Source organism: Anolis carolinensis, chromosome 3 (genome assembly GCF_035594765.1).
Source record: "Anolis carolinensis isolate JA03-04 chromosome 3, rAnoCar3.1.pri, whole genome shotgun sequence".
NCBI lineage: Eukaryota > Metazoa > Chordata > Lepidosauria > Squamata > Dactyloidae > Anolis > Anolis carolinensis.
The window spans coordinates 123,395,089-123,539,267 of NC_085843.1; the positions used below are offsets into that span (position 1 = coordinate 123,395,089).

At 39.0% G+C, this 144,179-nt stretch overlaps 2 long non-coding RNA genes across 2 annotated transcripts; one reads left to right on the plus strand and one right to left on the minus strand.

Moving 5' to 3' along the window:
• Positions 1–12,165: 12,165 nt before the first annotated feature.
• Positions 12,166–16,231, plus strand: LOC134297567 (uncharacterized). Its single transcript, XR_010004361.1, has 2 exons — positions 12,166–14,128; positions 15,242–16,231. It is a non-coding gene; the product is annotated as an uncharacterized LOC134297567 (long non-coding RNA).
• Positions 16,232–18,040: 1,809 nt separating this feature from the next.
• On the minus strand, positions 18,041–91,208 carry LOC134297568 (uncharacterized). Its single transcript, XR_010004362.1, has 3 exons — positions 90,291–91,208; positions 87,971–88,039; positions 18,041–18,696 (listed from the first exon to the last, which is right to left on the minus strand). It is a non-coding gene; the product is annotated as an uncharacterized LOC134297568 (long non-coding RNA).
• Between the last annotated feature and the right edge of the window lie 52,971 nt (positions 91,209–144,179).

Here is a 144,179-nt window from a genome sequence, read left to right on the forward strand (position 1 = left end):
GATCTATGTTTCTTATTACATTCTGTTCTATTTATTATTGTCTTAAGGTTTAATGTATTACGTGCTTATTATTACTCTGTATTGCTTTGCCTTATTGTAAGCTGCTCCAAATCCCCTAGGGGAGGGGGGCGGGATAAAAACAAAGATGATGATGATGATGATGATTACTAGCCTTCTTTGCCAAGTAGTCCTGGTTAGGCCTGTGCAATCAACAACAAAAAAAGTTTCCATACTCATTGCTAAATTAGGGGACAGGGGTGAATCACTTCTAAAGTGTTTCTAAAACATCGTAAGAGGTTATATCATAACTATAATAATGCAACATTATTTTTTTTTACTTTTTGGTTTTGTAATTATGCAAGTGGGGAAGTTTCCGGGGCTCCTTTCTCCCTTATTTGTAGAGCTATCGGGATGAAACTTGCTGCATTTGTAGAACACGTTTAACACTGCCCCCCCCCCCCATTTACTATTTTTTTAGGGACAATATTTTTTTAAAAAAAAAACTACAAGAGTGATCTCCTTGAATTTCTATTTTCAACATAAACAGGCCATTATTCCCCCCAAAGTATCAGAAAGATTTTTACATCCATTGATTTTTAGGGAATTTTAACCAATGTAAACTTAACAGTACTATTTCACTAGAAGCTCAACCCCCTTTGGAGTAACTGCCTCTCAACTTTGCCTACCCCATAGGGTTGATTAAACTCCCTACAATCCCCTTTTATCTTGAAATCTCTTTAGGGAATGAACACAGATTTTCTCCCACCAAAAATTTCAGGAGGGAGGAGGAGGAGGAGGCATAAGGCAGCTTTAATGCAAACAGAATTCTGGGACATGTAGTTTGTGAAGTCAAGGCAGAGAATTCAAAGGCCCCACCCTAAACTACATTTCCCAGAATTCTGCTCACTTCAGAATACTGGGACTGCCCGCATTAAAGCCTCAATGTGATGGTCTCTCTCTCTCTCTCTCTGGGCCGGCCATGTGCCAAAAGGGCTTCTTGCTTACCCAACCATCCAGCCAGGCATCCCTCCATCCCTCCCACCCACACCGGGCCCCCCTTGCCACCCTCTTCGGAGAAAGAGCAGGGCTTCTCCCTCGACTGTGGGCCTTGCTGTCTTCCTCGAGGCCTTTTGGGGGGAGAAGTGTTGTCCATGATGGAGACCTGGAGCCAATTACAAGACTTACATAACTCTTCCAAAAAGTCATAGGTTAGTGTTTTGAATCTTAATTTTTTGGCGTGGGCGCCACCCACATTTCTTGATATTGCATCATATGTATGAATCTTACTAAATAGATCAGACATACAAGGCACAAACAACTTTTGGCACAGCCCTAGTGCTGGTGTCTCAGCAAACTACAGCTCCCATGACTCCATGACATTGAGCTGTGTCAGTTAAAATGATATCAACTTGTGTTAATTCTATTGCACAGATACAACCCAAGTCTCCACAAGCAAGCAAGGAACACATTTATAGAACCTCTCAAACAGCATTACCACTTACACAACAATTTCCAATAGTATCACAAGGTGTGCAGAAACAAGAATGGGTTGTCATATTTGCACAATCTCTAAGAAAATGCTTTCTATAAAAGCATTTGCGTCAGCTTAAAACCACACAGAATTTGGGCCACTCTGAAAAGACAAGTTCAGAAATTCACAAATTGCTGAGAGAGAACTGTGGCAGGAAATCTTCATCATTTCCTTTGCCAACATATTTCACAAAACCAGCGGTGTGTCTTTACACTGATTTGCAAGTTAATTCAAACAGACACTGTTTTCCCAGCAGTGATTCTGTGCCTTCTAAAAAAGCAACAGCACCATCGTGTTGTTTCCTTGTTATGATACCTGATGAGCTCAGGTTCAGTAATGAACCTATGGAGATTCCTGTGCTGCAAACTGGCATCAAAAACAATCCCCATTCTTAAAAGTGAGTAAAAGTAAGTAAAACTTAACTTCTATCATGCCTTATCTCCCCATGGGAACTCAGGGCAATTCACAACACAAACTGCAAACATTCAATGCTGTAAAACACAATAGACTAAACAATTCAAAATAAACAAAACAGAGCATTCGACAATAAAGCAGATCACATTTCATAGTGCCAGATCTTTAAATATTCACATCTCCATACATAGGAGAATGTTTTTATTTGCTTCTTAAAGGAGGACAGAGATGAGTCATTCTGATCTCCTTTGGGAGGGAGTTCCAGAGGCAGAGGGCAACTATGGAGAAGTCCTTCTCTCTCATCCCCACCAGCCTTCCTTCCACATGCCCCAATCATTTGTCAAAGGGAATTTTCTCCAGCCATTGGACGATATGTCAGAGGAACTAAGATCCTTTAAAAACCTCATTTAATCACTATTTTTAGCATATAATTCTATAGGCAAGAAATAAGAAGTTGTTATAATCTTTCAGCAAGCTCCCTCATTCAAAGGGTAGAACAAATTTTAAGGCAACAATATCTTTCTAATGGATCTTCCACATTTCAAACAGAATGGTATTCATCTGTTCTAGGTTTTCTGGTACAGGAGAGCAGCATCTCCCTCCACTGGTAGCTGCTGCAATACCAAGTACAAAGTAAATATGTACTATGCCTTCACAATTGGAAGTCTAATATATTGATAAAGTACATCCCATTATGCATTAATGAGTGCAAGGATTTATCAAATTAACAACTGTTTTGTGAAAAATTTAACAACATTTGATCTTGCTTGTGACTGGGTGGAAATGTTGTTTTAGAGGTTTGGATGGGGGAGCCAAACATTAAAAGTGCTACATCTAGGTAAATGAATAATCCTTCAATTATTTTGAAATTAATAATTCACTGAAGATTTAGCGGTTCAAGAAACACACATAGTGACACAAAGAAAAATTCATGTCTGAGAACATTGGCTACCTCTAAAGACTGACTATTTAGAAATGTATAATTTCCCTCAGAAAGTCTGCTTTCTTGTTGAAAGGGGAAACTGGGAGCAAGTCTATAAAATGAATATTTCTCCATATATATTAAAGTAGAATTAAATAACATATTTCTTCTGGACACTTCTGTGCCTTCTCCCTCTAGCCCAGTGGTTCTCAACCTGTGAGTCCACAGATGTTTTGGTCAACAACTCTCAGAAATCCCAGCCAGTTTACCAGCTGTTAGGATTTATAGGAGTTGAAGGACAAATCATTTGGAGACCCACAGGTTGAGAACCACTGCTTTAGCCCATGTTACTACAAGCTCCACAGTTTCTCATATTGCTGCCATTTTGTTCAGATAATATGAATTTAGCGTAGATGCACACTATGTAATTATAGGACTTTTCAATGACTTGGCTCCATCCTATAGAATCCTAGGATTTGTAATTTCATGAAATATTTAGCCTTTTCTGTCAGAAGGTTCTGATATCTCATAAAATACCATAGGATGGAACTATTAATAAATGAATATATAGATATGCCAATATTTTGCAAACAATTCTGCCCAGATATAAAGGCTTCCAACATGTAGATAAACCTCTAGCTACAATTTTGAAAAAAAAAAAGACACACAGGATTAAACAAGGTGGTTCTAGCAACCATGCTACCTGAAGCACTCTGGAAGTTGAAGCTGAAAAATAAACTTCTCCAGGCCCTGGATGTGATGGACAAAGAGTCTAAACTGAAACTGATGAAGGAGGGAGGCCAACAGTCTTGCTCCTTATTATCCATGCAGGAATTAGCAATGTGAAGAGTCTTCCATATGATCAGCATTTCTGGTTTCAGATCCATAAATATGTGGTGAAGACTTTCCAGATTATGACTCTCCAAATTAGAAGAGTGATGATGTGTGGGGGAAGCAAACTGCAGTTTCGCTCACGCTGTATACTCATGCATAAGTCTAGACATTTTAATCAAAAAATCAACCCAAAAAACCTGGGTCTACTTATCCATGAGTCAAGGTGAGTACTTTACCTTAACTCTTATCAAAGAAGCAGAGTAGCAAAAGACAAGAGTTTAGTTCATCCCAGGAGAACCTAAAAGAAGCACTGATCCCCATTAGTCTTTTCACCATGGTGCTGCTTCTGGCCTTTTTAAATTCCCAGGTGGAGAAATTTACCCCTAATGTGACATTGGTGCTTTCCTCTCCCCTGACCACATGGAATGATCCAAACCTTTTTCCTTTCCTCAACTGTGATGTCTGGTGTGTTGTGTTCCAGAACTTTGTCAGTCTGGATTCGGAAGTCCCACGGTATCTTTGCTTGCTCATTCTCCAACACCTTTGCAGGTTTGTGATCCCACCAGTTCTTTACTGCTGGGAGGTGGTATTTGAGGCATAAGTTCCAATGAATCATTTGGGCCACATGGTTGTGCCTCTGTTTGTAGTCTGTCTGTGCAATTTTCTTTCAGCAGCTGAGGATATGATCAATGGTTTCATCAGCTTCCTTGCACAGTCTGCATTTTGGGTCATCAGCTGATTTTTCGATCTTGGCCTTAATTGCATTATTATTATTATTGACACAACGACGTTGTATGACACAGCAAACAAGATAGATATGCTGGATTTCGTTTCACAAAATCACAAGTCGAACACTTCCCAAGTGTCTAGGACTGTGTGATGTATTTTCGGATGATGCGTGCAGATCCCAGTAAGGTGGCCTTTTGCAGCTGGCAGATCGTAATTTTGTCAATGTCTATTGTTTCCAAATGCCGGCTGAGATCTTTTGGCACGGCACCCAGTGTGCCCATCACCACTGGGACCACCTGCACTGGTTTCTGCCAGAGTCTTTGAAGTTCAATCTTGAGGTCCTGATAGCGGCTGAGTTTTTCCTGTTGTTTTTCTTCAATGCGACTGTCACCTGGGATGGCAACATCAATGATCCAAACCTTGTTCTTTTCCACAACTGTGATGTCTGGTGTGTTGTGTTCCAGAACTTTGTCAGTCTGGATTCGGAAGTCCCACAGTATCTTTGCATGCTCATTTTCCACAACCTTTGCAGGTTTGTGATCCCACCAGTTCTTAACTGCAGGGAGGTGATACTTGAGGCATAGGTTCCAATGAATCATTTGGGCCACATAGTTGTGCCTCTGTTTGTAGTCTGTCTGTGCAATTTTCTTACAGCAGCTGAGGATATGATCAATGGTTTCATTGGTTTCCTTGCACAGTCTGCACTTTGGGTCATCAGCTGATTTTTCGATCTTGGCCTTGATTGCATTTGTTCTGATGGCTTGCTCCTGGGCTGCAAGGATCAGGCCTTCTGTCTCCTTCTTCAGGGTCCCATTCGTGAGCCAGAGCCAGGTCTTCTCCTTGTCAGCTTTTCCTTCAATTTTGTCAAGGAACTTTCCATGCAATGTTTTGTTGTGCCAGCTGTCAGCTCTAGTTTGTAGTGCGGCTTTCTTGTACTGGTTTTTTGTCTGCTGTGCTTTGAGGAGTTTCTGATTTTTGACTTCAATCAAAGCAGGTTCTTCATTTTGTTTTACATATTCTGCCAGGGCATGTTCTTCTTCTTTGACTGCTTGTTTTACTTGCAAGAGTCCTCTGCCCCCAGATCTTCTAGGCAGATACAGATACAGCATTATTATTATTATTATTATTATTATTATTATTATTATTATTATATGTATTATTTTACTCTATTATTATTAAAAGGATACATAAGCACATTTACATTGAAGAAGATGAGTGTTGTAGGGTTTGAGGGTTTTTCTGAGGATGCTGGGTCTGAGAGTGGGAAGGAAGAAGCTGCAGATTGGACTCAAGTAAATGTGTGTGCAGTACCAGTTTCTGAGGATGCATCGGGAGACTGGCATACTACTGGTACACCAGGGACATAGGGAGATCTAAGTCTTGAACAAAGATGGAGTGATTGGAGGGCGGGTGGACAAGGTTCACATATGAGATCCAGATCAGCTGTGAATAATGATGACAGGGCAGAGGCCTCATCATCATCAGACTCAGAGGTGTAAGTTAAAAGTGGAGTTGAAAGTGAAGGTCCTTTGCAGAAGGCAAGGTGTCGTTTTTGGGACATTGCTTTGTCGCTGCCTGTTCTTCTTGGGTCCTGGCTGTACATCTTTGTGTTCTGAATCCGGATTGATTCCTGACGACACGTTCGTTCCTGCTTTGGCGTTTCTGACTTGGCGTTTCTGGCTTGGCGTTCCTGGCTCCTGAATCCAGTTTGGTTCCTGACAACAGCGTTTGTTCCTGCTTTAGCGTTCCTGGCTTGGCGTTTCTGGCTCCCCTTTGGCTTCTCAATCCGGTCTGTTTCCTGATGACAGTGTTTGCTCCTGGCTTGGCGTTTTTGTCTCCCCTTTTGGCTTTTGAACTTGGCTTGGCTTTTGACAACGGTATCCTTTGCACTCATTATTTGAGAGCGTTTGGCTCTTCCCTGACTCTCTGTGCCACAGCATAGTGTGGCGCTTATTCCAGTAAACATTTTGGTTGCATTTGAACCGGATTATCAAGCTAGATAATCCGGGTTATCTTTTTGTTCTTGCTTAGTGCCTTTTCTTGAAGCAAAGACATTTACTTTTGGTTGAAACACTGAAGTGTTTCTCTGAGTTCAAATTATCATTTAATAAACATTTGTTAACTTTACTTATTGTATGTGGCTCTTTAAGAAGAGTCTGTATTGCGACAATGAGAATAATGATTTTATCAGAGTTGGACAGTCTTAACTTAAATTTGAGCTTTATGTAAATATTCAAAAACATTTAACCTACAGATGCCGCAATTAATGTAATTTTATTGGTATCTATTTTTATGTCTGAAATTTACTACCCTCAGCTTATACTGCAGTCAATGTTTTCCCAATTTTTTGTGGTAAAATTAGGTGCCTCGGCTTATATTTGGGTCAGCTTATACTCGAGTATATACGCCAATACTTATTCACATGGAGAAATACTCTCTAGGAGTGTACAAGGTTCTCCAGTCATATCTGCAGTAATTACGTAATCATGGTCTGACTGGGAATGTATGTTTCATGAGTAGAGATCTTACTGTGTTCCATTTTCCATATATATATACATCATCTGCACTTTCTTGAATGCAAGCAGTGAGTAAAAGTGAGATATTTACTCTGAATCTATATTGATGTTCTGTATCTTCAAAATGAAGAACAAAACTTGTCCGCTTATCCTTATTATTTATTTATTAATTACAATATTTATATCCCGCCCTTCTCACCCAATAGGGGACTCAGGGCAGCTTATAATAAAACACATATATAAAATTGTACAATACATTGTGAATCAATTAAAAAGTTATTAAATTACATCAGACATTAATAAAAACACTTATAAAATACAGATGGGCATGTTCAAGTCTAAAAGACTGGGTCTGTCAATTGAGTTCCAGTGCACATAATAGTAATTAGTGCCCCTAATTGTTATTCAAAGGCCTGGCCCCACAACCAAGTTTTAACTTTCCTATGGGAAGATAGGAGGGAGGGAGCCTGCCTAGGAAGTTTAGAGCATTCCAGGTGAAACCTAAATGACCTGATGAAGCATCGTTTCTACACTGTAGAATTAATGAAGTTTGACATGACTTTGATTGTCACAGGTCAATGCTATGGAATTAGTAGTTTGGTGAAAACCAGCACTCTTTGACAGAGAAGGTTAAAAACTTTGTAAAATGACAACTTCCATGATGCCATAGCTTTGAGTTATGACAGTTAAAGTAATGTCAAACTGTTCATTCTCAGTGCAGATGCAGAATTATATACAGCCTCTGTGATGACCACGGGCTAGAAAATAATCAAAGCAATATGGCAGTCTTTGAATCAATAAGATAATTTTATAAGTTGGATTAGGAAAACAAAGTCCATATCCATAGAAACTAAAGTGACTGCTAGTAGTCACTAGTAGTTGCAGCAGATGAACCTAGAAAGTATTTAATGCATGTTTAAGCATTATTTTAAAATATTTTTTAAAAAGGGTTTTAAAATTCTTCTCACAGTCATGCTGCAGTATTAAAAATCTTTTTTATGTGTATGAAAGATTCACAGGTATGCAAATCCAGGTTGAGCCCTCTGGATTTGTGTGTGTGTGCTTGAAAAAAAGAAAAGAAAGGAGGGTTTTGATCCTGCATTTTGTGCACTGACCAAGTTCCCACCAACATCCACGACAGCTTGGCTCAGCAAAGGCTGCCAGTTTGGGTCTCCATTTCACCACTGCAGCTCAGTAGGGAGTATTTTTAATTCAGCAACTCCTTTGCTAATTGAACAAACCCAAAGCCATAATGAGGCAAAGGCAAAGATGAGTGTGGTACATTTACAAGGACAGTGCTCTTTTTAAAAATGTTTTTCCCTTTTTTTCTTAGGGGGAAAAACCTCATGTATAAATCACATTACCTTAATGCTGCTTGTTCTTTGCTGGGAACAGTTTACAATAAAGATCCTTCCCCCACCCCCCTCACAGAACTAAATAGGGCATGGCAGTTGCACTGAACTTTTCCCCCTTTCCCGAATTCCCAAATTATCCTGACTGACGCTCCCTTGTCACTGGCACTATATTATCCTTCTTTCTGGCACTAATTTCATGCACCAGATCCCAGGGTGAACCTGTGCAGTGTGGTTGCTCAGTATGCTAGGTCAAGGTGGCAGGGTTTAATCTTGCAAAGCTCGCCCAGAAAGGGCATACCAGCTGCTGTGTCCAAGTAAATCAGATAACAGCAATAGATCTAAAGAGGGAATGAGACAGAAGTAATTGAGATTATTACATCTGTTTAAATCTCACAGTCCAGGCAACCATTTCTGATGTACACATTTGCTACTGACAACACAACAATATTAAAACATAATTAAAACCAGTTGATGATATAATTTTCTGGATTGTTTTTCTTATCATACCATATTTATTTTCCCCACTGTCTCTCATATACATACATACATATATATATATATATATATATATATATATATATATATATATATACACACACAGATTGTTGGTAGAAACCTAAGAGCAGCTGGAGGAAGTTCAAATGCAGGTCAGTATGCAGCCTAACGGAGCTAAGATTTCTGCATCTTTAGCCTAAATTAGAGAAACATTAAAAATCAATGTACTGTGATGCGAAATGGCAGTTTGGAGCCTGGTAGACAAACAATGTGTAGAAACGAGGACAGGGTGTTGTCTTCTGGAGCTGATGTATTATGAAAGCACTGACAAAAGCTGTGGGAAATGAAAACAAGAGAAGAGGACTTCCTCATTTTGATTTTGTTGAATTTAAAAGCATACCATTTAGGGGTTGTTCAATAATATTTATGAAATGCCCTTGTTTTGAACTCTCTGTGTTAGTTTTTTTTTTCAAACACACACACACACACAATGTTATTCATTATGGGTAACTCAACTGATTGTTAGGGTACTATAGGGACAAAATAATCAGTAGAAGACTCTCAATACTATCTCCAACTTATCCTGGATGTAAAGCACAATCATTCCATTTGCTTCCTGCACATGCCACAGTGCATTGGATCAGCACAGCATGTTACACCAAAACATGACACAAAAATACATCACTGTGTCTTGACATACAATATACTCACCAGGACTATAAATAAGGCCTATAAATTTAGTATCATTCGATGTTCCTCCCTAGAATTTAAAGATAAACTGGAATGTCCTGGATCACATTAATCATTTTTATGGCTTAAGATTTCATCTGTGGAGAAGAATCTGTTCTTGCAGGTTTTGGTGCTGAAATGGTCATGGAGATGCCTGTGTCCTACTATAATAACATAGCATGAACATATGTTATCCAAAACACTTCTGATACAAGCTTCATATATAGCTAAAATGCACTCTTTTCATTGTTTCATGTGGCATCAAGAAAATATCTCCTCAGTTAACTAAATAGATGGGTTCTTGAGCCTTTGTTCTTTAACTGTGACTTTGGAAAGAAAGGATCTTTCATCACAGAATAAAAGAGCATATCAACATGTTTTAGCAAACTTTTTATTGAAAATTAACATTATGCACTTTTGAATGCTCTAGAGACTACTTGAAAAAATAATTCAAAATGCATTGTGGAATATTTTTTTTTTCCTTTTCGGCAGTCAGCACCTTTCTTATAATTTCTAATATAGTGGTGAAACCTACAAATCTGTTTTTCAACATGCAAGAAGGATAGCTGGTAAAGCAGGCTTATTTTCTCTATCCTTTTCTCTTTGTTTTCCTGTCCCAATTTAAGGTGCAGGTAATCACCTACAAAGCCCTGAACGGTTCAGGACCCGCCTACCTTCCTGACCGCTTTTCCCCCTATGAGCCCGCACGATCTCTTCGATCTTCTGGGGAGGCTCTCCTCTCGTTCCCTCCAACATCACAGGTTTGGTTGGTGGGGAAGAAGGAGAAGGCCTTCCCTGTGGTAGCCCCTCAGCTCTGGAACTCCCTCCCCATGGAGATTAGGCTAGCCCCAACCCTGTCTGCTTTTGTTAAACAACTTAAGACATGGTTCTTTCAGCACGCTTTCAATTAAACAAGATACCACAGACCCATAGACAACCATGATGCTTTTCTGCACTTTATCTCTGGTCCCATCCCATCCTACCCCTAACATCATTTTAGGAAACCTTGGAACACTCAGCCAGGTACTTAATGGAATAACCTAATTATTACGCACTTTGCTTTGACCTCCTTTTATTCCTTTTGTCATTTTGGTGGTGAAACTGATATTGTTTTAAAACTTTTTATCTTGTTTTATGTATTTGTAAAACTGTTTTTGAATCCGTTTTTGATTTTATACTGCTTGTTGCTTGTTATTTTATTGTTTGTTTTATATTTTAACTTGTTTACACTTTGTCTTTTTGGGCTTGGCCCCATGTTAGCTGCCCCGAGTCCCTTCAGGGAGATGATGGCAGGATACAAAAATAAATTATTATTATTATTATTATTATTATTATTATTATTATTATTATTATTATCATCTTGGGGCAACTGCTGTTCACCTTGTCTGCTGTAGATAGGCACAGACAATTATAGTAATATTAACTAGAGTAAAATCCCTTCTTTATTGTACTATTTACTGCAGACATATTGCTGGAGCCCAATACTGAAAGTTTATCTTTCTCCAGTCCTTCTTAACCATCATCCCAATGTCTATGCTGGAAAAAAAACCTTTCAGGTGACAGAAGATAAGAAAAAGAGGAAGTACAAGTAGTCCCCATGTTACAATCAAGATAGGTTCTGTAGATCTGTTCTTAAGTTGAATGTCTATGTACAGGTACATTTTTAAAGTGTGTATATATGTGTGTGTGTGTGTGTGTGTGTATACAATAGAGAAGGGTTAACATCCCTGTGGTATTTGTTTTGCCTTTTGTGCCCCTGTTCAGAACATTTCACCTCACTTTCTTTCATTTGTAAATAGGATATATGCACATAATTCCGGGACTGCCTATACTCGTGTAAAAAGATTTTGTAAAAAGAAGATCCATTGCCAGATGCTTTGTTAACTGAGATATGCCCATGCAGCTAAAATGATGAATTCCAGACAATTCCTATTGAACTAACTGAGACTGAGGTCTGAGTAGGCACATAAAGGATTATGCTGTAGGAAACACCATGTTCATAGTTAGGATGCTAGTTTAAATAATCTCATCCTAGAAAATAGCTAGGCTAAGTACTATCATAGATGGTCAAACAGCCAGATCCAGAGATTTTACTTTACAGAACATCATGGTGAATAAAAAGCAACCCATATAAAGACTGAGATAGTACAAAGTCACACACAGTGTAAGAAAGCTGCATGTGGAAGTCCTTTCTACAGCTTCTCTGACACTGCTGCAATAACCAATCTTTTCATCATGTGTTTTATCATGGCTATTCTGTGGCTGGTGGAGAGTGGGGGCAGGATCAGACAAGTGTCTGGATATGTTCCTGTAGCTGGTCAGGGACATCTTCCACTGACAGATATCAGGATCCTGTTGAGGTTTCAGTGGATGTTGTTATTGGTTTACATCTGACCACAGAATGGCCATAGAGCACAATTATTATAGTGCCATATAATAATAAGCTTTTGAGGAAATGGTGACTGAGTATAGCTTTTGTTGTGACATGGTAAGTTCTTTGGTTTGCATCTGACCACAGAATGGGCATTGGGTGCAGCTATTGCAGTCAGTCCATGAGGACCACTGCAATAACTTGGAAACAGAAAGGTAATACTAACCTATACCATGACCAAAAAAATAAAATAAAATCATGCATTAGCATAAGATGAAATCACACTTCTGCACATCACTAACAGGATGCCAGCCATTGCCTTTTGTAGTTACTACAGACTTTAAAACATTAGGAACAGAATGATGTGTCTGTTTTGATTTTTCTTCGCTTTCCAATTTAAATTCATTATTATGTGAATGTTGAAAGTTCTAAAGAAAAGTTATAATAATATACATGCATGTTCACCTAACATGTTTGTAATCAGACTCTTTTGAAAAATATTATAGATTTTTGAACATATATTTTAACTGGAGAATTCTACGATCTGGGAAATATGGAAAGGAAATCAATTCATGTGTTGTTTTAGAAGTGCAAAACAACAGGAAAGGAAGTCAAATATTGAAGAAGATCTTAAACAAGATGACTAATCAACTCAAAAATGCAGTTTCTGAGGCTAATGAGGAGGGGGATAACAGCAGGGAAAATCTGATAGCATGGAAAGAGTTAATAAAAGAAGGAAGAGAGAAGTGATTTGAAAAAAAATCCATAGAAAGCAAAGTTTTTTACTGTGGAGAAGAAAGGGTTAATTTGGAGGAATCATAAAGGGGGAGAAGTCTGACAAAGGGGAGGCAGTCTACCCAGGAGGAAAACAGACAAAAAAAGGAGCATTTAAGACTAATGAAATAATTTCTGTGTCTCAGAGGGGTTGTTTTTTTAAAAGAAATTGGGTGGTGTTTGGTGTTAAAAGTTGATTATCGGAAAGAAGTTTCATTTTAAATTTAAATAGTTTAAGTGTTTAGTTGGTTTGATTTGACTCTGGATTAGCATGCATGGTTTTGGTATGGATGTCTAATTTATGATTTGTTAAAAAGAAATTAATATAGAAGGATGATGATATTAAATGCAGATAGGATTTTAAAATTGGGATCAATTTGTGGGGTAAATAGAGAAATCTAAGTTTGTCACTATTTACAATTAGAAAATGGTTAGTGGCTAGGTTGTGATGCCAGAATTATGTGGAAGAAGAAGACTGGCTAAAATAAATTAATGTACAAGGATGAATTAAGATGATGGTAAATGAAAAGCATGGATTTTAAAATTAGGTTATTATATTTGTAAGGAATTAAAATGCTTAGATGGTAGGTGCATCAATGTTGTAATTCTTAGATTTAAATGGACAAATACAGTTATCCTATCATAAGAGGATTGGTTAACACAGTAGGCAGATTTATAATATTAATTGTGGGTTTTGATAATTAGTGTGGGGGGGGGTAAATAAATGATATAAATAAATGATAGAAGTATGTATCATAGTCATGTAAGTGAACTTCATATCATGTTTTACCATTATAAAAATGTTGAAAGTGAATTTTACTCTTCTCGCTTTTCTTTTTCTTTCCCTTTCTTATCTGTGCTATGTTATATTTCTAGAATTTTATTTTCAATTTATTTTTTCTCTATTTTTATGTATATTATGATGCTGTAAAATTCCAGTAATTGTTTGCCATCGGAGAGATGAGACCATTAGTCAGCCACTTCTTAAATCTCCTCCATTGATAAAGGGATGGCTTTTTGGTTTTTGGGATTCCAGGGGTCTGTCTGGAATCCACTATATTGTTACATAGTATGTAATGGTCTTACAAGATTCCACTTATCATTTGCAGTTTGAAATTGGAATGTGTTGTTACTAAAAAAAAGTGTTTTCAGCCAAAAAAAACGTGTTTTTTAAATAACAAAAGCTACCTGTATACTATAAAATATGCAAATTATACTCAGAATATATCCCACACTACAAAGGTTCTGCTTAATGCATGATTCCCTTTACCGGGATTTCCTAACACACAAGAAAGATGTTTGTGATTGTTTTGGAAACTTTCAAATAGTTTTTCCATCTTTACACTTCATCCAGATACTGCTATTTGAATATGATGTCCAATATTCAAAAGATAGAGGATAAGCGGTTATGGTCTTGTTCTCCCACCACATGTGGACTTCTCCTTCTTATATATAAAAGTAAGTAATCAGTCTGCAGTAGAGACTTCATAGTGAAGCTTTGTTTTCATTGCATAAAATTCCCATGAAAACTACTTGCATCAAACAAATTGCTACTCCACGTGAAAATAGGAAAGTAGTTTTCACATACCACTAATAAACAGAAAATAATACAAGTATTTAAAAATGATATTTTCCATACTGTACATTAAGGAGTGGGAGGGAAGGCTAAGATGTATTCAAATTATTGTTAGTAGTTTAATAAATTTTAGCATATATCTAATGAATAATCATGGAAAGGGAACATATTGTGAAGGGCAAGTAAACAAAACATTTTATAACATTATATTAAGTTACTTCCAGGTTTTTATTTTCTATTATCTCGACATCCTTTGTTTAAACAATTAAGGTTTTTGAAAAGTCAATGTTTCCTTTATGTAAAGGAGGGATCTTGTTGTTCTTTAAAAATAATACTAATATTGTGCAGTAATTAATTTCTTATGATCCGGATCCTAGTTGTTGTTCAGACACAACAAGTCCGAGTGTCTAAGGGCATTACCCCACATCCCAGAAAATTTGCAGTTTTTCAGGTTACTAACATCTAAGACAATATACAATTTGAGCATTCCTTAACTGGAATTCTGAAATACTTCAAAATCCTCAATTGTCTAAATGAGTGGCTGAGATAGTGACACCTTTGTTTTCTGATGGTTCGGTATATACAGCATGCTGCTGCTCAGTCGTTTAGTCGTCTCCGACTCTTCGTGACCTCATGGACCAGTCCACGCCAGAGCTCCATCAGTTATAAATATTGCATAAAATTACCTTCAGACTATGTTTATATGGTGTATGAATGATGTCTTGAACTTGAGTCTCATTGCCAAGATCTATATCTTGGCAGAGATACATTACGTACATTGTATGACAACACAGCTATTCCAAAACCCAAAATACTTCCACTTCAAAGCATTTTGGTTAAGGGATATTCACCTGTATCGACAAGAGACATGCATGAGAAAGACTCTTTCTACTCACATGAGCACTTCGTCTATAGAGGCTTGAGACATGAATGTAGAATGGGTATATGTATCTACCTAGATTTGATGAAAGATGCTTTTCTGCTTTTTCCATTAGATATTGGCTGGTTTAACTATGGGCCAGGGAAAGAAATGTGGCCACTGGAGCACACACAAACTGGAGGTGCTTTATCGGAATTAAAGAAGCAGATAGTTTGCATAAAAATATCATAGGACCTTGAAACCATTACCGCTCCTATTGAATCTGTGATGTCTCAGGCACCTTTGCCCCCTGACCCCTCAGCCATTGCTGATCAAACTGAAGAGGACTTGGGGTTTTTCCTAAGTGAGCAAGATTCAATTCCTTTCCACATGCCTTCTGTTGACATTTCTGTGCCAGAGCCAATTAAGGATGCCCTTGAGACGGTGCCGGTGTTCCCCGGATCTCCGGAGGGTTTACGTTTTGATAGAAGGGCTTTCTTCAAAACAGATCGCTCCCAAAGGCAAAGTTTAAGATGAAGTGTCAGATTAGCAGAGCGAGGCGATTGTGGCTAAACCCAGTTCTCTTGGGAAGAATTAGGGAGTCAGGCACCTGGCGTGATTTTGGCAGCTCAGTTCTCTTGGGAAGTTTTGGGGAGTCAAACACCTGCTTGGGGGAGCTATGAACTTCGTTAAAAGTCTTGCGCGGAGAATCTTCTGTGCGGTGTCAACTTAACTTCGGATTGAAGAGTTCATCGTCTCTCGCTCCTGAATTCCAAGCGGCCTGCCGGCACGCTTACCTTTGAGTAGACCGGGCGTCGAATCTCATCCCTTGCCAAGTTTGGACTGCATTTCAGATCCATCACGAACAGCCATAGCCTTGTCTTGAAACCTTGTTCTGGACTTTTACTTCAAGTACTTTCCTGAGGAACTTTGCTCCTTACCCCACTCAAACTTCCATTAAGTTTGGGTGTGTTTGGGTTATTGGACTTTGGACTTTAATACTGGACATAAGACTTTCATTTATTGGACTAATTTTGATCTTTCCTGAAAGGTCAACTGCTTGACTATCTATTCTGCTTATTTTTGTTTGAAACTTTAATTGCTTTAATAAAGATATTAGATTGTTTATTGGCCTCCGTGTTGGTTCCCAGTGTTCGTGCTGCTTAGGAGTGTTACAGAATCTGACAAAGGAACAAATAAATGGTACACAGTCATGAAATAAACTGAACAGTCCAGTAATTTCTTCATAGCATTCCTTTAAAGGCAGCAAGATCACAAAAGTAGGACTACGAGGCACAAGTCAAGGGCTAGATTCAATAGAACGAAGTAGAGACTGGGAGCTTCAAAATACAGCAAGAAGAGCTTAGTACATTTTAAATTAAGTTAAATAATATATATGCCCATGTAATGGGAAGGGTGGGAATAGTAAGAACATCACATCCAGAGTATAAAATTACCTAATTGCTCTTCTGTATAAGTAAAGGGAAATTCCACCTACATTTTCACTGGAATGAAGAAGAAAAACATGGCAGCATGAGCCAGAGAAGGATTCTGCAAACATCTCACACTGTCTGTCAGTTTGTGTTGGTTTTATCATAATTCAAATGCATGGAAAATTCTCATGAGCCTGAAACCAAAGGACTGGGCCTCTCTCCAGTTTATTACGCTAGAGAAACAGTAAGTAGGAAAAAGGGTTTAGATTTAGATTCCAGCACTCAAATTAAATCACACATCCTAAGGAAAAAATGATCTGCAATAATGAAAGCAGCACATTTGGGGATTGAAAAGTGCTATTGAATAATGAAGAACTCTGTGCGTTCAATGAAGGCAGTGAGACCACTGTGACTTAATAAAAAGAAGGCATGGAAAACAATATTTCTGCCTTTTGTGGGTTATTTTTATTGATTATTCTAAGCATTATCAAACCAATCATGGGAACTATGAATGTCACAGAGCGTGCATGAATGATGCCAGAAATCATACTATTCAAACTTTTGAAGTTGTTTTAGTTTGCTGTGGGTTTCTTTATGACAGCAGTGGAAGAAAGGAAATAGATGTGGCTGAATATATCAAGCAGGTCATAATGAATTTGCTGAATCTCTGGGCTCCCACAAGCTGTGAATACATTTACATTTATTGATTCCTCTTTTTTCCATTGAAAGCTTGGCCACTATTGGCTACTATATATATGCATACACAGCACACACACATTGTGGTCTTAGTTGAAAGCAATGAGCTTCATCTGAGAAATGCTCCTACCAGAAAAAAAACCAACCCCAACAAAATGGACTAATCTTTCAACTGCCACAAGGCCTTTAATAGTAAATCAGCTAAAGATAGGCATGACTAAGGCTTGATCTACACTGCCATATAATCCAGTTTCTGAATCCAGATTATCTGCTTTGAACTGGATTACATGAGTCCACACTGCCATATAATCCAGTTCAAAGCATAGAATCTAGATTCAGAAACTGGATTATATGGCAGTGTATTTTTATCGTGTCAGAAAAGCGACTTGAGAAAACATAGCAAGTCACTTCTGGGACCTGTGTAGTCCCATTAAAGGCAATGGTGCTGAAGTCATTTTTCCACTTATTTTAATTAAGAAAGCAATAACAGATTTTAACAATTTTCTTCTGGTTGTAAGATTTTTTTTTAAAAAAAAACTATGTAATTTGTATGTGATGTTTTGTAAAAAATAAATAAATAAATGAAATCCCAAACTGCAAGGATTTGTGTTTCTCTGGAATAATCCTCATAAAGATTGTCTAACACTAAAGAAAAATTTTTCATCATATTTTGAATATTTGTAAATATCCTTTCCATCCTTAGTTATGACCAACTAGTGGAACATCACCACATGAAATGGATTATAAAATATCAAGAAATATTGCAAAGTAATATGGATATGAATAAAGTTGTGGAGAAAAATTCACAGGTTCAATGTCATTTTTATTTAAAAGCAATTATCCTCCATTTTAATCCCATTTGATATTGGGGCACCAATACACAACCAGGAGCAGATGATGGATTCAGTTTTAAAAAGCTTTCTTTAGGGAGAAGAAGATTACTACAAAAAATAGAAATCTGTTTAAGATTGCTTGATTTTAGATAGCAGGTGCTTTCTGAGTATTTGATTTCATAGGCACTTAACCTATACACACAAAATCACCCACTTATCCCAAATTTGACTTGGAAATGTGACTAAGAAAATGGAAGTATTTTCTTGAAAATATCGAGGAAGGATAACATGAATTTGGAATGCATAATTGTGTGGTGTGTAGCTGCCTACTTTTCTTTAGTCTTACACAAGGACATCAGCAGATGATAGATATGAGTGCATGGCATAATAAATCATATATAGTAATTTTAAATCCTATATAGTATTTTTTTCAAAAGTTCATTAAATAGCAAATATAAAACTCAAATTGTATGCCAGAATGATCTCATAAATAATTGACTGCAACTGAAAAAGAAAGAATGCATTAGAGAAGAGCACTGTCAGCAATCAAACTAGATTTAATAAAGGTGTTGCAGGTTGTGAGGGCTGAAATCCTGAGTCATCATTCTGCTTCTCTTTTGACCTTTTCCCTAAAAGAAAATAAAGTTGATTATTTATTTATTTGCAACACTTCTACCCCACCTTTCTCACCCGAGGGGACTCAAGGGGGATTATGTCTTTGAACTCATATGACCATCACAATGAGAATAATGGGGTTCTTTTCAGGTATCTTTAACCATTTGGCAAAAGCATTATTTCTAACTTTTTGTAGTTTAGTGGCTAATTCCCTGGTTGCCCAGTTCTAGCCCATGATTTCTCATTACATTGTGCCCTCTGTGCTACAAATATGAACATGCTGAGCTAGTTTGATCACCAAATTCCTCTTCCACCTTTGGTTACATATTCATGCATCTATTGAAGTAGAACCAGGATATACTGCCACATAATATGTTTTCAGAATGCATATAGGCATGTGCGATCCAGGAAAAAAAATGGTTCTAAACTCTCTTCGAAAGTAGGGGGCACTGGTGTTTCGTTTCTAAAGTCATTTCCGAATTTTGAAGGCAAAAAGTTCAAAACTTTCTGAAACTTCCGAATCTTCATATGTACCTCGTTAATGGCGGATGCGTATGCACATGAAGAAAAACATTATTGTCAATGGGGAAACTTGAGAGGCTTCTCCCTCCCTCATTTTTTGAGCTATCCTAATTAAATTAAGTTTCCATGTATGAGTGTGATGGGGAGGCATTATTCGAAACAGGACTGCTGATGATTCTCTATGCTAAAATGATGGTCACCCATGCTTTCCCCTCTCAATGTGATAAGGTTGCATGTATGTACCCCTCCAGATGTCCAAGAGATGGTAGAGTAGGAAATAGCTTGATGTGAGTATTTACCTGTTTTGAACATGTTTTCAGTGGAAAAGTGAGACTAGGAAGATGGCAACTTACTGTTGTAGTGATGGGCAACATTGCACTGTTGCTAGCATCATAAGAGAGTACCTTGGTTGTGTGAGGCCACACTTCCTGGTGGGCAGCATAACTTTGACTTCCTGCTAGCTTTTGATTTTTTACTGGCACTTTAAAATTGAGAAGTGCAAGATAAAAATGACTGCTTGACATAATACACTAGGGACAATCACCACATGTCAGTGAACTCAAGCCCTCAGTGAGTCATCAATATGTCCTAAATGCATGATACAAAACTGCAATCATAGGCCTTATCTATACCACCATTTGAACTAGATTATATGGCAATATAGACTAGGGTTGGGCTCAAATCCTGTTTCATCTGTTTCATTCATGGTTTTGTACCATTTTATCCATTCGGATTGCACAGAACGGTACAACCACACAGGAACAAAAACAGTGAAACGAATGGCAGAGGGAAACAGTAGCCCTTCCCCTCTGCTGATTTTTGTTGCTTGGCTATAGGCCCTGACTTGCAGGGCCTTCAGCCAAGCACCGGGTGCTCTATGCTTGTAGGCCCTGCCTGCCGGGCCTACAAGCATAGAGTGCTCAATGTCTTGTAGGCCTGGCTCGCAGGGCCTACAGTCGAGCACCGAATGCTCAATGTTCACAGACCCGGCTCGCAGGACCTACGAGCATCAAGCGTTCGGGACTCACCTATAGGCCCTGCGAGCCATGCCTATGAGCATTGAGCTCCCGATGGCACTTAGGCCCTGGTTGTTAGGCCTACTGTCAAGGGTGTGACAGTAAGCCTGGAAGCCAGGGCCTATGAGCCATAAAGTGTTCAATGGCTCATAGGCACAGCTCGCAGGGCCTACAATCAAGTGCAGAGTGCTCGTTGCTCATAGGCTCGGCTTGCAGGACCTGGCGCTTTGCCACCCAAGGCCTGAATTTTTTTTTTCTGACCTTGGACAGAAAAGCCCATTTGTATAGGCACCCATTTCCATCAGCAGTGGACAGAAACAGTAATGGCGCCATACAAATGGAACAAACAGAAATGGTAAATAATTTCATACAAATGCACAACCCTAATATAGACTCATATACCCCAGTTCAAATAAGAGAATCTAATTCAGAAACTGGGTTATATGGTAGTGTAGATGGGGTCTATGCTTGCAGACCTGCATTATACATTATATAGCAGAGTAGATCCAGCCATAAAGTTGAGGTAGAGCTCATTTGATTTATTTGAACTTTCAGCTTTGATTTAGAAAGGGTACCTCCTCACTCTAGAATTAATGCTATAGAATCATGGGAGTTATAGTTTTTCAAGTTTTCTTTGCCAAAGAGTTCTGGTGCCTCATCAGACTGCAAATCCAAGGATTTCATAGCTTGAAGCTATGATAGCTGAAATGGTGTGAGTGAATGTTTCTCTACTCCACACCCCTGTTCAGAAGCTGAAATTCAATTTATAGCAAGAAAATTGAGAGGACCTCCAGTTGTATTGCCATTAGTTATCCCTTGTACTCATTTACCCACTTAACTGTGGAATTATGTGGTTCTTTCCTGTTGCTATTCTGCTTTTTTATTTGTTTCATAAGCATTCCCTTCCTGAATGATATACGGCAGAGATATTTTGGAAAATTTACTTCTTGTGCGTCCAGCTACATTCACACACATGCTAACAGCATTTGATTTTTTAACTAGGATTGCCTTGTGAATATGGACACATACATTTAATGGTAATGTGGTATGCTGGATTCAAATTGACAAACATTGTAACTGATTGGAACCTGCAGAGTTCTGCTGTTGTGATTTCAAGTACCCAAAAATAGGTATAGCAATACATTGCCGTCTATATTTATTATGATGAGTACAGAGAGATGAATGGCAACCCAGAACTACATTTCTGCACAGCTGCGAACCAATGTACTAACAAAAACACAAAATGATGGATTCTCACAATAATAAGCTAAATCTCAGAACTGTGCAATACTTCCAGTTACTTTTTAAAAGAGGTGGTATGTGCTAGTAAAGACATAGGGGAGAATGGCTTATGTGGTGGTGTATAAGCATATAGCACAATCTGTGTTTAGAGAGTATTATTAGGTGGCTCGCATGATAGGAAGGTGGGCATATCCAAAGTATTAGTCCAAGGTTATGTCCTTTTACTTAGTCCTCATGTTCTATGAATGGCTTCACAGGCAGTTTTTATCACAATTGCTGATCTCTGACATATCCAGTGGCTTCTGACAATGCCATTTTCAACTTGTGATCCTCCTGTGTTTTCTACCACTTCCCTATCTTCTTCGTTACTATAATGAAGGATAGCAAAGACCTTGGAGCTATTTATGATCAGGTAGCATGAAGACAGAAGTTTCATCAGGCTCACAGGTAAGCTGTTTGAAACCTCCCTCTCTATGGTGAGAGAATCTGCCTTTTTGATCAAATTATTACAGCAATTATTTATCAATCTGTTCCTATAAATATACTTTATCAAATGTAAATATTATGCAAATCTATGCTCTGGTGATAACATAGCAACATATATCAAAATTGACCCCGATTCATGTAGTAGTTACTAATAGATTTATAGTTTGATACTAGCATTCAAAGTGGAAGTATTTTCCTTTCTGAGGATGAAAATTCAATATTTATTTTAATTTAACCAAAGCAGGGAAAAATAAAATTACTGAAGAGGTTTAGCCTGGTACTATTTTTGGAAATCACTACTTACTTATATATCCACTCTTCCTTCGTTTGAGCTAAATGCAGACTCTGCTTCTATACTTTAGATTTAGATGTGATAAAGTCTTTAATATCTTATTGGCCCCTTCTACACTGCCATTTTAAATCCAGATTATCTGCTTTGAACTGAATTAGATGGCAGTGTAGACTAATTTATTTATTTATTATGTTTATTTATATCTCACTTTTTCTTACCATATGGAGACTCAAAGTGGCTTACAAATAAAAGCATTACAATAAAACTTAAAATATACAAAAGTTAAAACAGTATTAAACATAATTAATATTAAAAATGATTCAGGTTAAAACCATAAAAACATATAAAACCACAGAACCCCCTGACTAGCTTAAAAACCTTCACCTTTAAATGCCTGTCTGAACAAAAAAGGTTTTAGCCTGCCGATGGAAGAATAGTAGGGAGTTCCAGAGTCAAGGGGCAGTGAGAAGGAAGGCCTGCTCTCTTGTTCCCACTAACGAAATTTGAGATGGAGGTGGGACCAAGAGAAGGGCTTCTCCTGAAGATCTCAGCACCTGGACAGGTTTGTACAAGAGAATGCAGTCAGCCAAATAGTCTGGATCTGAACCATCTAGGGCTTTAAAGGTCATAGCCAGAACTTTGAATTGTGCCCATAAACAGACTGGCAGCCAGGGGAACTGCTTCAACAGGGGGGTTGTCCGCTTCCTTTAGCCAGCCCTAGTTAGCAACCTGGCTGCAGCTCTTTGGACCAGTTGAAGTTTTCAAGCACTCTTCAAAGGCAGCCCCATGTAGAGCATGTTACAGTAATCCAGATGGGATGTAACTAAGGCATGGACCACCATGGCCAGATCTGGCTTCTCAAGGAATGGGTGCAGTTGGTGCACAAGTTTTAATTGTACAAAGGCCCTCCCAGCCACTGCTGATACCTGTGCCTCCAGGTTCAAGAGGACCCCCAAACTGTGAACCTGTGTCTTCAGGGGTAGTGTGACCCCATCCAGCACCGGTTGAATCCCTATTCCCTGATCTGCCTTCCGATTGACCAGGAGTACCTCTGTCTTGTCGGGATTAAGTTTCAATGTGTTTGCTCTCATTCAGTCCATTACTGTTGACAGACACTGTTTTGAGATCAGGACAGCTTCCTTGGCTTTAGGTTGAAAGGAGTAGTAGAGTTGGGTGTCATCTGCATATAGGTGGTACTGACTACAATAATTCAGTTCAAAGCAGATAATGTGGATTTTTTGCTTTGACAACCTGGATTTTCTGGCAGTGTAGAAGGGCCCTAACTGAAGCAGAAGACAAGTCTTCACTGTAGCAATGATTCCCACTGTTTGCTTAGAAATTAACATTTTCTTTGCAAAGAGCCAAACTGGCAGCTTTGAGCATATAAGGGAATCCTGCTAGAGAGGAACTAAAACCTCTTGGTAAAACTGAGGCCTTTTCTACACTGCCATATAATCCAGAATATCAAGGCAGACAATACACATTATCTGTGTCTACACTGCCATACTATCCAGTTCAAAGCAGATAATCTGGATTTTATACAGCTGTGTAGAAGGGGCCTGAATAATATACACAAGACTGGTTAACTTACTTTAATACTAGGGTAGTGATGCTACTCCATATAAGATGTATGCATTATTCTCAGACATTCCCATCCCCACCAGAAGAAAAAAGAATAATTTCTTCTTATTTTCATATGCAAAGCTTCCATTATAATGTGTAACCTTCCTCAACAGCATCTTGTCTTCTCCTACTCCTGCTCAAAGCTAACTATCTGATGTCCCTTTTATTTTGGATGTTATGAAGAAAAGCTTGCATGCACAAGTAAATAAAATTTCATTTAGAATCATGCAGTCAGGAAGCAGCTTGAAATGTGTAATCATCAGCACTGTTGTTATCCACTGCCAAATAATCAAAAGGAAACTGATAAAATGCTTTCTGTATGTTATCTAAGGAAGACAAGATCCCATATGGAGTTCATTCGCAGAACTCCAGCCATCAGTTTAGACTTATGGTTTGGGAGAAGGGAGGATATATTAACCAGCACAGGATGAAATTCTGATCATTGTGTGGTATAAAGCAGTATCTCTTAGGATGGAAAACACAGAGGACAGTTGTCATTATTGCCATTTTTGATAGCAACAGAATATAGAAAAGCAGACACTGGTGAGGCCTATTAACTGAATTAATGTTACAGAATTTATCCTCATTGAGAATACAGTGTAGGATTCAACAGGCCACTAGTCTTTATGAAGTGAGTGGGGGCCATACCTGACTCAGTCCAGAAGATAATGAATGCCTCTATTATGCATTTATTTACTTTATTAATACCCTGCTTTTCTCCCTGAGGGGACTCAAGGCAGCTAACAGTTACACACTTTGATTATCAACAAATACAATTAAAATGCATTCTTAACACACACCCTCCAAATTCTACCCACAACCTCCCCAGCAACATGCCCCTTATCCTTCTCCAAATGCCTTTCTGCAGAAAAATGTTGTGGGAAGGAATTCCACAGTCTGGGAGTACTTTTTAAAGGCAACCCCATGTAGAGTGCATTACAATAGTGCAACAGGGATGTAACTAAGCCGTGTACCACCATGACTAGTTCCGACCTTTCCAGTCCAGGTACGAATTTTCCATAGCCAAGTCTGACCTCTTACTAACATTTCTTTCTTTATCAAGGAACATAATGTAATATTTACATAGAACAGCTGGAACATTTGGATCGAGGCACCATCAGTGTGTTAAAAGCAAATTCTGTGTCTTTTCCTTCAGATTCTTGGGTTGAAGATGGTAGTCTTCATATGGACACAAAGGTGAAGCAATAGAATCAAACTTGCTTCTAGAATCAGTAATTATGTAGAAAAAAAGCATGTGAAATAATCACATTGTACCTGCAAGCCAATTCAGACTTTTTCAGGTAGGTTTGCCACTTAACCTAGTCAGATGGGTTTTATACTGAATTTCAGCATCCCAGGCCCCTTCCACACAGCTGAATAAAATCCCACATTTTCTCCTTTGAACTGCAATATAAGGCAGTATGGACTCAGATAACTCACTTCAAAGCAGATATTGTAGGATTTCTGCCTTGATATTCTGGGTTATATGGCTTTGTGGAAGGGCCCTCACTTTGTACCCCTTTTTGCTCCTTTAGTGAAAGTCTCTAGTCTCATAGGAGCAAAGAGATGGAGCAAAATATGTAATTACTATTCTGGTTAAACATGACAGTGGTTTGTAGCAGTTGACTGCTCACCCCTTTCCATTCCCACTTTTGCTCTGCATGTTCAAAACGGATATTGTGGATTATTTGCCTTGATATTCTGGGTTATATGGCTAACTGGAATGGCCCTAAATTGACAGCAGGAACAGATTTTGTGGTTTGATTTAATGTTTTTTTCACACACACACACCAGTTTTTTATTTCCTCTGATCCCACAATTTCTTACTAACAAACCTTGGCCCATTCTACACTTCCATATAATTAAGATAATTAAAGCAGATAATCCATATTATCTGCTTTGAACTGGTGGATTATATGAATCTACACTGCCATATAATCCAGTTCAAAGCAGATAATCTGGATTTTATATGGCAGTGTAGATGGAGTCATAGTCACTCTAAAGGATCACTTAAAAACAATTGTGAGGGTGAATAACACCCAGCAATTTTCCATGTAGAAAGTTACTAATAAATATCAGACATGTTTAGTTTTACAATCCTAAACAGGCTTGTCAGGGATAAAGACCTTTTCAGATGTATGATACTTCCTTCTGAGTAAATACATTCATGATTGCACTGTTGATGTGATACACTGTGAGATCAGCATAAAATAAATCACATCATTTTTACACAGAAGCCAATTTAGCTGCTTACAAGAGGATTTGATTGGCCCACTACTGCCACACCATTCTGCTAGCCTGGTGCTCATATAGCCTAATGAGCGAATTGCATGAAAACCCATTCCAGTAGCCCATTCCAGAATAATGAGAAATGATGGGAGTTGCAATCCAACAACATCTGGAGGTATGTCTGATTCTCATCCCTGACCATATAGTGATCTACACTATGCTAAGATTGCAGGAGAAATGGGAAATGACACCACAGATGAATAACAAGTGTATAACACATGAATTTTTTTAAAAAAAATCATGTTGTTCAACAATGATGCCTACTAATCTTTGAGCAGCAGAATATCAGGTTAAAAAATAGTATTACTTCTGTTGAAGTGCTGTAAATACCAAAGTGCACAAAACAACTCCTTTTGACATCAAATATATATCTTTGATCAGGCTTTAAGACAGACAAATTATTTTCAAACCAATCCATGTGAGTCAATGATAAGTAATTAGAGGATTTTATCACAGATCACATCTTTTCTGCAACACTGGCAGCACACTCGACAGTGCTATTTCCCCCCCAGGCCAAATTACAAATTCTGCCATATATGCTGAAAAACCAAGAACTTCACTATCATGAACAGTGAATGCATTATGTAAAGTAATGAGCCAAACCTCCTATTTCCCTGCGTGCAAGTTAGAAGACTCTGCCAGTAGTAAAGTTAATATTTAGGACATACATTTGTTATTTTTATATTCTTGGACTACAGCGGTTTTTATTAGTTATAGTTTGCAGATAAGGCACAGACATTAATACAAGCTGACCATATATCTGAAAAGTTATTCTCTTGGAGCTGATGCCTGTAGAATACATGTTTTCTGTGTGGCTCAAGCATTAAGATCTTTTGATCATTGAATAATGGATAATAGTAATTACTGTTCCAAACTGGAAAGATAATACAACCTCATTGACCATCAGTTAAGTTCCTAGTTTCAGGAATATGGTTCAGAAAGAGATATATATCTTCAAAAATTGGTATTTCAAACAAAAAGTAAACAGGTTGTGGTGTAGAAAGAGACAAGTGCAAGCCATACGAAAAAGCAGGGTTAGATTCTCAATGGTACAATTGATGCACCTAATCCAGGACCTGTACTGATTAGGAGCCCAGTGCTCAATGAAAATTGTGTAATGTTTAAGTTCTAAAACCTATAGTCAAAAATCAATCCAAAAAACCCCTGGGCTGACATGTCCACAGGTCTAAGTACTGTTCATTAACTCTTATCAGAAAAGGAGACATCCCCTTCTTTGAGTAGAGTGGTGAAAGAGCTTAGTCCATTCCAGAATAATCTAAAATTAGCACCCACTCCCTCTACTCTCACCACCATTTCTGGCTTTTTTATATGCCTAGGTGGGAAAATGTTGGTGGAAGCAGTCATGGCAGCTACCCTGATGGTGCTTTCTGCTCTATGAAAATTAAACCTCGATTTATCCAAGGGTTATGTCAAAATCCATAATTTTGGCCCTGCCCTTGACTTATAAGTTCAACTTATACACTATTATATATGTGGTAGTTTCATTTGTGGGAATTGATACTGGCAGAGGATTTCTGAGAGACAGAAGGCCTGTAGTGGACCTTCAGCTAATTCTTGTTAGTGTTGCACTGTAGAATAAAATTGCAAACCACACTTACTGTGAAAACCCTATTATAAGGCAATGCAAAATGGAGCAAGGGAAAGTACAATTATTTTGTCTAACCTAAATATTATTTTTATATTTGATGTGTTATATTGTATTTTAATAGTATTGAATTTTATAGATAGGATCTGTACACCAATTGTTTTATGTAGCATTTTTACATTGTTTTATATTGTTGTACTTTCATAGTGCATACTTGAAGTGACTGCCTTGACCTTGAAGAAGCTGGGGGTGGCGACAGCCGACATGGAGCTCTGGTATGGGCTGGTCCATGAGATCGCAAAGAGTCAGAAGTGACTGAATGAAGAAACAACAACAAAACACTGCATTAATAAAGTATTCAGTACTGGAATTTGAGAACCCTAGGTTAGAAGGCAGTCAACCAACCAATTGTGGAAGCTAGAAACATCAAAACAAGATTTGACCTATTGGCTACAATGGGAAATATTAAAGGCTTAACCCTCAGTCATTTTAAGGCCTATCTGCATGAAACATATTTCAGTTTTAGGCCCCATTTACAACTACAGACCTACCAAGTTTCAAAACAATTCACCAATCTACTGATTTTAAAAAATTATTTTATAGTTTAACCATAACATTTTTTAAAATATGACAAACCGCAAAAAAGCATTCTGGGAATTATAGTCGCCAGTTGTATCCATTTTCAGCCAATCAGAGGATGGAAACAACCAGGCTTTTTATTGGCTGAGAAACAGAGAAAAACTTCAATTCCCATCACACTCAGAGAGGAACTCAAGAGATTGCCCGCCCTATGCAAGTGCTACTGGGAAAGCGAGTTCTCAGCAGGACCCCTCTGAAGGAGGAACCTAGAAAACTTTTCCAAAAGAAATGGGACACTTCGCTGCCGGGAGGGAGAAAAGATGGATGCTGCAGATCCCTGCCTCAGATATATTGCAGGTTTAACCCCTTCCTCTCTAGGAACTGGATAAAATCCTGCTTCCTGTATATGTTTTGCCAGAGTTTTTGGCTCTCTCTTCCCCATTCTGTTTTCAAAAATTATATTAAATGGCCCCCTGAATACTACAAATCATTTTTGTTCAAACTGATTCAGGGGAAACATGGACTGACAGACATCCCCTCTCCAAAATGGGTATATAGTATAGCAACAAAAAGAGCAGTTGAAACACAGCAAATGAAGCAAGCAGATAGGTTGCAAAATGTTTGAGTTAAGATTCTTCCTAAAATTATCCATGTGACAGAGAGGGAACGGTAAGAGAAAATAAAATTAAACAATGGCTTGGAGAAGAAAATTGGTTACAGATAAGAGCAATCTGTGCATATTGCAAAATAAAAGAAAATATTAATATGGTTAAGAGAGAAGATAACGCCTTTGAAAAGATAATAAGAGAAAAGGGGGAAGGAAAGAAGGCACAGGCCAGCAAAATATATACAATGCTCATAGAGGCTGATGGATGTATAATACGGGATCTGAAAAGTATGTGGGAAACGGAGCTGCAAATCACAGAACAAGAGATGAGAAATGTGGTAGAGACAATAGGGATGAAAAGGAATACCAGAGTACGAGAAATGAGGAGGAAAATATTGCACAAATGGTATCGTACACCCTGCCAATTAGCATACTACTATAAAAAGGGGAGTAGTCAGTGCTGGCATGGATGTCATCAGAAAGGGCGGTTTATGCACATGATGTGGGAATGTGAACATGTACAATATTTTTGGCAGACTATACAAAATGAGTCAAATCAAATACTAGGAAATGAGTGGGTCATAACAAAGGAAATAGCGGTATTAGGGAAAAGAGAGGAAATGGGAAATAAAAGGGAAATAAAAGAAGCAATAATTGAATGTGCACAAGCAGTAATAGTATTAGGGTGGAAAGATAAATCAAAATGGACAGTAAATAAATGGTACCAATATATGGTGGAGCAAATGGAATTTGAAATTATGAATGTGAAACTAAATGTTGTAAAAACTAATGAAAATAGAACAAGAGAAATGGAAGAAAGATGGACAATGGTAAAGAACTATATCATGAATCAATCTGGAGATCAAGCCATAAGAAATAAGATACAAATGTTATATAGTATATAGGTTGGAAATTGATTAAGATAAAGATATAAAAATTGTCTCATAAAGAAACGAATATGTAAAAAGAAAACAATCCTCGTGTTGGTGGTGGGAATTGTAAATGTTTTGTATGTCTACGGTATGTATTTTTTGTGTTTTAAAAAATAAAAAAAAATTTTTTAAAAAAATTATCCATGTTGTACCTTGCAAGAAGAAAAACAGAATATGTACAAATTTTCACATATACTTGGAAAAAATGTAAGCGATAAAATAAACACAAGATGGACAATTTAAATTTTTGTTCTCAAAAAATCAAAAAAGAAAAAAGAAAAAAACAATCCTTTTTTGTTTTTCTAAGCAAAAGACATTGTGAATGGAACTGCTTTAAAAAATAGGACATGTATAGCAATATTCTCCCCTTCCTCATTCTTAGAAGTACATTAGACTTATGGATAGACCTAACTTACTGATAATATCCATAATCAACTTACTATAGTTTCCTTGACCTTTCCCCCTACTCTTATGGTATAAAAGTATGAAAATGAAATAAAAAGCCTTTGAAATAATAAGGTACAGGCATAACAATACAAACCACCCAAAAATAAATATCTACAGTGGAGAAAAGTATGGAATTTTCACACACAACAAATATATTTGACAGTTTTCTTTCCTTGCTAAATATTTTCTACCATACTCTAATATATTTCAGTTGGTGTGCTATGATAACTAGAAGACTAAAATTGTTTAACATAATTTAATTATCAGCAATTTTTTGTTTTTAAAGATGTTCCATTTTCAAAAGAAGAGCCAATATTTTTATATTAGTAGTGCCTCTGATTTTCCAATAATATATCTTACTATATATAGCATATATGCATGTAGGAGAGTGGAATCCATTGAGGATAAGGGGAATCAAATTATTAATTTACAGAGGTTGGAAATATTAGCACTGAAGTTAATGTGTTAACATTAAATCGCTGAAGAAAATTAATTTAGTAACATTAAAATGTTAAGAATATATTATAGAATTAATTCATTGCCATAGTCATTATTAATGCATTAGTTTTAAATTTAAAAGAATAAATTAGAATTACTGAAAGTAGCCAAATGATCCTCCCTTCCCCAAATTACCTACCAAAGTAATGAAATAAATTAATAGAAAGGGTTTATTCTTACCCAATAATATATTGTATTTTGTATTTAATAATTAAAACAATAGTGTTTAAATGGCAGAGAATATTTTAGAAAACTAGAATAATGAATCCGTCCAAGGCACAATTTCAAGCCCTGCATTGTTACAGGTAAACTAAAGACGATGTACATATTGTGCACAAATACAACAGCATATCATATAAAAAAACATCAAAAACCACAACTGAAACTCTATGTACCTCCAGTTAAATGTCATAGTAAATTTCACGGTGAATATTTGTAGCTAGAATCAAAAAGGAAAGTAAGAATACCTCTGTTTTTACTTCAAAGTCAAAAAAATATTAAATAAGATTTCTTTTTCAAATTATTTATTTTTTAAATTTGAATGTGGGCACTCTATTTGTAGGCTAAGCATTCATAGATTATATTATTAGGGTATTTTCTGCAATTCCCATTGCTGTCCTGTATGGAGCCAAAATACACTCTCTTTTGGCATGTCTGGGATTTATTGCATGCAATTCAAATTGTTCTGCCTCAGTGTTGCTCTCAATTTACCCTAATATGCCATACTGAAATTGAATTGCTGTGCACAACCCAAATTCAAATAAGCAACACATTTATTTCTTCATCTTCTCCATAGTGGTTTGCCATTGCCTTCCTTTCTGCTTGGGTCCACCAATGCCACTTCCTTCCTAGACAAATGTCACATAGAATGAATCTCAGGTGTATTATAGAAGCTCCAGATCTACATAGAACAAGTGGACATTTCAGGCCCCAAATGAATGGACTTATAAAGAACTTCAAGTGAAACAAGCATTATTATTATTATTATTATTAATAATAATAATAATAATAATAATAATAATAATAATAATAATAATAATCTTTATTTATACCCTGCCACCATCTCCCCAACAGGGACTCGGGGCGGCTTACATGGGGCCATGCCCAGGACAATACAATATAGAAAAATATAAAAACAGCATATCATAATACAGTTAAACAATACAATAAATAGTCATATACAGTACAACACAAAATCACAAAAGCAATATAACAGGGCGGGCCGCATGAACACTCAGTTAAAACTTAGGGTGAGAAAAAGATAAGAATAAAAACCACGGGGAACAGGGACATAAGATAGAAAAACAGTCTAGAGGATAGATGTTGGGGGGAGTAACAAAAGAAGTGCATAACAGTTACTCTCTGAAAGCACACCGGAAAAGCCACGTTTTTAAGTCTTTCCTAAAGGCTAAAAGAGTGGGGGCTTGCCTGATTTCAATGGGCAGCGAGTTCCATAATCGGGGGGCCACAGCAGAAAAGGCCCTCTCCCTTGTTCCCACAAGGCGGGTCTGGGATATAGGCAGTGGCGACAGGAGGGCCTCCCCTGATGATCGAAGAGATCGGGCAAGTTTATGGTAGGAGATACGGTCACGAAGGTAGGTGGGTCCCAAACCGTTTAGGGCTTTATAAATGATGGTCTGCACCTTGAATTGGGATCGGAAAATGAACGGCAGCCAGTGGAGCTCCTTAAACAGGGGAGTAGATCTCTCCCTGTAACTCGCCCCCGCTATTAATCTGGCAGCCGAGCGTTGGACCAGTTGTAATTTCCGAGCCATCTTCAAGGGAAGCCCCACGTAGAGCGCATTACAGTAATCCAGTCTAGAGGTAACTAAGGCATGCACCACCGTGGTCAAGTCAGACTTCACGAGGTATGGTCGCAGTTGGCGCACAAGTTTGAGTTGTGCGAAAGCCCTCCCGGCCACCGCCGACACCTGTGCCTCAAGTGTCAATGCTGAGTCCAGGAGGACCCCCAAACTGCGGACCTGTGATTTCAGGGGGAGTGCAACCCCGTCCAGCACAGGTTGCCACCCAATACCCCGATCCGACGAACAACTGACCAGGAGGGCCTCTGTCTTGTCAGGACTGATCCTCAGGTTGTTCCTCCTCATCCAGTCCGCCACAGCGGCCAGGCACTGGTTCAGCATCCGAGGGGCTTCCTTGGATTCAGATGGAAACGAGTAGTGGATTTGTGTGTCATCTGCGTAGAGATGGCAACACCCTCCAAAACTCCGGATGACCTCTCCCAACGGTTTCATGTAGATGTTGAAAAGCATGGGGGATAAGATAGACCCTTGCGGGACCCCACAGGTCAAAGGCCAGGGGTCCGAGCAGGTATCCCCCAACTTCACCATCTGGGAATGGCCCTCCAGGAAGGACTGGAGCCACTGCAGAACCGTGCCACCCAGCCCCATCCCAGAGAGCTGCCCCAGAAGGATACCATGGTCGATGGTATCGAAAGCCGCTGAGATGTCCAAGAGAACCAGCAGGGTCACACTCCCCCTGTCCAATTCCCTGCGGAGGTCATCCACCAAGGCGACCAAAGCCGTCTTGGTACTGTGCCCAGGCCTGAAACCAGACTGCGAGCGGTCCAGAAAATCAGTGTCATCGAGGAACTCCTGGAGCTGCGCGGCAACCACCCGCTCCAGAACCTTGCCCAAAAACGGGAGGTTGGAAATTGGTCTGTAGTTGTTACATACAGATGGGTCTAACGAGGTCTTTTTTAATAGCGGTTTTACTACCGCCTGCTTGAAGCAGGATGGAACTGACCCCTGTCCCAAAGAGGCATTTATTATAGCCACAAACCAATCCAACAACCCCTCTTTGGCCAGCTTAACCAGCCAAGAGGGACAAGGATCCAGAGCACAAGTGGTCGCCCGCACAGACCCAAGAATCCCCTCCACGTCATCAGGAAGAACAAGCCGGAAAGAATCCCACAAGATCGGACAGACAGGTACCTCGGTTACCTCAGCTGGAACTACAATTAAGCTGGAGTCCAACTCATGGCGTATCTGAGCAACTTTGCCTGCAAAATGGTGCGAGAAATCGCTGCACCTAGCTGCCGAGTCATCGGGAAGCCCCTGGGTCTCAGGAGGCCGCAAGAGCTCTCCAACAACTCGGAACAGCTCCGCTGGCCTATTGGCCGCAGACGCTATGCGGGCAGTCGTGAAAGCTTTCCTGGCTGCTCGCAAAGCCACGGAGTAAGCCTTAATAGCGGCTTTAGCCCGTGCTTGGTCAGACACATCTCGAGATTTCCTCCAGATGCACTCTAGTCCCCTCCTCGTGCGCTTCATCACAGCCAGCTCCTCAGTAAACCAAGGAGTCGATGTGACTCTACGCAGCGAGAGGGGACGTTCGGGAGCGATCATGTCCAATGCCCTTGCCAACTCACTGTTATAGTGCTCCGCCAGGACATCGACAGGAACGCCAGTCTCCAGAACAGGAAGATCCCCAAGAGACCTCAGGAGTCCATCCGGATCCATCAGCCTCCTGGGGCGGACCATCTTAGTGGGTCCACCACCCCTGCGGAGGTTAGAAGACACGGTGAAACTTAAACAGATCAGATGATGGTCAGACCATGACAATGGAAGAATATTTTGCTCTTCCACTCTGACTGTCCCACCGTCCACAATAAAAACAAGGTCCAACGTGTGTCCCACTTGATGAGTGGGCCCAGATATAACTTGAGACAGCCCCATGGTCATCATGGCAACCATGAAATCCTGAGCTGCACCTGTCAATGTGGTCTCGGCATGAATGTTGAAGTCTCCCAAAACTATAAGTTGTTGGGAGACCAGGGCCACATTAGAGACCACTTCTGCTAGCTCGGACAGAGAGACTGCTGGGTCGCGGGGTGGACGGTACACCAGCAGAATCCCCAAGCTGTCTCGGGCTCCCACCCTCAAGAAGACACACTCAAACCTCGAGGATTGTGGAACGGCGCATCTGATCAGGGCGATGGACTGCCGAAAGATCACCGCGACTCCTCCTCCCCGCCCCCCAGCCCTGGCCTGCTGATGCACCCCGAAACCCGGAGGACACAGCTGGGTGAGATTCACCCCACCCAGCTCGTCCAACCACGTCTCGGTGATGCATGCCAGATCTGCCCCCTCATCCAGGATTAAATCCTGAATAACAGCTGTCTTACCATTGACAGATCTGGCATTCAAAAGCAGAACCTTAAGGCCGGGGGGTCTGTCCTGAAGACTACCACACCTATTCCTCTCCAGGGTCGCAAAAACTATGTTGCGCTTCTCCCTGGGTTGCGAGTGACCGCTCTTCCTCTTCCTCCTCCCCCACACCACCTCGATGGTGCCCCACCCGCAGGAACCCTCTTTCCCCTGATGGATTGGTTGATTAAGATTGCCTTCTATAGGGGTTAGTCAACTGTCCTGGGATTGGGAGCCCCCAAAAGTATTTGTTTGTTTAGGGAAGGAACCCATCTCCATTTGTGGGAGAGAGAGGGAATCATCTGACATGACGTCATCTGACATTAAAAGGGAGCTAAACAAAGGTAATGTCTGTGGGCGGGATTGGGAGGTGGAACTGGCATAACTTAAAATTGGGGAGGGGGTATCAAAGTGGAACTCTGAAAGGGGGGCCAGCACCGGCGAGCATTCAACCCCGTTGTTTGATATTATTAGATCTTGTGTATCGGAGTTCAGCCCGCTAATCAAGGGGCGAATCAGTGAATCTGCTAATACCCTTCTAAGAGTGATGCCCCGCAGTTGTAATTTGGGCCCAAGTGAGAACAATTCCTCCACTAACAATCTGTCTTCCAGTCCAATAAGAAGACATGAGGAGCGGTCCCGGGAGTGGTATTATTATTATTATTATTATTATTATTATTATTATTATTATTATTATTACACAGCAAACAAAATAGACATGCTGGATTTCATATCACAAAATCACAAGTCGAACACTTCCCAAGTGTCTAGGACTGTGTGATGTACTTTTGGATGATGCATGCAGATCCCAGTAGGGTGGCCTTTTGCAGATTGTGATTTTGTCAATGTCTATTGTTTCCAAATGCCAGCTGAGATCTTTTGGCACGGCACCCAATGTGCCGATCACCACCGGGACCACCTGTACTGGTTTCTGCCAGAGTCTTTGAAGTTCAATCTTGAGGTCCTGATAGCGGCTGAGTTTTTCCTGTTGTTTTTCGTCAATGCGACTGTCACCTGGGATGGCGACATCAATGATCCAAACCTTTTTCTTTTCCACAACTGTGATGTCTGGTGTGTTGTGTTCCAGAACTTTGTCAGTCTAGATTTGGAAGTCCCACAGTATCTTTGCGTGTTCATTTTCCACAACCTTTGCTGGTTTGTGATCCCACCAGTTCTTTGCTACTGGCAGGTGGTACTTGAGGCATAAGTTCCAATGGATCATTTGGGCCACATGGTTGTGCCTCTGTTTGTAGTCTGTGCAATTTTCTCACAGCAGCTGAGGATATGATCAATGGTTTCGTCAGTTTCCTTGCACAGTCTGCATTTTGGGTCATCAGCTGATTTTTTGATCTTGGCCTTAATTGCATTTGTTCTGATGGCTTGTTCCTGGGCTGCAAGGATCAGGCCTTCTGTCTCCTTCTTCAGTGTCCCATTTGTGAGCCAGAGCCAGGTCTTCTCCTTATCAGCTTTTTCTTCAATTTTGTCAAGGAACTTTCCATGCAATGTTTTGTTGTGCCAGCTGTCAGCTCTAGTTTGTAGTGTGGTTTTCTTGTACTGGTTTTTTGTCTGCTGTGCTTTGAGGAGTTTCTGATTTTTGACTTCAATCAAAGCAGGTTCTTCACTTTGCTTTACATATTCTGCCAGAGCATGTTCTTCTTCTTTGACTGCTTGTTTTACTTGTAAGAGTCCTCTGCCCCCTGATCTTCTAGGCAGATATAGCCGGTCAACATCACTGTGAGGGTGCAGTGAATGATGAATGGTCATGAGTTTTCTTGTTTTTCTGTCCAAATTGTCCAGTTCCGCCTGTGTCCAGTTTATGATGCCAGCAGTATATCTTATGACAGGTATGGCCCAGGTGTTTATGGCCTTGATGGTGTTGCCTCCATTGAGCTTGCTTTTGAGAATTTTTCTGACCCTTTGTGTGTATTCTTTGCTGACCACAGTTTTCACATGTTCATGCTTGATGTTATCCAGCTGTAGTATGCCCAGATATTTATAGGCCTCTGGTTGGTGATACTTTATTGTTTGGCCATTAGGCATATTTATGCCCTCACTTTCAATGATTTTTCCTTTCTTCAATGCCACTGTCGAACATTTGTCCAAACCAAACTCCATGCTGATATCAGTGCTAAAAATTCAGACAGTGTTGGTCAGAGACTGGATTTCGGTTTCCATTTTTCCATACAGCTTCAGGTCCTCCATGTACATCAGATGTGAAATTTTTTGAGATTTCTTAGATGTTTGATAGCCGAGATTTGTTTTTTGTATGATTGTTGACAGAGGGATCATGGCAATAATGAAAAGCAGAGGGGACAATTCCAGGGAGAATTTTCTCCCTGGAAAATTCCTCTTCTGATGTTGACAAGTCCATAGCTTTCATTTCCAACAAACAGTTCAGTTTTCCAGTGCTCCATCATGTTTTCAATGAAGGTGCCAACTTTTTTACAAATCCCGATGGCGCCCAGGCACTTGATGATCCAGCTGTGTGGGAGTGAGTCAAAGGCCTTTTTGTAGTCAATCCATGTCATGTGAAGATTAGCTTTCCGGCTCTTACAGTTCTCCAGAATCATTTTGTCAATCAATAACTGTTCTTTTGTGCCCCTGCTTTTCCATTTGTTGCCTTTCTGTTCATCTGGCAAGATGTTTTTTTTTCTTCAAGATAATCTTGAACTTTGTCAGCTACGATGCCAGTGAGTAGTTTAAACATAGTGGGTAGACACATTATTGGCCTGTAGTTTTCTGGTGCTGCTCCTTTTGCTGGATCCTTTTGTATCAGGTATGTACTTTCAGTTGTTAGCCATTCACTGATACTTCCTTTCCACAGCATCTCATTGAATTGTTGGGCCATTTTTCCATGTAAACTAATCAGATGTTTGAGCCAAAATTCATGAAGTTGATCACTACCAGGCGATGTCCAGTTCTTGACTTTTTGCGCTCGTTTGTTGATCATTTTAGTTATTATTTCCATCTGTTCCATTTTGTTCTGTGAGAATTTTCCTTCAAACTCCTTTATCCACCCAGCGTTTTTGGTGTAGTCTTATTACTTTCCCAAAGTTCTTTCCAGAAGTTCGTTGTTGCAGTTTTCTCTGGCTTTATGGTTACTGTGTCTGTTGTTTGGTTCAGGCTCTGGTCTGATTGAAGTAATTGATTTTGTCTGTACTGGATAATTCTGGCTTCATATCTTTCATTTTTTCTAGCTGTTGCTGTAATTTGTTCTTTCATTATTCCCAAAGCTTCTTCAATTTTTCTGGTGTTCAGCCAGTACTTTCGGATCAGGTATTGCTTGATTTTGTCATTCTTCAGTTTCTTCTCTTTCATATTTTTCTGGTTACTTGTATTTGATCTAAGTTTCTTGATTTTCAACTCTCGCCTGACCTTCCACTTTGGTTTTCCAGTCGATTTTCTTTGGGGCTCCCTTGGTTGTAGGAGCCCAAGGTCTTCTGTTACTAACACTGCTGTACTGTAGGCAAACTGGTTTGTTTGTTCAATTGATGTTATTTGGACAGTGGAGAGTACTGTATTCACATCTTTCATGAGAATTATTATTATTATTATTATTATTATTATTATTATTATTATTTCTTACCCATCTTTCCTTGAGGCTTGAGATGGCACAACACAGTTAACAGCACATCATTCTAAAACAATATGTAAAAACAATTAGGGGTGTGTGAAATTCCAGAGGTCAATTTGGCAGACAAACTACCGATATATGAACTGGGAAGGACCCCTTCAAAGCCTTACTGGAACTAAACACGAGCCGCCAAATCTTTCAGCTAAATTCAGGAAAGATTTGTTGATTCTGGCTTCTTTTTCATGATAATATTACTAACTCCACTGCCCCGGGGCAGGGCTTGGTAGTTGCTGGTATGATAATGGTTGACAAGAGCAGCTGCATGCAGTTTTTTCCCCTCATTAGCCTAGTCATAACCAACCAGAAGAAGAAAGCGAATCATGTGGCTTTTGGCCAATCTGATTGACATATAGCCCGCATGGAGTGCCTCCATTTTGTTGCATGATGGGTGTGTTGGGGAGAGAATGTGGCTCCATTCACTTCTCTCCTCTAACTTTTGTTCCTTTGCAGTGCTCCTGCCTATGATTTGGAATTAAGAGTGCTAGCGCTAGCTTTTTGAAAATTATAAAAATTATTTTTCTTTCGACATCATTTGTATCATGTTTTTTTATTCCAACTTTTATTTTCCAAATTTCACTAGGAAGATATTGGTGGGCATGTGTTTGGTGTGTGTGTGGGGGGGGGATGAGTTGAAGGGGCATTTGGGGTGTTTTTGTCTTTTATTTTCATCTGCTAACAATTCTAGGATTTTATTTTTTAAACTTTTTTTTGCTTTTGAAACTTGAAGTGCCAGCCCTGTCTATCTATCAATAGCTATCTCTACCTATCGTATTATGGATCTTACATTTAACATGTAGTTTGGTCCTGACTTCATTGGAACTTATTCTCAAGTAAGAATATAGAGAAGATTAGGTGCAACATTAGCTAAAATTTAGTTTCAACAACATTTGAAGCCTTTATGCCTTGAAACAGCATTCAAACATTCGATATTTGTTGCCAGAATGCTTATATTTGATGCCACAAATGTTAATCAATGACTGTAACCAGAAAGACTGATTGCCATAGATAACTATGAGTTATTTTAGATTTGCCAATAACCTAAGCAAAATACCCTGTACTTGGAAATAATTCCTAGGGCTGTGAATTAATGGAAGTAAACAACAATATTCTCTAGCAATTCTTCCGACTCTTGCCAAGTCAAACCAAGCGAATGATTCATACAAGCCAGTCAAAACTGCTAAGCTATGCTTCAAATACTTTTCAATTAACTCTATATGTTGTCACATTTTGTTCAGCTCTGACATGGGATGCAACTTAATGTTCCCTGCGGCCGGTGCTCACCACATGGTGAAATTTATCAGACTTAAATTGTATGGAAAGCTCTTTTATATTTCTCACCAAACTGTCACATTGACCACATTATGTAAATTAATTTTTCCCCTTTCCCCCTTAATCCTGTATTTTTAGATTATTATAATCCATGAAAACAATGAAATGCACCCAGTGCCAGTGTTCTCTGCATTTGTTTTTCCTCACTTCATTTTGGTCTTTTCAACTGTACAGATATTTTTATACCTCACTTTAACCACATAGACGTTACACATGTAAAAAATCCTTTCGGAATTAATGCCAACCTAATCTAATTTGGAATGTACACAACTGTATCCATATTTGGTCTCTACTATTGTCCAATGATTTTCTGGCCCACTTTCTGGTTTTCTTTCTTTTTGCTTTTCTGTTTGGTTGCCTCACTCTCAATACATTTTATAAGTTCTCGTTTCATCTATTACAGTGTTCCTCACATTACAACTCCCTGTCCTTGTACTCTTAGGATAAATAAAATGAATATTTAACTTTCTCAATGATATACAGCAGGGGTCCTCAAACTTTTTAAGCCGAGGGCCGGTCCACAATCCTTCTGACTGTTGAGGGGCCGGATTATCATTTGAAAAAAAAATACAATCAAATTCCGATGCACACTGGATATGTCTTATTTGTAGTGCAAAAACAACAACAACAACAACAACGAAAGAACAATACAATATTTAAAAATAAAAACAATTTTATCAACATACATTTATCAGGATTTCAATGGGAAGTGTGGTCCTGCTTCTGGCCAATGAGATAGTCAAGTTAATTAGGGTTGTTGTTGTTGTTGTTGTTGTTGTTGTTGTTGTGTGCCTTCAAGTCATTTCAGACTTTGGGCGAGCCTAAGTCTAAAATCTATTTATTTATTTATTTATTTAATATTTACTGCATTTATTTACTACATTTGTATCACACCCTTCTCACCCCAAAGGGGACTCAGAGTGGCTTACAAATTATATGTACATACAATATATTATATTATTAGCATATATTATATGTACATACAATATATTATATTATTAGCATAGCACAGTATTAGCATTATATATTACTATATTGAACTATACCACTATACTGTAATATTATTAATAATATTATATGTAATATAGAATATATAATTAATATTATTATATGGTATTATTATTAGTGTTATATTGTATTACATTATAATATTATTATCAATATTATATGTACATACAATATATTATATTATAAAACTGAGGGCGGGGGCCAGGTAAATGACCTTGGAGGGCCGCATCCGGCCCCCGGACCTTAGTTTGGGGACCCCTGATATACAGTGTCCCAAAACATCAAGAAATGGCATTGAAAAACATATCAATCACTTCAGATTTCAGGGCTGTTTAGGGAGAAAATTAATGAGTAAAACCACACAACTTACAATGTGGAACAGTTGTGGTTTCAGGCAGAATGAAGCAATGGGCCACCATCTCCCCATCCCTCTTTCTTCTACAGGCTCTATGGGTTTGGCAGAGTCTTAGGCAAGTAGGAACAGATACCAATGAGATTAAAACAGGTAGTTTTACCTCATTGATTGGTGAGCCCAATTGGAATGGGGGGCATAGGCTTTGCTCATGTCAAGCACAGAGATATTTATTCCCCTGTTTCAATATACACTTGGAAGTTGCCTTCTGAACACCATTCCACCCATGTTTCTTGTGTTCTATAAGTATGTTTGCTATGGGTGGGATTCTGTATTGCTATAACCTTGGGGGGCAGTTGACATGAGTTTGGGGTCTCGTGGGCATTGATTAGATTCAGGGGATGCCCTTATGAGACTTGGGATGTGTGTGGTGGAAGAAAGTCTGGCTCTGGCTAAAGATTCAGGTGCTTTTACAGCACACTCTGGTGGCAAGGGAGGACCATCAGTGTGGGACTTTTACCTGTATGGTTATTTTCTGTCACCCCAAAGTTCCCAGCAGCATGCTGGAGTATTGGACTTATTGATGAACAAGTTGTTCAATATATAGATCTGGGACCCCTGTGTTTGAGTCAAACCCATTTATAGTTGTATCCAATTAAATTCTTATTTTTTTTACCCATGCAAGTGTTATGCATGGTTTATTGATCTCTGTTGTAGCTCAGCAGTCACAACAACCAGGGGCTGGTGGTTCACTGATTATTCGAATTCAGAAGGGATTTGGGGCTTTCCTGGGATTCAAAGTGATACAGGCCAAGGGAATGAAATTGTTTCAGATAGTGATGCAAACCAAGAGAATGCAGATGCCCCAGACAGTGTTGATAAGCTCCAAGGTCAATCACAGGAGACAGAAGCAACATACTTAGATAAGAGGTCAAGTGAAGATGAATTAACAGAAAGTTCTAATCAGAAAACATCTGGCAGTATGGAGCTGAGTAAGGATCTTCATCCTTCATAAATTAACATAGTTACATGGGAAACAGAGAGAGAAGGTCCATGGGGAGCGCCATGACTTCATGTCTGCTTATTAACAGCCACTTGTTTACTTTAACTTCAGTTCAGGCAACGTTGGTGTTTTAGAGAAAACCTAGACCTGAGTTCTTGTGTCAAGTCAAGCCTTGTTTTTTGGATTTTAGAATCTTGGTTTTTGGTATTTTTGTTTCATTATTCTTGCTCAAGTTTTCTAAGGAGATCTGTTGTTTATGGATTTATGCTACATTTGTGACTTTTTGCTATTCTTAGACTGAGTTATTTTTGGACTTTCATGAGACATTTGAATTCCTGTGTGTATATCACTTCCTACTAAATCTGTTTTAGATTATTCCTTTCCTTTATTATTGCTCTTTTTCATATATTTTGTGTGCTTTTACAATAAACGGTTTGCTTATATCTGGACTCTAGTGTAGTGCTGTGGTCATAGGTGGCTCCAGGTCTAGGGTGCAACAGTTTGCCTGAACTCCCCTTATCACCTTTGACCACTTTGGCACCATGAATACTGAGGAAGTGAGAGCAGCTCCTGTCCCAGGACAGCCACAACAGCACCTGGTGAATGCAGCAGAATATCAGCAGTGGCAGCGGGAATTTGTAGCACTCCGGACGGAGTTGGCAACATTGAAAGTGGTAGCTGCACAAAGAATCACCCTAGCGCTGCCCACCAAATTTGGTGGAGAGGCCTCACAGGTGGACACTTTTAAAGGACAATGTGAATCATACATTGCTACTCGGGTTGCAGAGTTTCCAGATAACTTTTATTTACAGCTTGTTGGGTGGCCCTATTGCCTCTTGGGCCACTGAATGTCTCAGGGTGGACTTGCCCGTGCAATTCTTTTCTGTTCACGTAATTTGTCCCTCCCATGTTGTTTTGTGTACAAAGCCATATTTTTTTTATTTTTTTTATTATCAATCAAAATGTATAAGCATACATTCTTTCCTCATTTTACAATATCTTAAACATATCATATTGTATACAATCCGACAGTAAAAAAAAATCAAAAACATCTTTAAGCATATTTCTTATCAGTTTTAAACTTTTCCATTACAAATTTACTACATATCTCTCTATTATACCATTTTTATCTACTTATACATGTATTATTATTATTATTATTATTATTATTATTATTATTATTATTATTATTATTATACCTTTCCCCCCTCTTCCCTTACCCTTACTTTGTGCCCCCTTCACCAGGACCAACCAACTCATACTGTTTCACAAGTCCAAAATTTCATTGCCTCTGTGGCTGGCTTATACCCATTTCCCTCATTAAAAATATACTCAATAAATTTTCTCCATATTTTCCAAAAATCTGTTTGTTTTGATATTCCCTTTTTAATTTTAATATTGCAAATCAGCTTATCATTAATAGCTATATTCCAAATTTCCCTGTACCATTCTTCAAATTGGATTTCCTTTTTTTCTTTCCAGTTTTTTGCTATTAACAATTTTGCTGCAGTTATCAAATTAGAAACCAGTTCTTTCTCCTCTTGTGAGAGGATATTGTCATGCATAAATAATAATGCTGATTTAGGTGTATTCTCTATCTCTATTTTTATTATTGCTCTTATTTCTTTAAATATCATTTCCCAAAATTTTTGTATAATTTTACATGACCACCATATATGAAGATATTACCCTATTTCCTGACAGCCTCTCCAGCACTGATTTGTGTATTTTTTTTATCAATCTGATTTAATCTAATGGGAGTTAAATACCACCTCCATACCATTTTATAATAATTTTCCTTAATTCTTATGGACATATTTTTAATAATCTCATACTCCATATCCTTCCCCATTCTTGATTATTCATTTTCCCCCAAATCTATTTTCCATATTTCTTTCAAATGAACTTGTTCCTGTTTGTCCATTAGTAGTAGTTTATAAACATTGCTTACTGTACCTTTTAATGCTACATTCTTTTCTTTAGTCTCCCTTTGAGTTATCTTTTCTATTTTCGTATATTCCCTATCACCATTAAACCTTTTCCTTAAATCACTTGACCATTTCCCCAATTGTAAATACTTGTACCACTCAAAGTCTTTTCCTCTTAATTCATCTTTTATCCTTTCCATATTTACCATCTTCAGATCCCAATCTTTTACTTTCATTATACCTCTTCCATTAAATTCTGCTTCAAGTTTTTTTCCCCAATTTGCTGGGAAGTTTTCTGTCATTAGAACTGGCATGATAGGAGAAATAGTTGGCATTAGGGGGGTTTTTTGTATCCTAGGAAATATCACAAAAGTCTCATAATTTTGCCCAGTCAGATGGAATTTCAAAAAAAATTTAAATTCAAGCATGCAAGAATGAAATAAGCACAGATTTATGTTCCTAGGTCTTGGTACCTATACAAAAAAAAACCCCACCAAAATAATCAATACTTAAGTACATGTAACTGAAATAAATATGTTTGTTCTCATGGTTCCCACTGCTTTCTTCTGTACACAACTTTTTGGTGTATCTTGTTGAACTAACTACTAAGCTTAAATCTGAGATGTGTCTTCATCCCGTATACAAGAAGATTGGATTGGGTTCTTTATCATTAAAGAGAAGCCATTAAAAAGAAGGTCCAGTTTCTCATTCACTGTCTCTAGATGTTTCAATATGAAACAGAATGATTAACCTAAAAGGTCACATAAGCGAGCCAAGTTGGTGTTTGCCTGGTTTTCGAAAGCTTCCATTTTGATTCTTAACAACTAGTGACCTTCAAAGATCTATAAAGGAAACTCATTAAATTGAATAGCAAATAAAAGGTAAAAGAGGGCCCTCAGCCTCCAATCATTCCTATGATATCCTAAAATATCTTTTATGTATTCCTATTTATTTTGGTCCTTTAAATAATATCGTATTAGTTCCCAATTGGACTGCTATCCCCCTCCCCACCTAACTCAAAATTCGCAAAAATAGTCCCACTAAACAAGCACAGATACATTAAATGGTGGTTGCAAAAGGAGTTCCAGATGGCAACAGCAGCTTCTTAAAGCAGGAGGAGCAGAGCTGGGGATGGGGCTGCAGAACTCACTTCTTGTATGCTGGCAAGCAGCAAATGGTAACAACAAGAAGCGTCCAAGCAGAGGTTTTAAGGCCTCCTCCTCCACCCTCTTCCTTTCCTCCTTAAAGCAGCAACAGGAGCAGGGCTGGGGATGGGGCTGCAGAACTCACTTCTTGTATGCTGGCAAGCATCCTTTAAGAAACAATTGAAAACCTGGATGTTTGGGCTGGCCTTTGGAGAGACAGCCATTGGATGACCAGTCTCGTTATAATTCTATTCTGAATGCTATTAGGTTCCTTTCATCAGGGTATTTTAATCTAATGATTTTATCTTATATTGCTGCGATAGTCCCCCCACACCACCTTTGAAGTTGACTGAATGGCATTGGTGGTTGTTTGATATTATTACTGTTGTATAAACCTTTGTTTTAACTTCTGTTTTATTATCTTCTTGTGTTTTAAACTGTGTATATTGTTGGTGTATTTGCGCGGTTACTTTTGTAACATTGTGAGCCGCCCCAAGTCCCCACGGGGAGATGGTGGCAGGGTATAAATAAATTATTATTATTATTATTATTATTATTATTATTATTATTATTATATCTTGGTTAAATAATTGAGAAGGCTGCATCCAAAAGCACACCAAAAATAAAAAAGCACTAGTAGTGGTAGTGTCCTGTTCACAGTTTCAGAAACACCAGGAGCAACCCATGTAAACAACACACAACCCAATTAAATTTGAATGAGCTATGTAACAACTTGTTCAATGGCTTGCAAAATATTTGTGCAGTGGCTCTGCAAGCAGAATCCAAGTATTTAATTGATCTCTGTGCATGGATTAAAACAGCATTCAGAAAATATGTAGAATATGTATTTCTTTTAAACTGTACTGTTTTAATAGCTTTTTAATCATTTAATCTTTTAGTCATGTTATATTGGTTTAATTAGTTTTAAGTGTTTTAATAATGCAATTAGTATAATTCTATTTTAATATCCATCTTTTGAATGTTTTAACTGTATTCCTCTATTAACTATAACTGCCCTGGGTCACAATTTTGGGAGTAAAGTAGGACAGAAATAAACATAATAACCAAAGCAACAATAAAAAAATTCCAATGGGCACAACCTAGAAATAGCAACATTGTTATCCCCTACCCCCTGTCCCTTTTAATTTTTATCCGGATCCATATTTATCAATCTAGATCTTGAACACAATGTCCCTCAACTCTAATTTCTTTGGTTCACAAAAATATCTCGCTCTACTATCTAGTGCTTTGGAGCCTCCCCTTAGTACTATATTATCTTGGGAAGCCATCTATAACTACTGCTGCTCAATGTCTCTCAGCGTAAATTTCTAGTTAAATCCTACCAGAGGAATTTCATAATGTTTTAATCAATGACTGTGGCCAAGTGCCAGTTTTTTATCAGACATGTTTCATTATTGTTGGATTTTTATCTGTAAATGTTCACATTAGGCCTTTGTTTAGCACAGTTATTTCACAAGAATTTATAATTTTGTTGTACAGTATACTTTTACAATTTTTCTTCTTTCCCTTTTTCTTTTCTTTCTCTATTTGAACATAATGAATTTCTAATGGTTGACCAGTATCCAGATCTGTTTTCAAAAACACACCTTCCTTTTCCTCCCTAAATAAGAGAAAATGCACCAATACTTGTAGAGAATACTTCTAGGTAGAGCTTCCCTTTTCTCCCTCATTTTTAGAGCTATTGGAATAAAACTTGCTGCAATGGTAGAACACATTTACCACTGTTACCCCACCCCCAAGGTTTATGAACAACATTTTTAGAAGAAGCTACAAGAGCTATCTCTTTGAATTTCTACTTTCAGTGATACAACATAACCAGGGCATCATTCCCCCCAAGTTTCAGAAAGATTTACACATCTGATATTTAGGGAATTTTAACCAACATAAACTTAACAGTACTATTTCACTGGAAGACCCCAGGACCATCCAGTCCAACCCCCTTCTGGCAGCCAGAAAAAGCACAGTCAAAGCACTCCCAATAGATGCCCATCCAGCCTTTGGAAGGAGGAGGAGGAGGAGGAGGAGGAGGAGGAGGAGGAGGAGAAACCTACTAGGTAAACGTTGGAACTATTGCCTCTCAACTTTGCCTACCTCACAGGATTGATTCAACTCCCAACAATTCCATTTTATCTCAAAATATCTTTACAGAATGAACACCAGAACTTCTGAGAGGAAGTAGTAGTGGCACAAGGTGGTAAGCAGAATTCTGGTAAATGTAGTTCGGGAAGGTGAGGATCCTTGTGCCAGAGAATTCAAAAGGCCATGCCCTAAACTACATTTCCCAGAATTCTTCTTGCTTCCTGTTTTAGATCCTCAATGTGAGTGTGTGCTTCTTGGCAAGGGGTTGTACTGGATGGCCCATGGGGTCTCTTCCAACTCTATGATTCTATGATCTCTGCCTTACTCTCTCTGGGCTGGCAATGTGCCAGAGAAGCTTCTTCCTTGCCCGGCTATCCAGCCAGGCATCCCTCCCTCCTGCCCTGCAATACAGGAACCAACTAGGATATGTAGACACTAAATATTGGAGTAAAGTTAAGCCAGGCATCCCCTACTAAATGAGCTCTTATTTGTAACTATAGGTGTAAGAACTAGGCTTGTCCGATTGATGGAAAAAAATGTTTCAATTCTCGTTTCTAAAGTAGGGGTTGCCGGCTCTTCGATATAGAAATTATTTCTTAATTTTTCACCCAAAATTTTCGGATATTTCCGAAAATTCATAATGTTTCTAAAATGTTTCTAAAATGGCGGACGCACATGCGCAATTGCCAAAAAACAGGAAACCGGGGGGGACTTTTCTGGGGGTCTCCTGCCCTCATTTCTTGAGCTATTCTCATCAAATTTGGTACAGTGGGAGAACACATTCCACACTCTTTGCTCAACAAATTGCAGAATGTTTCCTGTCTCCTGATTTTTGGCGAATTTTCATAATTTTTTATAATACACTATTTTTCAATATTTGAAGAAACCTGTTCCTGGTTTGAAAGTCTTATTTCCTGTTCAATTGGGTTCTTATCACTGTAAAAGTCCCTCTTCTACTTGTGTAGACTTTGGATTAGAAATACAGCACACGCGAAGCAATGCCTTGACAGGATTGGCAACGTCCTTTGGAAACTATAAATTGCCTTTGAACCTTTTGATCAATGGTGCCACTGGCTGACCTTGTGATTGCAAAAATGAAACTCTGGCTGAGGACTTTGGATTAGAAATGCAGCACATGCCAAGCAATGCCTTGACAGGATTGGCAACGTCCTTTGGAAACTATAAATTGCTGTGGACCCTCTATTGAATCAAATCAATGTCTGACTTTGTGACTGCAGAAATAAAACTCAGCCCAAGGCTTGGGAATAGAAATGGAGCGTGAGGGAAGCAATGCCTTGGCGGGTGCCCCACGTCCTTTGGAAACTATTTCTTCCAATGTACCCTTTAGGTTTGAAAAGAATGTGTGTCTTTGTGATTGCTGCAATAACACTCAGCCCAGGGGCTTGGGATTACAAACGGAGCGGGAGGGAAGCAATGCACTTGCAGGAACGCAGACGTCCTTTGGAAACTATTATTTTCAAGTTCCCCCCCTTTCAGGATTGCAAAGAAGGGCTGATGTGGTGATTGCTAAATTCCAAAAAAGAAAACAGAAAGGCAAAGGGACTCCCTCTGGAGTAGAAAAGTAAAGCACCCCAAGCTCTGCACTTGCAGGAACGCAGATGTCCTTTGGAAAATAAAAGTTCCCTAAAGCCACAGCAAGGACTCTGCCCCAAGCCCCAAGCCAATTTCCTCCCCCCAAAAAACCCACAATATCGAACCAGCAACAACAGACAGACACTCTACCCCCTATAGTCAGAACAGTCACTTAGCCCTCTCTCCCCCAAGCAAGCAAGCAGCTTCCCAGCGCGCATGAACCACCCTCTCTCCTCGGTATCCTAGCCCAGAATGGCTTGGCTCAGTTGGGGAGGGGAGTTTTATAGACATCCTCCACGTGGACACGGAGGACGCTAGCCGCCACCTTTTTCAGCCATCGTGGAAGTCTCTGATTGGCCAGGGAGCGGTAGCCATGTTAGGCTGCACTAGGCTCCCATTCATGTTAGGTTACAGAAACAAAACAAAAAAAATTAATTTTTTTTTAAAAAAAATATTTTTAAAAAAATTTTGGAAGGAAAAAAATTAACGAAAATTTTAAGAAACAATTAGAGAATGGGCCAACGATGGTTTGAATTACATTGCCAGTTGCGCCCAGGGAAAACGTTTCAATACTCGTTTCAAAAAACGAGAACAATCCGAAATAATTACGAAACGAGAAACATAACAAAAATTTGGACAACCCTAGTAAGAACCATTGGTTGTCCTAGTCTCCTCCCTGTGAAATGCAGTAGAGAGTCCCAAGAGATTCCCCCAGTTGATACAGGTTAGCCCATTTGGGTCAAGTAACCACCTCACTTATTCTATGAATCTGTCTGGCAATAATAGAGATATGAGTCAATACTTTCACTTTGAGGTGCCCCAAGACACCCCACAGGGAAACATAACAAAACCACTGAGTGCCAACCCCCTGTCAATTTTAACAATGAAAAATTACAAAGCAGCAGACCAATTCAACATAGTATCTTTATCTACTCGAGGCTGTGTGTGTGTGTTTGTTTGTTTTTTTATGGATAAAGAATATAAGAGAAAGAGAGGGGTGATTCCTCACAAGCCAAGGAGAGACTGGCAAAAAAAAATCCCAAAAGACAACTGAAGATTCATGCTATTTAGAGAGGGATAGAAGCTGCATCCAGGAAAGAGGCTGAGGCCTATGCAGTACTGCTTTAAATAAACTAGCACAGTAAAGCATGATGCCACAGAGTAAGGACACAGACTGATGTTAACCTTTTCCAGTGGCCAGGAAATACAAAATCATTTCCAGACAAGACCCATGAGAGGGCACTTCTGAGAGGTCTATAGTAGTCGCAGTTTTATTTCTGGACCTTCTTCTATGTGGAGTTTCAGGGCCAGAAAAGCAGATGGAGGAGGCAAAAGAATGGTTTACCCCAAGGCAGCGTTCTTGCACCAACCTTATTTAACATCTTCACGAACGATCAGCCACTACCACCACTCACAAAGAGCTTTATATATGCTGATGACCTTGGCCTTACAACACAAGCAAAAGATTTTGAAACAGTTGAAAAGCAACTCACCAATGCCTTGAAAGATCTCTCCAGCTACTACAAAGAGAACCACCTGAAGCCTAACCCTGCCAAGACACAAGTGTGTGCTTTCCACCTACATAACCGCGAAGCCAACAGGAAACTGAAAGTTACTTGGGAAGGCCAAGAGCTCGAACACTGTTTCCATCCTAAATACCTTGGTGTCACCTTAGACCGAACACTAACATATAGGAAACACTGCATGAACACCAAGCACAAAGTAGCTGCACGCAATAACATCCTGCGGAAACTGACTGGCAGCGCATGGGGAGCAGACCCACAAGTAATAAGAACATCAGCCCTGGCCTTGTCTTTCTCAACTGCAGAGTATGCCTGTCCTGTTTGGCACAAGTCTGCCCATGCAAAGCAGGTGGACATAGCACTGAATGAAACATGCAGAATCATCACGGGATGCCTAAACCTACACCTGTTGATAAACTCTACAAGTTAGCTGGCATTGCCCCTCCTGACGTGCGACGGGAAGTTGCTGCTAACGGTGAGAGAAAAAAGGTTGAACATTGTGAAAGCCACCCACTGCATGGCTATCACCATCCTCCCACCAGACTCAAATCAAGGAAGGGCTTCATGAGAACCACCACTCCTCTTGATGTTCCTCCAGCAACAGCAAGGGTGTCTCTCTGGGCAGCTAAACCTGGCAATTCTAACTGGATGGCCCCCCAAGAGGGTCTTCCTCCAGGGGCAAACCAGGAATGGGCAACTTGGAAGTCCCTGAACAGACTCAGAAGTGGAGTGGGCAGATCAAAAGACAACTTGGCAAGGTGGCACTACCTGGAGGAATCCTCCACCTTGTGTGACTGTGGAGCTGAACAAACAACTCAGCATATGTATGCTTGCCCACAATGCCCTGCCTCATGTACGGAGGAGGAGTTGTTTAAAGCTACAGACAATGTGGTTGCTGTTGCCCGCTTTTGGTCCAAAACTATTTAGTTGCTTGTGATTTCTTTTCTTTTCTATTTTATTTCCATTATTTGAAATGTATTTGCTGTACCAATGCTTTTGACACGAAATAAAAATAATTTCTGGACCTCTGTGGATACTAAAATTAGTGAATGCTCAAGTCCCATTATATGTATTATGACATAGTAAAATGGTATCCCTTAAATAAAATGGCATAATTAAGGTCTGAATTTTAAACTGTTTTGTTTTGAAATATTTTCAAGCCATGAATGGAAAAATCCATAGAAACAGAATCTGTGGATACAGAGAACTGACTATGCAAACTTTGCAGCTAGTGTAGCAGATGATCCATCTAGCAAATGCATATTTTAATGATATAAGTTGTGGATCAAAAATGCCAATTTTTTGTTGTCCTTTACTTATAGTCATTTTTCACACCAAATTCTCATGTGATGAATGAAAATTTATATTTCAAATTCAGTTGTACATGTAGTCAAAAGCCCATTCTGTGCAATGCCCATAGTAATCTGTGATTTTTTTAAATGAAATTTTCATTGGTACACTTCCCGTAACATGTGCATTCTGTTTTCAAAATAATTATATCAAATATATACACTTTTGTATGCAGTTTTTGCTAATACATATATTTATTAATGCAGTTTTTCAGCTGGAAACTGGGTTGTAAAATCTGAAAAAGATAACTCATTTCCAGAAAAGATAACTTTATTCCAATACGTATATTAGTCTGGGAAGTGTCCATAAGATCCATTCACTTCAATTATGCCCTACATAAAGATAATTATGCTCCACCATATGATAACTATATTCCAGTCCCTACATTAGTCTGGGAATTGTGCATAAGGACAGTTCACTTTAAAATGCAAACCAAATGAAATGTTCTGCTACACCTACTGCATGCTTCCAATATCCATCACCTGTATGGGCAGCATATTCTAATGTAAAGCCTCTAATGTCTTGCTTTGTAGTGGGTTCGGTGTGCCCAAGCAACCCTCTCATCTCTCAGGTACTCCCTTCCCTTTAGTTGAAGAGGTTTTTTCATGCATAAAAAGCAACAGGGAAATAGAACTACCAAATGATCTCTGAATGATCCAGCTGTTTGCAAGTAACAATTCAATTTTTTTCCTATTGTGTTCTTGCAAAATATGGGAGAAAAACATTTCCAAGCTACCATATATTTAATTTAATTTTATAATCTCCATTTGGAACAGTATAACAAACTCCCTTAATAATGCTCATTTTTCACATGCTGGCATGTCTTCACTTTCAGAGAAAACTAATGGGCAGTAGAAGCAGTCGTGCCCAGATCAGATCTTAAAAGAATAATATCATCAGGGAACACAATGAAGGAATGCAAACTTCATAAATACTGCTTACAAAATTAATGGAGAGTGCCACATTTACTTCATTAGAATAATCAATTCAACTCCTGAAAGATATTATTTCTGTTTTACGTTGTGCGTTCGACATAATTTACATTTCATTGTAATGCTAAATATATACACAGTAAAACCTGACATAAAGGCAGGAGCACCAATCTGTGGCTTCACATAGATATTTTTTTCATTTCAGCTAATAACAGTTGCTTTTAATTTACTTAAGCAAACATTCCTCATTTTGTAATACATTTGGTATATGTAAAACAATTTGCAGAGCTAATGATTAGTGACAATATTAAATACATCCAACTATTAACACCATCAAAAATTTCAAGGACTGCAGGAAAAAGTAGGTCAGAACGTAATAGTGACATTGAACTTTTCAACTGGGAATAATTAGGTTTTATATTCAGTGCTCAGTGACCTAGTCTGAAATGTAATAGAATAAAAAGAAGGGTTTGGCTTTATTTGTCATTACTTAGAATCTGTTTTCACCAACCTTCTTCTTATTGCCTACACCTTAAGAATTCTTAATTGTTAACCCACTCTGAGGGAAACAGCAGCTGTAGAAAACATTATGGTCACTTAGCATGTCATAAAAAATCTGTTGTAGTCTGTGATGGCATCATTTGTGAACAAGAAGAATAGTTCAACCCCATCCTTTATATTCTGCATCCAATCATTGCTATGACCTCATGTTAGTGAATGTATAGAGTGTAGAGATATAAAAATTATAGCCATGGAACTGTAATAAATTTGACCTTTCCTGGTATGAGAAGACATGCTCCCCACTTTAGGAACAAATGTGCATTTAGGAATGTAGATGTCTGCCAGTTTTTGCACTTTTCAAAACACTGGGATACACTGGGACACAACACATATACATTTTTAGACTGAAATTTACATACTAGCATTTGGAAAGAAAATAACATCTTAATATTTTGAGGTTAGGGTTATTTAAATGAGATTAATGTGAAAACACAATGATATGGATAAAAGCCCCTGCGAATACAGGCCCACAGTTAACAGGTTTCTCATTCCATATTAACAAAGAATTAAAGTAAAACTATTTTAATTCAAAGATGGTATTGAGAACTGTGTTGTTTCTCCATGTTTTGTAAAAAGGTTTTCCTTTTATTTGCAGGCAAGAATGTAATGCAAAGGACAGATAAAATCCACTTATGTCCACTGAGGTCACACAAAAATGCATTAAGGTCATGCAACAAAACCAACTTTTTATTGTTCCAACCACTATTAGATATTATTCAATCTACTCTAGATCTCAATTTGCAGTTACTCACCTCCCTGCAATGAATCTTAAATCTTATTTACAGGCCCTGCCCAGTGCAATAAAAGAGTGTGTCTCTGCTTCAGTCATGGATTTACCTTCATGAGGATTTGTAGAGGAGAGGCAGGTTGCTGTCTCATGACAACCTGTAGTTCAGTCTTCTAATACTCCTTGCACAAGGACATGCAACACTGTGACCGATACTATCATTCATTGCTAAGTGGTTATAGGAAATATTTTTTGCTGTGTTTGCACATCTCTGGTGAGGTAGACCTGAGTTTGCAGGAAGAATTACAACATAAAGGCAACGTTCAAAGATATACCTGCAACAGTCTGTATCAGGATGCAAAGGGATCTTGTAGCACCTTAGGAACTAAATGAGAAGAAAAACAGTCTTTCTTTTGTAATGTTTTGTGAAATGAGTCATTCTCTAAAGGCTGTCTACACTAGAAAAAATCTGGACTCACTTCAGCTGCTGGCTGTCTTCAGTGAGTATTCTGGATTTTCTAGCCTTAATCCAAGCCCCTTCTACACTGCCATACAATCCAGTTTCTTATCCCAGATTATCTGTTTTGAACTGGATTATATGGCAGTGTAGACTCACATAATCCAGTTCAAAGCAGATAATCTGGGATCACATACTGAATTGTATGCTAGTGTAGAAAGGACCCCAAAAAGGCAAAGTCAGGAGATACTCCAGAGTTTTCAGGAAACTCTAGAGTATTCTGGGGCTTTGTGGCATTTTTCACAGCTTGATCAGGTCAATTTCAACTCAATACACTATCCAGACAGACACCATACCATCATTCTTTTCTTGTGTTGTTAAGTGCAGAGGAAGAGGATGGTATGTTCATGTCACTACCACCAGCCCTTGTCAGCCACTGGGCTCCTTGCAATCTGTCTCATCCTTATGACAAACAATGGCAAAGTGCTTGCAGGGAGTTCCATGGCTGACAAGAAGTGATGGTCACAAAAAGGGGCCAGCAGAGGAATGGGCTGGACTGCCTTGACACTGCCCCCAGATTCAGCAGGGAAAGAAATACACCAGAGAAAACTGTCTGGCGTAATGCAGCCCTATTCATTGCTAAGATGCCACAAGACCTCATCACATGGGGGAGGGGTGCCCCTTACCATGCTGGGGCTCTCTTTGGCCACAGATCCAGATGTATCCCATCAGATGATGCAGGCCGTGGCCCTGTCCCAACAGTGGGAGAAGCTGCAAGGAAGTATTGAAAGAAGCTTCCTCGCCACTATATTGAGTCTCCCGTCAACAGCTGACATTGTCAGATCTTTTTTGGAGAACCATTCCCAGAACTCTCTGGTCATCCTGGCCACTGTGCCAAGCAAGAAACAAGAACAGGAGAATGAGCAAGCCCACAGATGGGGAAATCTGTCAAGTTTAAAACTACAATTCTGTGTGAATTTTTTTTAAAAAAAATCCAGAGGGAACAAGGAAGAGGATGAGAGAGAGAGCACCCCCCCCCCCCAAATGCATGTAATGGATCCAACTTGTATTTATTACAGTCTGTTTGGTTTTGGCATATTTTTCAATAGTATGTTTATTGTGAAGCCTGAAACATAGATTTCTAACAAACAATTGTATCTACTAGTTCCATATTCAGTAAGGGAGCTGAGTACAGAATCTTTTTAAAAAAAAATGGAAAGGATGCATCACAATGTATGGGTAGTAACACACTAGTAAATTTTTCAACCTAGTGACTCACAAGTTGCATAATGGTACACCAACTTTCCAACTTTAGAGAGTCACTTCATGTAAATGTTCTAACTGTTTAGGCATAAATAATATGCTTTCTAGCTGTAGTATGATTAAGAAGAAGTCTTAGTAATTAATTTTTTTTCTCTGCTTTTAAAATCTTGATAATGAATTTCAAATTTGTATTTACTACATAAGGGACCACAGATAAACAATATAATCTTTTTTTTTTTGCAATGACTTTCTGTAAAATTGAATAACAGGGCCAGATAGCATACCATATGTTCAATGGCACCTTCCCAAATTACTAACAACACCATCATATGAAAATGGAATAATCAGACAAGAATACATCTGTTACACATATAATGTAATAAGGTCCATTTCACCTGATTAAGCAAACCATTGTGCTGAGATTATGGGTTCAGTGGATTTGTACAGATTATTTTGCTGAGTGAAGTATTATCAACAGTTCTACCCATATTTTTCCTGCCCTCTCAGAGTGTCAGATTTTTCATATGTCAGAGATCAGCTCCTTTACAAATGCTCACTCTCCTACAGTAAGAGTCTGTTGAGGTCCCACATACAGGCCTTTCATTTTAAGCAAAAATAAATGTTCTTTGAGGCTTTGGCACTATGAGTAGATGGCAATTTCCATGTCAGTGAGTCAGTAAATTTGATCTGAATTTTAGTCTGAATTTTAAAGAGTTATCATAGTCTAGGAAGCCTATGCCAAAAAATAGATCCAGCAACAAAGAAAGCACCTTTAAAATCCAGAAGCGATTTAAAGTCCCATTGGCAGGGAGTCACTAGTTGACACTGTTTGACACTATCTTAGATTCTCGCCAAGAAGAAACATAAATGTAAATGTGGAAAAGGAACCCTGGAATGTCTAGTACATCAGAGAATCCAATGCATCCTGAGGATCCCTTTCAAGTTAGAAATGTAAGCATTATTTCTAAATATGCAATGACTAAACTCCCCCCAAGCCCATATTTTAGGGTACAGCCCCACAACATAATCACTTACTGGCTGATGAAAAGTGGAAGGTGGTGGTAGAGGAAAAACATCCTGCTATGTTCCAATAGCTGGATGCACGCAATTTCCATGTACAAATATGTGAGGGGAAGTCATAGGGAGGAGGAAGCAAGCTTGTTTGCTGCTGCCCTGCAGACTAGGACTCAGAACAATGGCTTCAAACTACAGGAAATGAGATTCCACCTGAACATCAGGAAGAACTTCCTCACTGTGAGACCTGTTCAGCAGTGGAACTCTCTGCCCCAGAGTGTGGTGGAGGCTCCTTTTTTGGAGGCTTTTAAACAGAGGCTGGATGGCCATCTGTCGGGGGCATTTTGAATAAGATTTTCCTGCTTCTGGCAGGGGGTTGGACTGATGGCCCATGAGGTCTCTTCCAACTCTACGATTCTATGATTCTATGACATCATTTGCTGGGACCTCTGGGAGATCCTGAATGATGCCAATCCCTGTGTTATGGGAACATCTGGTTCTTTCTCTGCTCTCTCCTTCACCATGGGCCAAAAACCACTCATAGTTCTACCCCTGTGGAACTTTGCAATACATCTCCTAAGCCAGGAATTAGGCCATGGTTGCATTAAACATGCCTGCATTCATGTTCCATTTTTCATTCAGGTCAGGTTTTAAGGCTATTTCTTCTCTTCTCAAAAGTATGTGTGTTGTTTCTTTTACATGATAATAGAGTTGTATGAATTTTGCACAAATTTGTAATGTGCACCTAAGTGTTTATACATCTTTTTCCCGGAGACTAAATAATATATGTTAGTATTTTTCAACACAATGAATTTTAACTAGTCCTATTGTTTTATGCATTATTTTATTTTCCAAAATACACTGCATATATGTGCAGATTTCTGGAGCAAGGTTTGCTTTGCCTTTCAAAAAATCTCAGGAAGTTTAACATTGACAAATAAATAAATAAATCTTTATTTATATTCTGCCCTATCTCCCCAAGGGAACTCAGGGCAAATTCCAAGCAAATAAAATTGTCTCAATACAGTACCAAGTAAAACATAATAACTCAAAATAATCCCGCTTATAAAAACAAGTTATAACATACTTATATTAAATCTACATTAATCTAGAATGCAAACCTGGAAACATTTCTGTTTCCATCACTACTTCAAGATGATGCCACTTCCAATAAACTGACAGATTGAAAAGAGCATATTATATAGTAGATGATCAAGTGATTGATATAGAAAACATGGTGGGTCAACTTTTTAAAAAGCCTCTAATCAGTTCTTCTTATAAGACACTAATATTTTCCAGCCTACAGTTTCCAAACTAAAGGTTTTCTTGGAGGAAAATGTTTCTAACATTGTACAGTGGAATGGAAAGGAAAAGAAACAGTGATGGGGGAGATATGCCCAATTAAATACACAATTCCAGAGGTTAGGGGATCTGCGCATGACTGGGTAAGAGGAAGCAGCTCTGTTCCTGACTCTCCGGAGATACAAATGAAATAAAGTCCAGAGCCGGAGATAAGTATTAATTTAGCAGTCAGTTAATGGATAATTATTCGTGGGAGACCCCTGCAGCCAACAAACTTTCTCTACAGTAAAATAATTGGGGGAAAGAGACTTTATTAAGTAAGATAAGCAAGAATCAAACCGGGAAGACGGCCAAAAATGGCGTCCAAACAGGAACTACAAAATATTCAACAAATGACTACAGAGCTGTCGGAAACCTTGAATCCAAAAGTTGACATGCTGCTGAAACAAATGAAGACCATACAACAAGATAATAAATTAATTAAAAAAAACTTAAACAGACTGAGAAAAGAACGCAGCAAAACCAGAACGAAATTGCAGCTTTAAGATATAAAGTGGCTGAGCTATCAGATAGACAAAGAAGAAAAAACTTGAGACTGTCCGGTTTCCCAGAAGAAATTTCTGCAGAGAATTTACAAGTGGAAATAATATTATGGCTTCAAGGTTTAAACATGGAAATAGTGCAAACTCAAATTGAAAGAGTTCACAGAACCTTTCACCATGCAAAAAGGGGAGGCGTAAGAGATACCATAATGGCCTTCACCACAGAAAGTAAACGAGATGAAGTGTTTAAACTCCTTAAAGCAAACAGAGACTTAACATATAAAGGGAAAAAAATAATTCCAAAACACGACCTGTCTCCAGAATCTCTGAAGATAAAAGCTCTTTTAAAAATGTATGCAGACAGACTGACTGCTCACGGGATAAAGTTTTCCTGGGTGTTACCAATGGCTATTCTGGTTTACAAAGACAAGGAAAAATATACTGCAAGAACACCAGAACAAGCTCACTCAATGCTGGATAAATTGGGCCTTCCGCTGACATCAGAAACAAAAGACTCTACAGAGAAAAAAGGAGAAGAAAGTGAGTCAGAGGAAGGTGACGAAGATGAAGATTAGTGGATTAACAAGACCATTAAAATGAACAAGGACTACAACATCATAATAAGTAGGGACTCTACCTTAGAATCTCTGTGGAAGATGGATGCAGGATTGAATGGACATTATGTTTAAGCTTATGTACAACAAAACTAATATGTATGGCGGGTAGAGGGTTGAAAGCAGGCATATAATGGGCAAAAACAGTGAAGTAACTGTATGGCCTGGAATAGTGATAACAAAGAACGAATAGGAGAGGGAACAGGGGGCGCAGTGACGCAAGAAATCTCAAATGAAAGGAAAGATTCATTTCCTTAAAATAACATTTGAGAAGGGGGGAGGGGTAACCACAGTAATAAGGGAAGGGAACATTGCAGATGAGGAGCCACAAATATACATAGATAATGGGTGACAAGTTAAAAATGTGTTTTTTAAATACAAACGGGTTGGCTTCAGATCTCAAGCGGTCAAGAATAATACAACTAGCAAAGAATTCGTATTGCAATGTGCTTTGTTTACAGGAAACCCACAAACATCAGAAAGATAACAATTAATAAATATTCCAGGTTGGAGCATGATAGCTGAAGCGAGAGGTACGAATAAAGCTAGAGGGGTAGCGATTATAATGAAAAACTCATTGAAACTGGAAATATTAGAAACAATAATAGATAAGGAAGGGAGGCACATAGTACTAATATGCAAAATAAATGGCAAGAAATATACAATAGGAAATGTATATGGCCCAAATAAAGGACAAAAGAAATATTTTAGAAAGTGGTTTAGGAAAGTACAGGAAATTTATCAAGGGGAACTAATAATTGGAGGGGATTTTAATATGGACCTTAGAAAAAACAAAGACCTTGTAAAAAAATGGAAAATGGAGGACATATTTGAAGCAAATCTCATAAACCAAAAGCCAACATACTTCTCACAAAGTCATAAATCTTTTTCGTGGATAGATTATATATTAATAAAAAATACTAATAGGTCTAGAATTTTAAATATGGAAACACAACCGATCTGGATTTCAGATCATGCACCTATTATAGTGGAGTTAAGGATAGAGGAGCCTGATGAAACAGAGGCAATAAAAACTTGGAGATATAAAAATTTTTATAATTAAGACAGAAAAACTTAAGAATGAACTATCAGAAGAAATAAAAAAATACTTCAAAGAGAATAGGGGTTCAGCAAGTACAGAAACAGTCTGGGACACAGCAAAAGCAGTAATTAGGGGTTACTGTATAGCAAAAGAAGTGGCAGTAAAGAAACAGCAAGATAGAGAAAGGAAAAGGGTGTTTAGAGAAATAGAGGAAACACAAAAATTACTACAAAATAAATACCAAGTACAGGTGAAAGCAAAGTTGGAAAATTTAAAGAAACAGTTAGAAGAAATTGATAATTTGGATTTATGGAAAAAAGATATATTTATTAAAAATAATTTCCAAAAACAAAATACGAATACAACGAAAAAATTGGCTAACTATTTGAAGAACATGAAAGAGAAAGGAAGAGTCATTCAGTTAAAAAATAAATATAATAAAAAAGTAAACTCGACCAAGGAAATAAGGGAGGCATTTGTAGACTTCTATCAGGAATTGTATAAAAAACAAATACATGGAGAATTTGACGAAAAAATACAGAAAATAATAGATAGAGACGACAATAGGAAACTAGGAACAGAAATATTGTATCAAGAAATAGAACAGGTTATCGACACACTGAAAAATAGAAAATCTCCGGGAGGGGATGGATACACTGCAGAATTTTACAAAGAAATGAAAGAAATAATAATTCCAGAATTGAAGATTCTATTTAATAACATAATGAAGGGAGGGAAAATCCCTGACACATGGAGAGAATCAGAGATAATAACAGTAAGAAAAAGTGGGAAAGATCCAGAAGATCCCAATTCATACAGACCCATTAGCCTCCTAAATCAGGATTATAAAATATTCACGAAAATAGTAAATAGAATAGAAGAGATTATATCCAAAATAGTAAAGGAAGATCAATATCTATATATATAAAAGACTGATGGCATCACGGCAATTCACAAAACAACAAAAGTACAGGCCCCCCAACCTCAAAATTTGACAACACAACCCATCATCCACGCCTCAAGGTTGATACAACAAAAAGAAAAGAAAAATAAAGTCCTAATTAGAGGGAGAGCAATAATTGTTTTTATCCAATTGCTGCCAGTTTAGAGGGCTAATCTCCGCCCACCTGGTTGCCTAGCAACCAAGGGACAGCCAGGTTTCAGTTAGGGGACAGGCAGATTAAGGCCTCATTTAGACTTCTTCCACAGATTATCTAATTTGCACTGGATTATAAGGCAGTGTAGACTCAAGGCCCTTCCACACAGCTATATAACCCATTTATAATCTTATATTATCTGCTTTGGACTGGATTATCTTGACTCCACACTACCATATAATCCACTTCAGTGTGCATTTTATACAGCTGTGTAGAAGGGGCCTCATATAATCCAGTTCTGAGCAGATAATATAAGATTAGAAATATACAGTAGAGTCTCACTTATCCAACGTAAACAGGCCGGCAGGATAAGCGAATATGTTGGATAATGAGGAATTAAGGATAACCCTATTAAACATCAAATTAGATAATCGTTATACAAATTAAGCACCAAAACATCATATTATACAACAAATTTGACAGAAAAAGTAGTTCCATGCGCAGTAATGCTATGTAGTATTTACAGTAGAGTCTCACTTATCCAACACTCGCTTATCCAACGTTCTGGATTATCCAACGCATTTTTGTAGTCAATGCTTTCAATATATCGTGATATTTTGGTGCTAAATTCATAAATACAGTAATTACTGTATAGCATTACTGTGTACTGAACTACTTTTTCTGACAAATTTGTTGTCTAACATGATGTTTTGGTGCTTAATTTGTAAAATCATAACTTAATTTGATGTTTAATAGGGTTATCCTTAATTCCTCATTATCCAACATATTCGCTTATCCAACGTTCTGCCGGCCCGTTTATGTTGGATAAGTGAGACTCTACTGTACTGTATTTACAAATTTACCACTAAAATATCACAATGAATTTAAAACACTGACTACAAAAACATTGATTATGAAAAGGCAGACTGCGTTGGATAATCCAGAACATTGTATAAGCGAATGTTGGATAAGTGAGATTCTTCTTTAATATGAAATAATTACTGGGATAGAATAATGCAGAACAATATAATCTCTAAAACCAGGACAGTAAATAAACAGGGGAATTCCACACAGGAAACAATCAGGGCCAGCTAACACCTCCCAACAAAGTATTCCCATCGTCAGAGTCTGGCAAATCCTGTTTTCTCAGGGCCACAGACAGTAGAAGCACATAAAATATTGCAAACAACATCACTCTGAAAACAAGGGAATTCCAGACAGGAAACAATCAGGGCCAGCTAACACCTCCCAACAAAGTATTCCCATCATCAAAGTCTGGAAAATCCTCTGTTTTCTCAGGGCCACAGACAGTAGAAGCACATAAAATATCGCAAACAACACCACTCTGAAAACAAGGGAATTCCAGACAGGAAACAATCAGGGCCAGCTAACACCTCCCAACAAAAAATTCACTCAGGGAGGAAACAGCCAGGCTTTAAAGCTGCAAGGCCATTACATCCTAATCATTTTTCCTAATTGCAGCATTCATACTTGCCCCCAACAAACAAAAAAACACCAATCAGAAACATTGTATATTCACAACCTTTAGGAAATAATATCCCCTGATGGCGCAGCGTGTTAAAGCGCTGAACTGCTGAACTTCTGGACTGAAAGGCCACAGGTTTGAATTGGGGGAGCGGAGAGAGCCCCCACTGTTAGCTCCAGCTTCTGCCAACCCAGAAGTTCAAAAACATGCAAATGTGAGTGCATCAATAGGTACTGCACGGCGGGAAGGTAACGCCACTCCATGCAGTCATCCCACATGACCTTGGAGGAGTCTACGGACAATGCTGGCTCTTCGGCTTAGAAATGGAGATGAGCACCAACCCCCAGAATCAGACATGACTGGACTTAACGTCAGGGGAAAACGTTTACCCTTTACCTTAACTACCACCAATTCCTCAATACTTTATTTCCCATACCACCATATTTCGCCACAGCAACGCGTGGCTGGGCACAGCTAGTGGTTTTATAAAAGGCAGGAATATTGCGCACCCTATAAGAAATGTATTAAACATCCTTAATCATAACAAAAAAAGAAAGTTTGCACTATTAAAGTTAGACATTTATAAAGCCTTTGATTCACTAAACCACAAATATCTGTTACAACTAATGGGTAATTACGGATTTGACATTTCATTTATTAAAATAGTAAAAGAGTTATATAGTAATTCAAGAGCAAGAATAAGAGTAAATGAAGGCTTAACAAAATATTTCAAAACAGAAAGAGGTGTAAAACAAGGTTGTCCTCTGTCTCCGCTCCTATTTGCATTAGCAATGGAACCTCTAGCAGATAGAATAAGAAACAACGGCAGGATAAAGGGATATCAAATTAGGAACGAAGAGGTGAAGATAAATCTTTATGCGGACGATATCTTACTAATAATGGAAAACCCAGCAGAAGCTATTCATGAAATACAAATAATATTAAAAGATTTTGAAAGGTATTCAGGATTGAAAGTGAATATGAGCAAATCAGAAATGATGATATACAATATGGGGAAAAAGGAGCAGAAGGAGCTGCAGACAAAAATGGGAGACATAAAAATAATAAGAAATAAAATAAAATATTTAGGTATAACCATTACAAAAGAAATAACTAAGTTAAAAGCAGCCAATTATGGGGCAATATGGAAAAAAATCCAGGAAAAATTAAAAGCCTGGGGAGATAAACAATTAAGTATCCCACGAAAAATATTAGCACTAAAAATGTGCATAATACCCAAATTACTTTACCTGTTCCAAACCCTATCAATAAAAATAGATTATAGACAAATAAAAGAATGGGATAATACCTTGAGAGAATGGATATATGGAAAAAAGAGAAACAGAATAATGAAAAAGATTCAATATACCCCAAGAAGATTACTTGGATGGGGATTTCCAAACCTACAAAACTATTATGAGGCCTTCCAACTAAGATCTTTACTAGAAATAAGTTTAAAGGGAGAAGATAAATGGATAAAAGTAGAGAATGAAATAAATGAAGGACGGGGAAAATATGGGCTATATACTAGAGATATTAAAGAAATAAAAGAAAAACTAACAGGTCCAAGAAAGATTGAGTTTGAATGTTGGCAAAAATGGCAAAAACTATGGGCAAATAAAATTTCTGGAAAGACCCCAATTAAGAGCATGGGACTCCCTGAAAGGTTGGTAAATACCTTAGAAGAAAAAGGATTAAGGAGGGTAAAAGATATGTGGAAACAAGATGGAGGGATAATTAACTGGCTAGACCTTTTGGAAAAAGGGGGGAAAGAATATTGGTTAAAATTAAGAGGGATTTGGGAAAAAGTAAAAAAAGAGGGTGCACAGCCCACTGAAGAACTGAAGGTAGATAAATTGCTAAATGCAAGAGAAAAAACAAGTAAAGGAACAGTGGCAAAAATATACAATTTAATGGTAGAAGATAAGGAATTTATGATCCGAGCAATACGTAACAAATGGAATGGGGTTAAAATATTAAGCACACAAGAAGTAGACGAAATAATTAGGAACATAAATAAAATAAAAACAGAAAAATATAATGAATTAGAAAAAAAGATGGTATTAAGATGGTATAGAACTCCTGAACAACTGTCTTATATGATAAAAGGGAAGAATTCAAAGTGCTGGCATTGTAATAAAGAAAAGGGCACTTATTCACATATGTGGTGGGAGTGTGCTGAATTAAAAAAAATTTGGCTAATGATACAAGGGAAAATCCAGGACTTATTACAGATAACAATACAAATTAATAATGATTTGTTACTTTGGGGAGTGCTGGATCATCCAAGTATAAAAACTGAGTGCCAAGAGTTATTGAAAGTAACAATAAGAGCAGCACATGCTGTGATTGCTAGAGGATGGAGAGACAAATCGAAATGGACGTTAAATAATTGGAATGATTATTTGTATGACCAAGTGTTGTTAGATATTACAGGAATTATGACTAACCAAGTAACAAGAATGAATAAACAAAAGGACATTACAAACAGATGGAAAGACTACTTCAACTGGGTGAAAAATGGAGGAGCCAACGATTACATTAAAGAAAAAATACAAAGACTTTACCTGTGGCTGGATCTGCAAGATTAATATAAACATACTGTGGTTGAGGAGGGAGGGTGTGGGTGGTAGGGAGGGAAAAAATATTGGAAAAAAGGGAAGTAGTGTTGTTATGAATTATGAATTATGAATGTAAAACCCAATAAAAATGTTTTAAAAAAAACAATTCCAGAGGTTAGCCAGAAGAGAGAAGGAACTATTTTTAAACAAGCAATGCATGAAAGTGGAAGAAGACAATAGAATAGGAAGGACGAGAGACCTCTTCCAGAAAATCAGAAACATCTGAGGCAGATTTCAGGCAAAAATGGACATGATCAAAAACAAAGATGGCAAGGATCTAACAGAATCTGAAGAGATCAAGAAAAGGTGTTGAGAATATACAGAATATCTGTATAGGAAGGATAATAATACAGAGGATAGCTTTGACAGTGTGGTTAATGAATTAGAACCAGACATCCTGAGGAATGAGGTTGAATGGGCCTTAAGAAGCATTGCTAATAACAAGGCAGCAGGAGACGACGGGATCCCAGCTGAGTTGTTTAAAATCTTGAAAGATGATGCTGTCAAGGTGATGCATGCCATATGCCAGCAAATATGGAAAACACAAGAATGGCCATCAGATTGGAAAAAATCAATTTATATCCCCTTACCAAAAAAGGGAAACGCTAAAGAATGCTCAAACTTTCATACAGTGGCACTTATTTCACATGCCAGTAAGGTCCTACAGGAGGGAGGGAAATGAAATCTATGTTGTAACCATGCTCAATAAGGTCTAAAACCCAAGCATCTGAAGTAATTTGCTGCCAAGCATGGAAATATGGTGCCAAGTGAGCCCCAAATTGAGGGTGAGAGGGAGTATGTGGAATAATGCTACCCTGAATACCTGGTGCTGACAAACGTGAAGTATTACTCCCAAAAGAAGATGAAAGGTCGATGCTAAAAACACCGCCGGGGGGGGGGGAGGGGGTCCTGCTGTTTCCCCTTACCCTGTTGATGGCCACTAGCTGCTGATTTGCCCTTGCCTGAAGCTGAGGGCTTTGCAGACTGCTGCTCAAACCTTTGTCTATAGGAATATGACCAGGAAGGTCTACGATAGACTGGCTGGGAAGGAAGACCTTTTGCCCTACTTGAATAATAATAATAATAATAATAATAATAATAATAATAATAATAATAATAATAATTTTATGTTTATACCCCACCTCTATCTCCCTAAAGGGGACACAGGGCGGCTTACATGGGGCCAAGCCCGAATAAAAACAATAGCAATATAAAACACAACAATAGACAAGAGACATGCACAATTATAAAATTTTAAACATTACCCAATAAAAACAAATGACAAAAACTAATAAAAACATGGATTAAAATGGAGAGGTTGTAAAAGTAAACCCATATTTCTGAGCAGCCTCATGGAGTTTATGTCCACTTTTCAGCTCAGTATTGGTGTCAGGGTGAAAGAGACCCTCATCATGGATGGGAAGATACTCTGCCATACTTTTGCCATGTTCTGACAGAGAGGAAGCCCGCAACCAGGCATGGCAACGGAGAGCGGTGGCTGATGCAAATAGCTTCCCTGTTGCATGCTTGCCCATTTGTTTTTGACAATCTGCCAATGCAATAGCCTCCTGATGATAAGCAGCAGCCAGCTGGCGATAACGATCCGGAAGATTTTGCCATTTTGTCCCAAAGGAACATCTAATACAATGACATATAGGCCTGATAGTAAGCCATTCTCGCGATGAAACCTGCAGACAAGTGAACCTTCCTACCCAACGTGTCTATCTTTCTGCCCTCCTTGTCAGGAGGAGTAGGAAGAAGCTTCTTGGATTTACGTGACTGTGTCAGTTCTGCTACAATAGTATTATGTTTAGATGGCTTAGCCAACCATGGTGTCACAGATGTATCGACACGATAAAGGGAATCAAATCGTCTAGCTACAGCAAGAACAGACCCTGGGCTAGAATCTGAAGGCTTAGTTAACTGAACAAGATAAGGCAAAGCTGGGACCACTGCAGACGTTGGATCTTGCTGCTGTTCAGCAGAAAACATAGGGTCCTCAACTGATTTAGGTTTTGAAGTAGTTGACAACTTTAATGCCTTAGCCATATGAATCATTAAAGCAGAAAAAGAAACAAAATCCTCCCTTGACACCGAAGGAGGGACAGGAGAATGATCAAAAAGTAAAGAGTAATGAAAAGAAGCTTCTGGCTCAATATCCGAAGTATCTGGCAGTGAAGGGTGGAGATAATTATAGTCTTAATTAGAAGTGGAGGGCCTGTCATGCATAGGGGAAGGCGGCACCTGCTGAGACACAGGGGGATGAGGGAGAAAATACCACCACCACCACCACCCCGGGCAGGAATATGATGAGAGAAGGCAGGGTGGGAAACCGAAGGGAAAGCAGAGCCATGAGATAAAGAAAAATCAGGTCTACTGGAGACCGCCTCATCCACTCCAGACACAGCTGCAGATATGGCTTGAGTGGTCTGCAATTGCACTTTAGGCAGGCTTGCCATGGAGGGCTGTGAATCCCATCTTCTGGTGGAGGTAAGCACTCTTGCCCATGCTGAACAACAGAGGTGTTCAAGCACTGAGGTGGATGAGGAACCAACACCGACAGTGTCAAAAGTAGAGCTTGTCCATGCGGTCGGCGGAGCATTTGGCCTCCTTCCATGGCTTCTGCTCCGCTGAGACTGCTGCTGGAGGAGGCAAGGGTGAGCATTTATTTATTTATTTATTTATTTATTTATTTATTTATTTATTTATTTCCAGTATTTATATCCTACCCTTCTCACCCGAGAGGACTCAGGGTGGCGTACAATAATGGCAACAATTCGATGCCTATACACAGTTAAAAACACACAGTACATAAAACAGTTAAAAATTATAAATACAATATAAAAATATAAAATATAAAATATTTAAACAAAAGGTTAGATCCATTCATTCAAGAAGCCTCATGCCGGAGGAGGGGAACTTGGTGTGGCTTCAGTTGTTAGAGGATGGGGAGGGCTCACAAAGGACGGGCCCACCTCCTTCATGTCTGCCGGCTGGCAGCATAACAAACAAATGGAGTGGGAGCCTTCAGTAGGAAGCTTCCCTCCACATGACCTGCAGTCTTTACTGGAGGAAGCCATTGCTATCCTTCCGCTTAATCCAAAAAAGAGTAGTCAAAAGTCCAGTCCAAAGTCAATATCCATTTATGCGGTAAGATTAGAAACTGCTGCTTTGAGGCAGACACCACGTAGAAGAAATGTCATTTCTTAATTGTTGTATCATAAACACATGGGGAAAGTTTATTAAATTGAAAAAACTTTGTCTTTGCAAGAGGAACATCCTACTATAGCACATTTTGCTCTAGTTTCTCAATTATTGAATATCTCCACCAATTTAACATAGTTTGTAGGCATAAAAATGAAGTTTCTGGAGCACCGCAACTACTTTAAAGTAAGGACTATACAATTAAACAGGAAATAACTCTTACAAACCAGGAACACTTCTTATTATTATTATTATTATTATTATTATTATTATTATTATTACTACTACTACTACTATTGACACAAAGACAAAGTATGACACAGCAAACGAGATCTATATGCTGGATCTCGTATCACAAAATCACAAGTCGAGCACTTCCCAAGTGTTTAGGACTGTGTTGTTGTTGTTGTTGCTATAATAATAATAATAATAATAATAATAATAATAATAATAATAATAATAATTCAGAGGCAGGATGGCCATTTGTTGGGGGGGGGTACTTTGATTGTGCTTTTGCTACAAGGCAGAAAGAAGTGGTTGGACTAGATAGCCCTTGAGGTCAACTGGAGGAGAGGGGAAATGAGGTGTTTGGGGGAGGTAGCACATGGCACACACAACACACGGAAGGAAGGAAGGAAGGAAGGAAGGAAGGAAGGAAGGAAGGAAGGAAGGAAGGAAAGAAGGAAAGAAGGAAAGAAGGAAAGAAGGAAAGAAGGAAAGAAGGAAAGAAGGAAAGAAGGAAAGAAGGAAAGAAGGAAAGAAGGCAGGCAGGCAGGCAGGCAGGCAGGCAGGCAGGCAGGCAGGCAGGCAGGCAGGCAGGCAGGCAGGCAGGCAAGCTCCCAGAAAGTGCATGAGACAGAAAGGAAGACCACATACTGCTGATTTTCCCTTCTCTGTGAGCAAAAGGTAATTATGGAGCTTTTTCTCAAAGGGGCATTTTGGCTCCTCCCACAAATTGCGTAACCGTATAATTTTAAAGCTGAGAACAAGGAATACCATCACTCAATAGAATTGGCCATTTTGCCCATCTCTATCTGGATAATTTGCAAAAAAAAAGTCACTTACCAAACAGCTTAGAAAGCATTTGAAAATATAACCCTTTGCAATGCTTTTTAAATGCCAAGATATGTCTACCCTACACTTGAAGCCTACGTCATGTGATGAACACAGTGGGTTGCTGTTTCTTAAGTGGGTAGCTCAGTAATATTTAATTAATATGAAGAAATGGCATTAGGTGTCCATCATCTTCATCTAGGGTTTGTTTATTTGTATGTATCCAAGACCAGGACTGCCCATTTACTCAGTCTAGGACCCCTATTTACTGATTGGCAATCCATAGAGCAATGATGGGCAACCTTTTGAGCTTGGTGTGTCAAAATTCGCCAAAAAACCAAACATAACCTGAGTGGAGTGTCACTTCGAACCCCCCCCCCCAATAATATTGCTATATTTATAGTTTAAATAACAAAAATGTATAATTGTAACTATATTTAATACAGTGTTCCCTCACTTATTGTGGGGGGTTATGTTCCAGGCCCACCTGCGATAAGTGGAAATCCGTGAAGTAGGTACACTATATTTATTTTAATAAATTTAGCATCCCTCCCTACCTACCTCTTAATGTACCATATTGCTTGAAGCCGCTCCCTCATGAGACATCAGGGAATATGATGGCCACCGCTAGTGTGGCAAAAGGGGCTCCACAGGCCGGGCTATTGCCTCAGTTCAGGAGGAGTGGCCAAAGCCCTGGATGAGGGAGCAGAAAAGGAGGGGGAGTGTCGTCCAGGCCGAGTGAGGGAAGGGAAGGGGAGTTGAGGAAAGGGAGTGAGAGCCGCCACCGGCCTCTGCAGCTGGACCGGGCATGAAGAGAAGTTGCTGCTGTGGCTCTGAGGAGGGTTTTTGTTCAGTCACATCAAGTGGTGCAGGCAGTGCAGGCCGCGGAGGGCGCCAGGTAAGCTTGGCCTGGGCTTGAGCGGAGCACCCACTTGCCTGATGCCAGCCAGAGGTGGCTTTGGTGTGCCAGTTGAGCTCCCTCATCCAAGGACGGCTTGCTCCAAATCCCTGGGGTGGCGGCGGGGATAGCGCCATGTGCAGGGATGCATCCCAACTGGGTCCCTCAGGGATCCAGCAGGGGCGGGGGAGGAAAGAGGCCCGCTGCTCAGCCAGTGCAGGTCCTTGGAGCCACGCCCTCCCAGGACTGCCATCACAAAGGAATGGATCAGAGGTGAAAGCTCTTTCCATGTGGAAAGAGAAAAAGGGTCAGGGAGGGGTTGTCATGGTGGCAGGGAGAAGAGTGGGCATGGCCAAGCTATGTGCTTGGTGGATGCAGGCCCTTGGAGCCAGGCCTTCCCAGGCCCACCACTGCAAATGAGGGCCTGTCTCTGAGGACCTGCACCGGCAGAGCAGCGGGCCTCTTTCCTCCCCCACCCCGGCTGGTTCCCCAAGGGGCCAAGTTGGGATGCCTTCCTGCACATGGCACTATCCCCGCTGCTGTCCCAGGGATTTGGAGCAAGCCGTCCTTGGATGAGGGAACTCAACTGGCACACCAAAGCCACCTCTGGCTGGCATCAGGCAAGTGGGTGCTCCCCTCAAGCCGAGGCCAAGCTTATCTGGCGCCCTCTGCTGCCTGCACTGCCTGCACCACTTGATGTGACTGAACAAAAACCCTCCTCAGAGCCACAGCAGCGGCTTCTCTTTCTGCCCGGTCCAGCTACAGAGGCCAGTGGTGGCTCTCACTCCCTTTCCTCAGCTCCTCTTCCCTTCCCTCACTTGGCCTGGATGACGCTCCCCTTACTTTTCCACTCCATCATCCAGGCCTTTGGCCACTCCCACGAACTGAGGCAATGGTCCGGCCTGGGGGAGCCCCTTTTGCCCACTAGCGGCGGCCGCCACACTACAGCAAATGTTTCCTCCTTGGTTACTTCACCTGGCCGTGCAAGAGCCAAGGATGAAACGTCCTTCTTGGCATGCAGCCGCGTGTCAGCAATAATGGCTAAGCATGTCAGTGCTGATACACGTGTCATAGGTTCACCATCACTGCCATAGAGGAATAGCTTGCATAGAATTAATTATTTAGGGTCCTATTTCTATCATTAACAGTGAGGGCATGCTGGATTCTATCAACACAGGGATTGGAATACTCCTCTTCTGTGTACTACTTGCTGTACCATTTACCAATAATAACCCTTACTTTGTAGCAGTCTTGTCTGGGAATAGACCCAGTTGCAAAAATACAACTCAAATGCTCAGAAATAAGCACATTCAGTCTGGATAACTCCAGTTTAAAAGTCTCCCAATGGCACATGATGCGAAAGACTTAGAATTTCTGCCTATTAGGATAAATTGGGCAGATGGATGAATAGTTTAACTTTTTATAAGAAAGCAGGCTATATGTTTATGCCCTGAGGAAAGACAGGGAAAATGATTCTGCTAACTAATGTAGATGGTACAGAAAACAGAAGTCATAGATGTCCCTGAACAACTTCTTCTGTTGCACATTTTAGGTGTTATTGGATCAACTGTTACGCTATGTTTCTTTTTAATATATGCCATCTATATTAACTGACAACAGCTGAAAGTGGACATCTTGAAACTTGAAGGATTTGCCGAAACATATTTGTCAACTATGATAAATGGAAAATAATTTGATATCAACTGTTTCTTACTTGGTGCTTGCATGGCACATGTTTTCACAAAGCCTCTAAAACCTTGGTCTGTTCAGTTCAAGTGATACTCTTTTTTTTAAAGAGCTGTGCATATGAGCTACTGTTATCAGATTTGGGTGAAATGAACATTGTGCAGGTCCAGACAAGACACCCCCACATGCTTGCTGAGGAGGAAGTAGACTGCCACTGGCATGAAGTGAACTTTATTTGCCCCTAATTCTTTTAAAAAGAAATACACACAATAAAAAGCTATGAGATTTTTTAAATCATCTGACTATATGCTGGAACAGGTCAACCATTCAGCAACGGTGGGACAACAGATTAAAAATATAGAATATTGCTTTGATAGCATGATAAATTGTTTTGACCCTCGATGCTACATAGGTGTGGTGAAGGAACACAATAAAGGGTTTATTGGTGCTGAATGAAAATGCAGCAAGTAGTAAAAACAAAATAAAAAGTCTGAAATTTTTGGTCACATTTTTCATACAGTTGTGAAATCTGTCAGTGAAAGGAAATGCTATCCCCCCACTGACACCATCTGTCACTAAACATTTGTGTCATTTTAATGGAAACCACATTGTTGACACTGCAGTGTTGTAGCCTGCATTATTCTAGGGATCGCATCATCCAAAACAAGTTGGAGCATAAACTGACCTTAAGAGATTGCATTTGGTATTGGCATAACATTTTAAATTAATCATTAATGTTCCCCTCACATTTCAGTGCAAAGGAAAGAAAATGAATTAAGAATTGTACTTATTAAACATTCTTCATGCTCTTCTCATCCTGCTGTCTACATGCCCTTATATTTGGTCTCGGAAAACAGAAGAAGACATGTAGGCATGGGTGAAGCTGAAGAATACTATTTGAATCACTGGGCACTGGCTGAATTCATCTAACGAGCCAACTATTCTTGTTTTGCCTTTCTCTTACATTCTTCATAAAGCAGTGATTTCACATAAAACAATTAAAGCACTATGATTCCAAGTGAACTGCAAGTCTGACTTCTGCAGAATTGAAGGATATATAGTTTCAGGAGGAATACTTATTATTCTATGCCAGAAAGCTCATCAAGCTCATCATAGTGTTATAACGGTGTAGGATGAAATCCCCCTCGATGGATTGTCACCTTGTCGTGGTGAGGGGGTTTGTGTGTTCCAATGAACCTGAGGGCACAACCACTGGAGTCATGCACTCCCAGGAGGGGCCACAGGGGAGGATCCAGACCATGCACAATCCAAAGACCCTAAGATCTCAACGGCGGAACAGGTGGAGGATAACATGGTACTTGTTACAACGGCTGTGAAGGTGGAAGGCTGCAACAGACTGAGAAGCCACTCTCGTTGTGTTAACCACACCACTGCTGGGACCTCACTCTGTGAAGACTGTGTGTTGACCGGCCATGCACCGACCTCCACACATTAAAAAAAAATAACTCACAGGCATCTTCCAAGAAAAATAAAAACAAACCAACAAAAGTCCCATGGCAATCAGTGAGTGGCGACGGGGGCAGGACTGTGAAATCTGGAAGCCCCAGTCACAGACTGGCATATGGGCGATGGATATGGACTCAGTCGTTCTACCTCAAGGTCCAAGGCAGTTGAGTAGTCCGGCAGCTGTATCTATGACTGAGCAGCCCTTTTTAGGACCCACTCTGCTTACCCCACACGGGGAAGGGGCTAGAAAAGGTGCCCTGAACATAGTCTGCCTCTCTTACCCTGACTGGACTGCCGTGTCCAGAGGGGTCACCAAATTCAAATTATAATGAACTTTGGAACATGGAACGTGTGGACACTGTTGGATAACACTGACAGCGTACGCCCCGAATGCAGGACTGCTATCATTGCAAGGGAGCTGGGACGCTTTAACATCGACATAACAGCCCTTCAGGAGACCCAGAGAGCAAGAGAGGGACAGCTGAAGGAAGAAAAAGGAGGCTACACCTTCTTCTGGAAGGGACTGCCTAAAGAAGAGCGAAGAATACACGGAATTGGCTTTGCTATTAGAAATGACCTGGTGAAGCACCTGACTGAAGCACCCACTGGCATCAACGAATGACTCTCAACCCTCCAAATTAACCTTGCCAAAAACCAATAGGCAACCATCATATGTGCCTATGCACCAACACTAGATGCTGACGAAGACATCAAGGAAAATTTTTATTGTCAGCTGGACACCATCCTATCGGAGATACCTAAGGAGGACAAAATCATCCTCCTGGGGGACTTTAATGCAAGAGTCGGGCGGGACTCCGACCTGTGGCCAGGGATCATAGGAAAAGACAGGGTCAGAAACAGCAACTCGAATGGTATCTTGCTTGTCACCAAATGTGGAGAGCACACCCTTGTCATCACCAACACAATCTTCCGCCAGAAAAACAAGCTCAAGACATCATGGAAGCACCCCCGGTCAAAGCATTGGCACCTCTTGGACTATGTTATGACATGTGCCAGAGACTGCTGCGATGTGCTTCTCACAAGAGCCATGACAGGTGCTGATGACTGCTGGACAGACCACAGGTTAATCCGATCCACGATGGCTATCAAGATAGTCCCCAAACGCAGACTTCAAGGGAAAAAAAACAAGGCGTAAAATAAACAGCCAAGCCCTTCAGGAGCCCTCCAAACGAGCCCTTCTCCAAACAACACTCAAGGATCATCTACGCACAGAACACCCCAAAAATGTTGAGGAACATTGGAACAAATTGAAGACCTCCATCATCACAGCCTACGAAGAAACCATTGGATATCAAACTAAGAAACATCAAGACTGGTTTGATTATAATGACAAAGAGATCCAACCGCTAATTGATAACAAAAGGAAAGTCTTCCAAACATGGCAGAGAGACACCCACTGCGCTGCTAAGAAAAAGATCTATGCTAGTGCAAAAGATGAGGTGCAAAGAAGGACCAGAGTACTCAAGAACATCTGGTGGACAAAGAAGGCTGAAGAAATCCAACACTTTGCAGACACCCATGATGCTCAGGGATTTTTCAAAGCCACAAAGATAATCTACGGAACAAGAAACTATGGCATACAGCCTCTACGCTCTTCAGATGGAACCAAACTTCTGAAGGACAAAACATCAATTGCACTACCAGAACCTGCTGAATTGCAGCTCCAATGTGGCCGAAGAGACCCTCTCACAAATCCCGCAACAACAAACCAGGATGAGCTTGCAGCACTGCCTAGTTTGGAAGAATTCAGTAATGCCATCAGCCAAAAAAACAAAAACAAAAAACAAACAAAGCCAGCAGACCTGATGGGATCCCTGCTGAAATCTTCAAAGAGGGTGGACCTGAGCTGATGCAACTACTCCACCAGCTCATTGAAAAGGTGTGGGTGACCAAGAAAATCCCAGCAGACTTCAAGGATGCCTACATCATCACCCTTTTCAAGAAAGGGGATAGAACAGACTGCGGGAACTATCGCTGTCTCTTCCTTCTAACCTCCGTTGGGAAAATTCTCGCAAGAATCCTTGCAAACCGCCTTCTCCCTGTTTCAGAAGACACCCTCCCAGAATCCTAGAACGGCTTCCGTCCCTCCAGAGGAACAGTGGACATGATCTTCACTGCACAACAGCTGCAAGAAAAATGCAGGGAACAAAATCAACCTCTGTACATGGCATTCATTGACCTTGCAAAGGCATTCGACACAGTGAATCGCAGCGCTCTCTGGACCATCCTCCAAAAAATCGGGTGCCCTGACAAATTTGTGAACATCCTGCAGCTCCTCCATGATGACATGATGGCAATAGTCTTGGACAGCAACGACTCCCAAAGTGACCCATTTAAGGTGGAATCAGGTGTCAAGCAGGGATGTGTTATTGCCCCTACCTTATTTTCCATCTTCATCGCTATGATACTTCACCTTGTTGATGGGAAGCCTCCCACCGGTGTGGAAATCATCTATTGGACAGATGGCAAGCTATTTAACCTCAGCAGACTGAGAGCCAAAACCAAGGTCACCACAACATCTATTATAGAACTCCAATATGCTGATGACAACGTAGTCTGTGCACACTCAGAAGAATACCTACAAGCCACTCTAAACACCTTTGCAGAAGCATATGAGAAGCTCAGCTTCTCACTTAAAATCGAGAACATCGAAGCAGTGTGTGTTTGATGATCGGGACATCCATAGAGATACCAAGGTGCTTCAATGGTGTAAAGAGACAAGCATAGTAGGCTCTCAGCCAGGAAACTTACTCCGAGTAAGTTCTGCAGCAAGTGATTCAGTAAGTCCCAAAAAACATTACAAACATTCCCCAAGTTGTTGTCGAAGGATTTCATGGCCGGCATCACAGGGTTGTTGTATGTCTTTCGGGCTGTGTGGCCATGTTCCAGAAGTATTCTCTCCTGACGTTTTGCCCACATCTATGGCAGGCATCCTCAGAGGTTGTGACCTCACAACCTCTGAGGATGCCTGCCATAGATGTGGGTGAAACGTCAGGAGAGAATACTTCTGGAACATGGCCACACAGCCTGAAAGACATACAACAACCCTGTGATTCCCCAAGTTATACCCCATTCAGGGAGTAGTTCAAGCTTGTTATCCTTGATTGTTCTAATTACCCAACTATGAGTTGTAATTGACCAGGTGTTTTTCCCTTAACACACACATACACAACTAGTGATCCCACAGAAACTTAGTTAAATACATGCATATACAGCAATAAAGACCACCAGCATTGAAGCGATGCTCCTACGCCATCAACTCCGCTGGACAGGCCATGTTGTCCGAATGCCTGATCATCATCTCCCAAAGCAGTTACTCTACTCCGAACTCAAGAACAGGAAACATACTGTTGGTGGGCAGGAAAAGAGATTTAAAGATGGGCTTAAAGCCAACCTTAAAAACTGTGGCATAGACACTGAGAACTGGGAAGCCCTGACCCTTGGGCGCTCTAATTAGAGGTCAGCAGTGACCAGCAGTGCTGCGGAGTTCGAAGAGGCACGAATAGAGGGCTTAAGGGAGAAACGTGCCAAGAGGAAGGCCCGTCAAGCCAACCCTGACCAGGACTGCTTTCCATCTGGAAACCGATGTCCTCACTGTGGTAGAACATACAGATCAAGAATAGGTCTCTTCAGCCACCTACGGACACACCCCCAAGACAACAGAAATGGAAGACAATTGTCCTCGAACTACGAGGGATCACCTAAGTAAAGTAAAAAGTATGAAATTGTCTCTTGAGCTGTGATAAGGTTGTCTCAAATGGCCAAACCATCCTGCCCCAAGAGATGTTGTTTTCAGAAGTGAAACATAAATGGCAACCCAAATTTTGGGCAGTATGGTAAATCTGAATCATTTATTATGAGCTAGCATGGTTTTGTTCAACTACAGTTCTGGAGATCAGAATTCAAATCCCCCCTTAGCCATGAAAACCCATTTAATGACCTTGGGCAAATCACACACTCTCAGCCTCAGATGAAGGCTAAGACAACCCCCTCTGAAAAAATCTTTGCCATGAAAATCCCGTAACAGGTGTGTCTTACAGTTGTCATAAGCTGGAAACAACTTGTAGGCACACAATAACATGATGCAGTATGAGCTATCTCTTACTTCATTTATCACAGCTTTCAAAACTCCAGCTCATTCAATTCCAAAAATTCCAGCTCATCCAGTTCCAAATTCTCCTGAACCATCAATCAGGCATCGCTTTCTGATTTCTTCTGTCTCTTCCACTCACATGGTGCAACCCAAGGCAGATCGCATTATCTGACATATAGCAGAGCCAGCCTTGTTATCTTAACTATTTCCTAACATTGCCACATTTCATCTGGCTGAAACTGGTTCTGTCAATAAAAGGGGCAGAGCAATAGCATAGCTGGGGCATGTGCCGTATTGTGGACTGGTGGCTGAAAATTGTTACTACCAGACTAGGAAGGGCCTGTGGTTGTTACATTGCTCTCTGTTCCTCGGCTGTCATTTCACTTTATCTCTTCTATAAACTTGAGGCCACATGTGGGTGCTGATGCCACCTAGTAATGCTTACGCCTTTAAACTAATGGAGCAGAGGGCACTGGGCAATCCTCCTAGTTACTGTAATCCACATCCACAAAGGGTCAATATCTGAAGGACTAGCCTATTGTTTTGATAGTATCTAATAGGCTTGCTCAAATAATTCGATTTCCCCGTTACCCGTTATTAATTCGTTATTTTCGTTAGTTTTGAAGCAATATACGGCCTTGATTGTCCACACGTCTGGATATCGCGGTTTCGAATCGCGAGAGGCCGTTTTTTGTTATGTCGTCGTTTTTTTCGTTAGGAAAAAAAAGCTTTTGCAAATCACCCAAACTCCCACCATTCAGGCCCTTTCCTTTTGCCCCTCAGCAAAAGGGGCGTCACGGGCTCAGCCAATGGGAGGGGGCGAGGGGGAAGGAGGCCGAGGAGGAGGAGGAAGACGGAGGGGGGAAATGGCCGCCGCCGCCGCCTCGCCTCAGCTCAGGCCTGGTGTCTCTCTGTGAGGCGAGAAGGCGGCGGATGGAGCCGGGAATGGAGAGACTGAGAGAGACAGAGAGGGGCCCGGCGGTGAGGAGGAAGAGGCCCGGGATGCGAGGGGGTGTGGGCCAGGCCCATCCTCGGCTGCTCCCAGGGAGGGAGGGAGGGAGGACTACGACTCCCAGGGGCCCAGATTCGCACCCTCCCTCCCCCCAATACAGGTCTCCATACCACGCTACATGAACTTGAATGGATACTGTGGTTGTGTTGTCGAAAGCTTTCATGGCCGGGATCACACTGTTGTGGTATGTATTCCGGGCTCTATGGCCATGTGCCAGAAGCATTCTCTCCTGACGTTTCACCCACATCTGTGGCAGACATACTCAGAGGTTTTGACGTCTGTGCGAAGCTAGGCAAGTGGGGTTTATATATCTGTGGAAGGTCCAGGGTGGGAGAAAGAACTCTTGTCTGTGGGAGGCAAGTGTGAATGTTGCAATTGGTCACCTTGATTAGCATTGAATAGCCTTGCAGCTTCAAAGCCTGGCTGCTTCCTACCTGGGGGAATCCTTTGTTGGGAGGTATTAGCTGGCCCTGATTGTTTCCTGTCTGGAATTCCCATTTTCTGGGTGTTGTTCTTTTACTGTCCTGATTTTAGCTTTTCTGTAGCTAAAAATGCATATAAAATTGATTCTATAGGGAGGATAAATGATTGGATTTCAACTCCTACAGCTTGGCTTTCTCTGCCAATAATGGTACCATACCAAACTAAACCTCCCAAGATTCTGTAGCAGTGAGCCATCTTGGATATTGTAAGGGATTTTTTATTATTATTATTATTATTATTATTATTATTATTATTATTATTATTAGACCTTGCTCCCAGGAAGGTGCCTTCGCTGTGGCTCCCAACTTATCTATCTACCTTTCCACATATTCTCCACATTGTGTGTATGTGTATGTATATTATATATACATGAGCCCCGATGGCGAAGTGTGTTAAAGCACTGAGCTGCTGAACTTGCAGACCGAAAGGTCCCAGGTTCAAATCCCGGGAGCAGAGTGAGTGCCCGCTGTTAGCTCCAGCTTCTGCCAACCTAGCAGCTTGAAAACATGCCAATGTGAGTAGATCAATAGGTACCGCTCTGGCGGGAAGGTAATGGCACTCCATGTAGTCATGCCGGCCACATGACCTTGGAGGTGTCTATGGACAACACTGGCTCTTGGGCTTAGAAATGGAGATGAGCACCAACCCCCAGAGTCAGACATGACTGAACTTAACGTCAAGGGATACCTTTACCTTTACCACACACACACACACACACACACACACACACACACACACATATGCAGGGACTATATATATATATACACAGTATAGATCACACACACACCATTTTAGCAAAGTTTCAGCCACAAAAACAAAGTTTCTGAAGTAGAACAATGACTTTCACAGTAAAGACAACCCAATTTAACAGGAAATAAGACTTTCAAACCAGGAACAGATTTCTGCAATTATTAAAAAATGGTTTATTATAAAAGCTATGAAAATTCGCCAAAAATCAGAGGATAAGGGAAACGTTCCACATTTTGGTGAGCTATCAGTGTTAAATGTGTTCTACCACTGTACCAGGTTTGAAGAAGATCACTCAAAAAATGAGGGTGGGAGAGTCCTGTAAAGTCCCCTCCCTCTGTGCTGTTTTTGGGAATTGCGCATGCGCGTCCGCCATTAACGAATTAATTTAGAAAATAACGAATTTTTGTTAATTTTGAATTTTTTGGGGGGCAAAATTCGGAAATACCTTCAGAAACGAAACGCTGCCCCCCTCTAGTTTTGAAACGAGTTTAGAATCAAATTTTTCGTGGATCGATCAAGCCTAGTATCTAACCCAACATTGACAGGATACCTAACTGACCAATCAGTGAAGAAAAAATGTCCCAGTACAGCAGTCACACATTCACACAACTTGCATGACTTACTATCTCAATTATCAAATCTGTTGAAGAGAGAAATCTACTCACACATCAATTTCTTGGATATGAAGTTGTTCCCTCTGCAGAAAGAACTGGGAAATCCATCTCCCACAGCAGTTTCAGTATTGATGAGGAGCACTCTAAATTAAAGATCTGGTTTGTTTGTTTAAATTATTAGGTAGGCTTTGTTGATAATATATGGAGTAGAAAATTGGCTGTTATTCCATGTCTCTCTCTTTAATCTCACAAATGGAGCACAAAGAGTAGATTCAGATCAAAAATGCTTTTTCGTCTTATCAGATCAGAATGAGTAGTGGAATGGCTAGTATTGCTTAATTTCAGATTTTACTTCCATTTTGAGGAAGTAAAAAAATCTGTGATAAGAACCTGGACCTGTAATAATTAAAACAACTCCATCTCAAATAAAAGACTGTCTTATCATCACAAGAATATAGGAATTGATTTTCAACTGTTTCTATATAAAAAAGGGGGTAAGCAAAAACACATACATTGCACATTGGGTAAAATATATACTTATGGGAGAAAAAACAAGGTTGGCAAAAATGCAGATGCTCAATGCTTTTGAGGATTAAGGAGAAATGTAACAATTCTGGGCCTTTAAACACATAATCACCATGTCTACTAAAACTCAATCATATCAGATTGCAGTGTCTGTTGACTAGATGAGAATTTTCTACTCTGCTGAACTAAAGCTTTGCACTTTCATTAGCTCACATTCTCTGCCATGACACTCATGCCCTCTCATCAGATCGAAAGCTGAGCTGAGTGGTGCCGACAGGAAGAAGCAGATAAAAGGAAACTGATGAAAGTGCTAAATGTTTGCCTTGTGGATAAACACGCCAGGCAGCGCCACTGACCAACAGTCTGCCTTCCTCTTGAATAAAGTAGAAGGTTTGTTGGCATTGTTTCCCAATTTATAAACAGCTATAGTTGAAAGTTGAACAGGTTTTTTGGCCTTCAAATGTGCTTCCTAGGGCAGTGAAAAGTCTACTCTATCATTGAAAGACAGTTGGCAGCTTCCACTGGGACTATTGAGACAACTTAGCAAAGAAAGAATGAAAATTAGAAATAAGCCCTGCAAAGAGGATCTCTGCTCTGCTAACAGGCAGACACGCACCAACGGCTGCAGTTACATAGGATTTAGCCTAAACAATGCTCAGTTAAATTGAAAAATTAGCAATTCATTGGTATAATATTTTATTGTCAGTTGCATTCTTTTGTAGTACTGAATGATGTGGAGAAGGCATTAAATCTCAAAATACCAAGAATTTTTGTATAGTTGAAGAGGAGAAGACTGAGAAAGAAAGGCAAAAAGGGCAACACACATCAATGAAGGTAACAGCTTTTATATCTTCCTGCCACTTTATTTATTTATTTATTTACTACATTTATATCCCACTCTTCTCACCCCGAAGGGTTTGTCTGTTAGATGCAGAAAAATATTATCAAAACTGGAGTAATTAATGTTCAGATGTAATTAGTTTATAGCTAAATCTGCAAGGTTATACAAACTTTCTGGAATTAAGTGCATCTGAATTCCCTTCTGTATAATTGAAGACACTGCCTTTGCACAAATCTGAAACCAGGGTACATGGGTGATGTCCAGGTCGAAGAGTCCACTGCACAAGCAAGTGCTGCTTTTCTCATTCAAACTAGAAACTTTGTATCCTTCCCCTTTCCTGATAGATGGTGAGATATCTCCTGACTGCCTTGGAAATAGCTGCCACACTTATAAAAATAATTCTAGGGCAGAATGTAAAATTGCATAATTTGCAATCTCACAAACTTGGTGTTAGAAGCATTACATGTACTGTTCACATCTTTTTTCATCAACTAGGAAGTCCTGCAAATGATTAAAACTTAGATTTTATTTAAAATATTTGCACCCTGTCCTTCAGCCAAAAAGAGGTCCCATGTGGCATACAAATTGTTAATTTGACAGCTACCTCTCCTAGTAAGATGTTCCTTGCCTCAGTCTCATGTTGAAAGCAAACAAACAAAAAATTCTCAGAGGCCAGTGATTTCCCAGCAGTGTTCCACAGCCTTTCTGGTAATAAATGGAAAGTTTTAAGACCATTCTTTATATGTACATTATCTTGCCATATTCAGGGGACAGAGATTGCATCTATTCTGGACTGTAGATTTTATACAATTTGACACCATTTTAACTGTCATGGCAGAGTGCTATGGGGTCATGGGAGAAGTAGGTTTACAAGATCTTTAGTTTTCTGCCAGAGTGCTGGTGCCTCACCAAACTACAAATCCCAGGATTCTTTAACATTCAGGCATGGCAGTTAAAGTGGAGTCAAACTACATTCATTATAAGGTGTAATTGTGCTCCTAGAAGAGCTTCTGCGGGGAGCAAGAAACTCAAAATACATCATATACCATGTTTTGGACACCTGCCTTCATGAATTTGCATCATCAAACCATGAGTTCATTTCCTTGTGTTGAAATAAACATTTTAATGGCAGTAAAATGCCATGATTTCCCCTCTATTCATGTTTGCTTAATAGGCTTGCTCAAATAATTCGATTTTCCCGTTACCCGTTATTAATTCATTATTTTCGTTTGTTTTGAAGCAATATAGAACCTTGGTTGTCCACACGTCTGGATATCGCGGTTTCGAATCGCGAGAGGCCGTTTTTTCTTATTTCTTCGTTTTTTTCGTTAAGAAAAAAAAGCTTTTGCAAATCACCCAAACTCCTTTCCTTTTGCCCCTCAGCCAATGGGAGGCTCAGCCAATGGGAGGGGGCGAGGGGGAAGGAGGCCGAGGAGGAGGAGGAAGACGGAGGGGGGAAATGGCCGCCGCCGCCGCCTCGCCTCAGCTCAGGCCTGGAGAGACCGAGAGGGGCCCGGCGGTGAGGAGGAAGAGGCCCGGGATGCGAGGGGGTGTGGGCCAGGCCCGTCCTCGGCTGCTCCCAGGGGCCCAGATTCGCACCCTCCCTCCCCCCAATACAGGTCTCCAGTCCATACCACGCTACATGAACTTGAATGGATACTGTGGTTGTGTTGTCGAAAGCTTTCATGGCCGGGATCACACTGTTGTGGTATGTATTCCGGGCTCTATGGCCATGTGCCAGAAGCATTCTCTCCTGACGTTTCACCCACATCTGTGGCAGACATAGAGGTTTTGACGTCTGTGCGAAGCTAGGCAAGTGGGGTTTATATATCTGTGGAAGGTCCAGGGTGGGAGAAAGAACTCTTGTCTGTGGGAGGCAAGTGTGAATGTTGCAATTGGTCACCTTGATTAGCATTGAATAGCCTTGCAGCTTCAAAGCCTGGCTGCTTCCTACCTGGGGGAATCCTTTGTTGGGAGGTATTAGCTGGCCCTGATTGTTTCCTGTCTGGAATTCCCATTTTCTGGGTGTTTCTGGGAAGGTAATGGCACTCCATGTAGTCATGCCGGCCACATGACCTTGGAGGTGTCTATGGACAACACTGGCTCTTGGGCTTAGAAATGGAGATGAGCACCAACCCCCAGAGTCAGACATGACTGAACTTAACGTCAAGGGATAACTTTACCTTTACCTACACACACACACACACACACACACACACACACACATATAAGCAGGGACTATATATATATATATATACACAATATATATCACACACACACCAATTTAACAAAGTTTCAGCCACAAAAACAAAGTTTCTGAAGTAGAACAATGACTTTCACAGTAAAGACAACCCAATTTAACAGGAAATAAGACTTACAAACCAGGAACAGATTTCTGCAATTATTAAAAAATGGTTTATTATAAAAGCTATGAAAATTTGCCAAAAATCAGAGGATAAGGGAAACGTTCCACATTTTGGTGAGCTATCAGTGTTAAATGTGTTCTACCACTGTACCAAGTTTGAAGAAGATCACTCAAAAAATGAGGGCGGGAGAGCCCCCTAAGCCCCCCCCTTCGGGCTGTTTTTGGGCCACCGCGCATGCGCATCCGCCATTAACGAATTAATTTAGAAAATAACGAATTTTCGTTAATTTCGAAAAATTCTGGGGGCCAAATTCGTTATTAGCAACAAAAACGAAAAACTGCCCCCTCTAGTTTTGAAACGAGTTTAGAATCAAATTTTTCATGGATCGGTCAAGCCTATTGCTTAATATTAAAAGCAGTATTTTCTGAAGATGCATTAAAATAACTATAAAATAAATTTAGGTGTGTCATAGCAAATAAGGTTGCTTAATATATTTGATCTCCTTTAGATATGTTATTTAACATGATGAGGTATAATAACCATTTTAATGTGATATTTATTCTGATCTATTTCAGATGGCACATGAAATATTACTCTATTGTTCATTTTCATTTTTTAATTTCTTTATTGAGTAAATTTAAAACCCACTTCATCTATAAATACTGTGAATGTGTCCCTCTCAAAATGAAATGTCATTGAAAATTAGAAGCCAAATTCTACTTGTGGTGAAATGTTTTTGGAAATAAATATAATTGATAAGATTTATGGACTAGAGGTTGCTTGCAAAGATATGCCCCAGGTTTTTTCCCCTTCAATACTGTTTAAACCAAAAGAAGCTTGTATCTGCTTTTTCTCAAAGACTGAACTTTTTACCTTTCAGTCATCCCGCTGTCTGCCTGGATTACAGTACATTGGATCAACCTTGCTCCACTTTTCAAACTGAGGTTGAATAAGACAACCAAAATATCCACTGTTTTTGTCATTCTGACTCTGGTAATATGTTTGTTTGGCTTTTCACTATAGTCCTCAACCCTCTGTAACACAGATTCAATCTTCCATGACCTGAATATCTATCTCCAAAAAGCCATTTTATATTAGCAACACAATTTTACAACACTATTGTATTATAATGAGACTTGAGCATCCACAAATTTTGATATCTACTGGGCTCCTGGAATGAACCCCCAGTGGATACCAAGGGCTTACTGTATATTAATCTTTGGCTCTGATGTATGCTAGAAATAGATGAAAATGAAGTACAAAATAGAATGCAGTTCACAACAGAACAAGAAGATTAGAAGAGAGAAAAACATCTGAAGAGATTTTACAAGCCCTGGAAATGCATGTACTTCCACTTCTTCCGTTTTGACCGTATGTCACCATTCCCTTTTGCCTCTTTTCCCCACACCAATTCCCCATAAACCTGTGACCCATCAAATTACATTATTTGCAGGAGTACAGATAGTTTGAAAATATTGCAGCCCAGAGGTGTCAATAAAAAAAGAACGTGAGCCACTACATTTACACTGTGTTTTCCATGAAAATGTTCTGAAAGCACACAAGTTTCAAAGGTACCATTAATCTCTCCCCAAATGTATTGTTAAAAAAGGAAAGCGTTATGGTTCCTTGGGTACTTTATATGCACATAGCTTCCTGTGTTGTATGTGAATTCCAACAATGTCAAGAGCATATGCCAAATCCTGGCTTTTAATACCATTTGTCACTTCTCACTTATGCATTCATACACGTAGTGCTTTGGTACTTCCCGTGCTTTTGTGCCGTCACTTTTAATAATACAGACTGAAGTATCAATTTTGACAGTGTGAAGAGCACTTGCATTCTTTTGACTTAAGCTTTTATGGGAATGATGCTACAATTCATAGCAATATTCTGCTCCTCCAGTTTGATATATAAGCTTTTTAAAAAAAGCATGAATGATGTACAGGCAAGTTTGTTTGTTTGTTAAAAGAAAAAAAATTATTGTACATCATTATATTTAAAAATGTGAAGGATTTTTATACTGACCAGGAATTGACGTGATACATGTAAATGTGAAATCAAAAAAGAAAGAAATTATAAAAGAACAAGTGGACACCATTAAAACAATATTAAGAGAAGGACAGAACCTTTGGCCCCGAATTTAATTGGGTTTGGAATGCTATGACTTAGCCTTGAGGCATCTGCAATTTCTAAAGAAACAAATCCAGCATTTAATTAACTCTGAAATCTTCTTCTAAATGGAGCTTGAACGTCCATGTAAAGTTCAAATCAGCAGGCTGCATCTACGGAAGGAAAAGGGCTCGGAGGAACTTCTGTCCTATAGGAGTAACCCTGTCCTATTGGGAGGCAGACGGTCCTGGCCACATGGCTGCATGTGCTAAATTAAGAAGTGGGGAAGTTCATCCAAAGTGCACAGATTCTAATTTTCAATAGGCCTAAAAATGACTCTGAGGCATGAATGAGCCTGTCAGCTTTTCTCTCCCTCTTCAGCAAATGATGGATTCACTCTGTGCCCATGCTCTAACCCGGGAGATCTGCCTAGCTTCACCGGTTATTCTTCATCCTCAGTCATGCTGAAATGGAGGCTGTAGTTAAACAAATCTGCTTTTATGGAGCAAAGCACTGTGAAACGGAGCTGATTACGGCCTGACACATTGCATTAGGCTGCCATGTAAAGCAATGTTGATGATGACTCTATTGTGTTAGGGGGTTATTCCTCATCTGAGCCACATCGCTCAAATCACACCCATCCACCTATTTCTACTTCTTCTTCTTCTTCTTCTTCTTCTTCTTCTTCTTCTTCTTCTTCTTCTTCATCATCATCATCATCAACATCAACATCATCATTAGAGTTAGGGAAATGCACAGTAATTTATTTACTCTTTGCAACTGACTTTGGTTTGAAACACCACACAGAGGCAAACTGGAGTGTATGAAGTTCAAATCTATTTCTGCATCCTTTTTTAAAAAGGCCTAGCTGTAATAAAAATTATTATTGTTAAGGTATTGTATTTCTACCCTACGGTAATGCCACAACTCACTATTTATTTTATTTTGTTTTTATCCTGCCTTTCCCCAATAAGGCATCTTACAGTAGATTAAAATAATGCAGATTAAAAATATTTAAAAATAAATAAAAGTATATAAAAGTGATTTTAAAAACAAAGTACGAGTTTAAAGAAATCTTGCCTATTTTCTAGTCTTCTTGGAGAAACTATGTTTAGTTTACACATAGCTTTTTTTTGTATTTCTGTTTGTTATTTTTAACATCCCCCCCAAAAAAACAGTCCGAAAATGGCATAAGCATTGGCAAAAATAAAATAAAATAGAAAATGCATACCACTTACAGTCTTGTCCAGTGGGAAAGAAACTTTTCCATGTCAGAATAAAAAGAAAAAAGTGCATTCCTATTCCTCCTGCAACAATGGAATAAATAGTATGAAATAAACACTGTATCTGATCAGAATTATAGTTAGGTGGAAAATAAGGTAAGTGAATTGTTTGTTAGAATACTGAAAAGATCAAATATTATTTCATTTTAAACCGCAGTTGCCTTTCAGGACAAATATTTTGAAATCAGAAAAGAGGAGTGTGGAGAGGGCACAGAGGAAAGAAACCTTGAACATAATTTGATCAAGTAGAAAGGAATTATGGAAAATTCTTACATCTTTGACTATGGCAGCAAGATTGACATTCTCAGTGATTATAAAGTATTATTTTACCTACTAAAGAAGAATATTGCTAAAATGAATGAGAGATGGATGAGTTGACTATTTTGATTAGTATGCTATAAATGTATAGTTTGCATGTTCTGTTTTATCCTGCTTGCATCCTACTTTTAAGTGTTGAATTTTACAGTGTTTTGTATAGACGTTTGTTTGATGTTGTTTCTGTAAATGCATATGACCATTGGTCGGAGCATTAATAAATTGATTGATTGATTGATATATATATAAATGTGTGTAGAACTTTAATAAAATGTTATTTTATTGCAATTGTCTACATTTAAATATGCTGCAGACTTCCAGTTAACTAGATCTCAAGCAACCAGAACTCTCAAACAAATGGCAAATAAATCAAAGAAATAATACTTTAAATAAAAAGTTGTTTTATAATATAGTAAAACAATAAACTGTCACATTCAGTCTTTATTTGTCTTTGCTTTTAAATTACTGTATTTCAATATTAATATCAATCAATACAGAGTTTATGGTATGGTATAGTATGGAGTATATTACTAATTAAGCCTATTTTAATAGTAATTCTGAAGCAACCAGAAACTACATTTATCTAGCATCATCCTATTCCCATTGGTGCCTGTTAACTAAGAGTCTATGGTATATTATACAAAATGGTTTAAAATAGGAAATTGATGATGTTGTGGTGGTTATATGTTTAAAAACTAAGGAATAATAGTGATACATGTTTGTGTATGTTTGCATACACTTTAGGTGAAATAGTCCTCAAAATCTTTCCTGAAATTGGTTTAGGACCTCTTGAGTGTAAATCCCATTGTGTTAATTAAGCTTTATTCCAAAAATAACTGAGTTTAGTTGAGAGTAAATTCTGTATTTTAATTCTGTTCCAATAACAGTTAGTATATTACCACTGGGGCATATACTGCATTATCTCTTCTTGAAGATTGGCCATACTAGGAGGCATATTACTGCTCCCAGAAGGGACTTTTCTCCCCCTGCACAGCTTGGGAAGGAGAGTGATTTGCCTCCTCAAAAGACAAAAAGTATTTCCGGCTGGAACTACTTGGAAAGGGGACGGAGCTGATCCAAAGGATCAGCCAGCCCCTTGGCTTCATTCTTCAACTAATCTTTGTCCCACTACACCTGCCCATTAAACAGTATAATTTATTGGTTGCCGTAAGGGGCCGGGTAGGAATTTTTTCCCTCCTATGTTCTAGGAAGTTTTTTGCCTACTCTATACAACAGGGCAAATTGGAATGGTGCAGTCATAAATAGGATTTAACAGAAAACAACTAAGGGAATTCACAATTGGCATAACACCCAAGGCACACCCCTCTGGGGTAAAGGCCATAAACTTAAACCCTCACCTGGTGTTCATTTAGACGAGGTGAGGTGAAACTAAATGGCCTAGGAATGGGGAGAGCCTGGCCTCAACAACTTTGAGGGAGGCTTCTCCAGCACATTTCCCTTAAAGGTTGCCCGGGTTAGGTCAGCAGGGGACCCTGATGTTTTACACCCTAATCAGCCAAGGGGTAGGCCGGGCAGGGACACTACCTCAGCTTTGACACACCAAGTTCATGACACCCATAGGATTAGAGTTAATTTCAAAGTTAAATAGGTAACAGTTAATAAAAGTTGCCCATATTTTAATCCATAACTGTTGTGTGGCCTCGTTATTTCGGAGGTTGGCAGGCAAATCTCCATGATGGGGATTCAAGCAGCTCAAAAATCTAACACATCCCATACACCTATTTTCCCAAATTCTGCTTAGAAGAATGTAGGACTCTCCTTCCCTATTTTCTCTAGGTTTTCTAGGTTTCTCTAGGTTGTGATTTGACTGTTTTCTTTTTTAGGCCACCCCATGTTATTATGTTGCACACATCTGCACTGTGAGTTCACTTTGCTTTCACATGGCATCTGTTTGCTATGTTTATGTCTGCCAGAAGAGCTACTCTCCAAGCATACACACCTGATATCTTCTCCTGAGAGTAATTTCCAGCTGACAGTACTGGTATGTCAAGCACGATCCTCCTGGCATTCGAAGAAACTGCCAGGACAAGTCCCAATGACCTCATTGGACAAAAAATAAAGGGGTCAAACTAGGTTCTTGTCAAGTTAAAGGATAAATTCCCCAGATAATCAGGCATAAATTCATTATTTTTCACTCTGGACATTGTTCTCCCTCCCTTCAACAGGACAAACAGCAAGAATTCTGCATCTCTGAATGATTATTTTTATAAACTTGGACAAAATTATTTCCATTTTGATTTTATCTGGCCATATGCCAGTATAATTATCATATGCGCTTTTATGATTTTATGACAAGCTGCATTTGACATTTGGGAAAGCACATATAGTAAATCTGCATAAATCTCCAATCCTCACTGCTCAGCCATTGAGAAACATTTGCCTTAAAATATACATTATGCTCCACATTGAGTTCTCAAGCTTTGCTCTTTTATAGTAAACACAGATGAGATGAGAATGCATATGCAAAATATGTATATTACCCCATTTTTTGTACAGCTATAAGGTTTACACTGCTATGGCACCATATTTATCAGTGATAGTTGTAGTAGTCAATTGAACATCCTAAGTTGCTTAAGAACCTGTCTAAATGCTTAAAAATATGTTTAAAATATTCTAGGATTTTTTGTAGGACATTTCAAAGAGGGTTGGAGAAATGTAATATGACATTGTATCTGTAGCTATGAAATTCAGTGGAAATCCCATGCAAATATTTTCTGACTAATCTATATTTTATGTGATGTGTTGTGTTTATGGCAATTTTTTTCTTTGCACCAAATGATGAAAATTGAGAGAACAGAATTTTTTGAAGAATTATAGCTGATCACATTACAGCACATCAAATGGCTCAAACAATAACTTCCACACGCACACAAAAACCAGGGGGGGGGGGAGAGAGAGAGAGAGAGAGAGAGAGAGAGAGAGAGAGAGAGAGAGAATTTTAAAAATTCTATTTTTTCACATGAGGAGCCTGATCCAGAGTTATCATACTGCCTTGTCCTTGACCTTGATCATCGGGGATACTTCTCCCAAACCAATCTGCTCAGGAATATTCAATTAGAAATGTTTCAGAAGAGCTGAATCGGGCCCAAATGCAATTGCAAAAGGCAGTTCATAGAGTCATTTCCATGTTACTTCAGCATCAGTGGAGGATCGTGACTCCAGGGGAAATACAGGCAGAGATTTTGGAGAGGGGGGAGGGAGACACTGTTTTTTTCTCAGCTGGAAATGCTGTTTTAAAACCATGTCCTAACACATTAAATATATGTCTATCGTGCCTCTCATATGGGATGTCATGTTTTGAGTTTCAAGTGTAATTATTTATGTGGGTCATTTTAATTTTTAATACTGAGCGTCCTGTATCCTTCCATTCTATTACACAAAAGCAGCCAATGTGATGCTGGCAACCTTTTTACCTTCCAAATATCATTTCCCAGTGTGCTTAATTACAAGCAAATCTTCTTGCAGAAAAGTTTGCTCTATTCAAGATTGTTATTTCTTTAATAGGAGCCTGCTCTAGCACTCATTTTCTTATCATCTTTGAGTTTGTGTGTATGCATGTGTTGCTTACACATACATTTTCCATGCATTCTTTTTCTTCAGCTTATCATTATTCACCTTCCTTATATACTATTTTGAATGTTTTATTTTGAGTATGAGTGTATGTCTCTTCAGTTTATGGTGACACAATGAATTTCACAGGGGTTTCTTAATCAAGGAATACTTCAAGGTAGTTTTGCCAATTCCCTCCTCTAAAATATAACCTGCAGCTCTTGATATTCCTTGACAGTCTTCAAACCAAATACTAGGGCTGATCCTACTTAGTTCCTATGATTGGATGGGACCTTGTGTCTTTTTTAATTCTACCAAATTAGAGAAAAGTCACTGGCAATTTTTTTTTTGAAAGATTGGGAATCTTTCACTGCCTTTTTTGCATTAAAAAAGGAAAATATGTGAACTGTAGGTTTTGTTAATTAATAGGCTTGCCTAAAAATGTCTGAATAGTACTTAGAGTTGTTATTTTAAATGTTAAGATGTATAACCATCATTAGGAAAGTAAAAGTGAAATGTAAATTCCTTTCTATCTGGCCTTTGTGGTTCTTTCTTTTCTTTTCTTTTCTTTTTTTTTCTTGTCTTTTTCTTTTTGACAATTTTCCATCCCTCTCCCCTTTTTAATGTATTGGAAATTATCTAATAAAAACATTATTTTTTTAAAGGCTCCAGTGACTTAAGATCTTTTAATAGGGCCTCTGATTCCTATTTAGCAGCTCAGCTCTACTCAGCCTTTTTCAGCATTTGTTCTGTTTAATTGGAGGTCATTCCTGCTTTGGCCTGAAAATTACAGAATGTGCTTCTTGATGCTTCAGAAACATGTATTAGGGCTGGCATTTGGCTATGGTAGAGGTGGGCAGACAAGGCAATTCTGGAAATTGTTTGAACTATAATTCCCACCAGTCATCATAGTCAGTGAAGCCACTGGTGGGGAATTATGGGATCTGCTATCGCACAACTTCTCAAGGGTCTTTTTCTTAACATTGGTCTTTGAGGATGTATTCATTTGCTACAGATATTGTGTGATTACTATCAATGGATTCATTGTTTTTTATTTATTGTTTCTATTTTTTTATTGTAGGTGCCTTGAAATTTTGTAAGTAAACATTATACCAAAATAAAGTTGATGCCACTTTTTTCTTTAAAAAATACCCAAAGATAGTCTTAAAAGTTGTCAGAGAGTTTAGTGTCAGTTTAGTGTCAGTACAGTTGGGCGGGAAAGAAGGATAGACACAAATGTCCTGCTTTGCAACTCCCACATAAGTGAATCAAAAATAGTATTAGCCTTCACTTCTAAGACTGGAAGCAAGTAACTGGTTTTTTTCCCTTCACTTTCTTTTTGTTCAATATATTAACAGATGTTACCTATGCTTTTCTTAGGCACCTGATTTACTATTTTTATTATCCAATCAACACTCCTTAACATGCACAATTTTGTGCCTATAGAGTCATACTACAAATCATGTACAATTATTTTAAAAAATAAAAATAACATTTTAAAAAAAATATTGTAAGCACAAAATAATTTTGAAGTGTTTGGAGTTTTAATTTTGTTTGGCCATTTCCTTCCTCCTCCTCTTCCTCCTCCTCCTCATCACTGTCATTATCATGAAGCATGAATCCCAAGGGGTTGAATACAAGAAGAAAGGAGAGTGACCCTTGACTTTATTGCCCAGTGGGAGAGAATGATTGAACACGCAGATATTGTAATCTGTAGCATTGCAAGCAGCTCAAGTGATTTCCATGTTGGAGGCACAGTGAATTGATTCTGAGTTTTATTCCACACTTTTCATGAGATATCTAAATTGCCCAACCTGTTTGAGGATATTTTCAGCATCTTTAGAGTCCAGAAAGAACTGATCAGCCAACAATGGAAAATTTCCTGGATGCTTTTTTGTAGGCCTGATGTTGTCCACCTCCTTCAAGCCAGAAGCCCTGTTTCTCTGGAACATCTGAAGAGGTCAGTGAGATTTAATCCTTGGCAAGTTAAGGAATATCTACACATTATCTTTAATATGGAGGATGCTGCTACATCTGTTATTTTCCATTAGTCAAAAATAACCACAGTAAAACTTTGACATGTGGATAAAGGGAATCCCACAGTACCCTGCTGTGATCAGCTCAACTTCTTTACACACATGTAATTTTGGAGAAAGGCAAAGAAGATCACATTGAAATATCATATTGAATGGATTTTCCCCAACTCTTTACAGATTGTAAGTGCATCTGTTCACGGCTAGCAAAGAAGGAAATATTAAATGCTTCTTACATGTAAGGGTCTCAGTCTGGATTTTGCGCCCTTGTTTTCTTTTGAATAAGGGGTGGGGAACAGACATGTCTATGCGTAATATATTAGAGCCAGCATTTTGTTTGGCTTTTAGAATCCTTTTTTTAGAGGAAAATATACCCTATGTTACCCAGCTCAAGAAAGGCCATATGTATTGTTAAGACATTCAACAGAATCCTTTTTTTCACTATTACACATTTATTTTGGAAAGAATAGACTCAAAGGAATATGTTAAATTATTTCCACACACTGCTTCTTCCTGAACTAAACAGAATTTGGAACGGGGAAAATGTAGCATCAGTTTAGCCTTTGGCATTTATGTATCTCGCAGACTAGTTCATCAGAGGGTTAGCGGTGATTGGTTTGGCCTCTTACACAATAGGAAAGAAGGATGTAAATTTTAAGCCTCTTTTTCTATTAAAATGCTTCTTTGGCTACATCAATTGATTTAACTGATTTTATCAATGTTTTTCCTGCCCGTTTTTATGTTTCTGATTGTTGTTTTGCATTTTACTTTACTTACGCCAGTTTGATCATTTTCAGCCAAAAAGTTGGGTACAAATTTAACAAAATCATCAGCAACATTGGATGTGTGAGGAAAAAAGAAAGAAAGAAAGAAAGAAAGAAAGAAAGAAAGAAAGAAAGAAAGAAAGAAAGAAAGAAAGCCTGAGTGAGATTCAGCCAGTGTTTTGTGCCATAGTGCCATGTAGATTCTACCATAATTTTTCATCTTCATTTGAAGATGTATTGTGATTATGTTCAATTTAATTCTTCTTGTTTTCAGTAAATTTGCATCTAAACTAATGTGCACTAGGAAGTATGATAAACAGACTGGCTTGTCCAAAAATTTTAACACATTTTATCTTGTATCTTTGCTTTTTTATTTCAAAACTATGAACATTTCATTTAAAAAAGATCCCAAGGAAGCTTTGAAAATATACATATAATAAAGTGAAACAGCAATCTCATGCATGATTGAGATATAAATGGCATGATTGTAAAACCCTCGTGAAATTTATTCAGTAACAGCGTCTACATACTGTCAATATATCTAAATGAGGGAGTGGCAAGTCTGGCAGCAGAATCCAACTGAATACAAACCCTTCTTCCAAAAGGTCCTAGAAACCTCAGCAAATGCCTAACCTTCAAATTAAAATCAGTGAGATCTAAAATGCCTAGTTTTGGCTGGGTAAAACTGCAGATGAACTAAATTTTCTGAATTTAGTTTTATTCTTGATATAAACAATGTTCAGCTTAGTCTGACAGTGAAATCAAAATAATATAATGCACACTAAACAGGGAAATATTTTGAATTTAACTCTAGAGTATTTTAATCTATTTTAATGTGTAACATATTTATATGTTATACATTTAATTTAATATGATATACATTTCATTTCATTATGAATTATTCATTTTGAATACAGAATGGCAATTTAAGTTTTTTTAAAAAATTCTGCTGCTTGAAGCATATATCAGCAAAATTATTGAGAATCTGATTCTTCACACATAAACTTTGAAGAAATATGTTTTAAATTACAAGATGCAGTTTCTTGACTGGTCACAAAGTTGTTGTCCTGGGAATGTCTAAAATATTTAATCAGTTTAAGTTTTCTATTTCAGAAATTAAACATTCTTCCAAATTACCCTAATTTCATTGAACATGTCAACAGAGTATTAAGAAAGAAGTCTTTGACAAGATTTCAAAGGCAACAGAGGTCTGATACATTCTTATGGGGCTCCAGGCAAAAACATGCTAATGACTAAAAATGTGCACAAAGAGGGATTTTCTGTGTTAAATAAGATTTTTTTTCTTTTTCTTTCCCTCTCTGTCACTCTTTTAAAAAAGAAGTTCATGTCTAGGTCAGATCAAGTTCATTTATGTCCAACAGATTATTCCAGTTATAAGAAATGGCAGAGATTAAAGACTATAGTGAAATACCTTCCAATCTGCCATAGCTGCAGTATTTAATATTAAAGTCAGGTGACACAAATGCAGCCAGTCCTTAGTAGCTAACCTAGAGACCTCCAGGTGTTGAGCTGGAAGAGATAGAGTCTGATTTTGACTGTGCCGCATAAACAGAATGTTATTCACACATCAAATTCCACACACAGTGAACCCCTGGCACAGTTAATGATTATAATCTTTGCATTTAATTATGGGAACACAGTGACAAGCAAACAAAGGTTAGGCAAACTGACAGCTCGGACTATTTCAGCGGCAATGAAAGGACATCACATAGGTTTTATTTGAAAATGCATGCCTACCTTTCCAAGATGAGTAGCTTTCCAGGTTTCCACCAGACATTCACACAAAGTCTATCTACTTTCAGGAACTCACAATGCATTTAATTAAACTTGTGATGGCATAAACATTGCAAACTTTGACGAATTCTGTAAAATCTTATTATGCCAATATTGCCTTCCAAGTTTGGATACCTTGAAATGAAAAGGAAGAACACTTTCTAAATATGCAGAAATGTCTTAGGGAATACAAAGATATTATTTTTTTATAATAATATAAACAGACTGATTATAGTATTAGTTATGGGCACAATGGAAATGACATTCATATATACTCCCCTGAAAACAAAATACTCACATAGAATGGTATGACTTTGCCCAGTTTCCATTTTCACCACGAAACAGATTGTAGAAATTGTGGGAAGACACATTTTATTTCATTAACCCCTTCCTGACTGACATGTGAGAAAAGGTAAAAGCACTTCAAAAATTTAAAACATGTCACTCAGAAAGTGAAATTTGCCTAGGCATCAGAAAATTTGGTATCATTGAGAATTCACACTGTTTGCAATTGTTATTATAAAATGCTATTTATTTTAATTCACAGCTTTTTTAAAATGAAAGATGCAATCCTAGACCCACTTGCATGGGAATACGTTCCTCTGAGCTCTAATAAATTCAGAACAAAACCATTGATATGTTAATTGCCTTATGTCAGTTCTTTCAAACAGTCTCTTACCACCTCATCAGATGGGTGGTTCTCTCTGTCTTAGTGCATTGCCGACATGCTGCTGGGATGGAGTCTTCTGGAGTCCATCAAATGATGTAGGGATACTTCTGGTGGGGCTCCGTGCTGGCTCTGTTCCACCAGTGTGCTAAGAGGGAGCCCTGAGGAGTTGGGTGATAAGCTATTAGGGTGAAACTTGCTGAAATAGTAGAACACATTTACCACTGTTAGCCCACCAAATTTCTGAACATTTCACTTATCTGCAGAATTTTGGGGAATTTTTAGAGTTCTTATAAACATTTTTTTTAAAAGCCACAACAGCTATCTCATTGAATGTCTTTCATGTTAACCAATAGAAACCAGTATTAACCCATTCTATATTTTCATAGAATCCTAGTATTGGAGGGGACACCCAAGAGCCATCTAGTCCAACCCCCTTCTTCCAGGCAGAAGGGCACCATCAAAACTCTACTAACAGACAGCCATCCAGTCTCTAACCTACTTAATGTGCTTCCTCTATAGTATGGGGGCCATCCATTTACGGATTTTTTTCTCCCATCCCAGCACATAGATTTGCTTACTAGAAGTATCCATCAGTCCTCCTCTTTGCAGATTCAACCACTCATTGGAACTCTCGTTGGCTTCTGTTAGAGAGGGACAAATCTCTCTCTCAGCTATCCTGATGGGTGCTTTCTGATGTTGATGCATTCCGGGAAATGTAATTTAGGGTAGAGCCTTTTGAATTCTCTGGCATAGAGCTCCTTCTTTCCCTAACTACATTTCCCAGAGTTCTGTGCTGTTCCCAGCAAACACTGTTCCCTCTTTTTCCTGCTTCTAAATGCTGATACTCCATTAATTTAGAAAAAAGACAAGGCAAGGCAAGGCACTAAGACAACCTTTTTGGCTTTGCTTTACTTCCTTGGGAGCCTTTTGAGATTTACAAAACTAAAATGAAAAAGTATGGGGTAAATTTTGATTCTTAAATTTTTGGCACGGGCCACGCCCATGTATCAGATATAGCCTTGTAAGTACAAAATTTAACCAATTTGATCAGAATTACGAGGCAAACAAAAATGCACACCTCTACTATCTATCCATTAATTCATCAATCAATCAATCAGTCACTAATAGCTAGCATCAATCTATTGTCTCAATTTATTTATAAAGAATGCTAACTGGCGAAAATCTTTTTACTTGCATCCTGTCTTTCATTTAAGATAATAGTAACATGTTTGGTTGCTCCTGAATGAAACATTATTCTTTCAGGCCATTCCATCAATGGGTTGCTGTAAGCAAGCATCTGAATACAAAAGTACAGATGGGCAAAGTTCCAATATGGAACCAACTAAAGATAATTTCTGGCATTATTTAAAAAATTAAAGCAGCACAAAACATTTAAAAAAAAGGGGGGGGACATGATACTCTATGAACAGATACTGAGAAGTAGTTGTGAGAATATACAAAACTCTTTATATAAATTGTGACTGGAAAAAATGAAACATGGCTCTGTAGGACAAGGAAAATGTTGTATTTTCTGGTTTTGTTGTAGCATACTATTACATCTCTACAAAAACTGTATAGGACTGTGCTGCTGAGGATGGTATTAGGAAAACAGGATGCTAACAGAGTTTTATCAGTTTTTCCAATTGTGCAAGAAGTATCACTGAGATTTATTAAACATTTGATATTATTATGAATGTAAGTCATTAGCACAGGTTCGTATGAAATGTGCTTCCCAAAATGACTAGTTGAGCAGCCAGTTCTACAGAGGGGAACCCACTTGGCTTTGAAGAACCACCAAATCTCTGTATATCTGACCAGTTTGATTTCGGATTTGGCCAGATATGATGTACATCTGCTGTCCTCATGCTGGTGCAGAACAATTCTGCTTAGATCTTAAGAAATCATTTATCATCTAGATTATTGTTTTATCACATGTGTTTTATGTGATCAAATGCCAGGTAGTCATGGACTCATCAAAAACAGGGTTTTTTAAAAATGAGATGATCATGAAAGAACTTGAATCTTAATCCCAATGTTAACCAAAGGCAGGTGTGAAGGATGACAAAGTACAGAAGGCTACAATGGCTTCCAACTTGCAGTATGCCTAGAAATACACCTTTAGTGGCTTTTTCTTGGTATCTTCTGTTATTGCTCACAAAATTAACTATGAGCCTTATGGGATATCGTAGAAACTCTTTCACTAGTGTTTGAATGATGTCTCCAAGGCAGACTGTCAGATACTGATCAGAAAATACGATGGGCTGAATCCTAGTATCTATTCTGTTCATAAAAGGAGTCTTCCCATCTTTCTTTTCCCTGATATCCTGTCGACATCTATTATTGGAGTTTGAGACACCTTGTAGACAAGGATAGTTAACAACACAAGAGGCTTCAGGAAGAGGAGAGAAAAGACAATTATTGGTCCTGTTGTGGAATGAATGTGCTTTATCTTCCCACAAAAGCAAAACCAGTATCTATGTTCCTGTAGTGTATATCTATTTGTTCAAGTTTTAATGTATTCCCTTACAAAAGCTCTTTGTTTACAAGGATTGTGCTTGACTAATATGCCATATTGTGGGGAACTAGCTTACTGCTAATTGTTCTTAAAGCATTAGGAAGACAAATGATGTTTCCAAGAGGAAACTAATGATTAGACAAACAAACATGAAAAGGCTATAACTCCTCTGCCAGAAGGACTGAGCAGACACAAACAAGAGAACAGTGGGAGACAAAAAAAGGTTGTGCTACTGACGCTGTAGTGTTACGACAGGAAGACAGTTTTAGGTTAGCAGGTCCTTTCGTTTCTCTTTTTCACACTAATAAGTGAACACTGTCTGAAGTAAACATGCCATAAAATTTATTGATTGTGCTGCAAGAGATGTCAACAAAGGGTGGGTGGGTGGGTGGGTGGGTGCGGTGGGGAGACAAAATTGCTAAAGCTAGATGCTTATCAGTTATGAGAAAAGGATAGCTGGGAGAGGAGTTACTTCAAACACAATGAATATTATGAAACTATAACCATGCAAAGCCATTTAATCCAAAAAATATCTAGAATGTACATTTTACTCAGAGGAACAAAGTCAAGGTTAAGGCAGGCTTATATTAGGAGAATATAAACTGTAACTTTTGATGGATGAATTAGTTTAAACCATAGATGTAGAAAACAATATTGGTTAATTAGAGGTCAGGAGAATGAGGATAGGACAATGGGCCCAGAGTCTGAAGAGAAGCAAATAAAACAACCGTTAGAACAGTCCACAAAACAGAGGAAAGGAGCCCTTGGCACAACCTTAATCTAATGTAAAGACAACACATATTCTTACCACAAGATCCCATGGGAAGTTCTCCTTGACCTCCATCTGCTCCTTTTGTGTTTTCTTGTCACCTAGTAATTAAATATAGGGAGGAGTTGTTGAGTTTTCTATGACCTTGGAATCTTCAGAGTACTTTATTTTCTGTTTTTTGGGACACAAATAGCTAGAACTATTTGAGAAATAAAATGCTCATTTCTGGAAAAGGGGTAACTCAGAAATGCTGTGATCTTTTATTATTATTATTATTATTATTATTATTATTATTATTAGTTGCTGGTCATCGACTGTAATAAATAAATAAATATATATATAAATAGAAATTATTATTATTATTATTATTATTGTTATAATTATTATTATTATTGATACATCCATTTAATTAACAAACTTTTGCCATACAAGTCTTATCTCGATATTCAATATTCCAAAAGTAACTTTGCCTTATATGACACATTATACATTTCATAGATGTGTATTTCCCCCTATGTGTAATATGATATTCCAAAGAGTGCCATTCCAAATTTTGTCAACAATTATTTATTTATTTATTTATTTATTTGCTACATTTATATCCCTCTCTTCTCACCCTGGAGGGGACTCAGAGCAGCTTACAAATCAAATGTACATAAAATATATTATTAGCATAGCACAATATAAGCATTAAATTACTATATTGTACTATATCATTATATGGTAATATTATTAGTAATATTACATTTAATATATAATATATAATTAATATTATTATATTATATTATTAGTATATTGTATAACATTATGATATTATTATCAATATTATAATTATATACAATATATTACATATTTATAAATTATTTTGTGTGTGTGTGTGTGTGTGTGTGTGTGTGTGTGTAAAATTAGCATAGCATGTTGCTATGGCACAGGAGACGAGATGGAACCATTTTCCTGGCTCTCAGGTTGGTATGTTGGGACACTACAAAGAAATGTGTGTTTCACAAACAGATTGTGACAGTGATGAGGGGGCTTTTATTTCCCCCCCCCATTTTGTGATAAAAAAGCAATAGAGACAATAGCTTTTAATAAGGTGGCAGACAGTAAGAGAAGGAGACAATATTGCATGTAAATAGTCTCAACCAGGTAAGCCATTGTCCTAAGTTGCAATAGAATGACAACAGGGTGACTTGGCGGTCTCTCAGTCATATGGTCACCATAAGTCAAAACTGACTTGACAACAGGTAACAGCAATAGTAGCAGAAGCAGTTCCTCCTACCCCTTGCGTTTAACAACAATTTCTAGAACTAACCGGGATCTAGATGTTTTGTTGCCTGAGACAAAACAACAAATGGTGTTTCTGTCCACCTGCCTTGGTGCATTATACCCAAAGTCACCCAAGTTACAATACATGAGAGACTTTGTAAACAGTAAATAAAGCAAAAAATCTCATAAGTACCTCCTGCCAACCCTCCAAATTTAATTACAAGAATTAAAACTCTTTAATGAAATCTCAGATCTGCTGCCTGAGGTACCTGTCTCATGCTTTCTTATGCAGGATCAGTTCCTTTGGACATCTGGAGAAAATAGTAAGATATCATGGCAAGTGCTCTATCCTCTTCATCTCAAACTTCCAATATAGCTGAATTCCACAGGAATAAGCTGTATTGTAGTAGCTCCCACATTCATACTGAAAAGGGTTGTTTAGATCACTGACATCACACAGGGAATATTTTCATTGCAACAGCACATGATTAGAAATTGAAAGTTAATTTGTATTCATATATTTGCAACAGAGATAGAAACAAAGTTCAAAAATATTCAGAAGATATCTGAAAAACATGTTTTCAAGTGTTGAGAAGTCCAGGACAGGCTGTTTACCCAATTTATGGACCCAAGAACCATCAATCCACAGAGCTTCTAATCAAGCTTCAATTTATTAGGCTTCATCCATCACATTACAGCATTTAGACACTCGCCCAGCACCTGCACAATCCCAGCTAACTCAAATGACAAAGAGAAATAGAACTAAGTGTCATCTGATGGCACCTCACTCCACACTCCCTTATGACTTCACTGAGTGGCTTCAAATAGATATTTGACAATATGGCAGGTAAGATGGACCTTTGTGTCATCCTAGGGCTGAACAAGAATCCCACAATGCTACTCTGTGGAACCTTTTAGAAAAGAACAGAACCAGTGTAGACTGGAAACAAGAAAATCTCCCACCATTATTATCAGCAATCTGCATAGTGCTCACCCAGACTTTTTCTTTCAGAAAATTTCTTTTCTCAGTTTTCTCCCTTCACCCTCCCCCCTCCATAATGCATGCTACATATGAACAAAAGGCAGCACCATTAACTCTTTACCACAATAGCTATTAAGTAAAAGATAAAGTAAGGTGTAAATCCCATGTCAGTTCATAACCCAGTTTCTGTCTGGCTATGCATTTATGAAGAAACTGACCTAAAGTGATATCCATTATCAACATATTCCTTTGGGTGAGGATAAAAGTCTAGCATCTTTGGAAACAACAGGGGCATTAAGTTAAGTTCTGAGGTCAAAAAGAAATGTGTCTGACAGTTCCAATCTGATATTTCAGATGCATCCACATTATGCAACCAATTTCCCATGACAAATACAAACTTGCTACTTAGTACCAGGCAAGGTTAAAAGAACAATACGTTTCAACCAAGTGCACTAATGGCTGCATACTCTAGAGACACCAGATCCTTTCTGATCCACAAAAGAAAGCAGAGTCAGCTCTGGTTAGTATCTAGATGAGGGACATTCAATGAATACCAGTTGCTGCAGGCTATATTTCAGGGGAAGGAATAGGCAAAACCAGGGGTCTCCAAACTAAGACCCGGGGGCCACATGCAGCCCATCGAAGCCATTTACCCGGCCCCCCGCGGTGCGCCTTTCAAAGCTCTGCTTGTTTATTATGGTATTTTAATTATTATTAATTAATAATTAATTAGTTAAGGGTGCTTTGCCAGTGCTTTTGGTGCACAAAGGCAAAAGGGGGTTGGACAAAATGGCCAAAAGTGTCTTTTCCAATTATTATTTTATTATGACACAACAAACAAGATAGATATGCTGGATTTCGTATCACAAAATCACAAGTCGAACATTTCCCAAGTGTCTAGGACTGTGTGATGTATTTTCGGATGATGTGTGCAGATCCCAGTAGGGTGGTCTTTTGCAGTTGGCAGATCGTGATTTTGTCAATGTTTATTGTTTCCAAATGCCGGCTAAGATCTTTTGGCACGGCACCCAATGCGCCGATCACCACTGGGACCACCTGCACTGATTTCTGCCAGGGTTTTTGAAGTTCAATCTTGAGGTCCTGATAGCAGCTGAGTTTTTCCTGTTGTTTTTCGTCAATGTGACTGTCACCTGGGATGGCAACATCAATGATCCAAACCTTTTTCTTTTTTGTCAAGGAACTTTCCATGCAATGTTTTGTTGTGCCAGCTGTTATTATTATTATTTTATTTTATTTTTTATTATTGACACAAAAACACAATATAACACAGCAAATGATATATATATATATATCACAAAAATCACAAGTTGAACACTTCACAGCGTTTAGGACGGTGTGATGTGTATGATGATGATGATGATGATGATTATTATTATTAACATTGGGGCTGGGTGGCCATCTGTCAGGGGTGCTTTGCTTGTGTTTTGGTGCACAAAGGTAGAAATGGGTTGGACTAAATGGTCCAAGGGGTCTCTTACAACCCTCTCTATTGTTGTTGTTGTTGTTGTTAACATTGAGGCTGGGTGGCCATCTGTCAGGGGTGCTTTGCTTGTGCTTTTGGTGCACAAAGGTTGAAGGGGGTTGGACTAAATGGTCCAAGGGGTCTTTTCCAACCATCTTTATTATTTTTATTATGATTATGATTAACATTGAGGCTGTATTTGTTCCTGTTTGGGTTTTTTTTTACTTCACAATAAGAGATGTGCAGTCTACATAGGAATTTGTTTATAGGGATTTTTTTTTTCAACTATTGTCAAGCCCTCCAATGGTCTGAGGGACCATGAACTGGCCCCCTGTTTAAAAAGTCTGGGGACCCTGGGCAAAACCAACACTGAGTATTCCTTGCTTGAGAAAATCCCATGAAATTCATGGGTTCACCATAACTCAATAGACAACTTGAAGGCACACTCCTATAAGCTATATCACCCACAGTAAAATTATGATGAAGAAATGGGAGGGAGAAAAATGTTTTAAATTAGGAGAGAGGAATACATGTATTCTACCAAAGGAATAGATCATTAATTAGAATCATTGAAAATGAATCTGACCAAACAAAACATGTAGACTGTTCAAGGAATCTATTGTGATAGTGCAGAACAACAAAGAAATAATAATTCATCACTCTCACAATTGTATCTGCAAATAGCCATCTAGTGGAGCTGTTTCAAGTGTTCAGAAACATATTACACTCTGTTCCATAAAGAGAACAATGCAAATTATTAGATAGCCTTCTGTGCTTTTCAGATAAGATCTCTCAGATCCATTCTGATTTAAATACTATAGTTGATATAGTTTCAGTAAATGGAAATTTGGTCCCTGCTTCTACATTTATAATGCAAATTATGTGGTGTGGTTGTGGTTGTTTCATTGTTGTTGCTGCTGCTGTTGTTGTTGCAGCCTGTCACTGTGGACAGGATGTTTGTAGAGATCAAGCTATGTTTTCACCACACTTTTTCCCTTCCTGTCTTATAAAAAAACCCAAAAGAACTTCTCCTGATCAGTTGTTCTCCTGATCAGTGAAAAGGGACATCAGGGAATAAGGATTCAGCCTGTGCTCTCTTGGTTTGCTGCTTTGGTGTTCTGTGGAATACAATTCTGAACCTGGATGCCTTGGTTTCTATGGTGGCAGAAGTTCATTTTCACAGATAACAACAACAACAACAACAACAACAACAACAACTTTATTTTTCTATCCCGCCTCCATCTCGCTGCAGGGACTCAGGGCAGTTAACACAGGGCCAAGCCCGAAAACAAATAAAATGAAGTAAAAACATGTTGTGGTTCAGTCTGATGATGAAAGAGAATTTGGGTTTCAGCAGGTTGACCAAGGAAATGTTGAAGGCTCTGAATTGTCAGAAATGCAGGCTGACCAAGGAAATGTTGAAGGCTCTGAATTGTTAGGAAGGCTGCAGACTAGCAGGGAAGCTAAAGTTAGTGATAAGGGTGACCTTTCACAGGATTTTGAACATCAACAAAGTCCAGGTGGCTCTGGCAGCGAGGCAGAGGAGTCTTCCTTAGATAGAGACACAAGGTTAAGGTTAAGAGTTCATCCCAGGCGGTCTGTGAGAGTTGCTAATAAACATGTGGGAACCAAAGCTCAGAGCAATGCTTTTCTAGCTTGTAAGCATGGTTTAAAAAGGTGAAACCAGGAAATATTTTAGATAGAGCAACGTTGATTATGGAAGCTTAACTCCTGCCTTGTCTCTGCTCATGGAAATAGATCCTCGTTTTGGTTCCTGCCTAGATTCTGTGTTTGGATTGTATTTTGAAGTTTACGCTACCTTATTTTCCCGAACTGATATGCTATTTTAGAGACTCTGGACTATTTTTTACAAAGAACTACAAAGACTTTGAACTGTATTCTGCAAATTGCCTTTGCAAGTGGATTACTGCTTTCTTTACTGCTTTTTATTAAGATTTTGCTATCTTTTACCAATAAACTGAAAAACCCAAGTCTGCTGTGGTGGAGTGTGTGTTAAGAGCAAGGCGAACCAGTGCTGAGGTGCAACAAACATATAGAAACAGCATCTTCAACTAAATAAAACACATTACAATCTGATAATACAATAACAATACAATAACAGTAAAAACCAATTTAAAACATGGAATAATGACATGGAAAAATGACATTTAGAATAATGGAGTGAAATGGGAGGGCAGTCTAAATGAAAGTGCAGCAATATATTTTATGATGCCATTTGTAGGCAAAGAGGACAGAGTGCCCAAACATTCTCGACATTGGAGTGAGGTAGGATGTCAAGTTAATTCCAGGAGATAGTAGAATAAAGTGCGACATATAATGTGTTCATTTAGGTGGAGTTTTTTGATCATGGGGACTAGATTATTCAAAAGCGCACTGGAAGAGCCATGTTTTTAATTCCTTTTAAAAAGATGTTAGTGTGGGTGCTTGCCTGACCTCCCTAGGAAGGGAGTTCCAAATCCGGGAGGGCCATTACCAAGAAGGCCTGCTCCCTCATTCCAACAAGCCATGCTTGTGATGGAGGTATGAGTATGAGAAGGACCTCCCCAGATGATCGAAGAGATCGGCCACGTTCATAGGGGAAAACATGGTCACGAAGGTAGGCAGGTCCCTAACCATTTAGGGCTTTATAGGTGTGATGTCTCATGGGCCATGTAGTCCTGTTCCTAGTATTATTGTGACAGATGAAGAGGAAAACTTGGATTTCCCACCGTTTCAGCCAGAATTGGAGCCCTTGCACCTGCAGGATATTTGCCCTCCAGAAGCCAGCCAAACAAGCCTTGAGCAGAAATCTCCCCCATTCTCTCGCCGGGATTATTATAATCAACAAAGAGGCGCTCGCGAGGCGACTAGCCGGAGCGCTAGGATAGCTGCCAGACAATTAGCTGATTAAGTCTGTTTCCCTTGGGAAACTTTAAGGAGTCAAACATCTGGACACAGAATGGCTTTCGTTCTTGTTCCCCAGAGAAAGTGCTCTTTGGCGGGAAACAAGATCCTATTTAGGTGATTGCTCTCGGAGGAAACCTTGCGGAGTCAATTTGTCAGCTCGTGGAGTGAGATCGTGTGTAGACTTTGTACTCCAGTTCCCAGCTCCTGAATCAAGTTCCCAGCCCTGCCTTGTTCCACGGATTTCTATGGACTCAGTTCTTGTTCCACGATTGCCTTGTTTCAAGTTGGACCTTGCCAAGTCTCAAGTCTTGCCTTGCTTTGCGTTTTAAACCACAGACCCTGTTTCTCGGATTCCAGCCTTGTTTTCCCTTTCCTTCGGATTTACCTTAAGCCTCAAAGACTATGGACAGTTCCCCACACTATTGCTTGCCAAATAGTGTGTGTTTCGGTGAAGTGGATTATAACTTTGGACTTTAATATCATATATTGGACATTGTTTTCTTGGACTATATTTGACCTTTCCTGATAGGTCTACTTCTGAACTATATTCTACACTTGTTTTTATTGACTTTATATATTTCCTTAATAAAGATATTAGATAGATTCTGGCCTCTGCGTATGGTTATTGGTGCTCTGCAGCCTGGGTCCTGACAATAGGTAAGAATTTGCACCTTGAATTGGGATCGGATACACTGCCACATAATATGTTTTCAGAATGCATATAGGCATGTGCGATCCAGGAAAAAAAATGGTTCTAAACTCTCTTCGAAAGTAGGGGGCCATCAGCCTCTGAATAATGAAATCTGTCCCTGGTTTGAAAGTGTTATTTCCTGTTTCATTGGGATTTCTGGGGCTGAGAGTGTGTGACTTGCCCAAGATCACCCAGTAGGCTTCAATGGCTGAGTGGGGAATAAAGCCACAATCGTAGTCCAACTCTCAAACCTCTACACTACACCATGCTGTCCCAAAAAGGGGCCTGCTGTTCCTTCCTATGAGGCTTAGCCCTCTTCTACTCATGAGTGGCTTTCTTCCCTATGAGGCTCAGCTGCTTCCGATGTTACACTATGTCTTAGAAAAAAACTCATGAGAAAACCATGAGAAAATGTATAAGGATGTGGGTGAATTACAATTCCCAAAAGTCTTGGGTCAACCCTCCCAAAACTCCCCCAGGATTCACAGCTGGCCATATTGGGTCTGTGTGCAAAGCTTGGTCCAGATCCGTCACTTGCTAGGTTCAGTGTTCTCAAATACAGGTGAACTATAACTCTCTGATACAAAGGTCAATCACCCACAAAGGCTGCCAGTATTCACAGTTAGCCAATTGGGTCTGTGTGCCAAGCTTGGTCCAGATCCATCACTTTTCTTCTTATCCCAGATTATATGGCAGTGGGGACTCATATAATCCAGTTTAAATCAGATAATCTGGGATCAGATCCTGGCATATAGGGCAGTGTAGATCCAGCCTGATTCCTCTTCCACACTGCTCCTCTATCCCAGGATCTGATCCCAGATTATCTGCTTTGAACTGGATTATATGAGTCCACACTGCCAGATACTCTGGGATAAGAAGATAATATAGGATTGGGTTTCGTCCGATGGGGCTTAGCCCGCTTCTAACCAGGAGGAGTTTATTTCTATGGGGCTTATACATACACACAAATATAAAGCAAATTTTAAAAGGAATACTACTAAAACAGATATAAAATGCAACCTTTTCCCTTCTCAGAATGATACTACTATCTATCTATTATATATATTGCAAACATCTGCTTCTGCAACCAGGAAGGGAAGGGAGATTTCTCTCCAGCAACCGCTTGGAGAATTCTCTCCAGCAACTGCTTTAAGAGCCCTTTGCAAACCTCGCTTTCTCTCCAGCAACCAGTTGACCTTCTAGCAAACAAGCTAGTCAAATTTGGGTTAGGCAAAACTACATTTAGGTGGATCTGTAATTGGTTAAGCGAACGAACTCAAAGGGTGCTCACCAATGCGTCATCTTCATCTTGGAAAGAAGTCACGAATGGAGTGCCGCAGGGCCCCGATTCTGTTCAACAACTTTATTAATGACTTAGATGAAGGGTTAGAAGGCACGATCATCAAGTTTGCAGACGACACCAAACTGGGAGGGATAGCTAACACTCCAGAAGACAGGAGTAGAATTCAAAACGATGAAGTTCAACAGGGACAAATGCAAGATACTTCACTTAGGCAGAAAAAATGAAATGCAAAGATACAGAATGGGGGACACCTGTCTCAACAGCAGTACATGTGAAAAAGATCTCCTCATCGACAACAAGTTAAACATGAGCCTACAATGTGATGCGGCAGCAAAAAAAGCCTATGGGATTTTGGCCTGCATCAATAGGGGAATAGCGTCTAGATTCAGGGAAGTCATGCTACCCCTTTATTCTGCCTTGGTCAGACCACACCTGGAATACTGTGTCCAATTCTGGGCACTGCAGTTAAAGGGAGATGTTGATAAGCTGGAAAGCATCCAGAAGAGGGTAACTAAAATGATCAAGGGCCTGGAGAACAAGCCCTATGAGGAGCGGCTTAAAGAGCTGGGCATGTTTAGCCTCCAGAAGAGAAGACTGAGAGGAGACATGATAGCCATGTACAAATATGTGAGGGGAAGTCATAGAGAGGAGGGAGCAAGCTTGTTTTCTGCTGCCCTGGAGACTAGGACGCGGAACAATGTCTTTAAACTACAGGGAAGGAGATTCCACCTGAACATCAGGAAGAACTTCCTCACTGTGAGAGCTGTTCGGCAGTGGAATTATCTCCCCTGGACAATGGTGCCGGCTCCTTCTTTGGAGGTTTTTAAGCAGAGGCTGGATGACCATCTGTCAGGGGTACTTTGAATGAGATTTTCCTGCTTCTTGCAGAGGGTTGGACTGGATGGCCCATGAGGTCTCTTCCAACTCTACAATTGTATGATTCTATTATTCTAACCACTTGGAGATTTCTCTCCAGCAACCTTGCTTCTGCAACCAGGAAGGGAAGAAAGATTTCTCTCCAGCAACCGCTTGGAGATTACTCTCCAGCAACCGCTTTAAGAACCCTTTGCAAACCTCATTTCTGCAACCAGGAAGGGAAGGGAGATTTCTCTCCAGCAACCGCTTTAAGAGCCCTTTGGAGGGGAGATTTCTCATATATCCGAAGGTTATCTGAAGGTATTCCGAGGCATGGGCGCCAATGCTTCAAATTGGACAGTTAAATTCAAAGCATCAAACCACCTCGGAACCCCATTCGGATCCATTACAATTAACGAATTTATTAAGATTAACCACTTTTCCCATTTTTTTGCTCATGCCTACTACCTACTATATTTGGATGGCAATTTCATTGCTTTCCACTTTCAGAGAAAATACTTCTTTCAGCTATATTGAATTCAACAAATAATTAAGGCAGGACTTTTTTCTCTAATGAATAAGTTTTCTTAAAGTAAAGGTAAAGGTTTCCCTTTGACATTATGTCTAGTTGTGTCCGACTCTGGGGGAAGGTGCTCATCTCCATTTCTAAGCCAAACAGCCGGCATTGTAAGTAGACACCTCTAAGGTGGCCAGCATGACTGCAGGGAGCACCATTACCTTCCTGCTAGAGTGAGTTTTCTTACTTGCATGTAATATTTCAAAATTTGTTTCCCTTGTTTATTAGATATTTAAAATATAACTTTATTCTCGAAATCTGAGGTTAACACATCTGCTTCTCCTTACCACAAAAAACATGTTATAGTGAAATTCTTGCTTTGATGAGAAAGTTAATTACAGTAGTCCTCACAGCAGCTCTCATATGTTTGGTTGGGTTGAAAGAAAGTGACCAGTTCAAGATTGTCCAGTATGCTTCATGGGCTGAGCAGCCATTTGAATCTAGTTTCATGATATATACACCATATCATTTTAAGACAAATTTAAAGCACAATCCTATGCATAGTTACCAGGGCCAGTTCTAGCATTGAGGAGAGTAAGACAAACATATCGGATAACTAGATTAACACTTTGGTGGAATACAGAGCTAGCTGTACTACACAAACTCATCTCCAATCTTGGGCATGGTGGAAGCAGTTGTTCCATTGGTAGAACTGAGGTACAATTCATCTAACTCCAGTCTACTTTGGCATATAAAATGGGGAAGGAGCCTTTCATCCCAGAAAGCCAGATGTCATGGATTAGCCTGGACATTTCTCCAGAAGCAAAGCTCTTTGGGCTCAATGTGCCCTTCTCACGGGAAACTATGCAGAGTTGCAGACTACGATAAATAATTTTCTTATATAATAGGCAATATGGTTTTAGGCTTCAATTTTACACACAATCCAGGAGTGAGTCTCCAGTGAAGCTCAATGAGGCTTAGGTTTCAGTCGACATGAATAGAATTACATGGTTAAACTGAAATATGGTGCAAATTTACCTGAGAGTAAGTTCTATTAAATGGAAGGGTATAGCGTGTATATGCTTGTACTATTCTCCTGAGTAGAACAGATATAGGTAAAGGTAAAGGTTTCCACTTTCCACCGACTCTGGGAGTTGGTGCTCTTCTCCATTTCTAAGCTGAAGAACCAGCGTTGTCCATAGACACCTCCGAGGTCATGTGGAGTGCTGTTACCTTCCCACCGGAGCGGTACCTATTGATCTACTCACATTGCATGTTTTCGAACTGCTAGGTCGGTAGAAGCTGAAGCTAACAGCAGGTGATCACTCCACACCCCGGATTCAAACCTGTGACCTTTCGGTCCACAAGTTCAGCGGCTCAGCGCTTTAACACACTATGCCACTGGCGGCTAAGTTGAACAGATATATGCTTGCACTATTAAAATGTATTTCCTACCAGATTTGTCTAGTTTCATAGAAAGATATCAGTGTTTGAAAAAGAAGAATGACACAATGACACTGGAATCCACTGACAGAGTTCTGTTAACATTTCTTAATTTTTCTACTAGGGTATAACTATAATAACAGAGCACTCCTCTCAGGATCCTGAATGCAGAACATAAAACTTATTGCTTTTTTGCTCATTATATACAGAAAAAAAATCACAGAGGATGAATAAACTCTCAAATATAAACAGGAATGCTGTTGGTGGGGAAACTACAGAAAACTGAGGGGCTGGAATGACAAAGACATATGAACACACACATAAACACAAAGATGACTTAACATAACTACGTCCAACTAAGTAGGTAAGAACACCTACCTTTCAAGAGCAGCATAATATAAAACTATGCATTCCTTTTTAAAGAGAAAGAAATAGAACATACATTCTTTTCACACTTTTCTCTTCTAAAAGAACACCCTGCCCTTGAACTCAGCATCATTTTGTTGCTCTTTCTGAAAAGCTTAAAGTCCTAACTAAGCTGGCCTCTTGAAAGATCATTTATTTTCCAGGGTTTTTCCTCCACAGGGTGTATGTGAAAGTTTAATGGTGTAGTCATCTAGGATCAACTGATGGAAAGCAGTTCAGTTATGCCCATTAGGATGTTATCTAAAGGGGACAGGGTCAAAATGAAGGCAGCTAAACCATGGATGAGGAGTGGAAAGGTGGAACATGCGTTCGTGCTGTGTCTGGAGTAATTTTATTAACTACACTTAGAACTCCTTTGAAATTTTGAATCTCACTGTATGATGGGAGTCTCTTTTGCCTGGGAAATGATGTCCTCTGTCACAAGAAGAGAAAGGAGTACTGAATTTTTTCACCTCCCTTGCAAATTAATTTGCCCTATTTGAGTGTTCAACTAGCACATTACAGCTTCTTTTTGTGTTTTATCAAATGTTCTAGGTTGTTATGGACATTAAGCAAATATATACAGAATGGGAGAGAAAAGGATTTTTGCAAAAATTTCCCTCTTGGCATCCTGAAAGTAAGGAATGTCAATCAATGAAATATTTCTTTCTTGCACCTGCAAAGAAAGGGGCTTTTTTTCCCCTTTGGCTTTCTTTTTTATGAGCTCTTGAGTAAGGAATGGGGTTATGTGCAAAAGACATTTTTAACAAAAAAACTTAAAGTAAATTTTTCACAGAAAGTCTTAAAATACAATGTATAAAAACCTCTTGCAATCTTGCTTAGTAGAGAGAAAACTTTTGAAATTTTGAATTCTCATTTGCAAGAACTAAGTAAGTAAATATTTGCATCCCTGATACAATATAGCAGCTTAATGGATCTGTATTTGGCATATGCTCTCATTGGGAGTGAATTGCCTTAATATGAGAGTGTTCCTGTCAAGTAAAAAGTGCCAATTTAATAAACTGTATATTTAAATTTCAGGTATGTATCCTGAATGATATTTTGTCTCTTACAACTTATGGCAACCTCTCAAATTTCATGGAGGATTATTAGGCAAGAAATACTCAGAAATGGGTTTTCCATTTCCTTCCTGTAAAATATAGCCTACAGCACTTGATAGGCATAGACAGTCTCCTAGCCAAGTCCAGGATCAGACAGGATCTGGTGCCTTTTGGATATTTAGGCCCTTAAATAGCATTTTAGCAAACAGAATCATCTGGAACAGAAGCATGCAGTCAAATGAGATTTACATTTCTTCTTATTAGAATAATAGAATCACAGAGTTGCAAGAGACCATAAGAGTCATCTAATCCAACCTTCTGCCATGCAGGAAAATACAATCAAAGCACTTCCATCAGATGAACATTCAGCCTCTGCTTAAAAACCTTCAGAGGAGGAGACTCCACAATCCTAGACAACAGCATATCCCAATGTCAAACAGCTCTTGGTGTCAGGAAGTTCTTCCTAATGTTTAGTTGAAATATTTTTTCCTGCAAATCCATCCATCTGTGTCCCAGTTTCCAGAGTAGCTGAAAACAAGTTTGCCCTCCTCAAGTGACATCCTTTCAAATATTTAAACATGGCTTTCATGTCCCTTCTTTTCTCTAAGCAAAACATACTCAGTTCCCTAAGCCACTCATCATAAGGCTGGGTTTCCAAACCTTTGATCATTTTACCTTTTGTCAATATTCCTTTTGAATAATGGTGACTAGAACTGGACATAGTACTCCAGGTGAGGTCTGACCAAAGCAGAATAGAGTGGGACTATGAATTCCCTTGATCTTGACACAATACTCCTATTGAGACAACCTAAAATCACATTGGCTTTTTCAACAGCTGCATCACACTGTTGACTCATGTTCAGTTTCTGGTCTACTAAAACTCCTTAATCCTTTTCACATGTACTGTGAAGGTGTCACCTATTCTATATCTATGCTTTTCATTTTATTGCCTAAGTGTAAGTAATACCATACATTTATCCCTGTTGAAATTCATTTAATTAGTTTTGTTTGTTTTGTATTGATAGAACCTCAAGTGCCATCGAACAGAGTCACAAGAAAAAAAGTCATAGGACTGATGGAGTAAATAGCAAAATAATGCATAAGAGAAGGGAGGCAGTCCTACAACAGACAGACATTTTTATGCTACATAATTGTGGCACTTTGATTCCATTATAAATCTCATGGTTGTATCCAATGGAATTCTGGGAATTGTAGTTTTGTGAGAGCAACTTAATATTCTCAGCCAGAATATTCTCATGACTCAAACACAAGTGCCATGCAGTGAGGGGACAACAATATCAAATAAACAGCTAAGGGAAATGTCCCACGGTCTTAGATGTCTTTACATTAATACTCAGAGCATGGGAAATAAACAAGATGAGCTGGAACTCATAGCACAACAAGCAGTTATGATGTAATAGGCATAAATGTAAATTGGTGGGACAAGTCCTATTATTAGAATGTAGCAATGGAGGTATAACCTATTTCACAGAAATAGACCAAACAGGAAAGGGGGTAGAGTAGCATTATATGGCAAAAACATTTACACCTGTGAAGAGATGCAAGACTTAAATCCTGGAAACCAGGTTGAAAGCATCTGGGTAAGAATTAAGGGAACAAGAACTGAAATAGAAGTAGTTGTGGGTGTCTACTACAGACCTCCAAGCCAGACGGAAGAACTGGATTAAGCCTTCCTTGAACAGATGACCAAACATCCAGAAATAAGAGACGTAGTTGTAATGGGGGACTTCGACTACTCTGAAATTTGTTGAAAAACAAACTTTGCCAATAGTACAAAATCCAACTAATTCCTTACTTTCCTTGCAGACAATTTTATTGTCCAGAAGGTAGAAGAGGCAACAAGGGGATCAGCTATTCTGCATCTGATCCTAACCAACAGTGAGGATCTGGTCAATGGAATGGAAGTGATGGGGTTCTTAGGTGGGAGTGACCATGTGCTCTTAGAGTTTGTGATATAAAGGAAGGATGAAACTAAGAGAAGTCAAACATACATTCTAGACTTTATGAGCGCCAACTTCAGGAAATATAAGGAAATACTGAGCATGATTCCATGGACAGGAATACTAAAAGAGAAGGAAGTTAATGGTGAATGGGAGTTTCTTAAAAGTGAGATACTGAAGGTACAATTGCAAACAATGCCAGCAAAGAGAAAAAATAGAAGTGTAAAACAACCAGAATGGATGTACAAAGAACTTCTAACTGAGCTAAGATTTAAAAGAGACATGCACAAGAAATGGAAAAGGGGAGAAATCACCAAAGAAGAATTCAAAAAAAAAAATAACCAACGTATGTAGGGGAAAAATTCATAAAGCAAAAGCACAAAATGAACTCAGGCTTGACAGGAAAATTAAAACCAATAAAAATGGGTTCTTTAGTTATGTTAATGGAAGAAGGAAGAAAAATGAAATGGTAGGGCCTCTGCGAGGAGAAAGTGGTGAAATGCTAACACGGGATAGGGAAAAGGTAGAGCTCCTCAACACCTTCTTTACTTCAGTCTTCGCCCAAAAGGAGATTGGTGTTCAACCTAAGCAATACGGAGCGAATGAGACAATAAGGAAAATTCAACCCAAAAAAAGTAAAGAAATAGTCCAAGAATACCTGGCAACTCTAAACGAATTCAGGTAACCAGGGCCAGATGAACTACATCCAAGAGTATTGAAGGAACTAGTAGAAGTCATCTCAGAACCACTGGCAATAATCTTTGAGAATTCTTAGAGAACAGAAGTCCCAGCAGGCTGGAGGAGGGCAGTTGTTGTCCCTATCTTCAAGAAGGGAAAAAAGAGGGCCCAAATAATTACTGTCCAGTCATCCTTACATCAATACCAGGAAAGATTCTGGAGCAGATAATTAGAGAGGTTGTCTGCAATCACTTAGAAAGGAATGCTTTGATTACTAAAAGTCAATATAGATTTCTAAAAAAAAAGTCATGCCAGACTAATCTTATCTCTTTTTTGATAGAGTTACAAGCTTGGTAGATGCAGGGAATGCTATGGATGTAGCATATCTTGATTTCAGTAATGCCTTTGACAAAGTCCCCCAAGATCTTCTTGCAAGCAAACTAGTCAAATGTAGGCTAGCTAATATTACTATTAAGTGGATCTCTAGTTGATTAAGTGACCGAACCCAAAGGGTACCCACAAATGTTTCCTCTTCAGCCTTGAAAAAAGTGACTAATAGAATGCCCCAGGGTTCAGTCCTGTGCCCAGTACTGCTCAACATATTTATTAATTACTTTTAAGAAGCGATTTCCTGCTTCTTGGCAGGGGGTTGGACTGGATGGCCCATGAGGTCTCTTCCAACTCTATTATTCTATGATTCTATGACTCTATACTCGGATGAAGGTTTAGAGGGCGTGCTTATCAAGTTTGCAGATGACACCAAATTAGGAGGGATAGCTAATACTCCAGAGGGCAAGTTCAGAATTCAGAATGACCTTAGCAGATTAGAGAGCTGGGCCAAAACTAACAAAATGAATTTCAACAAGGACAAATGTAAGATACTATACTTAAGCAGAAAAAATGAAATGTAAAGATACAAAATGGGTGATATCTGGATAGACAACAGTCCATGTGAGAAAGATCTTTGAGTTGAACATGAGCCAAAAGTGTGATGCAGTAGCTAAAAATACCAATGAGATTTTGGGCTGCATCAAAAGGAGCATAGTGTCTAGATTGAGTGAAGTCATGGTGCTCTTATATTCTGCTTTGGTTAGACATTACCTGGAATACTGTGTCCAGTCCTGGGCACCACAGTTCTAAAGAGATATTGACAAGCTGGAAGGTGTCCAGAGGAGGGCAACTAAAATGGTCTGGAGACCATGCCCTATGAGGAGCTTCTTAAAGAACTGAGTATGTTTAAGCCTGCAGAAGAGATGGTTGAGAGGAGACATGATAGCCATGTATAAATACGTGAAAGAATGTCGTAAGGAAGAGGGAGCAGACATGTTTTCTGCTGCCCTTGAAACTAGGACTTGGAAACTAGGAAACTAGAAAATGAGTTCAAATTACAGGAAAAGATATTCCACCTGAACATTAGGAAGAACTTTCTGACCATACGAGCTGTTTAATGGTTAAACTCTCTGCCTCGGACTGTGATAGAAACTCCTTCATTGGAAACTTTAAAACAGAGACCCGATGGCCATCTATCAGGGATACTTTGATTGTGCTTTTCCAGCATGGCAAAGTGTTGGACTAGATGGCCCATGTGGTCTCTTCCAACTCTATTGTTCTATAATTCTAAGACTCGGAGAACTGCAAACCACAGAATGTAGCCATAGCCATTAGAGTGCAGTAATTGTGAAAGGGCATCAGCAGTGCATTTGCACTGTAGAATCAATGCATTTTGAATCCATTTCAACTACCATGGCGTAATGCCGTGGTATCCTGGGATTTGTAATTTTGTAAGGCACCAGCACTCTTTGGCAGAGAAACCTAAAGACTTTGTAAAACTACAACTCCTATGGTTCTATAGCTTTGAGCCATTGCAGTTAAATTGTAAACAAATTCCTAGATGATTAACACACATTAATATTTTATAGGTTAAGATCACTGAGGCTAGGAGAAAAGGACTTAAGTGATTTTTATTTTTTATTGCTAAACCACTGAACAGGTGATTGCCTTGTGAATCTATGCAAACTAGTCATATTTCCAGGTACAGGTGGTCTATATTCTGCTGCCCTGACCTATGGCATCAGTTCAGCTAATACTAACTAAACAATCATCTGGGAAGAGCTGTGTAAACAAAGGTCCTGCCACAACATCCCACCAGGTATCTGTTATACAATAGAGTCAGACTGCTAGTCCATGTTTAAATAACGGGCATTGATTTCTTTGTTAGTTGCTGCCCTTGCTGTAAAATCCATTAATCAATGTAAGCTTCCAGGAATACAATGTCTATGTCTCAGAAAGGAGAATGCAAAGCAGCACTATAGGCCACAAACAAAGCCACAATCCCCTGTGCATTTCTCTGGACTGCAGGAGACCTCTCAAGTCCCAGCAAAGTGAAAGGACAGGTATCTGCTCTCTCTGTCAGCCATCTATTATGTATTTCAATATGTGTCCTTGCAGGGATTGAGAAACATCCCTCATGACTCAGAGCTCATCAATGTCCCCCCTGTTCACAGGTGTGGAACAACATGTGTCAAACAAAGTACATTCAAGTTCCATCTGAGTTCCTTTGCCAATAATTATTTTGTTTTGTCAGTTTGGTTGCTGTGAGACTGCTGTTTAGGCACTTCCACTCGATTATAATAGTAAAACAAACTTGTCCCAAAGTCAACATCCTTTGCTTATGGTTCATATCAGCCTGTAGATCACACTGATAATATGCATACTATAGGGACTATTCAGTGCCCTCAGATGTTTGGGTGCCTGAGGAGAAATAGCAAATGACATCATCTCCCTCACAATTCAAGATGCATGAGTCACATTTTTTTCTTTTGACTGAAACCATACTGTCCTGCAAATGTTTCTCCCTACCCATCCCTAACAATAGAAATGCCATTATGTGCTGTTTTTATGACCTAGGTTAGCTTCTCGAGACAGTTACTTCATTCAGCTGAATTGTACAGATAGTGGGAGTGGCATTGTCAATTGTAGCTACATTTGCAATTTTCTGTCATAGGAGTAATGTGTAATGAAATGGCCTACCTTGCAGGCTTGATGTGTAATGCCAGTTCTAGGCTTTGATAAGAAAGGCAGAGCCAGGCAAGGGGAGGAAAGATCAGGCAGCTCCCTATATGGTAGTGGAGTCTGATTGGTTGATGGAATTGGGGGGAGTATCCTAACAGGAGGTAGGTTGCGCAGAGAGGCAGAAAGAGTTATTCAGTGAATCAGAGAGAGAGTTAGTGAGGGAGTGGAGTTTGAAGAGAAAGGAAAGAAAAGTGTGGGAGCTGTTAATAAAGAATCTCTTTGAGGGAAAATGTTTTAATAGCCTTCAAGGAGAAGGGCTAGATATTGTAGAAAGGCTCTAAGGGTTAGAATGCTTATTAGAAGAGCCTCAGAAAGAGAGGTCTGTGAGGTTTTTAAAAGCCTGTTTTGTTTCCTTGTGAGGGAATATAGTTTCTGAAGAAGTCAAGTTAAAGAACCATTTTATTTTAAGTAACCAGCCTGTTATTCTTTTGTAACCAATACACAACCTTCATGTTATTGTTCAGATAAACATCACATTTCTGTTTTTACTTCACCTCAAGTTTTTGTGTGTCTTCCTGTTCATCATAATAAGGAGGTGACCTGTCTGCTCATTAATCATCGTTCCATAAGTCAAAGTCTCCTGTCATTTTGGGGTTTCTCTGCATGTTGACTCCGGTGAATGGTGGCACATATGATATAATTGGTGTAAGCAAAGGTACATATAATATAATAGGTGGCAGCAAAGAAAAATATAATATAACTAGCTGTGCCCGGCCACACGTTGCTGTGGCTTAGTCTGGTGGTGTTGGTCAGTCTACATTAGGTTGTATTTATGCTGTGACCTCCACCCTTCTTTATACTCACATTAGTAGTAGTATTTGAAGTCTGTTACCTTCTTCAATTCTTGTGTTGCTTGAGATCCCTGTTGTCTTTGGTTTGTTGTTATTTATGATGTCTGATTCTGCTGAATGTGGTTTATATTTTTATTGTGGTACAATAGTCTTTTTTTGCCTGTGTAGGTGTTTATTATTGTTGTTGTTGTAATGCTCATGAAGGTTGGATAAGTTAGATGCTACTGTATTTTTTTTTTGGAGGCCCAGTGTAGCACTGACTGGCCTCTCAGCCTCAGTGACTGGCTGCTTCTTGCCTGTGGTGGTGTTGATTCTTGTTGTTGTTGTCGTTGTTGTCGTCATTGTTATTATTGTAATTTTTTTTTTGGAGGCCTAGTGTGAATGTAAGGTTTGGGGAGGTGGATGAGCACTGAATGGCCTTGTAGCCTCAGTGCATGGCTGATTCTTGCCTGTGTAGGCGTTTATTATTAGTGGGTGAGTGGATGGATAGATAGAGTGGGTGCTCTCCTTGTTTCCTTTATTCCTATGCTGTTCCCTTTCTCTGCTCCGATCCTGAGCTCGCTGATAAGAACACACTGGTCAGAAAGGAGGGTAAATATAAACGGATCAATGGTCTTTCTCTCCCTTTTGCTCTTGGCCTTCTGGGCAGAGAGGGAGGGCTCTTGTCCTTGGCGTTCCTTCGATTCCCTTCCCTCCCTCCTTCCTTCGTTCTATCCGTCCCAGCCTTTCCTGCCTGCAGAGCCATGGAACTGCGTCAGTGGGTTGGATGGTGGGGAAAGGGAGAAGGAAGAGGCCTCTAATTGAAATGCATGGACTCCATGCCATGGGGTGCTGGGATTTGTAGTTTTCATTCAGTCCAACCCCTTTCTTTCTTTTTGTCATGGAGGAAGACCCCATTCAAACCCCTCAGACAGCTGGCCATCCGGTTTAGTTGTGTTGTTATAGTCACAATGTGTTGTTGTGAGTTTTGTGGGTCCGGATTGTGGTTTTGCGGTGTGGTTGTGTTGTTACAACCGAGAGGGAAGGCTTTTGCGTTGTGTTGCCAAGTTTCGTATTTCTGGGGCATTTAGTTATGTTATAGTCACAATGCGTTGTTGTGAGTTTTGTGGGTCCGGATTGTGGTTTTGTGGTGTGGTTGTGTTGTTACAACTGGGAGACAAGGCTTTTGTGTTGTGTTGTCAAGTTTTGTATTTCTCGGGCATTTAGTTGTGTGCCAAGTTTTGTATTTCTGGGGTGTTTAGTTGTGTTGTTATAGTCACGATGCGTTGTTATGAGTTTTGTGGGTCCGGATTGTGGTTTTGTGGTGTGGTTGTGTTGTTACAACCGGGAGGCAAGGCTTTTGCGTTGAGTTGTCAAGTTTTGTATTTCTGGGGCATTTAGTTGTGTGCCAAGTTTTGTATTTCTGGGGCGTTTAGTTGTGTTGTTATAGTCATGATGCGTTGTTGTGAGTTTTGTGGGTCCGGATTGTGGTTTTGTGGTGTGGTTGTGTTGTTATAACCAGGAGGCAAGGCTTTTGCGTTGTGTTGCCAAGTTTCGTATTTCTGGGACGTTTAGTTTTGTTGTTATAGTCACTGTGCAAACAGCTTTATCCTTTTATATATATAGAAGATTGGTGGCAGCAAACAGCCTCATTTGCCAGACGGTGCATATGTGTGTGTGGATTGAATGTCTTTACCAGCCTTTTCAGCCTGGGGTATCTTTGATGACCCACCATGTAATAATCATACCAGACACAGAAAGTTGAGTTAAATAATGGCCTCTTTATTTGACCTGTCCAATATTTAAGTTGGTTGAACCAATACCTATGCATATACTGCTTTCAGAATGATTTCAGAAAACTTGTTTTGAGATTTATCTACATTATACAGAAAACCAGTGAATATTACTGTTGTTGAATCAAGGGCACAAATACTCACTTACAGAGTTATTTTTCCACTAATAGAGATTCAGAGTTGACCCCATTCCCATGTCCTCCAATTTCCCCATTTGGGAGTTAGCATTGTCTTTTAGTCATTCAATAATGTGTTTAGGGTTGCAGCCAAAGTCAAAAGTTGCAAGGAAGGAAGGCAAAACAGTATGGCATGAAAATAGGCCCTTCTTGTATGATGGACACATTGCAAAATTGCCATCTCCTGCCAAGTTCCAGGTGCATTGTCTGCAGTGACTGGTAACCAAGTAACAGGTGCCTGGTACACCCGGTACCTGACTATCTTGATATGGAAAATGAATGATGGTGCTGGGAGGGGAGAACATTCCATAGAAAGGTTTCATGGGAAAGCATCAATGCCAAATCAGATGACCAAATACCGTTGGCTTTTCCTTATAAGTGATATAAGATAAGTGTTAACTGACTAGTGAAGTTATTCTGAAAGCACATATTAAAAACAACTACGCAAGTAGGAACACTGTCTGAATTTTAAAACTAAATAAAAACACAATTTCAACAGAGTTAAAAGATACACAGATGGGCTTTGAGTCTCCAAAGAAAGCAGGAAGGAATTTGCCACCTGGCAAAGAGCCACTGAAAAGTTCTATGTCTAACCTTGCAGTTCTGATTAGCACTGCAGATAGTGCATAACCTCACAACCTTTTCTAAATGAGTAATTCATCTTTAAACTAACATCTAGCAAATAAAGCAGAAAATTACTTAATCTCACTCTCTCTTTCATACATGTGCATTTATCACATCCTAAAAGACCTAATAAAAGACAAGAATCCATTGTTTGGTCACAAATATTCTCACTTCATTGAAGAAGAAATACGTCCTAGTATTTGTTCTTTCATACGTGATAATAGGCACTCAAATAGCAAAGAAACCTTGTTTCCCTCATTTGTCTTACAGCAGTTTTCATTTAGTAGCAGCCTGGGAGTGAGTGGCTTTTGGAGACTGTTCCAATATGTTGTAATGTTTTTATGTGCACCTGTGTTATCTCTTGTTTGTGAGTTAGAAAGCTTTGCTAATTAGTCAGAAAAACATTTCCTCTGCATTTGGAAATAACCTGCTTGGGGGCCCAGATTCTGGGAAAGCCTGATTGGTTAATTGAGCTCACTTGTAAAATCATTCCTACAAATCTGAGTATAGGTTTTTTCTTGTGCTTTTCTTCTGGATCTGCTATGCCTATTAAGCTTGAGCGATCCATGAAAAAAATGTTTCTAAACTCGTTTCAAAAGTAGGGGGTGCTGGTGCTTTGTTTCTGAAACTACTTCCAAAATTTGGCCCAAAAAAGTTTCAAAACTTACGAATATTTGGAATATTCAAAATTAATTCATTAATGGCGGACGTGCATGTGCAGTGGCCAAAAACAGCACCGGGGAGGGGGGACTTTACAGGACCCTCCTGCCCTCATTTGAGCTATCTTCTTCAAACTTGGTACAGTAGTAGTAGAACCTATTTAACACTGCTAGCTCACCAAAATTCAGACGTTTCCCTTATACTCTGATTTTTGGTGATTTTCATTTAATTTCCTAAACAATTTTTTAATAATTGCAGAAATCTGTTCCTGGTTTGAAAGTCTTATTTCCTGTTTCATTGTGTTGTCTTTACTTTGAAAGTCATTGTTCTACTTCAGAAACTTTGTTTTTGTGGCTGAAACTTTGTTAAATTGGTGGACAGTGTCCCAGGAAACCATAATGTGCTCCATGTCCCTTGCGCAAAGATAAAGTTCAGGCAGTGTCATAAATTTTGTCATGTTTCTATGACAGAACCAATTAGGAAATGACATATATCACCCAGGAACAGAAATCATAGTACACCGTCAAATCATTCCTAACAGATTGCTATCAGTCTCTGAATAAGGAAATCAGTTCCTGGTTTGAAAGTGCTATTTCCTGTTTCATTGGCTTTTCTGGGGCTGAGAGTGTGTGACTTGCCCAAGTGGGTGGATGAGTGAGGAATCAAGCCACAATAGGAGTCCAAAACTCAAACCTCTCCCTCCCTCCTTCCCTCTCTCTCTCTCTCTCTCTCTCTCTCTCTCTCTAAACTTCTCATACCTTCCAAGAATTTACATACTGTATGAAAGTTTGGTCAAGATGGTCAGAGGAGGGCAACTAAAATGATCTAGGGTCTGGAGAACAAGCCCGATGAGGAACGGCTTAAAGAACTGGACATGTTTAGCCTGAAGAAGAGAAGGCTGAGAGGAGAAATGATATATAAATACATGAGTTATAGTCATAGGGCGGAGGGAGCAAGCTTGTTTTCTGCTGCCCTGCAGGCTAGGACGCAATGGAACAATGGCTTCAAACTACAGGAAAGGTGATTTCACCTGAACATTAGGAAGAAATTCCTCACTGTGAGAGTTGTTTGGCAGTGGAACTCTCTCCCCCGGAGTGTGGTGGAGGCTCCTTCTTTGGAGGCTTTTAAGCAGAGGCTGGATGGCCATCTGTCAGGGGTGCTTTGAATGCAATTTCCTGCTTCTTGGCAGAATGGGGTTGGACTGGATGGCCCGCGAGTTCTCTTTCAACTCTACTATTCAATGACTCTATGATTCTAAGTGAGGACATAAGGGGGTGGGGAATGTTAAGAGGAGAGAGGGCCTGGGACATCTGAGAATTGTAGTTTTAAAGCCGGCGTAGTATTATTGGAGAAATGTCTGCTTCAGCCCAATGCTTTTATAAATGGTGAAAATTCAGAAGCTTCGTTCTCCTGCTTTTTGAAAGCTATTGAGATGAAATTTGCCACAATTGAAGCAAAAAAATAACCACTCTTTGCCTATCAAGTGTCATAATGTATGACCCATCCACTGATTTTTGGGGAATTTTGAAACAACATTTTTTTTAAAAAAAAAAATGCTAGCAGAGCTTCTTTGGTTATTGTTAATGGATATTATTGAACATTGTTTTGGCTTGGATACCTAGGAACACCCAAGTGAAAGGTTTTGCACCTTGTTACCAAGATGCCCCAAACATAAATTAAACTCAGTTTTCCCTGGTTGTAGCTTCAAGAAAGGGGGTGAAGGCAGAGGGAACTCAGGAAGTGAATCAGAGCTTTGACAGAAGGTGATCATCTGCTGCTGTTACATGCAAACAATACTGGAGAGTTAACACCACTGAATTTGCTGTGACTTCCAAGTAAACATGCCTGAGATTTAGCAACAAGTGGCTTTGGGTGATACCAGTCACTCTATCATAGCCTTAAAAGGTTTTTTATTTTGGATTGTGGCTCCTGAAAACACCAAACCGCATCCAGGCTTGGGGAATTCTAGGAGTTGTAATTCAGAAAATGAATGTTTCCCAGCTCTGCTATATGATTTTATTCCTAAGGATCAACTGAAACTAAGCCAAGGCAGAGGATGGATTGGCACTACTTTCTTTGTGAGCCAGCTTCCCCAAACTGGCTCACTGATTAGACATCAGGGTTGGCAAGAATATAAATGAGGTTTCACATGGCAAGTGTAGAGCAGTTACCGGCAATCTAAGGCTATTATATTTAATTAACAGGGAGATGGAAATCTATATTCAGAGAAAGAGGAACATATATCCGTCCACCAAGCCATGATCCAGTAATATAATATATTGTTGATTATTATCTTCTTAAGAGACTACAGGCTGTCAGTTTCTATCATGCTTAATGTGCTATGAGATCTTATTTAATTAAAATGTTAACGTTGCAGCAGTATGTTTAGAAAGAGGGAGAGCTGATAGAAAGAAAAAAATGGAGAAAACATTGTTTAGTCCTCAGATTTTTCCCCCTGCATTATCTATTCTTGGAAAAGTCTTTTGGGGATAATTTTCATTTATTAATATCACTTGATGACTGCAGTAAGTAGAGATATGAAAATATGCCACTCTTGTCTTCATTCCATTTCTCAGAATCCCATTGTCATTCTTGTCCCAGGCCATGACTAACACATATTTATGCATATTATTCATATATAATACATTTTTCATATGGATGCATCTTTTTGTGGGCTTTTCTTTATGAAAATGCACCGCAAATCTAGACATGTGCAGACTTCTGATCTATTTATTTATTTACTATGCTTATACCCCACTCTTCTCACCCCAATGAGAACTCAGAGCAGCTTACAATTTGGCCAGTTCAATGTCACATAGCAACACAGTGTATAAAACATCATATTAAACAATATATAAATAAATATATACATACAATAAAAGTGTTAAAAACATAATCCATGATGTGATTTGTCTTACTGATAGTTTCACAAGGTGCAAGATAGACATTATTCGCAGGCCTGTAGCCAGGATTTTGGTTCGGGAGGGACTGGGATTTTGGTTGGGGGGGGGGGCTGAATCTGGGTGAGAGAGGATCTACCCTAGCAATAAATGTAAGGCCTTCTCGCAGACCACCCTGAGAATTTCGGGGGGGGGGGGGGCTGAAGCCCCTCAAGCCCCCCCCCCCCCCCGGCTACATGCCTGATTCTAGGGAAATTTGAAATTGGTTTCAATGCCACTGGATAAAGATGGTGGGAACCTTTCTATTGCTTCTGCTGCAGCTGCTCTGAGTTGACTGGGAGCTTTTCTGATGCTAGACATAGGTCTAAAACCAGCTGAACTAAGAACAGCTGCAGGAGATAGCAGATCCTCCAGTCAAAGTCAATGGCATCTTTATTACCTTTTGGCTGACATATACCAAAATAGTGAAAGATATTAGTTTGTCAAAGCACATGCTATTGCTTACTTATATATCTCACATTTAGAATATTTTGTTTTGTGACTGGTCACTAAAGGGCAAACATCAACTTAATTTGAAAGTCTGACTGACGAAGCATGTATCCCTGGGAACATCCAATTCTGGAAAGGGAATCCTTGGAAATGCACGTTTCCCTTAATGTCTGATTTGGTTGAGTGAATATTGACCAAAGTGGGAAAGCAAAGAATGTGAAAACTATGACCAGAATTGTTTAAGGCAGTTATAAATAAATAACCGTATCATTTATCTTTGTTTCATAATAATAATAATAATAATAATAATAATAATAATAATAATAATAATAATATAAACTTTATTTACATCCCGCCATATCTCCAGCACCACCTTTGTCACACCTATAACAATACCTTTGTCACAGAGCAGGACTAAAGGCAGGTTCCAAGTCCAATAAATTAAAGGACCTCATCACATGGAGGGGAGGGAGCATGGAAAAGCAGAGGAAACTGCTTCCTTTTGTTCCCTACCATTGAGGCTTCATGCCTTTCTGTTCTCTGTGATGGCAACTATTAGTTGCCATCACATGTTCTTTGTCCGCCTTTCCCTGTTTCTATCAATCTTCTCTCACTGGGAGTCAGGTAGCACCAGACTCCTGAAATCACAGTCTTCCCTCCGTTTCCCTCAGTTCCACTGTGCTGATGCAACAGAGTTCCATGGGCAACCACCAGAAGTGGCCTTGTGTCATGTGATCGCCTCCATGGGACTCCCATTTCAGCAGTGCAAAGAAACAGAGAGACGTCTGCTTGTGATGAGGTCACAAACATTTACAATAATTTTTAAACAAGTAAAATCAATCCATAAAACATTTTAAAATCAATTAAAACATGCAAAAAAGATTACATATCCCCAATAAAATAGAGAACCTATCTTTTCGCCTACTTAAATAAAAATGTCATTGGAAATGAAAACAGGTAAGAAAGAGCAGGATGGGAGCCATAGTTCTGCATTCATTATGTGTTTATAGTCATGATACCCACCATAGTCACTATACTAGAGAATATGTAAGGACAGTGAAAGTTCACCAATCGTTACTTACCAGGTAGCAGCCATTGAGAAAAACACCTTGTTCCCCTATCTATTATGAAGCAGCCGACTTGCTGAAGTGATCTCTAGTGCAAAAGGGAATTGCAGCAGGGCACCCTGGTTCTGCCACACTAGGGATCACTCATGGAGGGGATGGAAACATCAATCTGGTACATGTGAATCAACATAACAGGTCTCCATTACTCAACATGGATGGTGCTGAGCAATTGGGGATTGGAGTGTTGAGGCCAGGAGAAACTATTTAATTATGTCACCACAGAGGTTACATACCTAAGTGGGTAATACAGATTCATGGGCAGTTTCTACAGTTAAGATGAGTTGGTCAACTTCAATTTACAATGAGATTGAAATGCTACAATTACATTTGTTGCCTATGAAGAAAAATGTCCCTCTGTCTTTTTCACTTCTTAAGGTTTTTCTACCAAATCAACTGTGTTTGCTCAATTCGCTATGGCTCCCAGATGCAGTCTCTTCTTACCAGTCATTGTAGAATTAAATCATCTATCATGTCCAGCTGAGCTCTGACTATTATTAGCTTTCCCCAAGTGCATGCATCCACAGGGACTTCACATTCTACATTTTCCTATATGCTTTTTCAATAAAGTTTCAGCTTCCTTTAAGAAAAAGAAAGAATGAAACTGCATGCCTTGAGTAAGACCCATATACTCGCCTGCCACATTTCAGCACTCCCCAACCTTGTGTACTCTAGATTACAGACAGGTTAAAAAAAAAAAGAGAGAGAGAGAGAGAGAGAATCCATTTTTTCCAAAGCTGTATTTTCTGGAAATGTTGGGACTGGTAGGATGTATTTTCTTTTAGACTGATAAAATACTGAAGACAAAGTGTTTAGATATTTATTCTTCACATTTATTTCTGAAAACTATGTAGCAAATGGACTTTTATGTAAGACTATATACCGTAGTGCTACTCAAAGTAGTGTTCCATAGACTAGTGCATGAGCCATCGGATGCCAACACATATTGAATTTCTAGGAAAGAAAAGAAGTACTTGTAGCCAATACACAAGTATGATATTAATCACTGTCAAATTGGATGTGGGGTGGGGGGAATATCAGTGCCGCTGTATCAGATTGTTTGGGAGGCAATCAGGTTGTAATATCAGTTTAATTGCTGTTTTTAGTTTCCTTTTCTCAGTTCTATGAAAATGAGTGTTTCATGTCTGGTTGAAATCTGTTTGTTTTAAATGTTGATGATATCTGTTCTTGTCATCTCTGAGTATTTTTGTCTAAGAAAATTCTATGGAATTTATGGAGTCATCATAAGTCAACAGGCGACTTAAAGGAATGCACATATGCATGTATTTTAAAAGGCACAAGACCCAGGCATGCCAGTTTTGCTTTGACAACAGCATGCTGTGGAAAAATTGGGTTCTGAGTCATGATGGATTATGGACAAGAAAAAAGTTTTGGTAGCACTAGTTTTAAAGAGCAGTTCCCAAACCAGATCCACCTTTCTGTGTACCTGTGACCTATATTAGGAGCTGTGGCATAATAATTAATATTTCATTATCTATTCATTCTACTGGCATTTTGTAGACAGCAGCATAAAAATTCATGTGTGAAATAATTTTATGCCTTATTGAAACTAAAAATCTTGTGCTTCTTTTTGTTAGTTAGTTATGATATCATTCAGTAACTGAGTGAGGAAGGAAAAGAAAGAGGAGGAGGAAACAATGGCTGAAACCTGCATTGGGAGAAGCTTGTGTATAGCCTAGAGAAACCTTCTAGTTGCTAATGCAGCAAAATCACATTGTAAACAGAGCAGTCCTCCCACACACACACAATATGGCCACTTCTAAAATGTTGGTGAATTGAAGAATATTCAGGGATACATCTAGTTATTTTCTATAGCTGAGCCTGCAGTAAAAGTCATATACAGAATTCCTTGGGAGATCCTTGCAAATGATGTCCTTTGTAGCCAACTAGCTACAGGGAAATAGCTGGATCACCACATTCAATCACACCCACACTATGACAAAATGGAAATTGTTATTTTGTGGAGGGGGGTCTTCACTGCTTACAAAGTGGGATTGGGAGGATTTTGTTCATACAAACAACAGTGAATTTTCCTAACAGGATTCCAGTTTATGCTCTTTTGAAGTACTGTGGTTCAAATGAACCATTTATAATCCAGCCCTCGTGCCAGCTACGTATAGGCAGCATATATGACAATAGGAAGATGGAAAGTAATCAATAAGTGTGGACTAATGAGTCTATTTCTGGTCAGCTTTCTCTGTGTTTAGTACCTCTTTCTCATATATATTACTTTACGGGGGTTCTTTTAAATGCATGGGCATTTACATTTTTCCATGCCTTTACCCTTGATATTACTTTTGTATATAGCTTTCCTTAACACAATTTTTCTATACAATTTTTGAGCTGAGAGCAGCATTTCAAAATGTATACAGCACAGAGAAAGGTGGGAAATATCGAATAGCTATGCTGTGACCTACATATTACTGCAAGATGTGTGTGCTAACTCAATTCTCTTTAAAAACCAGAACTAACAAAACCTTCTATGTCACCCAATTTCTCACAATCCAGATGGCAACACCACTAGGTTGTCTACAAAAAATGCTTTTCTTCAAAATCTTTTTAAAATTGTTCTACATGTATTGTGAACTTCTTTGGCAAAGGCCTCTCAAGTTCTGTTTTCAGGACAGATTGTTGCAAATGTTGCTAAGCTAAGTAGGCTTTAAGAGGCAATCTTAGGAATCCAAGAGGTAGCCAATGATTGCAAGAGAATGCATGGAATATACACGCTGGCAATTTGTCACAATGACAGCCAGAGAACTCCTGTGACAACTCAATTCATAAGCTACCTTCCAGTTTCCTCTGCAACCCACCTGATTGTAAAATAATAGCTCTGGAAAAGAGCGTTGTCAGCACAGCACAAGGGAGGACATAGGGACACTGCTGCCTTGTCCATGAAGGTCAATGCATGTACTGATATCCTAGAGTACATTATGCTTTTTGCCATTGCCAATCCAACAATTCTATAGAAATAGTGATGACTGTACTGTTTCAGTATCCCTAGCTTCTGATACCAGTCCTTTCAGTGAATGGTAAGATGCAGGCAGACAGATCCCCTTTCCAATAAAGAACACCATTATCATTTCCAGAGGTACTGCTGCTGCTGCCTTTCCTCCTCCTCCTCCTCCTCCTCCTCCTCCTCCTCTTCCTCTTCCTCTTCCTCTTCCTCTTCTTCCTCCTCCTCCTCCTCCTCCTTGTTCTGGAAGGAATTATTTTGGAAAATACTTCTCAGATTAGTTGTAATCCATTATTATTATTATTGTTATTATTATTATTATTATTATTATTATTATTATTATTATTATTATTATTTTATTATGACACAGCCAACAAGATAGATATGCTGGATTTCATATTTCATATCATATAATAATGATAACAATAATTATTATTATTATTTCTTACCCGCCTTTTCCCGTAGCTCGAATTGAGTTACAACGTAATTAAAGCACATAAACATTGTAAAAAAATTAAATATACATATTTCTATAAAAGATACAAATTAAAATGTATTTCTATAAAATATATGTTAAAATGGAAAGTAGGCTTTTTAAGCATTGGTCAGGACTATGGTACCTTTATCCCTTTTTACTAGGACCCTTTTCCCAAAGAGAGGGGACAACTTCTTCATTTGCTTCTTTTGGGAAAATTAGAGGGAGCATGATTTTCATAGAATTTTGGAGCTGGATGAGAGCTTTTAAACTATCTAACTGACTCCATGGCTGTATCTAGAAAATCCAAATCTAGTATCTTCATTAGGCAGCTGTTCACCCTCTACTTGAAGACTTCCAGAGAGATAAAATCATCATTCACACAAACTTAGCTAACTGGCTCTTTCTCAACTGGTTATTTTCTAATGTAACTCTGTTAGCTCTAGCTATGCCTGCTGAGCACATGGCACATTTTGAATGAGTCTTATAATGTCATATCCCTTCTCTTAATCTGAGCTACTTCTCCTTCCCTAGGCAAATGATATTGGCTCACATTTAGGAGTCAAGAGCTCCAGGCTGGTTCTACACTGTATAATAAATGCAGTTTGATGCTACTTTAATTACCATGGCTCAAAGATATGGAATCCTGTGATTTCTAGTCTGGCAAGGCACCAGCACTCTTAAGCAGAGAGAAAAAGACCTTGTAAAGCTACTACTACAATGATTCCACAGCATTGAGCCATGACAGCTAAAGTGGTGTCAAACTGCATTAATTCTACAGTTTGTACCCCCAGTCATGAATGGCCTTGTTCTTCTAAACTCAGTGTTGCTGCTTATATTAGTAAAGATTAGCATGCAACCCCCATTCTGTCACACTACAAAATAGTGAATTATATCCCTAGCAAAAAGTAACACTGTTCCAGCCTGTAATTGGGAAAAAGTAATTAGTTACCAGAATATTTTTTACAGCTAACTTGTAATATTTTCAAAGCTCTTGTAAAATATATTGGTAAGATAAAGAAATATGACTCATTGACGCTAGCTAATATAAATACAGTAGAGTCTCACTTATCCAACACTCGCTTATCCAACGTTCTGGATTATCCAATGCATTTTTGTAGTCAATGTTTTCAAAACATCATGATATTTTGGTGCTAAATTCATAAATACAGTAATTACTACATAGCATTACTGCATATTGAACTACTTTTTCTGTCAAATTTGTTGTATAACGTGATGTTTTGGTGCTTAATTTGTAAAATCATAATGTAATTTGATGTTTAATAAGCTTTTCCTTGATCCCTCCTTATTATCCAACATATTCACTTATCCAACGTTCTGCCGGCCGTTTATGTTGGATAAGTGAGACTCTACTGTATGTGTATAGTTTAAACTACAGCTGAAAAGAATATTTTTCATCAGAGCTACAGAAAAGAAGAGATTTAAAGCCTGCTCCACTATAGCTAAAATCCGAATAATTATCATCAAACCCATAACTGCTATTTGTTCTTGATATGTTCTTAATATGAAGCTATTAAATGTGAAGATACATATAATATCACTTTGCATATGTCCCTCAGACAAAACAAAGAAAGATTTTGGCAGTTAATTGATAAAAGCAATTCATATTTCTTTGTTTTGCATCTAAACATTAACATCTAATGAGAAACTATTATACAGGGCATGAAGCACATTCCAATTATGAACTTCAGTAAATATATCCAAGGCTAATGCAGATGCTAGTCTAATAGCTCTTTTAATTTTTTTATATTTACAAGTCACTACAGCTGAATGAAATTGACCGGAGAGTTCTTAAAGAAATAAGAAGTGGATTTGAAAGACTGCTGATCCTTTCTCCCTCCCCGCCCCCCCCCCCCCTCTCTCTCTCTCTCTCTCTCTCTCTCATGCAGCAATTACTAAAACCAAGTGCTTATTGGGGTACTATCTCGAAGCAATGTTTCAAAACACAACCCTGTAAAATAGATTCAGAGTAGAGATTCATAACATAACTATTAGCTTAATACACATCAGAAGCAAATTACAACCCTCTTATAAGATAGGATATGTGAATATTACAAACATCTGCAACTGCTTTAATCCTTTTTTATGATTTCTAATTGGCCATTTTTGACTCACTCCATTTTATGCATCCAATGTTGCTTGAATGCCAACATTGTCATTTACCTTTGGCTCTGTAATGCAGTTTATAATCATTTTGCACCATTTGGGGCTGGGATGCAGGCTAATATTCAGTTATTCTTTTAAAAGCTGTCTAAGAGATGCTGCTCTTCCCAAGATCACAGGTGCTGAACAACAGGACCGCTGTCTCCCAGCCTACAAAATGTTCTGACTGCGAGGCACAAACACCATATTGACAAATTTACATTCTGTTGAATGGACAGTTTGTTTAGTTTTTCAAAATATGCATTGCTGTGTGAAATTCTATAAACTAAGGCTGTTCCCTGAAGAGAAGGGAAATACTTGTGTTTGTTTTCTTTGTTTTTTTAACAATGCAATCCTGTCTCAAAACTCAGCAAGGGAAGGGATATAAGGCAGATGGGTGTCATGGTTGACAGCTACCCTTATGTCCTTTGATATTTTACTTGGCTGAAACTCTTTTTCAGCTGGAAGGAAAGAGGGTCCTTTACATACGGTTAAAGAAGTATTAAAATTAATCTGGCCGTCTATATAAATGTCTACATATATGCCATTTATGCATTTCTCCATTTTAAAGCATTTGTATTGTTTGGTTTTGTAAGACAGCTAATGTCAGTTGAGCTGAAGAAAGGGAAAGCATAATGGATAATGCATTAGACAAATACTGGTATGGAAAATATAATTCATACCTGAAAAATCAAGTTAGGATTTCTTTTTCCTTCTATAAGAAAAAGCAGCAATCTAGAAAAAACAATGGATTAATAAAAAAAACTGTGGTTGTGTACAACATGATATGATGTAGGGTGCATTTACACGGTTGAATTAATGCAGTGACACCACATTAACTGCCAGGCACAATGCTATGGAATCATGGGTGTTGCAATTTTACAAGATCTCTATCTTTCTCTGCCAATACATGCTAGTGCAACACCAAACTGGATATCCCGGGATTCCATAGCACTGGACCATGGAAATTGAATTAGTATCAAATGCGCCCTTTGTCTTTATGATTCTTCTAAACGTTTGTTGCTACAGGAAGCCAGACAGCAGGTACCAAGGATAAATTTCTCCTTAACCTCCCCAACATTATGCATTGCTTTGCATGACCATGTAGTGCATTATGGAAAGTGACAAAGATTCAACAATGATCATTTGGGCTAGATAACTAGGGAGAGTTATAGATCTAGAAATCTGGAAACTACTCTGGAAGAATTCAAATTTACAATAGCAGGGTCAATTAGGGAAAATGTATACAAAATGCTTTGTAGAAGTTATACAACACCAGTCCTTCTCACAAAAATAGATAAATTTCAATGAGATAGGTGCTGGAGATGTAAAACGCAGAGAGAAACTTTCTTTCATATGTGGTGGTCATGTGAGAATGTTCAAGGATTTTGGAGTAACATAATTAAGGAAACAAATAAAATGTTGTGCAATAATGTCAAAAAATTCAGGGATGTGTCTGCTGTGCTTTTTTATGGAAAACTTCAATTGGGATGATAAAGAAATAGCCCTATACAATTTTGCTGCAGCAAGAATGATAATTGCTAAGAACTGGAAAGGGGAAAAAGTGTTAACTAAAAAGGATTGGAAAGATAAACTAATGGATTACATGCAAATGGCCAAGATATCCAATAACTTGGTGATCAGCCCTTCTAGCCTTCAGAAAGGAATGTAAAACATGGCTATGGAACCACGCTTTTGGAGAATAACTGCAGTGCAATAGAATCTGTGCAATAGAACTTAGAATCTGTGCAATGAAAATTGGAATAGTGCTGGATTATGATTTTGGATTTTGTGATTTTAATAACTGATGTAACTGTTTTTAGATGTTTTAATTTTTGGATTATAATGTAGATGTTTACCAATTGTGTGTTATTTAAATGGCATAGAATTGTTGCCAATATATGAGATTACTCTGAGTCCCCCTTGGGGTTGAGAAAGATGAGATACAAATATGGTAAATATATAAATAAAAACAGTGAAGAGTTCCTAAAGTGATGGAAATGGTCAATGGTATATCTGGAAGGAGAGTCAAAGAAGTTAATGATAAATAATCTCAAGAGTATTTTATGATATGGAAATATGACAGAAGGGGAAATAAGTAATGTTAAAGGCATCACAGTAACTAGGGATGGAAGTCGAAGTGTGGGGTGCAAGAGTGTGTGGGATAAGGGTTAACTTTGTGTAGGATGTAGGCAAGAGGGGTATCTTACATGTTGTAATGTGAATACCATGTGTGTTATGTGTACTGTGTGTATTTATCACATTTGTAAATTTTAATAAAATTTCATTAAAAAGAAAGTGACAAAGAAAACCTCATTTAAACACTAAAGGAAGATATCTCAGCATTGTCCATGAAGTATGATATGACTAGGGAAGAAACCAGAGATAACAAAAGATATTTACTGATGAGTGTCTATATAGAAATAAGGTCTATAAAACAGTATAATCTAAATACCAAGGAACTTTGAGGGCATGGTGCAAACGAAATGTTGGGTGTAATTGATAATGCCGGGGGCGAAAACACTGGATCTGAAGTATCAAATAGATAAGTAGCTAGTACCAATGCTATCCTATTAATGTAAGGTCATGAAGGCTGAAAGGTAAGTGTAGTCAATTCAGTTATATATTTTGATATATTTTATCATCTATCTGTTTTAGGAAATATCCTTGTTCTTCATTAAATCCCATATTACCGCAAAAACGTATTTCCTAAAAATAGACATGATCTGCTACTCACAAAATCTTCTGTTGTCAGTTGATTCCATAAATCTCTGGGCTTTGCTTGCAGAATTGTTCTACTTGCTAAGATCTGCTAAAAGTAGATCTTACTACTTCATCTCACAAGGTGGGAAAATGGATGGAATCGTCTTCTTTGTGTGGTGTTTCATGAGGTTCCATCTTTAAAGAAGACAGAATTTATTCACCCCCATCATACAGGATTGCCTCCTTCTCTTTCTAGCTCAGCCATTTCAAAGATAGCCGCACACTTTTAAAAACAGGAACACCACTTTCCATGAGATCATTCCTCTAAGCCCCTAGACTAAAGGAGACAAGCATACTTTTTAAAACACTTCTTTCAATGGGACCACACCACCTTTAAACCACTAATGGAAACAGAAGGAGCATTAGCAGACTGTCCAAAATGTCACAAAGTAATTGGATAAATCACCACTTCCCATCACAAAAGAAAATACCAATTTTAAAGTGTTTCTATGCACAGGGAAAGAAGTGGAGTTGATTTCTGCCTGTCTTTGAAATCCTCTGTTGCAGAGACAGAGTCCCATGAGAAACCACCAGAAGCAGTCCTGCATTGTTTGATGAGTTCCGTAGGAGTCTCTCTTTGAAGTATGTAGAAATGGGTGGAAACAAGAGGAAATTTACATATAATTAGGTCTACAGAAGACAACAAAATTACTCCATATCCATAATTCAGAGTAGTCTCAAGCAAGCCAATAGGATATTTGTACAGAAAACTATTTACAAAGTTTTAGCAAAAAGGGTCCATGTAATTGCACCAAAAAGAACAAAACACTGAAGTGCTTGGTTTTGCATGCAGGGATTAAATGAACAAACATTTTACACTGAGTTGGTACTGTGAGAATGTCAAAAATCTACAAAGTATTGCAATGATGGAATAGACAAAGAGTGACTATCTAGTCTGATTCTATGTCAAAAAAATAAATAAATAAACAAGCAAACTACACTTCAGTTTCCCCATTGTCTGACCTACAAAATCCAATGGACACCAGTGTAACAAGAAATGAGCTGTTACATTTCAGAATATGCACATAGAGGAAATAATCCCAGGTGTCAGAAGGAAGAAAACTGAAATACTATACGTCCTAGCAGCCACCCACCTCCTTTCCATCTGAATGCTTCTACTCAATAACTAATTTGACCTATAGGGAATCAAATTATTATTATTCATTGTGTATCTACTAGCACAGAAAGAAAATATGAGGACACCCTCTGTTGCTCTTATTATTAGCATAGGTGTTACCAAAACCACCTACAGTGTTACTGGTTACCAAAAACCAATCAAGCGAGTTAGATATGACAGGAGTGTGAGATTTTGCAGATGTGTCCTTGGTCTCTAAGGCTTTCATTAGCTTTATAATTATTTCTCTTTAATTTGAGAGGATCATAAGAAGGCTACATCCAACAGCTTGCCATCAATGATCTTGGCATTGTTAGAATGAATAATTGTGTGCTCTCAAGTAATTTATAACTGGTGGTGATCCTAAGGCAAATCTTTCACAAGGCTTTCTGATGTGACTCACCCAAGGTCACCCAGTGGGCATCCACAGCTGAACACAACAGTACAGAATCAATAGATATGCCGTTAATCAGATGCTGGGGAACAGCCAAGAAAGATGACAGTTATCTTCATGCCATGATTATTTATTTGTGTCTATTACATTTACAACCTGTCTTTCTACTGCAAATGGTGCTCAAGGTGGTGAACATAAAATATGTTACAAAAATGCAAAAAAGAAATAAAATGAAAATTATATGCAGGGATGAGGACAGTATGGTGACTCCTGTAGCCCCTAGGACCACTACTACCTTTGAGACATTTAATCATTGGAAGCTTAGATCAAAAAGGTACTTCACATAAATACAGAAAACTACAGATAATCACTAATCCTATTTAAGCAAAGGACATCCAGGTGGAGAAGTCCATAAATTCAGGTTTGAAGATCCAGAAAATGCCTAGAGAGGACATATTTTGTTACACATGGATAAATGAAACTGCGGATACCAGTGCCAGAGAATTGGGGGTCTTACCATATGTGGTAAGCAGTTATTAGGCTTGTACATTTTGACTGAACCTCAATCCATTTCTGTTGACCGAATTCTGGGAGACCCGCAGATCCATTTTTGCGTGCCTCCCGAAAACAGGCAAGTTGCTGAATAGCCGTTTCCAGTCCACAGCTGAAAGATCCAGGAAGATTTGGCCCATTGGCAGGAATGGGGAACTTACAAGACCCCCCTTTCTGTTCCTGGGATCCTTTCCATTCTTCCTTTTAAGGAAGTCTGGTTTTGAAGAATGGGGTTAAGGAAGCACCCCTCCTGGGACCCTTTCCTTAGACACAACTTGCATTAGACATGTCACAACATTCTATTCTGATTGGCCCAACAGGCAGGGCCCACAGGGAAACCCCATTTGAGCAGCACACGGCAGCTCCTCCACGCCACGCGGTGCCAAATAGGGGAGGAGGAGAAGTAATTGGCTGCCACGTGGTCCCACAATGAATGAAAAAAATGTGATGGCTGAGCCCTTACCATTACAGCCATCCGGCCAAGCCAAACAAGCTGGATTGGCCAAAGGAAACCAACCACTCTGAACCGTGCTCAAGCCTAGTAGTAATAATGCAAACACAAGGCTCTTTTCTCTGTATGTCTTTTCCCTTGTTTCTCCCCATTATTCCTGATTTCCACCCTCCATCTTTCTCTGTCTCTCTTGCAGGCATCCTCCCTCACAATATAAAAGTTTTCTTTACCTACTCCTTCCCTTTCTCCATGAATACACAGTGAACAAACATATTGAGCAAGAACACTTTCATTGAAACTTTTGTTATAAATGAGTTTAAAATAATGTTTTTATGAATACATTGTAACATTTATATCCAACATTATACAACTAGAATTACCTTCATATAATTTATTAGTTTAAAAAAAATGTGTGGCCCTCAGGTTCTTCCACAAAAATGCATGTGGCCTGCAATACGCTTGCAGTTGCTCTTCCCTGGAATATAACATGTCTAGCACACACTCTATCTGCCATATATTTCAGAGTGGCTTACATGTGAATGAAGTAAAAGATAATATAGTTCTTTCATCCAGCCAACACAACAACACTTAGGCACATTCAGCCACATGTTTTGAGGCTCCCCAGGCTGGTGCAGTTAATTGGCAGCTGGAAAAGAGATAAGACCTAAAGGAGATGATAGTGTTTCCACATTTCGTCTTCTATGAGCCATTTCTATAAGCCATAGACTTGTCTAAATAAAAATGATATTGGGTTACTGTGCGTTTTTCAGGCTGTATGGCCATGTTCTAGTATCCTTCTCTCCTGATGATTCTCCTCCATCTCTGGCTGGCATCTTCAAAGGTCTGCTGGCCACAGATGCAGGCAAAACATGAGGAGAGAATGCTACTGAAACACAGCTATACAGTCCAAAAAACTCACATCAACCCAATGATTCCTGCAATGAAAGCACAGAAATTATATAGCCTGACAGTAGAAAGAAAACACTAGAGGAGGCAGCCAGCTCTTCCTTGGCAATAAGGTCCAGAGCAGCCATTTTGAAGTCCTCTCCTGCATTCCTGTTGCATGTGCCTCCAATGGGGGCACATGCAATGGAGGTGTAAGACAGACAAAAGGCCCTCTCCAGAAGGTCTTAAAACCTGGAGGCTTTTAGTTGAATGTGTTGCAGATACCCTGTTTCCCCGAATATAAGACAGGGTCTTATATTAATTTTTGCTCCCAAATATGCACTAGGTCTTATTTTCAGGGGATGTCTTATTTTTCCATGAAGAAGAGCTCACATTTATTGTTGAACAACAAAATGAACATTTATTATATACTGTAAAGTAGTTGTCATCACAAACCAGCATAACCAGACAAACTATGAATCCTATCAAGAATTTCTTGTTACTACCATTATTTACATGTACAACAATCTATGGTACCTCTTGCAATTTAGGTTTCACAAGGTTTCCACGCTGATTTCTCTCTATTCTAGTTTCAATGTAGTCATGAATGATGAATAATATAATATACTATAATAATAATATGATAATATAATAATAATATAATTATATACAATATATTAATGAGATAATATAATATAGGATATAATAATAACAGAAAATGATAATAATATGGTATTAATAGGATAATATAATAATGGGATATGTGATGACTCATGGGCCTTGTAGTCCTGTTCCTAGTACTATTGTGGCAGACGAAGAGGAAAACATGGGGTTTTCGCCGGTTCAGCAAGAGCCGGAGTCTCTTCACCTGCAGGATGTTGATGTTTGCCCTCAAGAATTCAGCCAAACAGGCCTTGGGCAGAACTCCCCCCCGTTTTCCAGGAGGGAAAATTATTCTAAAGATAGGGGAGTCAGGGAGGCTAATCGGAGAAGCCTGAGAATCGCTGCCAAACAAATGGCTGATTAGGTCTGCTTCCCTTGGGAAATTCTAAGGAGTCATGCATCTGGACAGAGTTGGGTTTCGCTTCTCATTCTCTAGGGAAAGAGTTCTGTTGGCGGGAAAACGAGACCCAATATAGGTGTTTGGCGCGAGGGATTCTTTGCGGAGTCAATTGATCAGCTTGAGGAGAGAGATCGTGTGTGGACTTCGTAATCCCAGTTCCTTGCTTCCCGGATCAAGCTTCAAGCCTTGCCTTGTCTCACGGTTTTACCACGGACTCTGTTCATGCTTCATGTTCGTCTTGCCTCCAGTCACGGATCTAGTCAAGAATCAAGTTTATTTCCAGCCTTGTTGTCAAGCTTCATTGGACTTTAAAGACTCTGTTATTTCCCCACACTATTGCTTGGCAAAGTGTGTGTTTCGGTCAAGTGGATTAAAACTTTGAACTCTAATATCTTATATTGGACAATACATTTCTGGACTATATTTGACCTCATCTGAAAGGTCTGCTTCTGAACTATATTCTTCACTTCTTTTTATTGATTTTATATATTTCTTTAATAAAGATATTAGATAGAGACTGGCCTCTGTGTAAGGTTATTGGTGCTCTGCAGCCAGGGTCCTGACAGGATATAATAACAGAATAGCATAATAGTATAATAATAATAATAGAATAATAGAATGGAATAGAATGATATAAAATATATTAATAGGATAATATAAAATGGAATATAATAATAATAACAGAATATGCTAATAATAATAAAATAATAATATGATAATATAATAGAATAATTGTATAGAATATAATGATATAAAATATATTAATAGGGTAATATAAAATGGAATTTAATAATAACATAATAATAATATAATAATATGAAAATATAATAGAATAATAATAGAATAATAATATAATGATATAATAATAATAATAATAGAAAAATATAATATAATGATTTAAAATATATTAATAGGATAATATAATAATGGGATATAATAATAGTAACAGAATATGATGATAATATGGCAATAGAATAATAGTATAAAATAATCAGTTTCATGGCATAGGATAGGAAGATGAGAGGAGAATCCCAATGCGTCCTGTACCTTTAAGGAGCAAAAGCAGCAGGACGAAAGCCCTCTTCTTTCCCTCTCTCGCACCCTCCCTTGCCCTGGCTCCAGGAGCCAATCAGAAGCCTTTGGGAAGCAAGGGAGCATGGCCAGCATGGCCTTGTCTCCGAAGGAAGAAACGGCAGCGCAGCAGCAGCCACGGAAGGTTTTTCAAGCCTCGGCTGGGGGACAGGCAAGAAAAGGCAAGGCAAGGCAGGGAGGGAGGCACAGAAAGCAAGCACTTTCCCTCCCTCCCTCCGGTGTGTGTATGAGTGCTGCTTCTGCCCTGCAGCCATGCTTCCCAATGGAACTCTGCTGCAGCCTTAGTTGCTAGGTCTTACTTTCAGGGGAGGCCTTATATTTGGCAATCCCCCCAAACCCCTGCTAGGTCTTAATCTTTGGGGAGGTCTTATTTTCGGGGAAACACGGTAGCCTAGAAGAATAGATAAATTTTCCTCTGTCCTAGGATCAATAATCTTGCATTGCTGTTTATACGTCATCATGATTAAAAATGTATTGAAATAAAATTGTACTGAAACAAAGGTTCTGAAAGCATCATGTGAGGAGAGTAAAACTATATTATCCATCTCTGTTTAACTAAAAATGAGTATTGCTTATCAAAAGGCAGCCATAATATTCCTCCTTCCCCACTTGCTTTTTTGAAAAAGATGGTTAGGCCAGCATTTTACAACTGTTTTAGAAAAAAGATTTATTATTTTTCCTCCCAAGGGCTTAAGGAAACAAAGCAGTCCTAGCAATATTAATCAAAATCTTACAGCTTGCTTTAACAAAATGGAGCAAGGAAAAGGATCAGCTGCCCAATTGATAGCCAAGGGATCAAACTGCCTTCAACATTTCATTCACCTCTCCCTGGGTAAAGGTGAATCAGCATTTACAATATATCTTCATCTGTCTCCTTAGTCCCAGAACGTCAACAAGATAATGGTAAGGCTCTTGGTGGTATGCAATACCTGTGCTCCTGTAGGGGACTTGGCTTCCCTGTCCCCTTTACTTCCTTATCTATCCAACTCAAAAGCTGGAAGGGCAATTCAAGATCAGTATGCAGCATATTTTATTACTCTTTTCCTTTCCTGCTTATTTCAGCCAAGCAATCTATAGCTATGGCAAAGCCTGCTGAGAAAATACACCCTTAAACTACTCAAAGCTGTCCATCTTTGAAGCAGAATCAAGTCCCCTGAATGCTCCAACCAGGATGGACATTGTTATCTCATTCATCATGGTGCCAGTAATTGGTTGTCCTGGTTGAGGGGTTATAGAAGCTGTATCCCCAAAAATTACTTCTTAAAACTACTATCAATTGTCATAAAAATTGTAAAGCATTAGGAAGAACATAGTAAAAGCAAAGATGCTCATCTTATAGTGATTTCTTTTGCAATACACTTCCTTGAGGACAATGTTTCAATTTACTTGTAGAGAACACCATGCACCAAGGATGAAAAACAGTTGCCCCTTCCCAAAATGATCGTGTAGGGATGCAGTTTATTGTACCAATCTGTAAGAAATAATTAAGAAATTTGTTTTACCCTGAAATTCCTCTTGTTATCGAGAAATCAATCCTCTTCTCTAATAATAACTACAAATTTATAACATATTTTAAGAGCTTGGCTGAGTCTCAGCCAAGTTCAGGCCCAGCCCAACCCCAAACATTCTTGGGAGGATTAATATAATACTTTAAATCATTTGTCAAAATGCCCCTCAGGCCATAGACAATGGCTCCACACCCCATGTAGAGGTTTACACTGACAAAATTTTTTTAGAGTTTCTCCTATGTCTTGAGTCAGATTTGTTTTATTAATTTAATTTTTTTCTTAAAATAGTTAATGATCAATAGTTGATGACAAGCAGTAGAAAAAAACCCCATTCTTCAGCATGAGCTGGTAAGCCAGATTTGAAGAGGTTAAAAACATAGAGACCTGTTAAACTAGAGTAGGACCTTCCAGTCAAGCTGACATCTGATCCTCAAACTAAGGTGGTATCTGGAAGTTGGGAAAACTGATAAGGGAAGCTACAAATTAACATGTGCATGCAGAATATCCTTCTCTTTCGGACATCATGTTGTGTGAGCAAACCCTGTATATAGCATGCTTGTGTAAATAAAGTAATATGGATTTATTTATTTATTTATTTATTTACAGTATTTATATTCTGCCCTTCTCACCTCGAAGGGGCCTCAGGGCAGATCACAATGCACATATACATGGCAAACATTCAATGCCATACGACATATATAGAAAGACACAGAGGCAATTTAACATTCTAGCTTCCAGCTTCATGAGGGTATGCTCGATTCCGGCCACAGGGGGAGCTGCCGCTTCACTGTCCACTTGTAACACTGAGTCCTTGATGGAGTACTTCCTCATTCTTCCGCGTGCTGCTGAAAGGTTATATGTTGTCGTAAATTAGTTAAATTAGCCTCCCGCTTAAAGTGAAACCTAAATTTTCTACTTGACAGATGCAACTGTCTTAGGAGCTGCATAGGTCAACAGCGATCTAGACTATTGATGGTCAGGGGCTCCTTCCGACCCAGGCTGCCTTCGAACTCATGACCTTTCAGTCAGTGGTGATTTATTGCAGCTGGTTACTAACCAGCTACACCACAGCCCGGCCCTCTTTCACTGTTTCACTCCAAACAATGAAAGAATGTATGACAAAAGACTCAGGAAATTCAC